Here is a 114,615-nt window from a genome sequence, read left to right on the forward strand (position 1 = left end):
CTGTTTGTGTGGAGAGTGTGTCCCACACTCATTCTGAGCACAGAACTCCAGCTGATTCCTCCCATCCCAGCTGAGCAGAACCTGAGGATTACATCAGCCAGCTTTTAGCTGCCATATCCTGGTATGGAATTTACCTCTTAAAAACAGGATGCCATTTCTGACCCAGGAGAGTTTGAATGTGCTGCAGGAACTAGATGCTTCCAATGGAACTGCCTGATTATTCCCAAGCCTGCACTCGTGCTGTAGTCAACTGCTGCCAAAAGGTAAAATCCTGTATTAGAGCTGCTTCAGTTCAATTTTTTTACCATCTGTTTCTGTGGTTAGTCAAGTTTGTTTTAAACTCCAGTCAGGTAGTGTATCCACAACCTCCACTTCACCTTTCTCTGGCACCTGCCCAATATTACTGATTAAAAACACTGAGTAACAATGGAGCATGAAGAGACCCCTTCAAAATCTTACTGCTGTGTGAGGGTGAAATGGTGATAAATATTCCCCAAGCAGGATTTCCCAAGAAGCTTTATCAACTGCTCCAAGCAATTTTAAACTCCACTATGTTTCCTTAGTTTGGAAATATCACATGAAAGAGTATCAAAAGCCTCATAAAAGTCAACATATGTGATTATCTGCTGCTTCTCACCTTATGGTGTGCTGCGTTGTTGAAGGGAAATGCACTGGTTTGAAATGATCTGACAAATTTATGCTGGCTTTCATTCATCATCACATTACGCTTCAAATGCTGAAAAGAACAAAACCCAAATCTGATTATGTGCCCAGAAAAACTGTGGAAGACTGCAGTTGGTTTGATCTATCATTTCCTTTTTCCCTTTTCCAAAGATTGCTCTTTTAAATCACAAGAAATCTGCTAACAACTTTGTTAGCCACTTTTCAGAGTTTTCTGTTTTGGTGCCAAGGATAAGACCTAAGCTGAGTAAAAAATCTCACATCACTCCATACTGATGTGTCAAGATCCCTGCAAGTTCCCATGAGATAGCTGGTGGTATATTTGGTAGGGAGAATGGTGGATTTGTACAGCTGTGTTTCTACAAAGAAGGGTGATATGAATAAAGTAAGAAGCTCTCATGGTGTGCAAAGCCCTACGAATGTGCCTTTGATTACCTCTAGGGGTAAAAGGAGAAAAGTGCTAAGCTGTCACCAGAACTGATGTTTACCAAAGGCCCTTCAGCAGGAATAGAGAAGGTATGAGATAAATCTGAAAAGCATTTTGTGATGTCCTAAGTGCCCAGTGAGGAGAAACAAGAAAGCAAAGTCAAAGTCAGCTACCACGACCCTCAAACACAGCGTAAGGGCTGTGGCTCCCCCTCTGCCCTGGTGCTTTGCTGTCTCAGGGAGATGGAGTGGTGTGCAGCTCAGGCAGTATCCACAGGCATCTAAAATGTTCAGTGGAGGTATATTCCTACCTGTCCTTCCTTGGATTTACAGTAACTACCTGATTTTTCCTGGTCCTTAGGCTTTAGCTGAGATTGAACAGTTACTGCTTACCAATGGGCTCCTGTTATTCTTTGAGGAAAGCCCATCCAGGAAAGCCCATCCTGGAAAGCTGACAGACAAAGAAGCTTCCCTTGTCAAGAGGGTTCTCATCTCCCTCAACAGCTCATGCAATGCCATCCCATGGCTGAGGGTGACAAAGCCACCTCGGAAACATCACCTGCGTGCTTGCTTCCAGGAAGATTTTGGCTTCACCTGACCCCAGAGCAGAAGGCTTAGGATTCCCAAGGCTAGAGCAGCATCCCTACTGTTTTCTGCCCTGCTCTCTCTGAGTACCTTAGCTGGTTGGCCAGGCTCCCTTCCTGTGTCACTTGGCTATCTTTGTGCTGCTTAGGTGCAGAGAACACATCTCCTGGGCAGGAGCCTTTCCATCACAACCACCTGAAAGTTTCACCAGCCCCTGCTGCTTCTTCATTGCAGGGATGACTGTAATTTGTGGTTTTTTTGGCAACACATTTGTTCTTTTCTACAACAAAGAATGAATCCTTACTTGCTGGCAGGATACTGGAGCAGCATAACAAACCATCTTTATTGTGGTGCTACCTGCTAAGAATGGAAGCAAAGGAAGCCTGTGATACATTAATTTCCTTTCTCCTTACCCTAGCAGGTAGAGTGAGCAACAAATCACTTTCTTCCAAATTATATTTTTAGTGGAGGACTGTTATAATAACTCTTCTTGATCACCTCTTTTCCTAGACTAAAGTAGCTTAAAGTTCTTTCCTCTAGACTCTCCCTGATTTGTCTGCACTGGTCCCAAAACTGGAGGCCATCCTCCTGCCAAGACTTCACAAAAACCTTCTGCTGGAACAAAACCAGCAGTGTGATTCCTCCTTTCCAGGTTATGCTCCTATTGAAGTATCTTATAGTTGATAAAGCAAATCTATCATTAAGTTGTCTCTGTCACAATAAAGTTTGGATGTTTCTCATGTAGCAGCAGCAAATTGCTCCGAGTCTGCGCTGGATTTTAGAAAGATTTAGATGTTAATTAATTTTATTTAAGCACCTATATACTTTTATGAAATGGATCTCTTGCATATTCTGTTGAGATTGGCACTTCTTATTATTGAGGTATAAGATATAATAATAATAAGTATTATAATAATAGCCATAAATATGGATTAATGGTTTGGCTTTGGGGCCCTGACACCTTGATTGCAGATAACCAAACTTCACTTTATTCCAAGACCTGAAGCAGGCAACTGAGATGTAATATCAGCTCCACTTACAATGTCACTGTCTTGACATGAAATCCTCAATATAGTGCTGTGAAGGAGAGATGAAAGCTGCCAGCTTTGCCCAGTTTCCTTTGCACTACAATAATCTTTACATTTACACTTCCAGTGAGGTGTCAAAGATCTGGATGTTATATTTTTGGATGAGAATTGAAATAAAATACTTCAGGCATGAAGTTAAGTCCTTGAGCCTGAATTCTCAGTGAAATACCAGCAGACCACAAAGAATCAGAGACATAGTTTGCCCTGACAGGTTTTCTGTGCAATGAATATATTTTTATACAGTGCTAATTTAGTGTAAAGACCCCAATCTTGTAAATAAAATGAAATGAAAAAAAAAAAAAAGCCTAATGAAAAGACTTAAAGGCAAATACTTGTTAAAAAAAAAAAAAAACAAACAAGAAACAAATTCCAGAAAAACAAACTAAAAAGAAAATTATAACAAAAAAGCAAACAAAAACCCACAAACAGCAAAAGCCAAAACAAACAAAAAAACCCACAAAACCCATCCCACACTATTGCTATCAGGTAAATTGTAGCAATTTTGTAGGGCATTTCAATTTACAAAAATCTTCCAAATTATGTGGGGCAGCTCCTCAATCGTAGCTGATGTTTCATAATTTAAAAAAATTAAATTAGTAATTTCTAGGTTGTAAATTGAAAGCACCACTATAGCTTTCTCTTCAATGCAGTAACATTTGAGTATCCCTTTAATCTGAAGCAATTAGTTAGGAAATACACTATAGACCATCCTGGGACACTCTTCTAGCAAACAACTGTCACTACTTAAAAGTTTGTGTCTGCTTGAAAGTGATACACTTACAAAAACCTGCAGCTCAAATTCTATAATAGCTTTCACCTTAGCCACAGTCCTTTCTGCTTTTTGAAATGTGCAATAAATCCCTGTGCAAATGTAATATCATGCTTTCACATTTCAGTCAATAATCTCAAACCAAACAAATCTCAATTAAGCCTCCCAGCAGCACGTTCTCTCACACTGGGACATGGAACACTATTTCTGCTTAAGAAATCCATGAAATGAAGAACAGGGAATCTAGATCACTGACCCAGAATCTGTCTCAGAGTAAGGAACAAGGCCAGAAGGACTTCTAGTGCCGGTCCATCCTAAAGAACAGCACTTGCCTGAGGCAAAGAAACTCTTTGATTTACTTTAGATTTACTCATTGTGTTAGGCTTCACCAAGGGATGTGCAGGGCAGTTTCAAGACCAGGTTTCAGGATTACCCATTCTCTGGGGATAAAGTTCAGGGCAGGTTCCCCCCTGTCTGAAGCACCATGATTGATGCACACTGTGAGATTTGAAAAACAAAAAGCTTTGAATGCCACTTTGTTTTCCTGGACCTTCAGGACATCTTTTTTATTAGTGGTAATTACTTGGAGGTTTTTGTCTGTAACCCTAAGAAGTGGAAAATTTTTCTTTAAAATAAATACATAAATTGCAGATTGCTGTACAATCAGATGACCCCAGGAGTTCCAGCCTTAGGAAATACAGCAAGACAAGTGTTGTGAGACTGCAGTGCAAAAACTATGCTTGCCACCTTAACTAAACATTTTCTCCCAGGGTGAAATGCCCCTTTAGTGCAGAGAACCCACAGAAGAAATTTTGCATCATATTATCATATAATTATATGGGCTTATTAAGAGCAATCAGGGTAAGAACTGAGTAACTCCTAATTCCCAAGTCTGTAATGAGCAGGTTAGGGAGCTGCCTTGGCTGTGCACAGCTTTCTTTCAAGGCAGCAATTAGAGCAGACCCGACTGTGAGCGGGGTTAGCTGACATGTGGCTTGCAGAACAATTTACTTTGACTGAACTGTTGTCACAAGCTGTTGAGTTTACAGTCACCTGCAATCCTCTAGAGCTAATAATAATCTGATAACACAGAGAATATATTTTCTCTTTCCTTCTTTAATGTGTATCTGAGAATTCAGAAATCTAAAATTAAAGAATAATCTTCCTCTGTCCTGACCTTATGATTTCTCTGTGTCTTTGAATGGTACAATTAGAAGTGAGAAGGCAGGTCTGCTCCAGGTCTGATGCACAATTAGGTGTGTATCTGAGATAAACCTAAATCAGAAATCTAAGATTAATCTTCCTCTGTCCTGACCTTATGATTTCTCTGTGTCTTTGAATGGTACAATTAGAAGTGAGAAGGCAGGTCTGCTCCAGGTCTGATGCACAATTAGACCAAATTTAGTATGGCAATACTAAAATGATTGTGGCACTTTGGTGAGGTAAAGTACACATTATTCATGCCTACCAGTTAAGTTCTGAGTGGCAGCTGTGCTCTACTGCAGCTCCTCTGTTCATCTGGCAGGTGTCATTGGCTGTAGTAGAAAGCAAACAGTAAAATTCAGGTTGGGTAACTGCTGAAAAAGCATCTTTTCCTCTATTTTAATTTCATTTGAGCAACATTCTGCAAAACATATCAGTGTGTATGTCTGTGCCATCCTAGACATGGTTCTTTAACATGAATGAAATTCAGCACTGGTCACATGCTGGGGGATGAGCACTGAAGGCATTTCCCTCTCTAGCAGGAGCATTTCTTATCTGGTGACTACAACTGTTCTGAGGCCAACCACTGTACTGCAGTTTCAGGGAACACTTGAGGACAGTAACTGATGATCTGAAAACTTGGTTTGGGTGAGTACCATTTGCTTCTAACAATATTCACCTGCAGAAGTTGAATGGGAGCATGGAAATATAGCAGCACAGCAATTCTCTTGTGCTAAGGTAGGCAGGTTTTGTCTGTCCAGGTGTTTTAATAGACCAATTCTCTTCCATGAACTCTAAGTAAGTTGTAGTTCAAATTTATTTGTTTTCCAGAAAATCATAAAATGCAAATCAAATGCTTCTGTCTCAAAATCCAAACATAATACATCTCCAGCTTACAGAACTGATCAAAGATGTACTAACACTGTTTGAAAAAATGCTGTTTTTCACATATTCCTCAATACAAACACTAAACATTCCTTTAATTTCAGAGAGCTTTATTAAGAGGTTTTCTTACAAGACTCAGAAAGAAATATAATGCTCATCTTCTTGTTCATGGTAACACACAGACAAGCCCTAAAGCCATGCAGATTGTTGTGCAGATTTAATTTGTAACTCAGGGAATTTCCTAACATCTTCAGGCGTTTCACTCTGGATTGCTGCACTACTGAGCCAAGACAGTGAAAGATCAGAAAGGTGTTTCAGGCTGTTTTAACTGCAGCAGGGAGCTGAACATCTTTAACGGGATGCTGGCAAAGACTGGCATTGTTCAGCAGAGCCTGAAAAAGACCAAGCAGGATGGTGTCCTTTCTAACATCTCATCAGCCTTACAGCCAGTACCCGAGTCCTGTCTTTAAAGTCATTCCTTTAGGGTCCTGCTGTGTGCTTTTGCAGCTGTACCCACGGCAGTCCCCACTGGCCCCCTCTTCTGAGTTCTTCTTTTTTCTCTTGTCTCACACCCGCACCTACTTAAGCAATACCCAAGCGAGCTTTGTGGCTAAGCCTTGCACTTAATAAGATTGAAAGCTTTCCTCCTGAAGTGGGTAGCACTCCTGAGAACACGGTGTCGTGGGTTAGGAAGGCATTCCCTCGGTTAGTGACCTCCCTGAGGCTCTGAAGTCTCCCAGGGCAGATGGTGCTCCCCTTCCCCCCTCATCCTGTGGGAGACTGAAAACAGAGATTACAGGGCGAGATAAGAACAATTTACTGCAAAGGACAATGAGATAAGAAAAACGAAAGTAACAGCGACAATATTAATAATAAAAGGTATAAGACAAAGAGACTATCTGCACAGAAAAAAACCAGGACAAAGTATATCAACCAGCTCTTCCCACCACACCATTTCCCCTCCCCTGAAAGAGTCTAGCACACCAAAGAGCAGCTGCTTTTCCAAAGACCCTTTTTCACTAGCAGCAGTGAAGAGATGGAGATAAATGCAACTGTGAATTAGTGCACAAACTGGGTTGTCAACAACTTCTCATTTCCAGTCAGGACTACTTTTTCCAGAACATCTGGCATTGATACTAATCAGTTCTCCCATCTTTGATTTTCCAATATTTTTTACTGTTTTACGACTATCTCTTGCACAATTAATGCAAGCTGTTTGTCCCCCTTTATGGCCACCACATGTTGGAAAGCTGAGCTCTGAAGGCAGACTCAGTGCTCACAAGCTGCTGCAGAGTTTGAGTGGAGCTGCTGGAGCTCTGCCAGGGGAGGTTCCTCCAGACCCCTCCTGCTGCACTTGCTGCTGGCTGTTTCCCAGATTCAGTAATATTCCTGATAGCTCTAGTGATCAGGGAAAACACTTGCACAAACACAAGCAAGAGCAGTTCCTATAACCCCCACAGATTGTCAACAATTGAGAGACTGAGCCGGAATTTGATATCTGTAAAAGACTCCAGTGAGAAATTTTCCAGGTTTATGTGCTGCTCTGTCCAGTAGTTGTTTGATGTCCAACTCAGAAATAAAAACCACCATTGTCACCAGAAATTCTTTTGATGAATATCTGAAAAATAGTTCTAGCTGGATCACTATGTCCTCTGATGTCTCTATTAAAAAAAAATAAATAAGGCAAGTTACTCAGAAAACAAATTAAACTTCTTGTATATCATTTTGACAAGAAGCCCAGTCAATTCCCAATATAAGTATTCTGTTCTGAAAAAAATAGTCTTTGCATCTGGGATATATAATTTTCTGGCAGGAAACTTGTCTGTTTTCAAGTTACAGTACAGGAGATTTCCTGTACATGTGATTCCAGTGTAACTCTTGGATTCCTGCTGTAACAGGGACTCTAGTCCTGCACAAGTGAAGGCAGCACCAGCTCTGCCTGTCTTAGATGCTTGACAAAGGTACAGGTGGAGCATTTGGCTTGCAGTTTTTGGATATCAGACATCTCTTCTTCATGTGGATCTTTTTTATGATGCATGCTGGCAAATAAAGTGTACAAGTGGAGCATTTGGATTACAATTTTTGGGTATCAGACATCCCTTCTTCCTGTGGATCTTTTTTATGATGCATGCTGGCAAATAAAGGGTAGTCCCTGCTTCACTCTTTTTTAAAGGTGTCCATACTTTTGCTTTGGCTATTAGCATCAGTAGGCTTGGAGTTCTTATCCCATTGTATGAAAAAAATACCATTATGTAGAACATAATTGTGTAAATAGAAATGGTTGGTTTGATTTTGAGAGCGTGGAGGAGATCTCCCTGATCAAGGAATGCCCCAAGGGAGGCAATATTCTCCCAATATTCTCCCAGTAGGGGTAATAGAGGGATGCTGAGTGATGAGGGCACAGTATGCTATGCCCCTGATCAAGGAATGCCCCAAGGGATGCAATATTCTCCCAGTAGGGGTAATAGAGGGATGCTGAGTGATGAGGGCACAGTATGCTATGGACTATGACATTGAGTGGAAACATCACAAGAGTGCAAATAAAACTCAGATTTCTCCAGTCAGCCAAATTGAGGTAGTAAGAAAGTAGTGGCCATAGAAGATGAAAAACCAAATAGCTAATTTTTTAATTTTTTGGTCATGGCATAAGTATAACTGGATGCACCCAGAAAACACTGGGAAAAGGCTCCAGGCTGAACAAAAATATCTCTGTTTCTTTGCAACTGGAAATTGAAATAACTGTTTGGTGGGTTTTTTGGGGGCTTTTTTTTAATGACTTCAGAGTTCCTGTTACTCCAAAACAAAGGAGAGGGGGCGTCATCTTCTGCCTTTAAGCTGACTGCCCTGATGGTGAGCATGATGAGCACTGAAAAACAAGACTATTGCACTGTGAACCAGTTGTCAGCTTGAGGATGGACTTTTCCTTTTTTAATCTTTCTCCAAACAAGTAATGGCAGAGGTTTCAGCATTGTCATTTTCTTGGGGAAGAAGTAGTTCTTCCTGCTCAGGAAGAAATCTAGAAATCTTGAGGAATTGTATGAGTGACATTCTTTCTTTTTTTTTTTTCCCTCTCTTTCAAGCATTGTTATTTCTGTGTCTTTAAGCAGCTTTGCACTGTGGATCACATCTTGAGGAATTGTATGAGTTACACTTATTCTTTCTTTCTTTTTTTTTTCTCTCTTTCCAGCATTGTTATTTCTGTGTCTTTAAGCAGCTTTGCACTGTGGATCACATCTATTTTGAAACCTAGGGACTAAGTTTTGTATGAATACCAGTTAGAGAACCTGAATCCTTATCAGCAAGACTCAAATCCCATTAGTATTACATTTTGCATAAAATATTCAGAATTAATTACATATATTTGTAGGGAAAAGGAGCTGTAAATTAGTAAATAGGGAAAAAAATAATGTAGGAAAGCATGGCCTGAAGTGTGTATCTGAGACTTAGGAAGTTGTGCATAATGAATAGGTAAGCGTGCTGCTGAATTTGAATAGTTTCTGTAGGGGGATGATGGAAATTGCACGGCACTGATGTGTAAATAATGCACAATCACTTAGTAACTCTGACCTGTAACTTATGAAACAGAGGAGAATGTGCCAGGAAGAGCCTGACAATAATGCTCAAAATAAGTCTCTGCACGAACATGCTCAGCTCCCAGCAGCCATTACAAAGGCAGAATGGCAATTTGGGAATGATATCGTAATAATTCCTTCACCCCTCCTGCCCTCAGTCATCACAAGGGGTTTCTTGCAGCTCCATGGATGAGGGCTTCCACTGCAGGATGTTCAAATACTTTTGAACTTTTCAGTTGCTGGAGGGAAAATTCACCTAAAAAGTGTGCCCTCTCTATGTGCAACTGAAAACAAGTACATGCACAGTCTAATTTATTTATAAAATCTCAGAAATGGGCATGTGCTGCTGTAGATGAATTTAAAAGAACAGCTGGCTCAAGCTAGATGCTGTGGATTGAAATACTAATTAATGTTTTTCTAAAGGCTGCATCTCATACTGCAATTCACCCCAGGACTGGGGAAAAAAGATTTCACAGCAAGAGGCTGAGCATTGCCAGTGTTTATATGCTACTGAAACTTCACTCAAAAGCAGCACAAATTTACCCTGAATTTTTCCTCTACTTCCACACCCCTAAGTGGCTCTTTACAATAGACCACAGTGTTCGTATTTGGAGCAAAACAATTGTAAATACAGAAGACAGTAAGAAACTAGTGTTTTCTATATTCTGACATTTTATCTGCTGCCTCTCTGCTCTGGTAATTGCCTTGGTGTTGGCAGTGCAGGGATCTCCAGGTAATTCTGCCTAGCAGGAGCATGAAAAATTGTGTTGTCCCCAAGAGGGGCCACGTGCTGGGGAGTCCTTCTTCAGACCCTCTTGTTTTGGTAAGTAAAGTAAGCAGATCTTTTAAAATCTGGACGAAATAAACCCTCTACATATTTTTCCAATTCCAGAGGACAAGAAAACCCCTTTGCTTTCTCTTTGACTTCCACAGTTTAACTGGAGGGGACTAAGTTGAAGGCCTGGGTCTTTCTCCAGTTGGCAGCAGTGTTTTGGTCTTTATTTCAGCCCCTGGCCTCTGAGGCACCAAGACTCCTGCTGTCCTGGCAAGTCATTCCAAAATAAAATAATGCTGTGGCTTTGGTAGCTTCCCATTGGGCTTTTTATTGCCCCACTGGTGAAGTGTCCCTTCCTTGCTTGGGGAGGGAGCTTCAACAGCCTCAACAGCCTCTCTTACTGTTTGTTAATAAGCTCAAGGGAAGATCTTTCCACAGTACAGAGCCCCTGTCTGACATGCTGTCTAAAAAAATCGATAAAGGAATTAAATCTTTCAGGAAACATCTTAAATATTTGTGATATTTGAAGGTGATGTATGTTTGTCTCTGAATATGGAAAACTAACTCCTGTCCAGTGCATTCAGAATGGATAAACAAGTTGTCATGCATAATTTTAATGGTGAAAATAACTTTCCATGGGTGACAGAATGAGGATAAATGCATTTAATATGAAATTCTTGTTTATATATGGACATATAGGCTATATTTCTCACACATGGTGATGTCTTTTCTAAAGTGTTTTTAAGGATTTTATAGCCCCAGTTCTGCTCATAAGATAACCCACCAGTCCATGTGGAAACTCTCCCCTTCCTTTAAGTAGTTTAATACACTGGCAGAAGAAGCAGCGCTGCAGGCAGAAGCCTGGCAGGGCCAGCAAAAACCCCACATGGGGCAGCCACTGCCTCCTTTGCCTACAAGAAGAGGAATTGCTGCTGGTGGTGAGGGGCTTTGGGGCAGGGCTGCTCTGCCCCATTCTTCACTGGACCTGTGTCAGGAGATGTTCACTGTGAGAAAACAGAAGTTCAGCTCTTGCCGTTCTGACAAGAAAACTTGCTCCCGTCTTGTCCTGTCCTGACCCATGTGACACTGAAGCTCTGTGGAGGATGAGTCTGTGCTCTAACACCATTCTAATCTCAGCTGAGCTTCTCTGGTGCGGTGGGGGAAGCAAATAAAAGCATGGAAAAGGGGCTAAAATATATTTGGAATCTTCTGCCCTGATGTCAGTGGCCATGATAGCTGCACAGTTGCCATGCTGAAGACAGCCTTTTTCTCAATCAAAACACAACAAAAGGGAACAATTCTCAATGTTGGTGCTGTAATTTCATTTCTAATGGCTTTCCTAGTATCTGAAGTGAAAGCCCAGCACTGCCAGAGGGCTCTTGAATGGTTTTGACTAATATAAACAAGTATTCAGATGTGAGTCTTCCTTTGCAAGCTGATCCCATCGTGTATTTACCTAAGCCATTCTCTTCTGGGGGTAGCTTGATGACACACTTCCAGCATAAGAATCACTAAACTAGATTTAGTCATGCATACTTGAGTCACAGTCTTGTGTTACTTAATTTAGTACAGGCCATTAAATATTTTTACCTCTGTATTAGGGTCAGGATAGGAGAACTAATCAAGAGAGATTCACAGAGGCTTTATGTGTCATACAAAGCACTCAAGCTAATCTTCCACACACAAACTTACTCCTCACCACATGTGACTGAGAGAAAAACCCACAGAGGTGACACATTTCATGTATATAAACATGTATTTACATGTGAGTTTGCTGAGACAAGTGTGTGTGTGTGCAAGGGAAATATTAAACATTAAACCATTTTTATTTCAAAGCAAAGCATTTCAAGGTGAGAATAAAGATGTTCAAGGTCAGCCAGAGCAGAGGCACAGAATCCCCAGCCTGGTCTGACCTGAAGAGGTTTTGTTGATACACCATGGAAGTATTGCAGTGGCACAAAATACTGCTTAGTTCAGCATTGCTACCTTGGGGCAGGATATGCTTGTTGGGGTTTCAAAGCACATGCTTTATTAATATACTAAGAGATAGTTACACTGGTGCAAACATCCTTGCTACACAGAGGCCCAAAGTAAAATGACACATTTGGCATAATCATTTTGGAAATCTTAATCTATTTATCCTCTTTAGTATTCATCTTGTTAAACATGTACAGCACTAGATAAAGTGGTGCTACTTAAATATTTATCAAATGTCTCCCTGCATGTTTAAATAGCAAGCAGGCAGCCAGTCATAAACATCAACATTTTTTTTATCATTCCTCCAGGATCATCTGCATTTCTTCTTTGCCCCTCAAAGGCTCAGCATCCCAGTCAGCCCAGTGCCACAGAGCAGGGAGAAGCAGGGCAGGGTCTGACAGGCTGTGCCAGGGTGTGGGAGCAGGGAGCAGAGCCCAGAACCCCTCGGGGCTGAGCCCAGGTCACAGCACTGCAGTGCAATCCCTGCATGGGGCTGCAGGGCTGGAGCTGTGCTCAGCTCCCCACAGTCACCCACTGCTCTGTGGGGTACCACACAAGCATTTCAGCACATTTCTATTCAGAACAAGTTTTGTTTACCATCATGATTCCAAATCTCACTCTGGCTTCAAGCTGTTGTATTATCACAACCTTTTTCTGCAAATAAGCATTAAAACCCTAGTTTGCATCACTATCAGGAAGCTTAAGAGCAGAACGGAAAGAAGAGAACTATTTTAATATGAATTACAAAATCATAGCAACAACCGTGAAGACAATCTCATCCCAGCCCCCTGTTTCACTGGTGACTGGTACATTTCAGCAGTGCTGAAGTTTGTGCCAGGTGCACACAAGGAATTGCAATTAGAATTTGCTTCCAGCCACGTTTCACACAGCACCAGTGCCAGCCAAGCACAATGCATTCCCCTGCTGGGTGCTTGAAGGAGAAATGGAAGCAAAGCGTCCTGGGCAGATGAGGGCATGGTGCAGACCTGGGTGACACCAACACTGGGTGTCCTACGGCTTCCCTGTACTCAGCACGGCTTGTTTCAACTGCGTGAGTGATGCCAGGGCCAGAGCACAGCCAGGACATCCTGTGTTGCAACAGCATCTCCCCCTGAGGAGCCATGCACTTCACAAGCATCTTTGCTTCCCTTTTATAGACAAGGAAACCAGTGACAAAGAGGTTACAATAACTTTCTGCCATAGGTATTAAAAGTTGGGGAACAAACAAAATCAAACCTCTCTGACTCTTAGTTTTGTGCTATTCCCACAAAACCATGTTTAACCCTCCTCCATGTGCAGCCAAGAACACTGATGGTGCATTATTCTTTTCGTTGTACACAACAGGACATTGAGTATCAATGGTTCAGTGACAATATCTGAAGTTGTTCCAAGTACCAATTCTGTGCCTTCCAAAGCTTTCCTTGATGATAAAGGAGTGGAGGGTGTCCTTATAAAATATGCAACTGATGCCAATTTGAGGGACAACAGAAAACATTTTGGAGAGAGAATTATTCAAAATAGTCTTTAGAAACTGGGAAAGTTCTAAATCAAATAAAGAAATGCGAAAAGGAAGTAAAAATCAAACTAAAAAAAAAACAAACCAACTGAAAATACATGCCTTACCAGCAGTATTGCATAAGAGACTCTAGATATTGCAGGAACCAACACACACAGAGTATGTGCCTACCAAGAAGGCAGATTCATCAGTGCACGAAGATGAGGCTCTTTATGATGTGGGATGCTGTTAGGTTGCTTTCCTCAGGAAAGGAGCTCTCAGCTGGAGTAGCATTTTTACACAGGGGAACTATATGTTTTAAAGGACACATGCAAATTGGAGAGAGGTCACAAGACAGAAATGACAACTTGACTCTTAGGATAGCTTTGAAGAAATGGGCTTTGATCCAGAAACCAGAAGACCACAGAAAGGACATGATAATATGTTCCACTGCATGTTTCTATATTCCAAACACTGTTGCAAAAAGGACAATTAATTATTCCCCACGTCCACTGAGGGAAGGATGAACAGAAATTAACCTAATTTTCAGCAAAGACTATTTAGGTTAAATATGAGGAAAATTTTCTTATTATGAGCATAATTAAGTGCTGGACCAGACTGCCTGAGGGACACGGTGTGAGGCTCTGCCTTCAATGGAGGTGCGAGAGTGCAAGTTGGACACGTACCTCAGGATGTTCTGGGAAGAATTTGCAGCTGGGAGGGGGAATTGGGGACCCTTCTCACTCTGTTTCTCTACACATGTGGTATTTCTCCTGTTGTGAGACCCACTGACCCAATGAAATGGAATATTCTTGACACTACTATCTGTCTTAACAGTCATCTGATCTCCACAGCAGCTTCTGGAACAAAAGAGAGAGGCTACAAGTTTGCTCCAACTGATTAAACAACTCAGTTAATAGGACTGAATAAAAGTGGTCCAGATAAATTATTTTGGTCACAAATAAGTTCAAAATGACTTCACACTATGATCAAAGCACTGCTAAATCTGTGCTAAACCTCTTCCTGCCCACCAAAAAGAACTGACATTTTGCAGATTTGAAATACAGCAACTGAGGCAGCCTGGATACAAAGGTTAACCTAGACAGATTAATATGAGCTTGTATAAAGCTCTTAATGCTATTCCAAATGCTAATAGTGACTGACATTATAGGGTTTCCTGGAACTGATTTAGAAAGACAAGAATTGTTTGCAATAAAAGTCTGTTTATCTTACAAGAAGAGCAAGAATTCCTTAACTACCCAGCAATTTAACCAATTATGATCTCATTTAACAGAAAATTCATTTCTAAACATGGCATTTATCTGTCTGATTTCCCAAGACACTGTACTGTACCATACACTGCTCTTCAAACAGGGCTTCAGAAGCACTGCTGAAATATATGTTGGCAAAAAGCTGTGAAAAAAGACAAGTTTTATTTTAGCTATTTTGCCAGTCAGTGAAGTGAATTGTTTCCTCAAGGTGAGAATGAGTGGGACAGACATTCCTAGTGAGGGGCTTTAGGTTCTCACTGTCCATCCCCATGTTTGTTTTTCCATGCCCTGGGATGGACAGCTCCTGGTTAAGCAGTAAATGATCCTCAGAGCTCTTCAGCACACAGGTGCTCCATGGAGTTGCTTTTGAAGCTTTTCAGCCATGCACATTTCTCCTTTTTATTTCAGCCAAACACATAATTTTCCCTTTTCTTTTTTTTTTTCCTTTTTAGTGAAATAACAAATGTGAGACTATTGTGAATCTGGCAAAGGCATAAGAGGAATTTTGAGAACCTCAGGGAGCTGAGCCATTTCTCTGAGAATAATCTTAGCTCACAAATAGAACAGCAGTCCCTGGTAGTATTGCAAATCCTGCTTCAGCAGCAAAAATATCTTAGATTTTTTTCCCCCTCCTAAAGAAAGAGAGAAAGTAATACACTTTAAATCTTTAAGTGTCTCTGCCAAGAACTTTGGACCAGATGATCCTTGAGGTTCCTTCCAATCTGGTATTCTAGGATTCTTTGATTTAGGCTTCCAGTTATGAAATACTATCTCCCCTCCTTCATCACAGAAGAACCTCAATGTTAAACAAGAAATTGAGCTTCTCAGAAAAAAATCAAAATACTAGGTACTTACAGAAAATAAATATCAAAATGGCTATAATATAAACTAACTTAGGCTGGAAATTCAACTGGAAGAATTTTTTTAAGTGTATGTGGTATTCTGTGTCATTAAGTACAAACTAATAACATTTGGTGTATAGCAGAATTCAAATTTGGCCAACAGCTGAACACACATTTATCTCCTCTTGTTGAGTTCACTGTAAACTGTATTCATTCCCATCCAAGGGAATGTTTCCTAGTATTTCTGGGAATTTTCATACATTCACATAGGCAGGAAATATTTTTGATGTGATCTCTCCGCTCTTTCTTTGGCAACTCTTGGGCAGAATTACTATGCATACTTTTTTATAACATTTTGCTGGGTTCTGCTCTGTGTATTGAGATATTCTGCAAACTACTTAAATCCAATTACAAAACCATTGCACTGTGCATGTTTCATAATATGAAACAGCTGTTAAGGAAAGTTCAAAATATATCTCATGTGCACTTTTTAATTACATGCCTTTACTGTACCAACTCTCAGCTTATACAGAATATATAAACTAATACATTTTACTGCAGTGAATTGTGGATTGCTTTTTATAGGATGATTGCTTCTACAACTACAGCACAAATTGGGAATTTATTTATTTCCATACTACAAATTTTGTAGCAGAGGGTAACAGCTACAAATCTGAAAAAGCAAATATTCAAGCCTGTAGAGAGGCAAATGCTAGAATGAGCAAAGTTCAACAGAAACAAAGAAAGCTTAACCAAAATATGGTGAAAATTACTACTATTTGGACTATGCCTCCAATTCCCTTGTAAGGTCTTTCTGTGGGTGCCTCATCAAACGGGGAGAATGAAATGCAGAGGAATTTAATGAAGTGTCCATATAGTGAGAGAAATGGGAACAGGAGTTTGCAATCTAAGCTCTAAGCTATTAGATGCAAATATCTGTAATTCAGTGTACAGGGAATTAAAGAGCAGAAAGGCTGCCCCAATATGAATGAGGCTCAGATTTATAGATAAAGCATTAGAATAATAAATAATGTCTTCCAGATTTGTCAAAAGGTCTTTTCCACCCTAGCAGCTGTGGAGGATTTGCAGGCTTCATATGCTGAAGGGAATACTGCTGCTTTCTAGTTGGAATTGGTAGCAAAATCTAAATATTTTATCTGTCATGTCCACTTTGGACCACTAACTGTTCCAAGAACAGACCCTCTTTTTAAAAACTTGTTTCATTATTTAACATGTTTTTTCCTAATACGTTATTAAGAAAAAAAAAAAAAAAGAAAAAAGCACAGAAGTTCTACCTGGTAAAATTCAATAATGGTGCTACACTATCATAATATCTACAGTTTGTCAAAGGACAAGACTAAAATTCCAAGAACAGACCTTCTTTTTAAGAACTTGTTTCATTATTTAACATGCTTTTTCCTAATATGTTATTAAGAAAAAAGCATAGAAGTTCTACCTGGTAAAATTCAAGAATGGTGCTACACTATCATAATATCTACAGTTTGTCAAAGGACAAGACTGAAATAATCTCATAAAGGTCAAATGGCACCAAACAGTGTTTGACCAAGATGCAGAGGTCAAAGTTGAAGACATGCCATCACCACTGAGTGGTACCACTCCTAATTCTTTGGTATTGCTTGGTACTGTGGACCCACTACACTGGTCATCGCTACTGTGAGGATGTTCAAAACAGTGAAAAAGAAACGGGAAAATTAAACTAGACTACTGAGGTGAAGGCTAAAATTTTAGTCTTTAATGATGAGAGAAGATGTCTGTTCAGACATTTCACAGTACACCAAAGTCCACTCTCATCTGACACCCAGCTACCTCTTCCCAGGAGTCTGCCACACCTGCCAGCTTAATATTGAAACTAGTATAAATCTTCATGGATTTGTGTATGTTGTGCCTATGAATCACATGCAAGGGAATCAGGACAGTCCTCTCTGGCTTAAAGAAAAAGAAAAATATAAATCAAGGAGCTTATGAAACAACACCTGACCATTCCTTTCTTCACAAGATGCAGTACAGACCAAAGAGTGCAGGACTTGCTGCAGTCCCTTTTATGAAAGCAGGTGATGAGCAAACTTGATGAAAGTCAGTCTTGGTTTTGCTCAGATCATGGATTATCTGTGCAATGTCTGTTTTCTGTGTATATGTGGGCCTCTGTTCCCAGGCCACAGGGTGCAGACTGCAGGGTGTGCTCAGGTGAGAGACCTGCACCCCCAGGCTTCACTATTCCTTGAACTGTACCAGTCTGGAGACTCATGTGGACTTCTGGAGGCAGAGGCTGGACACCTGAGCACAGATCAAACAAGATAACAGCAGCCCTGTGGATGCAGCCCTGCTGCTCTCATCAGCCCCACTGTGAACTCAAGCAGGGAGGGAAGCTGCAGCCTGCAGCAGGGCACAACCAGAGGCACTCTGTGGCTCTTGGAGCATGAGGATGATTCTTGCTCTGCTGCCTGCACAAATACAGCTGCGTGCAACCTGAATTCAGGCCACATTCTAAGATTACAGATTAACTTTAAAGCAAAAAACTTCAGGTGTCCTCCGACATACATGTTCTCTGTTCTCAAAGGCTTAATGTTGCCATGAAATACTTACAAAATGAAAATAATTTGATGTTCTGACATGCAAAAAGGTTAAAGGTCAGCTTTTCTTTTACATATCTTACATGGCTCAACAGTAGAAATACTTCACAATGTCTTGGTCTCTTATAGCTTAGCAGCAGGAAGGTAAAATACAGGAAATATTAAATTAATGAGACCATTAGAGAAAGAAAGAGCCTATCTTCACAAAATTCTGAAAATACCTTCCTAGGGGAAAGAAAGCATTAATTTAAAGGAAAAAAAGTCATTTTGCTTGTGTCATGTTATCATCAGGGCTGCAGTCTTTTTCTCAGCCATAATGAATGGTTTTGTATCAAACTTGAGAAGACCAAGGAGAGAGACAGAGCTGTGAGGTGGCAAAGGGGAGAGGTTGCACTCCTGTTTTGTGTGATAACACAGCTTGTGGGTAGAAGGCTGTTATTCCAACTGTTCTGTGGAACCTGGGAGCTTGGGATGGGGACAGAAATTTTGGGAGAATTTTTAAGTATGGAGCTGAACATGAGGAGAGGGAGGGAAAAGCTCATCACCTAGACCATAAAGCCTGGACAATGATAAAAATTGCTCTCTACTCACACTGGAAGAACCTTAGGGATCAGGTGCTCAGCACAACTCTGTGAAGGGCTTATAAAACCCAGATCTTTACAATCCTGGTAATAAATTTACAGCTGAGGTATAGTCTGTATTAGATAAATTGTTATACCTCATATAGTTCATTTGAGGAGACTTGCAGTAGGTGTAAAGTTAATAATAGAAACTGGAGCAAAGGGGCTCTGTTAATCCTACAATGTGTGTTGTTTATGAGCTCCCTACAAGATGTTGTAGGTGGTGGTGTCATTCTCCCTGAAAACAATAAATGGATGCCTTCCTTTCTTGTGTTTTGTTGTGCTACAGATTATTTAATACTGATATTAAAAATAACCTTCTTCCAATCTTCTTACTCACGTCAGACAGCATTTACTACAGAGCAAGCAGACAAAAGAAGGTCACTGCAGCAGCTAAGCTCCTGAGGTAGGATTACATTTTGTGGAAAGCATGGGATAGTCACCCTGAGCTGAAGGGGCTTCTGCTTGTCAGAGAGTCACAAATAGAGATGAAACCCAATCTTCTTTTTCCTGAAAAGTGACTATCCAGATCAATGACTTTGCTTCTGTGATAGCATTCACGTATGTACTCGGTTTAGCTGATTAAATACTTTTGTACTCTTCTGTTCTTACTGATATACAGATACTTTTATTGGATTCACAGTTTGTGTAAACTGTCTATTACAGCCTCTCTGGCCTCTGCCCAGGCTGTCTATCTCAGATCCTGGCTTTCAGAAAAAATTTATAAATGCATTCATTAAAAAAACACAAAATAAGTAATCCACAAGAGAGAAGAATAATCTATCAATTCTAATCTCCAGGTGTCCATGACAGTAGCCTGAGGCAAGGCCACTGTCTAAGCTCGTGCTGTCCCACATACAGCTGCTGGCCACTTGCATCATCTGCACAGATTAATTTGTTAGCCAGGACTGAGCTTTGTGACTGTGCCTTTGGGACCCAGCCCAGCTGAAGCCTGTATTTCCCCCACAAGATATCAGTATATCACAAGAAAGAGCTGTACAGGCAGCAGTGCTTAACTGGCCACAAGCAAGGAAATACCAGTATTGAGAGCAGACAGTCCCATGTCCCATGGCAGTACCCTGATTTCTGAAAGGGAAGGCACCAAACTATGTGTTCAAATTTGGTAAACAGGAGCATCCTTATTTAAAATCTCTGTCAGGTGAAATTACACATGTGCAGGAGATTTCAGGACTTCATCTGAAAGCGTTCATGCAAAGCCATAAGTTGCTTTCTAACAAACTGAAATGCCCTTGCTGATATGGCCATGTCCTCTATCAGACAACTCATTACATCCAGCTCCCACAGAAAGAACCTTGGAGATGCTGACCAGGACCTTTTTGTTACCTGAAAAGTGGAGGGTGCTGGAGCTGGAACCAAAACTTGGAGTGGCAGTTGGCCATTGCACCCCAACCTGTTACCAAACAGCATCAGAACCAAGTCAGGAACTTGAAAAGAATGTGAAAATGCAGAGGAGAAGAGCATGGAATGAAGCTGCAGAAAATCTTGACTTGCTGGAGCCAAAGACATTTAGATATTCTTTTGGGTTACTAATTTTGTTCCAGTGTCAAAAAGACATGTCTTCCCATTTTTGTTTCAAGCATTCCTGACTTTGTAGTTTATCAGGATGCCAAGAGGCAAAGCTTGCAAGCAGAAATAAAACATAGAAATGATGGAAAACCAGAGTGAGTCTGTATAGGGGGGGTGGGGGAGCTCATAAAAGAAGATACAAGCTTCAAGTACATGCATCATGTAATCCCTGTCATTTTGTATCTTTGTTTAGCTGTGAAATCTGTTATAGCAACTACTACTGGTTTGTTTCCTCAGATGAAAAACAACGAATATAATTTTTAAGTTCCCTGACGAGTTGACATGCAGATTTATCACAGTCACAAGAAAGGGGCACAACAGAGCATAATGGCAAGATGTATAGCTGACAAAATATCAACTCTCTGAAGGCATCCTAAAGTGATATAAATCTTCCATTCAAATGAAGGCAATCCTTACTGAAATCATACCCTAAACTGGCATGAATCAAAGGTCTACCATGAAACATCACACTGTTTTCTGAGCTTGAGAATTAATGTAACATTGTCATTTTCATTTTTTTATTTTTCCTTGGGAGTGAGAAATTAAGCAAATACATGGCAGAGTATAGCACATGGTAATTGTAGTGTTTCCCACCATTTTTATGCATTCCAATGATTCTTTCAAATTTTGCATGCTTTGTGTCTAATACAGCAAAATGTTCCTCCTGCTTGCTCTAACTCAATTTCTCTTCTCTCACAAAGCCTGCAGAGCCTGGGTGAGGCTAGCTCCAGCCTCAAAGAGTTCACAGCTTGGAGTTCGGGTTGTGAACTCATACAGCCTGTAATCCTTTAAGCCTTGCATCCCACAGAAGAATTAAGGATGAGGAAGGCTGCAGCTGTGGATGTCAGAGAGGGGAGAAAGGGTGAATGTGAGGAGCTGAGCAGAAGGAGGCCATGGGCCATGCAGGTAGCTGGTGAGTGCTGCTGGGCAGCATTTGCTAACTGGGAGGGCTGGCAGAATCCAAAGGGCTAAGCCAGGCCAGAAGGGAAGCGTGGTATTGAGTGGCAAGAGGAAGGGCAGAGATAAGCAGGGCACACAGGGGCAGAGGACAGGGAAGGACTCAGGGGTTGTAACCCACAGAAAGCAGAGCAAAGTGGGCAGGCATTGGGCTAAAGGCTAGAGCTGACAAGAAGGATAAGCAGACTGGTTCAATTTTGGGACGCTGGCAGAATGCTGGATGCTCTCACTCTGACAAGTTCTTGGCAAAGGGTGTATGTAAATCACTTTTCTCCACAGCCCTGGTGCAGAGAAGGCATGCTGCTCCTCTCCCACACTTCCATGCACCCTTCTCTCTCTAAACAAACATCCACATGAAGATTAAACACAATATAAGAGGTCCTTATACCTTGTATTTTGTCCTTTTTCTTTTTTGGGAGGTGGAAAGTTTGGAGTTATGATTTAAGTCTCTTCAGGGAATACTAGCTGGACTCCAACTAATGAAAAAGGCTATTTATCTAATAGACCTTTAATCACAAGCTCTACTTAAAAATCAATTACATGATACAACCATTATAGTTAAGCTCTAAATCTCATGTATCTTCCTGTTATCTGAGGATTTTCCTCTGAGATAACAGAGATGATTGATATGCAGCCAGATTTTCAAATGCTCACCACAGAGTATGGGTCAGGTTTTTTTCTTCCAGCTGTTACTGTTTTGGATGCTTATACAGCAGGTTTTCAGAAGCTTTATCACCTACTGTGCTGTGGTTTGAAAGACTGCTTCCTCATTTATGTGAGCAATTAGGGTTCAGCTGCCTCAGGAACCTGACCACAGCTCTGAGTGCTGACATAATTTAAAAGTTTTGGCCACAAAGAGCAGAGCTAGAAGGCATCCTGAATAAATTTAGCCAAATCACCCTAAAAAGGTACAAAAGACCACAGATAGACAATGATGCATTCCCTCAAGGACAAGTTTTCTTGATGTCTCTAAGCTTGCTGAGCCTCCATCCTGTCTCTGAGCTTGCTAAAACTCCATCCTGTTGTCACACATTGTGCCTCCTGAATGTGACTGTGTTCCCCATGCAGGCAAAGCACAGACCAGCACATCCCTTGCCACAGGAGCGTGCAGCCCAGGCACAGCTGGGGTTTGGATGGCAGGGACACAAGAGGGAAAGGGCTGCAAACTGGTGCAGTATTTCCCACTTTACAGCTGCCTGCCTCTACCTGATGTGCAGTTAACAGAGAAGAAACATCAAGGAAAGGTCACCAGGTGCTCAGAGCAGTTTCAGGTCAGACACACACTTGGGGTTGCCAGCAATGTAAGGGGAGGCAGCTGGAGAGGTCATGCTTCCATTTACCATCTCACAGTGACAAGCTCTGACATGCTAACTAGGTGCTGCTCAGACAACACATTTCAGTACCCAATACAATATAAATTATCTTAACTCAATCACTTCCAGGCACCTTAGGCAAGTCCTTTATTTCAGGTTAGATCCCAATAGTACAGAGAAACTCAGAAATGACTGGAAAGCTTTCTTATATTGATAGCAACATCCATGAAAATAAACAGATCTGTCATACATGGATAATAATAATAATAATAATAAAATAGGTGTTGACTTAGTCTGCTGAAGAAATGCCTCCATTAGTAGTCTTGGTCCTGATTCAGATTCAATTTTTGTCTGAAAGCTAGTATCTTTTTCCTGTTACTCTACTTTCGTGTCCTTGTTTATGGACACTACAGACATTTCTCATCCTGAAACACTATGGTAGTCTACCATAAATGGTAGAAAACCTATCACATGTATAAATTAGTAACCCAAGAGAAAATCTAAATATCTTTGGGTCCAGCAAGTCAATATTTTCTGCACCTTCATTCCACACTCTTCTCTTCTGCATTCCCACATTCTCTTTGAGTCCCTACAGACTATTCCATCCTTGCAGATATCTATCACTATAGCCATACACCTTCACTCTACATTTTAAAATCAGTCAGTGAGTCACTGAGGTCAGTAGGACTTGGCCTTTCTGGTTTAACTCTGAATGGAAGCAAGGGAATCAAACTCACCATATTGTCTCATTAACAGTGTTGGGCACTCACAGCCCATTTTCTGGAAGGAATATTCTCTTCTATTTAGAACAAGGTTCATGCAAAGCTTAAGACAGGAACTGTAATTCTGTTTGTCAGACTGACTAATTTAACACATTTGTCTGTCGGTCAAGGTGTTCTGTTTTCCCCAAGATACTCTGTTGCTCCTCTTTGACACTGGCTTAGGGTGCCTATGACAACAAGGACTAGGAAAAGAGCCTTTCTCTGAGCTCTGTACCACTCCATTTTGGGTTGTGCCTTTACATATCCTCCTGCTGAACAAGCCAAGATTGGCTCTGGTCAGGATAACTGTTCTGTGTGCAGCCAGTGTAGCAACTTGCTCTTTGATGTGCATTGCTGGCAGATGCCCTGAACTGAAATACAGGTAGATTTCAGCAACACTGAATACTGCCTGTGGGAAAACAGTTCGATGTTTGGCCAAGCTTAAATTAGCAATGCAGAGCGGTGCCATAGCTGTAGCCTTGATATGTTTCTGCCTGCAAAAAGGAGACTAACTGCCTTCTCTCCATCATTTTTTTTTTTACTGATTTCCAAGGAACCAGCATAACCTTGGATGTCCAGCAAAAATTCTTGCTTCATCTTGCAATGCATTTGTGATGCTGAATAACAGAGGGTGTAGCAACAGAGGCAAGAATCATGTTCATATTTTACTGTTGCAATAGAGGAACACATTAATACACCAAAGTTGCAAATAAAAATCAAAAGCACAAACAAATCTGCACAAGGCTTCTGCACAACAGCCTTTGGAAGGGTATGTTACTGTAAGAAAAACACTTCTCCTTTTACCAGTAAATCACTGGCCTTCGGGAACAGAGAACACTTAGGAACATAGATAACAGCCTTGAAGGAAATGCTAAACCCATCAAGAAATAAGGACACCTCTCGAGAGGAGTAAAACAAGATTATTTTTTTTGTTTTTTAAAAGCTAACGGAGTAAGTCATCTTGATGCGAAAATCAAACCCTTCTGACCTCGAACCAACCCCAGAGGCAATGGCCAAGGGGAGATGGCACGGCCATGCCCGGGGCGGCGAGGGGGAAGTGCCTCGGCAGAGCCCGGCCACGGCTCCCGGCGCGGCGGAGCACCTGGCCGGCCGGGAACAGGGCGGGAGCCTGCCCGGGATGCAACAGGTCACCGACCGCTGCGTCCCCGCAGGGCTGCGGGCTCAGCCCGGCCCGCTCGGCTCCGCCGCAGCGGCACGCAGCCTATCCCTATCCACCGAGCCACTCGCCCCGCACATCCCGCCGGGGTTAAACCCCTCACGCTCCTCCTCTTCCTCCCCCCACCATCCCGGCCTGTCGGGGTGGTCCTGCAGCCCCGGCCCGGGGCAGAGCCCGCCCTCCGTAATCCATGCGCGGGCGGCACCGCCACCACGGCAGCCGCGGCGCTCTGAGGCGGAGCGGGCTGTGCTGTGCTGGCTGTGACCCGCCGTCTCCGGCTCGCTGTCCGCTTTCGACCGGTGAGTGCTGCGGGCGGGGACGTACGTGAGGGGGGGTCCCGGGCAGCTCCGGCGGGGCCGTGGGGGGCAGCAGGCGGGGATGAGGCTCTGAGGCTCCTCCGTGATCTCCCGCTGCGGACGGGAGGTCGTGGCCGGCAGAGCGCGGCCCCTTCCCTCGCGGGAGAGCGGCGGCGGGCGGGGGAGCTCCGTGAAGCCGAGTGAGGGGTGGCGGGCGCCCGTCGAGGGAGGAGGGTGCCCGAGGGAAGGGGGCTGCCGGCGGGAAGGGATCCCAGGGGCTCAGCAGAGGCTGGGAAAGCGACCTGTGGGAGCGGCGGGATGGAGGCGCCCTGAGAGCGCGGGGTGAGGCGGGGGCAGAGGAGCGGCCGGCGGGCAGGTCGGTGCTGCGGGGGGCTGGGGAGCGGGATGGCGGGAGAGACGGGTTTGGCCGGGAGGAGGGGGCTGCGGCACGGCGGGGGAATGCGGCCGGTCCGCAGGGAGCCAGGGCGGGTCCGCTCGCCGAGCAGAGCGGGGCGGCGGGCACGGGGTGCGCATTCGCTCCCGTGGGTCGTGTGTGGCGGCGGCGTTTGGGGAGAAGTCGGGGACAGCTGTGAGCCACCGGGAGAGGAGCGGCGGGAGCTGGGCGGGGAGAGCCCCAGACGTCTCCGGGAAGAGGGGAAGCCGCTCCACGGGAAGGAGGAGGAGGAAAAGGGCGGTCGCTGAGGGCACCTGCCCGGGGCTAGAGGGGGGAGGCGGGCGGTGGGGATCGTCTGAGCCGTCTCGGTGAGGCGGACGGGGCTGTGCCGTGCTCGAAATCGGCTCGTCAGGGGCGGGGGGCTTGGGGTGCAGGGAGGCGACCCCCAGCCTGGGCTCTGCGGTGGATGTGAGCGGGGAGAGGGCCCGTGCGCTCCTGCGGGCTCCGCGCTCGGCACGGCGGCGCTGCGGCGGATGCCGCCCGCCTCGGAGGAGCTCCCTGAGGCGGTGCTGCCGCTGCCTGCTCGCTGCGCACCTGGGCAGCTCGCCTGCCCACCCCGGCTGGCCACACGTCTCCTCAGCCGAGGTGAGCGCTGCAGTGAGCCGGGAACCTCATCCCTGAGCGGGGAGAAGGGGCAGTTGTGGTACTAAACATGGGCTGTGTCTTCTGCACGCACAAGATGCAGCGGATCCGGTAAAGAAACTACCCATCGGTCGGTGTTCCAGCAGAGGCAGAGCTGCGGTACCCGCGCTCCTCTGCAGTTTGCGGGTAAGGACGAGGCAGCCTGTTAGAGAAAGAGTTATCTACTGTGTAAGTGATTCGTAAGAAGGTGAAGGAAAGGTTTGGTCTCGGCTGCTCGTGGGAAACATGCGTCGTGTTGCAGTACCTTGTGTTGGGACACGTACACAGCGCTTATCAGTTCACACTTCCCAAAAACTGCCTGTTTATGGGCTGGACTTGCTGTGTTTTACAGTTTTCTATGTGATGCTGGAAAGTAATTTAAGAATGATCACTTAGAATCAAGGTAAATAAATCATTTAGTTAGTGAAAATGTACTTTAAAGATTTAGGCAGTCAGCTGAAAATCAGACCTGCTTACACTTGGGGGAAGGTATCTCACCTGGAATTTTTGCAGATGTGCTTCTGCTTGCAAATGGCTGTGGCTTGTAAAACAGAAGAATTTTTTATGTTGCCTTTTTTAGTTTATTAATTTTGAAATTAGTAAGAAGTTGTTTAAAGCAAACTGGATTTTGAATATTCAATTTTTCCTGACCAAACACAATTTTTCACTTAGTCAATTTGAACGTATAGCAGGCAAGTCAGATGAGTACCAAGGCTGCCTTGTGTGGAAGATGATGTTTGTTTAGTTTGTCTCAGTGCTGCCAAGCTCTGTTCTGCAGTCCCTGGTGTTTATTATGCTTATCTGCTTCTCAATCCTCCTATGGCAACAGGTTGTAATTGTTGGTAGGCCTAAGCAGATTTTGTAACAGAAAACTACACCTTTTTAACCTGCCAGTATCTAACTTGGCTTGCTGTGTTGGGTCTCTTGAATGGAAGGTGGTAGTGTGGGTTTGGTTGTTTTTTTGGGGCTTTTTTCCATACTTAGGAGTTTCAGTCTGCCTGTAACTCTGTTTTTTGGCTGTTTTAATTTTACTTCTGGCATGGTGGACAGGGATTATGGACTTAGATTTTCAAATGTATGATTGAAAAATGTAACAGATGTGCTCAGAACCTTTGTGTGGGCTTCCTATGGACAACTGCATGTGCCACCATCCCGGCCCATCCTGGTTCACTGCCAGCAGGCACCCCCATTGAGCTTCAGCAGTCTGGCCCCTGGCTGATTGAATTTCAGTTCACGGGGGTTAATCGTGGTTGCATCACTGCTCTGCAGTGCTGTGTTTGCAGGGATTGTGGTGTTAAACAGAAGGAGGCCAGTCCCGTTGGAACAAAGAGCTGCACATCCTGCTGCCTCTGAGCTCTGCTGTTCAGAGTTGGTGTATCATGTAGGTTGCTGAACTAAAGCATCCAGCTCTGTCTCCTCTTCCCTTGTTGAACTTAAAGCACAGGCTGGTTTTGGAAAACACTTCTAGTAACAGGATAGGATATACCTGAGATGATAATTCTGCTGCATATTTGAGTGATGATGTTCTCCACAGGTGGTGTTTAAAACCCCAGGAGTTATGCTTAGTGACTTGTACATATAGAATATTAGTGTCAGCCACAGAATAAAATGCAAAGGCTTGTGTCTCTTCCAAATGGACATTTGCAAACCACACATAATCATGAAAAATTTTAATTTATTTTAACTTGTTAAGTACTTTGCAGGGTGTGTAGTAATGAAATTGGTAGCTTATTTGATAATTCCTGTAAGCATTTCAAAGTTTCACACAGCTTCTTTTCATTCACTGTTTACTTGAGCTTGGAGAGAGTTGTACTGGCAGTTCCTGTAACTCATTGACTGCAGTGATGCCACACTGTGTCTGAGGAAATGAGATGCCCACATGCTGCAGTGAAGATTAGCATAAAATGCTATTCACTTCTCTTTATTTGTGTCACTCCTTTGTATGTCACTTTTGAAGTTCTCAGAATTACAGATTTCAGGGATAGATTTTTCCTCTTTAATGCTGTTTATCTTGCGTATTTAACTACTAATAAGCTCCCAGCTAAGTTTCTTTTAGATATCAAGAAAAGGAGAACTGCTGGGAGCTTTTTACATCTGAGTTATTTTTAGGTAGATCGAATGCATGTTAGACGCTCAAAGGTGTCTTAAGTTGTAGGCTTAATAGTGTTTCTGCAAGTTCCTGATTATTATTATTAATGTAACCTTGAAAATAAGAGTGTTTTATAAAACATAACTGTGTTTATTAAACGTAATTGTGTTTTATGTAGTGTAGAGAAGAACTGGTGTCAGTCTGGCAGAATTGCCCCACTATAGATTGTGCGTACCATGTTTGCTGTGATCTATTTGCCAACAAAGGGAGAGAAAGAGAATATGGTCATAAGTCTGCACATTTGTTGATTTGCAGGAAACTCAGTTCAGTTTTATAAGAGCCTGACTGAAAACTGTGTAGAATTGAAAAGTTAGGTTTTTCCACTAAACATTGTCAGTTTCTGCAGTACAGGGAGTGTCCTCGCAATTTCAATAGTGTCCTTGTCTTAAAACTGCCCACTTTATCTTGGTTAATACATGACCACTTACTTCTAGAAGGTGTAGTGATTGTTTTCCTGTATTGGAGAACATTTTAACTGTTTTATTTGCCTGTTTGTGCAATTAGATAGGCTTTAAATTGTCTTTAATCTAAAATCTAACCAAAAAAAGTTGTATGTGTACTTAATCTTCTTCTGCCCTCTCTCTAATATAACAGAGCACTACAGAGAGCTTTGCCTTAAAACACCAGTTAGAGAAGTCATCATCTTCTCGGTTTCATCTTTCTCAACCACACTTAACCTTTCACTGAAATGGATGCTTTTGCACCTGTTTCCTTAACTTTTGGAATCAAGGCTCAGTGACCATGTGTGAGCTTTTTCTCCTGACTCACTGAAGTGTTGCAACTGTACTTCAGAAATCTCCAGAAAACTATACCAGACATGGAAAAATTGTTGAAATCTCTTTTTAAGGAAAAAAATTCAACTGTTGCCTTGAATTGTGCACCTCCAGATGCACAACATGCTGACATGCATGCCGAAGTGGCATTGAAAAGATACATGTAATAGGGCTTTCACACTTCTATAAGTTTAGCAAATTAGCATAATTGACAAGAATCCCCAAATAGAAATACAGTTAATGAAATACAGTTAATGAAGTGATTCCCCTCTGGGTTTGACCCCCTCTGAAGCCCCCTCCCCCCTCTTGTTACTAGCTCTACCCTGTTTATGTCTAAAACATGAGAAATTGTTTTGAGAAGGTGGCTCAGCTTTGATTCCCAGAAGAAGCAAGATTAGAACAGACCTTCAGGAATTTGTCTAATAGGAAAAGTACTGGAGTTAACTAGGAAACTATACAGCTATACAATAATAGTCCACAGAGCTATGAGTATATATGAGGAATATATGTAAAAACAAAGGTAATTTTGGCATCAGAATAGTAGTGTATCAGACTTGCACAATTTTCACTGTTCTGCCATAAAGGCAAAATTATTTTTTTTCATCTAGTTGTGGTCTTGTGATATTCTGTCCTGTAGGTGTCTTGAGATTTGATAATAAACTGCAGCCTAAGCAGTTTTCACTTTTTGACTGTCTCTGTGTTCAGCCTTATAGCAAGATGTGCATATGATAAAACTCCACTAAAAAGTATCTTCTAGGCTCGTGAAAACTAGTCTTAGTAAAAAATTAACGGAGAAACATTAATATTTTGGATTTGAACTTTTTATTTTCTTTCATTAATCTATAACAGAACATTCTTTTCCATGGTATTGTGTATTCTAAATTACTGTGTGCTTGTGTTGAGCATATTTCAGAGGGGTTGCTAACATCACTTTTTTGAATAAGGGTTGGATAATTGTGCTAATTGTAGTGTTATTACTATTCATTCGTCTTGGTTTTCATAAACCACGAGAAAGAAAGACAGGTTTGAGTGTTTCGTCTTAACTCACTTGAGCAGTGTAGAAACAAAACTGTCTCTAGGTCTTTGATCTGATCTTGTATTTCTTTGTTCCATGTTTTTCTTGACCTATCCTTTGAGTGCAGCACAGACTCTAAACAAGCTTGCAACGTGTTTTTGACTTCTTGCAAAGTACTGGGTTCAGAAAGGTAGCTGGTGTTTAACCAGAGACTGTGAAGCATGGGAGAGATTTAAGTCTCACCTTACTGCAGGTTTTAAGTCTCTGTCTTGAGCATCTCTTTGACCTGGAAGTACCTTGGAAGTCAAGGCATTCGTGTAGCCTTGGGCTGACTGAAGCTGTGAGGTGTTTGTGTTATTTTGCTGTCATTCTGCCGGTGAATGGTCTGAATACCAAGGTGGAGATTGAAAGCTTTTCTCTTGGGCAATGCAGAAAAGGGCAGCAGAGACCCAGCTGTGCTTGGGGAAGGCAGTGGGAGCTCTCCAGCTGCAAGTGATGTCTTGTCATGAGCAGTGTGCCTGATTCCCACACAGCCCTGCCAGTGGCACTCTGGGGGATCAGCAAAGGCGACCCCAAGAGAAGCCAGGCTGAGGGGTGGGAAAGTCAACGCGGTGCTCACTGACACACTCATCAGGTATGTGCAGCTTCCAGAGCCAGAGAATGGCAGCAGCTTCTCTGTGGCCTTTTATTTGGCTGGTTTTGCTCTGTTTCCTCAGAGACTGCTTTTGCACGCTGAGGTGAAGGAGTCTTACCTGGCTTCTTAGAGATCAAGACATGGTCACTTAATTTGTTGGAAAGCCAGGGGTGTTTCTGTTTACGTTTCTTAGGTAGTGGTAGATTAAGCTGCTGTGATTCAGAATGTTCTTAAAGATATACAATCATCCAAAGCCATCTTAATGACACTCAGCTTTAGCAAGCTGTAAATAAAAATTGTTCAATAAAAATTTCTCCAGTTCCTAAGGAGAGCTTTGAGATAGCTTGGATTAATAGAGAGTAATTTCTGATACCCATTGTCATCTGTCAAGAGTGTGATGTTTCGTTGGGTTTTTTTTTTGTTTGTGGGTTTTTTTTGTTTGGTTTTTTTTGTTTGTTTTTTGGGGTTTTTCTGTTTTGTTTTTGTAATTTTTCAGTGGTGTATAATTTTAATCTTGGAAGACAGTTAAGAGTATCTAGGATTGTTTGGTTTTTTGTTTGTTTTTCGGGGTTTTTTTGTTTTGTTTTTGTAATTTTTCAGTGATGTATAATTTTAATCTTGGAAGACAGTTAAGAGTATCTAGGATTGAAGGTTTTGCTAAAAGGTGTAAATTAAAGAAATACAGGGTATGACTTGTGACAAGTGTCATCAACTACAGAACCATCAGGTGGTAATTAAATGCATTGTGTAATTGTTGTGACATGACATATTGTACTTAGTCAGAAGCACAATTCATGCAATGCTCCTTTAGTTTTGTTTCCCTTGGAGCTGCATCAACGTTCTCTTTGTTTTTGAAAACTCACTGACCTGGAACTGTGCATAATTCTTTTTCCACCTCTTTCAAGTACAATGTATATAGTATAACATATTATTCACAAGCCCCAAAATGTTTTTCTTCCCTGTCCTGTCAGGCTCACTTTGTCACTGTTGATGTGTTCAATTTCCACAGAAGATTGCAGGTTGTCTTGCACTTTCCTATTTGCTTGCACACGTGTTAATGAGCTGTTTCTTCTTTTTCCCAGAGATGGTGCGCTGAGTCATTTTCACGAGAGGCTGCTGTTCCACTCTGAAGTAAAAATACATTTAAGAATTGGGGGTGTGAGGGTGCACCAGCGTTCTCCTGGCTAGAAAGCCACTCCTCAAGTGAACGTATTGAAGATTTCTAGACTTGGTTGGACAAATACCTCTACCTCCAGTTTTATGAATACTGCTCGCTATGGCTGTGGAACTCTGCTTGCTGCTGCTGCTGTTTTGTGGAGGTACAATTTCAGAGGTACAGCCTATATACAAACCACCTCCTGGAACTTTGGATTTTGGATTTGTACCAGCCAAGACGTATGATACAGGTGCATACCATGAACCTGGGGCAATAGGAATTTTGTTTAAAATAGTACATGCATTCCTGTACTTAGTGCAGCCAAATACTTTTCCTCAAGGTAAGCAAATAAACTATTCTGTTTAAAATAGAGATTTGTTATTGTTGTTGTTATATTGATTTGTTATTTTGATACACCCTATTATAGATACCAAGGCCATAATCAGGAAGTAAAATATATGAAGGGCTTTGTAAGTAGTGTGTGCTATGGCTTAGAAATCTGTACAGCTATGTATTAAAGAATACTTTTCTGCTAAGCATAATGGGGAGGAGGTTGTTAATGAAAATGAAATGTTGGTGACCTTTCACAGAACTTTGCTTACATATCTCAGAGCTGTCACTGATGGATTTGAGGCTTGTTTTCTTAAGTGAAGCAGCATGAGATAGAAGTAGAGGATAAGCTGCTTTGTATTTACCATTAAATCCATGAGAGACAGCTGAGTTTTTCACATTGTCATAAACAGTCAGGTGGTTATAATATTATAAGATTTAGCCCAGGAAGTTGGAATTAAATTTAATTTGTTTCCATATATGTGCATCCATGAACAAGTTTTATGTAAGAGCGTGTCCATTACATAGCCATGTGTAGTTTCTTGTTCCTTTGAAGGCTGCCAGGCTAAAACTTGAAATTGCACTTGTTTTAATGAGACTTTTTTCCCCTTGTTTCTTACTAAGCTGTCCCTTCTAAAGAAAAACTTAAGATGTTGGAGACGTGTGTGCAACCTTATTGAGGTTGCATTGATTAAAAGGTGCTTTTGGAAATTGTGGATTTGGTAGTTTTATCAACTAATTTATCAACATGCTTTTTGTTTCGCTTAGCTCTTAAAGTGCTCATGCTTCTGTACAATTCTGGCATTTAAAATTGTATCAAGGTGAGCCTTTAATTAAATGTAAGAATGGCTTTGGTTTGAAACTAATTCCTTTGGGTGGTTTAGCTGCAACTGTGTATAAAAGGTGTTTATATTATTTTGTAATACAGCTTTCAATTTATAAATTTATACTTTTAGTAATATAAAGTCTTAAATTCATTATTCTAATGGGTCACATATGTGTATGATATCTGTGAACTGCTGTTTGCTTGGACTTTTGACATTTCTTTGTGCATCTCTGACATAACTGTAGAAGAATGAGCTCAGCTGAACTTGAATGAATGAATTCTATTTGGGCAAGTGCTCAGAATCCCAGGGGTTAACCAACAGAATACTTATTCTGTTGTGGGCCAGAAAAAGTGGCCTTTCTGGAAACAGGCCAGAAAAATGGCCTGTTTTCCTGCAGGATGTGTCTTTTGAGCAGATCTTGCACAAGGTGTAATGAGGGCAGTTGCAAGAAGGTGACAGTAATCTCACCTTTGGGAGGCACTGTTTCCAGATACCTCTGCTTCTTCTGCCTCTTTCCTTCTGTTAAATGATCAGGTGAGCTATTTGTGTCTCTGTGGGACCTGATGGTGAGGATTGCCATCTGCATTCAGCTCCTAGAAGCAGGCCTCCACTCTGCCTGAAGCTCTGCTTGAATATTTTGTTCTCTTATACTTGTGGAAACTTGATTTCACTGAGACATTTACTGTGTTTTTATATTACCAAGAATTTGGTCTGTAGTCTTGTATGTCAAAATTAATATCTTATCTCCTAAGCTTGTGAATAATTAGTGAGTATAGACTTTATCAAGGTTATTTTCTGGTGTGACTGCTTGCAATAAGTTCTATATCAAGTTGGTATTGTGAACTCCACCATTAAAGAAGTGGAGAATTTGTTCTTAGCTTGTAAGTTTGAGCATCTCATACTTCTCCCTACTTCCTTAAGGATACTTTTTGCCAAATCACGTATTTTCAGGACTTTGCCTTTGTTATTTGCATTAAGTGAAGTCATGCTCCCATGGCCCCACATACTTCACTGCAAAACACAGATTTGGGGGATCATGTCAGTTTGAGTCATACCATTTAATTGGCTAATCCCCATAATCTCTTTTGCCATATGCTGTTCTATTTTCACATTCAGTGTATTGATGGTACAGTTATATATTTAAAATGGTTGATTTGTTTTGTTTGGGTTTTTAAAATTGAAATAGACTTAATTCTGATTCAGAGATGAAAATAAACATGATGACAAATGAGTACAGAAATCAAGCCTTTTGATTTCTCTTTCAGAATTCATTGTTGTGGTGGGACTGGTGCTTCAGAATAGTTAGCTCCAGGTTGATGCCCCAGTATATTGCATATAACCATAACACAGAGGAGTATCATTTGTGTGTTAGCTTTGGCAGCAGTCACTTAGACCTTTGATCTTAGTAGTCTTATATTTTTTCCTAGTACTTGGAAGTACTTCAATGTTCAGTTTTCCAATGTATTAGTACTCCTGGTTGGAGGAGAAGTGATAGGATTGTCTAATTGCTTGTAGATACTCCTGCCTTTGTAAGTCATCTTCTAATAGTGCTCTGATGGATAACATTCACTGTCCTTCAGTCCAAAGTATGCCTTTATACTTCATACTTTTATGCTTTATACTCTATAAATATATGCTGTATGTTTATACATATACTAGCTGCCTTTATGCTTTATTATTATGTTATGATAAAAAAGATACTAAGTACATGAGAGTCTTTGGGAAGTGTTATTCATAATTGCATGCTGCTAAGACTCAGCAGTTGAAAGGGATCACTTAAAGAAAAAAACCAGTAAAGAAATACTTTGTGAGATGGTTTTCTTCTAGTTACATCTAGATAAGTAATTATTTATTCCCTTCTAAATTTGTTCATGCCGTCAAGTTTGTGGAAATATAACTTTAATCTAGGTTTCAATTTAATAAGTAAGTTATTAATCAGATTAAATATAGTTCTCCTGTAAACTACAGTAACAAAACCAGGGCAAGGAACTGTAATGTCTCTAAGATTTTTTAAATTGCTGACTCTTTAAGACCAGCATTGTGCTCTTTGGATATGGCAAGAAACAAGCTCAGAAGTGAATTAGGATATCTGACTGCAGTGCTTCAGTGAGTCTAAATAGATTCTGCTTTCAGTTCCACCAGTCAAATATTTTTGTACTCATTACCAGATGATGTAGTGCTGTAAATGGGAATGAGTTAGCTTTTACTCAGGGAAGCAGCCTCCACTTTGAGTTAATGATACACTGGAGTGGAAAAGACTGGTCACTGGTTTGCTACCTGAGGCTCAGTCGGTGACTTTAATCTCAGCGTGCCTTTGTTCCTGCATGGTAATGATTGTGCTGCTCCTCCTTTTGTTGAGGACTGTTCAGGATAGAGGCATAATTTTCCTTCTTGTTGATAACACCACTTAAAGAGATGATAATAAAAAAATTACAAGTTCCTTCTATCACTTAGCTAAGAAGGAGGACATCTAACAAAATGAATAATCAGTTTTTCTTACATAAAAATTCTCATAAACTGTAGCATTGATTTATTGATAAAGTTGTCACTTCATGGTTGTGAGATGGTGCGTGTCATCTGTTGTGCTGGAAACCCTCAGATATGAACTTGGTATGGACAGGGCATGGTCAGTATGATGCTGTGGCTGCTGTGAATTATCATAGTTTTGTCCTTGTTCCCATGGAAATATTTGTTAGTTGCAATAAGAGAATGTTAATCTGAGATTCCAGTTGCCAGCAGGCTGTGCCCAACAAATCTTTGGCTTCACAGCTTGTGTCTTGTAATAAAAATATGAAGCTTTCACAAAGGAAAGAAGCTGGGAATAAGGGTCCTGCCCCTATTTTTAGGAGAAATACAACAAAAACTTAAAAGCCTGTTTACCTTACCCTACTGTTGCTGAACATACTGCAGAACAATTTTACCAGTTAAGTTACAACTGCTGTTCTCCAGCTTCTGACTTTTACTCTAGATAAGCATTTCTGCTGAAGCGAGAGTTCAATTTAATGTAAAAGTCAACTGTTGAATGCAGGTACATTCTGGGCAAAGATAGTATGAAGAGTTAAATGTAGTGTTTGCTGTGGGGAGCAAAAACAAGATGATTTTTAGACCTGGACTAAACCTCTCAGTTCTTTCTGCAGAATCTTGCTTGCTGAACAGTTTTATCAGACTGAGGATCAGAACTTGAATATTTTACTGTCAAGTCCTGTGACTGACTCATTTTGGTCTTTTTCTCCTCATCTAGTGAGCCTTTAAAGCAGCTGCAAATTGTGAAGTTCAGCAGATTAGTCTTGTGTTATCTCAGTAATAAATCACATGGGTGTATTCAGCAATTAAATTATTTCCAGATATTTTAAAGAAGAAACCTGTAACTTGATGTGAAAATAAATTGTGTCTGTAGCTAGTGTAGCTGTAATAGAAAATGCATATGCAAAACCCTGTTGGTTTGGGTAGGTTTGATGAGCTCCTGGGATACTGACTTTTTAAATCTATTGGCTGTGTTGAAGCTCTAAAGCAAGTAATCAAAACACTTTATCACCCCCTCACTTAAACTTAGGCAGAATTACTTTGAGTGTGCATGTGTCAAATTAGCTTCTCTGCCTTTTGTAACTAATTCTTCAGTGCTCATTTTTACTTGAAGTTTGCTTCCTGTTAACAATAAGTCTTCCACAGCTCCCCTACAAGAACAAATGCCTATGTCTGGATGTTGGAACTAAGCTCAGTTATTTGTAGTTTGTAGTGCCCTTTTATTTTTAAACTTGAGATTTTCCCAGGAATGTTGAGCATGTCTGCACAAGGTGAAAGGACTGTGCTCTGGCTCTGATTCTGCAGGTGCTACAGTCCAGCACCATAAAATTTTAGACAGGTACTTCCAGCCATTATAACATTTCATAAAAACATAATTTAGGATATCCTTTTTTCCAGTTGTGTGAAGTTTCAGTTTTAGTTTGGATGTGATACACTACTTTTTTTGAGATAATGTTTGATAGCAACCCCCTTGTGCAGGTGGGTTAGTTTTCTCAAAGCTTACATCCTGGAGCTGGGTTGGGAGCAGAGGTGGAACTGGTGCAGGAACTGAGAAGACAGGAAGAGCAGGCGAGGAAGTGAGCTGTTAGATTGGCTCAGTTCTGTTGTCAAGTGACAGTCAGTGCCTTCACTCCATCCCTCTGGTGTTTTTCCACAGCTGTGAGTAGAGCTGTGGTGTGAATTTAGAATAGTGGCTTAAATGTCTGTATCAAAAATGCAGGTGTGACAGGTGCACTGCAAAATGACAGGTTTATATACAGTGGTGGTGGGGATTTGGGGTAACAGTGCTCCTTTAGCTGGAAATACAGTATATACATTGAAAGAAATTTCTTGTACGCAATGTTGGAAATACTGGGGAAGATATGAGATAATTTAGCCTCTTCTTTCCTCTGCCCACTCATATACATCTAAGGAAATAGTGTTAAAAAAATCACTGCTCATTTTTTGTTGGGAAGTTAAGAGCTCCTCTGCTTGGTGACATGCCCATGTAAGCGAGGAGCAGTCTGAGAACATTTCTGAAGCAGATTTAAGGCTGGCTTTTTAGTTTTCTTAGGCATCAGAAGAGTAATTCTTTTTCCCCTGATTTATTCAGAATGGCAGAGTAACAGATTGCTTGTCAAAAGGACTTTCTGTGGTCAGGGAGGAGCCAGGGGTTTTAGGGAGGGGAGGCTTATATAGATGATCTGCTGGAGGTTACCACAGAAAACTACAATTGCAAACGTTAAGGCTTCTCTGATGCCTTCCTGCCTGCTTCTTTTGGATTGTGTAAACAAGGAACCTCTTTTGCACACAGGCATTTTAGAGAAAATATAGAAGTAATTTTTTAGTCAGTGTAGCATAGCTGATAATCTGAAATTCTTGCTCTTTATGCCAGCTGGAATTCTTTCTCTACAGTATCCTCAGTGCATGCCCTGATCTGGTGTAATTCTGCCTGCCAGCTCTGCCTAGGAGAAGAAACATGCTTTGACAGCAATTGGAAAACATCAGTTCAACTTTACAATTTCAACACTTAGGACAGAAGGGAGAAACTAGAAAAAACAAACCTCAGGTAGAGCTTGAGGGCATTGGGTTACTTTCCATGGGAAGGGTACTTGAAAGTGGCATTAGCACAGATGGCTGTGGTTATTCCTGCAGGGTACCTTAAACAGCCATGCCTCTTGGAGTTGAATAATAGTCATAAATTAAAGAGGCTTGTTGTATGGTATTCAGCTCATATTTTGCCAATCTAAACTGCCTTCTCCCCATCCACATGAGACAGCTACACGCTTTCTGTCTGTGGGAACATCTCTGTCCAGTGGGTTGGGCATGTTCTGTGTGGAGTACTGAGGAGCTCAGGAAACCTGCTGATAGTTATAGCATGGACAGTCTTTAAAACTGTCCTGACCCTGTTCTGTTTGTCTGTGCTTGTTAGTGGGAGACACAAGGTATAGCCAGAGGGCTGATCACCAGCATTCCCTGCTTCCAGTGCACAGGGGATAAGTTCTGGATGCAACTAAATCCAGGGGTGCTGACTGAGGAAGGCAAGAGTGTGAGTACAGGATGGTATTGTGAGTGGACATGGCCTTGTTTGTTTGTCATACTAAGCAGAGTCTTCATTCGTGGGGTTTGCATGTTATTTTAAAGAAAAGCAGAGGTACTGTGCTCTAGAAATGCATATATTTAGGTAATTAGCCCTATTGTACTTTTGGTACCACTAAAAGCATGATAGCTTGTTGAGACTTGCAGAGCATACCTGCAGCACCTCCTGTAGTGAGAAGTGGGACAGAACAGGTTTTGAATCAGCCACAGTGTGTGGCGCCATGGATGAACCTCTTGGAAAATTACCAGCAGCTACAGACGTCTTCTGGGCTTTCAGGCAGCTCTGCTGAGGCACCATGGTTTTCCCAGCTTAGCAGTGGCCACTGCTGTGCTGTTCATCCTGCCCCTTCATTTAATTGTTACAGACTTAGCTATCCACATAGTGCTGAACCTCATTCTCATTTCTAACTTACAGCTCTGGAACCAGTGGGGAGGGGGCAGAATATCACTGAATTTATTGGAATTATGTTTGCACAAGCTTCCAAGGGACTTCTCAGTTCTTTCATCATCTTGGCTGCTATGAAGCATTTTCAGTTAATCATATGAAATACTATACAGAGACTGCCTGTTATTGGAAAGGCAGTCATTTGAGCCTCTCTTTTCTTTGTTACAGACCATCATAATACGATAGCACAGCCTAACCCTGTTATATTTGCCTGGTGATTTGCTTAGGTGGTTGTTCATAGGAAAATAAACTCCTAAGTCTTGTTCGGTGATGGCTTTTTCTTGAATGATGTCAGCTGAAGTAAGAACAGCTTGATAGATCTTTGCAACAAATCTTTCCACAGTCCTGCTAGTCAATTTTCATTACATTGAAAATGACAATCAGTATTTTTTCCTCTCCCTTTTTCTCACTAGTGTTTTTGCTTCTCATGATGGTCTGTGTAACTTTCAGATTGTGACCAAAGTGGTGCCTTTTCCAAGTGAATGCACAATATTCAAAAGTTGCTGGAGCAAAATAAATGTGTAAATGTTAATTACACTTTTAACAGTATTAAAATTTTCCATATACGTATGAAAGCTTTTGAGTATACGTCTTCCTTTTTCCAAAAGTGAGTTATCTTCATGTTAGAAAAGAAACCAGGTGGCACAAATGTCAATCAGTGTAGTTTAAGCTGACTAATCTATCAGTGTATACATTTTAGTGTAAGCCTGCCAGTTATAAAAAAGCCCCACAAACCTACTTTGACACCCTTTTCAATAAGCACATAAATGTCTTACCTAAAAACACTTGTGTGATTAAATTACGACTTGTATTGCATCGTAACATAGGATCTTTCTTTTGACAGAAAATATACAAAATTATTTTATTTTGGTGAGCTTTAAAATGTGATTACAGTTGTGAATGTGAATATTGCTACTACTGTTAAGTATTGCTTTGGCTGTTTAACTCAGCTGAAAGATACCTGTACTGAACAAGTCCAAGCATCAGGCCTAATTAGCTCTCTTCAGAGTAGCAATCTTTACTTTTGCTTTGATTTTTGAGTGAAGTAGTGGTCTGTGTAGTACTTTGAACCAATATGTATGCCCCAGTTATTAAACATATGTGGAAAGTTGTGGCTTTTGCCAAAATGGGGAAGCAGAGAACGGGAATTCTGAGGAGTCTCAGGGAAGCTGCCAGAATGCCAGTCACTGAGGTAATCTGGTCAGCAGGTCCCAGCATGTCATTCTCAATTAATTATCTGTGTTCATATTTCAAATAATCCAGTTAAGCAAGAGAGGATTTTCTGGGCTTTCCTCAGTTTTCAGCAACTCCTGAGGAGATGAAGAGAAAAAATGTTGTTCATGCAGTCCAAATATTTACTACTTTGAGCAACGTTACGAGTCCATTATGTCCACACAACCTATCCAGAAGCTGCTGGGCCTGTACAGCGTGCTGAACCAGACAAACGGACAGTGCACCAAGTTAAATCTTTGCCTCTAATCTGTTGTAAATCCTTACCAGATGGTGGCCTAGGGAGGACTCGAGGTAGCTACTGCAAGCAAAGCAAGTGGCAAAAAATAGCTGTCATGGCACAAACAGTGTGCTACGGAAGTTTTGTTGCCTTCAGAAAAAGAGAGAACGTAGTTTCTGTGTGGAATCCTTCTTCAAAGCTTTCAACTTCATTTTGCGTCTGCGTGATGCATGCAAATTCATTGCAGCCTCCTAAGGAAGGATTTTTCTAAAGGCTTCTCTTGCTTTTTTCTTCTTCCAAAACTTCAGCAAGAACAGAACTTTCTTTGTAGCAAGGAACAGCTAGAAAGCCCTGCAAAGGTTATTTTCAAAGGAGAAATCTTTCATTCCGTGCATCCTGTAACGGTCGATATTGTGGCTGTTTCTTTTTTCTTCAAACCTTTCCCTTGGCCAGGCTCTTTCACGTTGTCTGTGCGTGTCAGTGGAAAGGAGAATGTGCCTAAAGAGAAAATGTGACTGTGCTGAAGAGTAACCTCAAGTTTGGGGCAGCTGTGTGGTGTGAGAATTTCCTGTGGAAGACTTAAAGTACCAGTTTGGTCCTCCTAACTACGAACTTCCATTTGTGGGAAATGGGGAATATTTTTCTGTGTGTGAACTAAGTTCATTGACTGTTGCTTTTATCTGATCCTCTGCTGTATAATCTATTTCCTCAGTAGACCAGTGTTGTTTTCTGTTAGGAAGGGTGTAAAGGGAGTCTCCTTAATTTCACATTCCAGTTACTTTGGAAGCTGTTGCTGCCATGTAGTTCCTTGTCTTCAGCAGTTCCACCATACTTAGTCCTATTTGTGCTCTGGCTAAAGCTCTCCCTGTTAGGCCATTTCTAGGGTATCAGCTGATAGCTTTCATCTCCTCATTACCTACTTTATATTGCATCTCTGCTCCCTGCTGTCTCTCATGTTGCCCAGTGCTGCATGCAGTATAATCTAAGGTGCACTTCTAGGTCTGGGAGCTTGTCTTTTCAGTTATGAATAAAGCAGCATATGCTTTACAAATCTGCCGAGACCTTAAAAATATTTATTGTGTTAATAAATACTTAAAAGTATTTGTTGTGTTTTTGCTTGTGTCGTATGGTGTGTTGTTGAATTTTGTGACAGCCAGAGTGCTGTAGGATAACAATATGTAATTAAAGTATGCAGAGTCAGAGAGTGGGAATGGACAGTGATAATGTCCCTGCATGCTGAAGGCATGGAAAGGGTGACAAGGCAGATTGCCATAGCAGATGAGAGGTTAAAATATTTAAGCAATTTAGTATGTACTTGTTGGATTTTGACCTCCCTTCAAGCAAGTTTTTCTGGGCATTGTGTAACAACAGGTTCTAGGGCTTTATTTTGCACATGAGTGATGAAGTACAGCCGTGAAGTTCCTTTCTTAATTGCCTTTTTCTCTTGTCCAAAAGGCATGGTGATTTTTTGCTCATTATTTCTTTAATGCACATGAATAGGTGGTTGAACAGAGAATTTCCTTTCACCACCTCTGTAATGGAAATGGGTGATGTTGTGTGTGGGCTGCTGAAGCAAGGGAAGATCTGTGTGTTGTTCAGCAGTTGTGCTCAAAGGGAAGAGGGTCAGAATTGCCTCTTGAAAGGAACAAGAGGGTGGAAGCTGAATCAATCTGATGTTCCCAGTAACTCAATGGAAAGAAAAAGTGAATTGTATATAGAGAGACTTTGCCTAAAGTGAGGGGGGAGAAATTACCTAAGGAGGCTGGGGCTTTTTTGTTAGTTGTTTTCTAAGGACAAGGATTATGTCCCAGGTCTGTCTAAGGAAAATATTGTGAAGAGGGGAGTAAAGCTTTTCTATCTGAAGTTGGAAAGGAATGTTCTGGACAATATGAGTGAATGCCTGGATTAGATTCCTTATCTGTGCACCACAGTGATCTCTTACTGTGTGGGAATTGGGAAGATCTCCTTGTCTATGAGACTTCCCACTTGTCCTACACAGTGAGTTTTCTTCCTGCTGTGCACAGAGAGGGCAGAGCACATGGGGTGAGCAGAGTGTGCCAGGGCCCTCCCTCTCTGCAGTCACCAGCCATGCATGATGGATTCTTCAGAGCCTCCAGCATTCCTGAGCTCTCACCTTGCTCTGCAGTGGAACCAGAGGGAATTGATGCTGTGGGATCAGGGACAGCAAGAGTGAGCAGAGCCCTCATGGAGGCAGGGACAGTGAAGGGGGTCAAAGGTAACCTTGGGTTACCTTAGAAAGGAGACCTCTTCAGTGGGAGCAGAGTATGACCATGGTAGAGGCTGTGGCTTGAGGCTTTGGGGAAACAACCAAAGCCCCATTCAAGTCAAAGCAAGTATTTTAAAATGTCAGTGAACTGAACTTGCTGTAAAACTTGCTTTAAGATACCTAGAAGGTTTTTGTCTCTAATAAATCTGAAAGGCTTTCCTGGTTTTCTTGGCTTTGCAGGAGATATTAATTAGTGTGACTCATAATTAGGAAAAAAACCCCAAGTTTGAAGTAATTTTAATTCATTAATGTCAGACTAATTTACCTATATTCATAGAGGTTCTGAACTGTTCAATGTATATGTAGTCCATTGACTCTCTCTATTGTAGATGAACAGGAATGGCCTGAAATATTGTCTTGTACATGAGAATGAGATACCAATAAAGTAGTTACTAATTGATCATTTGTATTATCTATGTAATTCTCCCCCGTTGTTTGAAAAAAATCTTCTTTTAGTGCAATATGAATGTTTCAGTCATAGTTCTTATTGGCTTGTTTGATGACCTTTCAGAATAGAAGCCTAATATATTATGTATAATTCCCTAATATATTATATTTATGCATAAAAAGACACTAATTTCTGGCATAATTTGATTAATGCTGGAGTTGCACTACAGCTGAACTGGCTCAGTGGAGTTTTTTGAGTGAAGTGAAAGCACAGCATTCCCAAAGGTTTTACTCCAGCTATTTTCCTGTCACCTAGATTTGAAAAGCTTCTTTCGCAGAAGAATTTGTAATTAATTTATGTTGATACTTAATTGCCAGACAGCTTATTTTAAAATCTCTATTATTTTTGCTATCCTTTTCTGTAGAGCAGTTCTTAGAAGCACACATAGTGATAACCTCATTTTCCTGCCGGAGTAATGAGATGTTGGATCTATATACACAGTAGTCTTGCAATGCAGGAGTTAGTGATTATGTTCTCTTAACTGGAGATCCTCAGAGGTGCTTAATATTTCTTCACAAATTACATTGGTAAATTAAGAGTTTATCTGGCTAGTTAGATTTACTAGGGCAGATGGCATTTTGCATGTGTGATGTGAGCAGGAAGGATTCAGCAAAGCAATCATGTAATTAGCTGTGTAAATGAGCCTCACAAGGTAAATCTCTTTAGCCCCAATGATAAAATGTGTTTTGTGCTAAAGCTGTGGATTACTGGTCCTGTGAAACAATGTGTACAGCTAGTCAAGCCAAGATTTCAGGAGTAATCCAGTTAATTTGGGAATACAGGACACCACTTGCTATCACACCTTCCTAACACTTTTATGTGTGAAACAGAAATAGGCCTCAGGATGGTACTTTGCCATAATGCAAAGGAGAGTTGTGAGGAGTTACCTGAATTCAGTTGTAAATAAAAACTTATTTGAATGCTAGAGGTGAGATGTTCTAGCTAGGGAGGAAAGATGCTTCATAAAAGCAGACCAAAATCCCAGGCTGAATAAAATGTGAGTTGAGCTGTCTTTTCACTGTGCTACAATGAGCAGTGTAGCCTTATGTAGCTCCTGTTTACACAGTACCTGGCACAGGATGTTCCCCCATTTTACCCTTAAGCTCTGCAGTAGTAACTCTGATTGTCATCAGGTAAAACCTGTAGTATCACAATGGCTTGGGTTGCAAGGGACCTTTAAAGATCATCTGAGCAGGGAGGATTTTGGTGCTGTGAGTTCACTGAGGCCTGTTTGTGCCTACAGGTTTGTGAGTAACTGCAGGTAATCTCACATTCAGTTCTGGCCAAAAATTTGATATTAATCAAATGGGGATGTGTCTAACTGTGTTGATATTGAAAGCTCTTGAAATAATAAATTCATGGTAAAGACTGTTCTGTCACTATGTGCTGCCTGGTTAGAAAAACACCCTGGAGCATCATGTTACTTCTGAAAAATCATTGCAAAGTAATCTTAAGTAGTGAATCTTTATTCAGCAGGGCAGTCTCACATTCTGTAAAATTAAGGGGAAAAAATGGGCTATTTAGCAGCCCTTGAGTTGTGCATGAAACCTGTACTGTTCTTACTATTAAATTTATTCAAACCATGTGGGAACCTTTTGTAGCAATTTTCAGGCTTTCTTGCTTATTAAACCTAAAGATGTTTTACTTTCTGATAAATAAGCTTTAGAGTCTCTAAATTTCAAAAAGAGGCATGAAGTGCTACTTCCTGCATAAGTTTGTTATAGTGTATTCAGGTTGACTTCTATCATTTTTTTTACTCACAGGCTATCAAATACAGAAACAGTATAAATAAAACTGCATAAGGAGCACTCTGAGCAATTTAGGCATATCACAAGAAATCAGAGCAAGTTTTGGGTTGTTTTGGTTTGATTTTTTTAAGTATTGTCTCTTCTACTTGGAGATACTGAAAGTGACTGGACATGGCCCTGGGTAACATGGGGGGTCACTCTGCCCTGAGCTGGGAGGTTGGACTGGGTGGTCTTCAGGGGTTCCTTCTGTTCTCAACTATTCTGTTTCTCTTGAGTAGTTACTTTCATATGCATAATATGTACCAGCAAAGGTCCATAGATCTGTGTGGGAGTGTCTGTGGGTGTGTGTTTATACAGGTATGTAAAACTTCATGTAACATGCTTGAAGGTTTGTTTTTTTTAACGTTTAACTTATTATGGGGATAGACACTCAACTAGGAGAATGGGTAAATGCCTTCAATTTTTATTTAACAGGAAAAGTTAACATTTTAAAGATTTTCTTGTACCAGTTCTCAATAGTAGGAAATGTATCAAAGGACATTTTTGTCAATAATAAAATCTTGCTTTCTTTTATGCTTCCTGGCACTGTTTTCACTCCTGCACTAAATAATTTATAATGGAAAGTCATTATGATTGCAGGATAACTTTGGAATAATTGACACTGGAGGGGACCTTCAGACATAATCAAGTTCAGCTGTTTTACAAAGCAAGATGAACCTCAAAGTTAGGAGTAGCCTGGAAATGAGAGCAAGTTGCTGGGGGCTCTTCTGGTTGCCTTCAGAGCAACAAGGAGAGTGATGCCACAGATTCTTGGTCATTTGGCTCCTGCATCTGATCACCTGCACACAGCCTCTGCTGCTTCATGCATGGAGGATCACAAAAGGTTTTCCATTTTATTCCTTCCTATCACATTCTAATTGAAGCTGGTCAGTTTCTCATCAGTGGCTTTCACACAATGCTAAATAGTTGAATCAATATGTTAATAAGGGAGTTGTTTTACCCCTTTTCCTGTATGCTGAAAGCCATCTAGCTGTAAAAAAAGTTATTTCATTTATTATGTCATGCAGCCATATTTCTTAAATTTATTTACATGGCATAGAAATCAGCAGGAAGAAAGAAATACTACCTCTGCTGAATAAGAAAAAATTGTCTAACAACCAGTGTGAATTACATCTTTGGGGTTTATGAAGTTTTGCCTCACATAGATTTGTATCTCGTTGTTACTGAAACTTTGAGAGAAGCATAGATGCTGCCTGGGATGGTCACCATGCAGGAAGGATGCTGGTCCCAGTGTGAGAGGTGTTTCAGAGTTGCAGCAGTGATCATTTGTGTGTTCCCATGCAGTGGTGTGTGCCTTTCAGCAGTCTCATGACTCCCAAGATGCAGAGTGTGAAAGGAATTGCAGGGATCATAACTCTTTTGTGCTTCCCAGGTGCTCATTCTATGTATGTTTTGGTTTAATTTCTCTTACTGTGGGATTCAGCCTTATCTTGTATTTTAAGTGTTGTCTTTCCAAAATGAGGTTGCTTCAGAATAGAGTCCTTCCTTACATACCACCAGCACTCTCTGAGTGTTTTGGAATCTACTCCCTATGCCAGGAATGATTGGTATCTTGGCACTTCAGTGATCCACTAACAGATTTTTATTATTTAGTTGGCAGTCCTGCTGGCTGCAGCTCCCTTGCTGGGACTACCTGCCTTAAACCAGGAGTTGGTGCTTTGCTGTTGTGTGTTTTCTTTCCCTGGATGGTTTTCTGTGAGGAAGTCTTCAGGATTTCTTCAATTAGTCGAGTCCATGTTCTTACTGCAGGGTGTCGAGGAGGGAGAGTTATGGACACTGCTTGCTTAGGAATTTGTTTTCCTGAGCCATGTGTTGGGTGAGAGAGGAGTGAGATCACAACCCTGTGAACTCCCTGAACATACTTTACAAGTGCTACAATAAATTCTGAGAGGCCTTGTATTTTTGTTAGGTGAACAGTCAGTTTTACACCTTCAGGTCCTTTATGGATCCTCAGGTTAGGTAACTTACTGGAGGTTTTTATCTGCTGACTGGAGGTTGTTTATTAACTAAGTTAATTTGCACGTGGGGAGACTGAAAACAGATAATAGTAGGATGAAGTCTAGCTCTGTATGAGCATAGGGTGTAGAGTTCTTCCTTGAGCTGTAGTGTTTGCCTTCCTGACGTGCTTCCTCCTCATCAGAGGCCAGAATTCAGTCAGTTATTTCTCCTGAACATCCAAGCACTGGTGCTTTGGCACTGTGTAGGATGGAGCACGCCCAGGGCCACTGGTGCTTCTCTGAGGCAGAGGGTCTGCAGAGCTGTGGTGCCCCTCTCCTTCGAGTGCAGGGTGTCACAGAAGTAGCTGGGAGCCACAGTTCCCAACTTACTGTCCATAGGGTTGTCCAAACCTTGATAACAGTAGGGTGGTGATGTCCCAAAAAGGGGATCCATTTGTTCCATCTGCCAGGGTTTACTGAAGGTGGCACTGGTTGTGTTAAATTCCTGCCTTTTTTTGTGATTGCTGTAATTTTATATATGGTGAGTAAGTTAGAGTGAGCGTTGGATCGATGCACAGTAAATAGTAACAAGTTAGGCTTTCTGATTTGTTTTGGTGGTGTTACATACGCCCTGTTGATCCAGAGATCAAAAAAGAAAATACAGAAATAAAAAGTGGGAAAAGGATTGGGATAACGTTTGCAAGATAAGGATCTTTGTACCCTTCTGTGAAGAAGTCATGCTTGCTTTACACATTATGTTTCTAATGCTGTGTATATCATATGCTGTATGTATATTTATGCATGTATGTACTTGGCATAAACATGAAGCAAAGGTGATACCCAAAACATTGTCCAAGTAATTGATACATATGTGCTAAACTTTCAATGATTTTATGGTACAGAGGAAGACCTCGGACAAACCTTCACTGTATTTCAGTAGCAACTGATTAATAGATAGACAACCTGGCTATATTCCTGTGAGCTCATAAAACACACGGTTGATTAGAAATGTTGTTACTAGACAGATTTATGGGGACACTTACATGCTTGCCTATGCTGTTGATTGCTGTTCCTAATTTGATCTTGCCAACCTAACAGTAGAATTCATATTATTCTCTTTCCTCTGCTTTTATAAATTATGTTGTTTAAAACTGTGGAATATTCTTGCTTATTTTCAGATCTCATCAGAAAACTAGCACAGCAGCAGTTTGGAAATTCACAGGGCGATTATCAAAAGGTAAATTGTCTATGTGTATCTGCATACAGTAATGAAAATTATGACTTTGAAATTCAGGTTTTTTTTGTAAAACACGATTTAGTATTTTAAAAGTATATGAACAGAATACAAATATGGTTTTTTAACTAATAAGTATGATGTTTTCCTAAAAAATGTGAGACCAATTATAAAGAAAATTGCATAAGCCACTGTAAAGAAATTACTCATAGTTAAAAATGACTTAAAATTCCAGCTGTAATGGGATTGTTGCACAAAGAATGATGGCTGTTTGTATTGAAAAATACAGTTTTTATTTTTAAAAAACCTTAGGGAGAAACATTACTGCTTAGCTCTCATGGAAGCTTTACCTACTGTTTTCAAAAAGCTGAATTTGTATTATAAACATACTATTTATATATTAGCAAGAAGATGGAATGTGCATCTAAGCTTTGGGCTGTTCTGGAGCAGCTTTCCACTTCTGCATCAGGAGTTGAGTTTCTGCAGTAGAACTGAACTGTGCCCAGGCAATGGTGAGGTTACTTCATAGGAGCTGCTGGTGCCCGCAGTGCGGGGTGCCCTCAGGAGGATGGGTGTGCTGCTGGCACACAGACTCTGAGCTATTGCTGCGACCAGGATGGCCTTACAGCTGCTTCTGTGTCCTCCCCTGTTTCTCCTGTAGCTTGATGAGCTCTGCATGGCGTCCTGGCGCGTGGGTTTTGTTGTTTTGCTGCATCAGGTGACTCCTGCCAATCCCACCTGCTTCCTTGGTGTAGAGAGTGGTGCAGCACAGATTGTTCCTGCACACCCAGGGAGGGATATCAGGGTAGGCCTTGGATGGGAGAGTCTCAGGACAAGACTGTTAGACCATAGGTGGTACCCCTGACCATCCCTGAGCATCCCCACTCTCACAAGCAGAGTATTTAGTAACTAGTACGTGAGTCGTGAGGAATCTGAGACTAGTTCTCTGTAGGGGATGTGATTAAAGAGTGACATTTAAAATATTAGGAGTGCTTAAGAAGCAGAACAGATACAGGACATTCATCGGTCCAAATTCTGATCTGAATTGCAAAAACATTGCAAAAAAATTACAGTGCAAAACCTTGAAACAGATTTGGAAAAGGAAAATGTTTTAGGACAAGTAAGAGTGTGCTTCAGAAGACAGAAGCATCAGTGAGAATCAGCAGTGAAGCAGCCAGCATGGCTGTAGATGTGCCCCTGGAAGAATTTCCAATGGATACAGAGAAGTGTGAATGTTGCTGAAGGGTGTGAATAAGTAGTTAGAAATTTTTGCCTGTGGTTCTGATCACTCAAATTTAGGAAGAATGAATTCAGTCTAGGATGAGTTCAGGAAGTGTCCATTAGGGTGGTCTGGGAAACTTGGGGATCTTCAAATGAAACTGGAAGAGTTTGCTTAGCTTAGGAAAATAGCTGATAAGGGATGTGCTTACTCTTTTGAAATATATACGGAGAGGAAGCATGAGGAAGAAGGATCTGCTTCTTGTGCAAAATATAGTGCTAACACTGAAGCATGGGGGCTGAAATGGACATGTGAAAAGAAGACTTGCTCACCAAGAACCCTTCAGCAGCAGGAACAGGAAATGTGCTTCTCCTATTTATCCTGTTAAATTTCTGCTGTCGTTCCTTTGTATCATTTTTTTAACCTATTTATAGAACGTGTTAGTGACCCAGGAGACCTTTCCCACTTCTGTGCTGTGTGTCCTAGAGTTCCCAGCTGGACTCTAACCATGAACATCTCCCCACACTCTGCCAGGGCAGCAGTCTGCCAGGTCAGCCCAGCAGCTGAGCCGTGCCTGCTCAGGGGAGCAGCTCGCTGCTGCTGCCATTGCTTTGCTTCTGCTGGGAGGCTGCATGCTTGACATCTTCAAAATCATACTTGGTACCAGATTAATAAGGCAGGGGAAGCACTACTCGTCCCTCCATTAATACAGGAGAAAATATGTTAATATGTTCAAAATACGATTTTGAATATTTTAAGTAGTATTGTTCAGTAGAGGTTTCAAGAGGATGTGTGTGATGCTCATTAAAAAATCGCTAAAATTTGAACAATTCTGATTCTCGCGCATCAGACTTCAGGCTGAGGGGTCTTGCCAGCTCTAGCTTGTCTGCTTTTCTTCCAGTTAGGAGAAAGGGGAAAGCATTGTCAGCTGGGAATTTGATAGAGATGAAAGGGAAAATAAATTAATTTTCCATTGTGGAAACAAGGGGGAAAATGAGTTTTTCTGAAATTCTGTCATAGAATATTTAGTTTTCAGTGTTTTTCTGGTTCTGCAGATTAGAAAATAGGTAAACACTGTTAAATAAATTTCTTCAGCTATTCTTGAATGCCTTTTCTTTTTTTCTTTTGAATAATTTAAATTGAACTTCTACATGGTTAATTGAAAGTGAGAGTGAATTTTGTGTGTAATGTGTTAAGATCCCAAACTGCTACTGGAGGTACTAAAATAAAATAAGCACCAAGTAGAAAAAATTAGTCAAGACTATCATATCAGTTATGACAGGTGGAATTCATGAAGAAATCACCAAACAACAAAATAATGCAATCTCTGGCCATCTGTGAGATATATTGGGAATTATATGAAATAGATGCTCAATGTGGAAGTAACTGGTCTGTCATTGTTTTAAGATGAAAGTATTTGTTGGAATCCTAGATTCCTTTCATTCATCAAGGAAACTAGAGAATAGCTGCTATGTATTTTATTGTAAATATTTTTCCATAATTATTTAATGGTGCTTCTGTGCATTATTTTACTTTAGTGGCTTGTTATTGTTTCTGTGTTGTTAACTGTTATGATCTAGTCATGGTTATTTATTCATGGGATTTGTTTTTTGTGCATGCTGCCTGTGTATTATACACACTCTCCATTTGTTTTGACTTCCACAGCCAGAAAATGTTGTCCTGACTCTTCAGGTAATGTCTTATGGTAGATGTACAGCTTTGAAAAGAGACTAACCTTGTCTGCACTGCTCCTGTTAAAACATCCATAGCCATTTTAAATGTTACTTTAAATACTGTTTTTCCATCTAATCTATCTTAAAATAACGTGCTGTCATTTAATTTTTGAAGTGTTCAGCTACATAGAAAAGAAAACAGTGATTCTTTTGCAAAATCCAGCCAAATTCTTCTTTCAAGCATGCAGTTCATAGTCTTCAGAAGGAAGCACAGGTTTTAACAAGCAGTTAATAATAATTAAAAGCGTAGTTTTCATCCTAGAATTGGTAATTAGGGCAGAAATTTTCAACTCTGCTGATGGTGGTAAGTTGCTGTATTTGGCTCAGTTGGTAATTAGGGATTGTGAGGAAGGGCATCAGCAAAGCTGGAACTAGAGCATGATTGATATCTTGTGAGAAATTGTAACTTATTTTACAGGACAGTTATGCAGCCTCAGTTTCATCGTTTTGCTGCCAAGTTGCCCTTGTGCTGGTGGATCTGTAAATCAGAAAAGGCTTCAAAGTACTAGTGTGAGAATTAGTTCTTCTATGATTGGGAAAGGAAAGGAGAAGACAGATTTATCAGGGGAGAAGGACTCCTGGGGTGCTCCCACACTGTGCTATCTGTGCACATACACCTCCCTGGCCTGGTTTGGGCTGGGTTGTGTTCTCAGCAGAGGGAAGCAGCATGGGCAGCTCACAGTGTGTCCCCTGGGAGCCACACTGCCTCGTGTAGGGCCCTGCCAGGGCTGCCTGGCCCAGCTTCTTGGTCCCGGGGCTCTTGCAGAGTGAAAGCAAGTCAGGGTATTGCATTGCATCGTTCCCTTTCACTCCTGCCAGCTTTTGAAAGCATCCTTTTAGTTGCTGCTGCCTTGCTGTTTGGCAGCAGAATAAATGTCTTTACCTGAGAGATTTTAAAATCTGTTTGCTTCTTCATGTTTTGCAGTCCCTAAGCAGGTTTAAATTCAGCACTTTGGAGTAACCCCTGCCACTGTAATCGATCATCCAGTGAAATACTTCCCTTTGGGGTTCAGATTAATTTTTCTACTGTTAACTGAATGAAATGGAGAAAAAGTGAAGCCTCTTTTCCCCCTGATGAGGTGTTGCTCTAGTTAGCCTTGCTGACATTTGTGGAGCCTTTTTGGAAACAGATGTGAGAAACAGTAAATTCGTGGTCTGGGAATTCAGATGTGTTCATTTTTAACCTGTTTCCATTGCATTGATTCACATTTATTTTTTGTGAGCCTACTTCTCTCTTAGCACTCACTGTTGTAGTTTGCCTAGCTAATACTCTAGGAAAATAGTTATTAGCTATCAATATCTACAATGTTATATATCTTTTAGTTAGAAAAGTTGTCAATTACTGACAAAATATACCAGTTCCATAACCTCAGTAACTCAGTAGATGGTTTAGTCTGTAGTTTGATTTTTAATTATTTGCTCTATATTGATTGCAGTTACTGTGTGATATCTGCTGTTACCACTATTTTTGTCTGAATTACAGGCCATCTACTATGAAATCGGTTTTATAGTCTCCGCAGCCTTGGGATTGCTATTTATTTTGTTACTGCCTCTTGTGGGACTTTGCTTCTGTATGTGTCGTTGCTGTGACAACTGTGGTGGGGAAATGCATCAAAGACAGAAGAAAAATGCTGACTGTCAGAGGAGCTGTTTTGCAACATTTCTTTTTGTTGCTTCTTTAATAATAAGGCAAGTGTGATAAAGAGAACAATATGAACCTTGATATAGCGCTTATGTTGCAGTGTCATATGACAAATGATATTATTGTACTAGCCTACAGGTGCAGAAATGATTGCTTATTAAAGAAAATATAACTGCATTATAAAAAATCCTGTTGCTATCCACAGGTCATTATGTACTTAATTAAGCAGAATATAGGTGTGAAAAAAACCAAAAAAATTATGTCTGTATTGGGCAAATGACATTTTTGCCAGTCTCAAAACAGCAGTTGCAGAATGTTGCATTACCCTTTTGCACACAAGAGACCCTATCCTGTGTTCAGCCCTCATAGAGAACCTGAGATATCACATACTGCTTTATTCTCGGTAGTGCTGTGGTGGTGAAAAAAGCAAGTGACTTCCTTTAGTATTTGCTGTACTCCAGATATTTATACTAGTTCAAAACAATGGATTTTCTTCTGGGTCCTGTGTTGTTTAACCCAAGCATGCACGCTCTGTGAATCCTTGAGTTTGGAGACATTTTTGCACTGTTGGTGTTAGGACTATACTCCTGTGCTGGGTATGTAATGGGTGATGAGGAACTACAATCAAGATTTCTTCCTACTTTCAAAATACGTTGTTTGCTTTCAGGCTTTCTGTTTTCCTTTAACTTCTTCATGTTTTCAGCTGCCTACTATCCTTATTTTGTGATTATATTAAAGAAGAAAAAAGAATTTTGATCTATAGAGCGTGACTGTTCAGTCATGGGATGTACTTTGTCACTTTGCTGTAGTCTAAATTGTTTTTTTTTTCTATTACTGTGTGTTATGACAAATTATGACCTTGCTTATGCTCAAATAGGGGACAGGCTGGTATCAGATACAGGAACATGCTCTTTTCTCTCAAACATCACTAACAAACATGACCCTCAAGAACCTGAAAATTCAAAAACCAAATGGTGTAGGGTGATAGGTGCATCCCTGCCATGGTAACAGAACAAAAGTCCTTTATGGTTCAAGTGTGCTTTGAAGACAGTAAGTTATTAAATTACCACTCAACATGTCGAAAGTGGAGGTAGGTCACAGAGTTTGCCAGTTGTCTTTCCACCACATTGCAGGGTGATGTGTTGCAGTATGCTGCTTTCTGGTTATAATGAGTGGGGAATATTGCCTATAAATAGAGAAATTAGGATTGTCCCCCTTGATGGTCTCTTTAACCTGGGCATTTGCTGCCAGATATCCTTGTAGGATTAAGCACAGCCAGCACAGGCAAATGATTCTTCCCAGGTCATGACTGGCAGATCAGTGATCCCTGGTAATATGCTTTCCAGAACTAAGGAAATTGCCTCTTTAATGTCTCCTTTTCCCCTACCAGCCCTTTTATGAGACATCATGATGTATTAGATGCTTACCCTAAGTGGGGGTTGAAATGTTGCCTGAAATCAATCTGCAGGTTGAGTGGAGATAATCTCATATGAGGACTCACTCCCTGGTTAAGTCTCTAATGCTGTGAGTGATGTGCAAGGCAGGGTAGAACTTTGTAAGGCTGATATTACTGATCCCAGACTGACTGAGGGCTCGAGTCTCCAGTAAACCTCTGTACAAAGAGAGGTTCTCCTGCCCTTCCTGGATCTTCTTTAACAAGTGACAAGATGCCGTGCCTGGATCTATTTAAGTCCATGTCAGGTTGCTTGCTGCTGTGCTGTAACAAAAAAGGACAGTCTTACTGGTAGCCATTGCCCCAACTAAAAATACTGGAGAAAGCCTGAGGTTTACTTAAAACTGTTTCTGCATGTCTTGTACTGCACTCAGAAAGTATCCTTGTGGTGACTTTATTGTGGACACTTTATTGCCTGCTTTTCTTCAAAGTTCCTATGCAATTTCAGCTTAGGTGGAAGGTTTACCTGTAATCTTCCAAAGTCATGCTTCTCACAGACTGTGCCAGAGCTGAATACGTGAGCATGACAATAACCAGAAGAGTTTAGTCCTGTGTGAGTAAAATGCCTATGGATACTTGCAGGCAGAGGCAAAGGAATGAAAACTTGAATGATCTCTATCAATACAGGATTACATAGAGATGTGCAATGAAATTACTAAGGCAGACCCTGTCCTTGTTTGGGTATAATTTTAAGTTAATGAAGCATGACAGGCCTTCCTTGGGAGTAGGTTTCCCAGCCCCCTGCCAGGAGCCTGGAATGCTACAGACTCCATTACCCTGAGTTGTGCTGCTTCAGAAGATGTATTTGGCAATGCTGGCATCCCACAGAGTACCCTGAACCCACGCCTCTGCCAGTGGACCTTTGCTTTAAAGGCACTCCTGTGGAACATACACATAGACAGCCTCTGGAGGGCCTGGGAAGAATTTCTAGAGTGTGGACTTCTTCAGGATTATCATCTAAGTGTATCTTCTCCCTCTATCTCTCTCCATCTTCTCCCTCTCTCTTGCAGTGCCAGACATTCTGGGATTCTCTCATTGAGCCATTTTTTTTCCTTTTTCTTTTTTTTTTCCAGTCCCTGACGTGGAAAAATGGTTTCAAACTGTCTTTCCTTGGTTGGGGGAGACAGGTTAAATGCACAGTGAAGAGTATTGGTAGGGGAAAGATTCTGATTGTGGAGCTTGCAATGGACTGTGTATCTAGGCAGCAGCTCTAGAAAACTCTAGTAGTGTGGGGATGGGTTTTCTTGTGTGTCAGAATGCAAGTTCACACTGCCGTATAGCTGCTGTTAATGCAGGTTTTAGAATATTTCAGCCACTAGATTTTAATCACGATGAACATTTCTTCTCACTTTTCCACTGATGAAGTGCTCTGGTAATTAGAATGAGACCTTAGACTCAGCTTTCTGCAGTGGTGTGTACAGGAAGTGTCAGTTTGGGGTTTTCTTTCTTTCAGTTTAAAAAAAGGCTTCAACTAGATCTGCTTTCTGCAGGTGAGGCTTAAGTGAGAAGTACACTTTGCTCAAGGAGTGGTATAGGAAAGAAGTCAGAAAGCCTGTGATTATATATGCAGTTGTTTATCTAGGGTGTCATTTTCCAGTACATACACTTTCTGTTTGAAATATTTCTTTATAGATGAGTAAAAAATACATGCAGTGTTTTTGGTAGTTCACAGCTTTTATACATGAGTGTTTCACTACAAAGTATGGTTATATTGCTAAAGAGCAGAGGGTGTAGAAATAATCTATCAAATACATAGCTAAGTCGATTTGATCTTCCAGACTTACGTAAACAGTTACATTATTTTCTTCAAATGTTAACTGAAAGTTTAGGGACATAGACCTAAACTTTAGATCTTACTCACTGGTCATCTGCAAGCTTAGGCAAGCATGTTTTCTCTGGCAAAGAAATGTAATTTCATTAGTTCTTACACATTAGAAAGTCAAGGGAGGAAAGTTTGATTTTTAAGAAAGAATATATTGCAATACTGAATTTGCTGGTGATAGAAGATATCCTGGTTATTGCATGGAAAAGCACATAGTCAGTTTTCTGTGCCTCCAAGAGAATTTGTGTTAAAACCTCTTTTTTTGAAGTAATGGATGTTCGGGAAAGCCAAGTCTGGAGGAAGGAAATCGTGTTTGGTATCTTGGCAGGTACCTCATCAAGCTTCACATTTGTCCTCTTGGCTGTGTGGGATTGGTAATACAGGTTGTTGAGAAACTGGAAATCAATAATATCCGAAAGAATTGGTGGAAAAGTTGATGCAGAAATCTCTCCATTATTTTTAAAAATTCTTTATCTGGTAGCAAGGAAGGGGCTATTCTTCCAATATATAAATGAGCTCAAGGTCTCTATTTTGTGTCTTGAAATTTTTTGCAAGCTCAGCTAAAGGAAAAGCTTGGTTTCCCCCTGCAGCTGGTTTAGTAACATTTATATACATCTGTGAAACCTGGCAAGAAACTTGAGTGTGGAATATTGGACTCCTGAAGAATTGTTAAAACAATTTTCTTAACATGTTACAGAAGTGGCATGTCCTTTTTATTCCTGCTTTATGACTTTCTCCTCATAACAGCTGCTTATTGAATGTTGACTCAAGGCTCAGTTACATAATAAATAGATTTTTCCACTCATGTTGTGTTTGTTTAGTTACATTCAGAATACAGTCACACTTCTTCTGAGTACCTTGGCTGCTTGAAGTATCTCCACTATCTTGTTTCCTCCCACTCTTTCCATATAGGAAGCTGAAGAGAAAGATGTTGTGCTGAGATCTTATAAAGTACTGTTTTGTTTGCTTCCAATTGACTTTTCCGATCTCTGAGCATAGAACCGAAAGGATAAAAATGCTGTCTGTCTAAAGAATGAGAATGTGGTCATAAACTCTGAGCCTCAGAGCAGTATACACGTTTGCTTTTCCTGATAGCTTGAGATAGTTTGTCTTCTGATTACAGAGAAAAGCTAAAAATATTTTGATAGCAATTGCCATCACAGTAGAGTGACAAGAAATAATATGTTGCCTTTATTCAAAATTAAACTGTTTACTATGCTTGTCATAGAATTATAGAATGATTTGAATTGAAAGTTACTCAGTTCCTTGGTATTTAGGCATTTTGAATTCTCATTCCTTGGGTGATAGGTGATAATAGTGTCTGCTTGAGTGTTGGTCATAGTGGCAATGAAACTATGTCGTTTGCTGTAGGTTAAGTAGGAGGATAAATGTGTGTGTCCCTTTGTTCCTTAGTGACTTCTGGGAGGTTAATTAACAGCTAGTTTTGAAGACATAGCTGTGAAATTTTGGGTAGAGAAGCAACCACTTTATGTCGATTCTGTCATCTTCTGCATCTTCTGATGAATATTTTTGGATATTGAGAAAAATGTTACTAAAGGAATCCTAATAGATAGCATATAGTCCTGTAGCATATAGTCCTTCCATTGCTCCCTGTGACCTGCTTTGAAATTAGAATTTTCCTTCAGGAAGTATTTTTCAGAGCAGCAAATTCTTGCACATGTGACCAGTTTTGTGAGGAGAACAAGCCTTTACATTGTTTGGAAATGCTAAAGTAGGAAAAGCAAAATAAAGATGAAGGTTTGGTATTGATTCACTGAAGAAGGAGATGAGCATCATTAATCAGGGTGTTTGCTCCTGTCTTGCCAGGATACAGAGGTTGTGTTATTTTAGGTACCTGTTAGCTCTCCATCATTTCATTTATGTGGCTGTGTTATGGCTTCCTTTGAATGCATATTCTTTGGAGCAAGAGTTACACTTGGCATGTGTCTTTTTCCCCATAGAGAGCCTGGATTAGGTTTTCTGTAAGTCTTATTTTAAAAAATACTAGTGTGTAAGTCTTCTTGACACCCCATCTTAGGATGTTTGACATCAGGCAGGAGTACAGTGTTAGTGATTCCCTTCTGTTTTTGGGTGTCCATAATGGCCTTTCAGGGTACTGCCTCTCTAGTACTGAGCTGTTGAATTGCAATACAAAGTAAGAACTTAACCAGTGTACCAACCAAGAATTGCCTGTAATGCACCTGACTGCATCCTCAAGGCAGTGTCTGTCCTTTGGGAATAAATCCTGCCTGTGGTGAGTGCATCTCAGCTTTCTGCTGGTTAAATCTCAGTTACTACCTAGCCCATCAGATGGGTTTATAGTCAGCCTGGTTTTGAGGCTATTACCAGTCTGGTGGTTAGTCTTGACTTTTCTGGGCTTGTCTGCAAGGTTAGCTGTTGTGAATATGAAATGTCTAAAAGTCATCCTTCTCTTTAAGTCTGTTTTACACCTAAGCTAAACAATGTTCATGTATGATAAGAAATCTTTCAAGTCTCTCATGGGACCTTTTGTTGTGGTGTGTTTTTACCTTTAATTACCTTTTAAATTACTGTTTGTGCAGATCTGCCATGCCATAATGAGAACTTTACAATGAAGAATGATCAAATAGAAAATAATCATCAGCAGTGCTGACAGGATTTGTAGCTCACTTCCACCTTTTTTTTCAGTATCAGGAACTGCATATTATTTTAGCATTAATATAGACTATTTGTGTGCTTTTGAATGATCCATGCAATTATGTAAATAAATTGTGTTATTATGAATAAACCTTGGTGAAGTTATCAAATGAAAAATACTGTTTTTACAGTTAACTGGCAAGCATTTGCTTGTAGCTGTGTCAAGGTTAATGCTACTTGTAAAAGAACCTAATGTTTCTAATTCTCATACATTTTACTTAGGCTGTATACACATTTTCTGACAGTACCCATGCAAATGGATTAGTACTTGTACATTAATAACTTCAGAAGACTTTGGGGTAACTGCTTTTCATTTCTTTTTTTATGAATTAGCAATACAATATTGGCCCTTTAGGCTCAGTCTTACAGTCTGCCTCACGGTGTATGTGAGAACCTGTAGTAATTTATGGAGACCTTTCTTTCTTTTGATAATACTGACTTTTTTTGGCTATAGTTTTTTGATTCTGTTTTATGTTAGAATATGCACTTACACTAACAAATATCTGTTGTCTGTATTTCTTGTAGTGTTGGAGTGCTCTGTGCATATGCTGCCAACCAGCATTTAACTAACCAAGTCCGAGGAGCAAAGAAACTGGTTAACAGTAATTTTAAAGATCTGAAAATTTTCCTTAATGACACTCCAGCGGTAAAGAATTTTTTCTTTACGGGGAATGAGGGTGGGAGGGAAGAGGTATAAATAAGAAATACTGTGGAAAATAATTATTTTTTTCTGTATACCTGCAGTATTTTTTTTATTTTTTGTATGTCAGTCTCACTAAGTAGAATAAACAGTGCAAGATAAGATGTTTTCACACAGTAGTAAGTGCTTAGGAGTTGCACTGATGGATGAGCATACCTTGAAGAACTTCTGAGCTACGCCAACTACTTTGGTCGTTAGCTGCTGTGATGCTTGTAGGCCCTTTTCCTCCTACTGAACTAGGGTAGATCACAAGCAGAAGATAAATAATTTGGGAAAAAAAGGTTCTAAAAGGAACCATTTAACAAAAGTATGACATGAAAACTTGGATTCCTTGTTGCTCTTTATTGTTTCCTTTTTGGAAATACTTCTGGGCATAAATTTTGGGCATACTTCTATGGGCCTTGGACAAAGCCACAATAACTTCTTTTCCAGGAATATTTTGGACTGTTTTCTGTATACCAAAGTCTCATTGTACCATACAATGTGTGTGAACAGGAAAGATTCTTTTCTTTCAGATTTTCCTTAGTGTTCCATAAGTAGTTTTCTGCATATCATGTTTTGTGTTGGGAAAAAAAAAAAACTGGTTAGGAAGATGTGTGGACAACGGGCAATTTCAATTCTTAGTAAATTTATAGGGGGCAAAAAAAGTCTGACATTTCTATTACCTTGGCTTTCATCAGTTTTAATTATTTGAATTCAATTTTATTAATCTGTTTTACTTCCATGTGACTGATAAATTAGAAATGTTGAATCTACAAGTGTGGATTCCCAGTCACAGTAATTCTGGGATGCTTTTCTGCTGACCAGGGCTGTGTGAGAGCAGGAGACATCTTGGAAGATGCCTCAAATGTTTTCCTGTCTGGAGTTGTTCCCCAAACTTTTTTGTGTGTGGTGTTTGTGACAGATGGCTGCTGGAGTTACATGGCAAGAAGTGGTGGTCATGCCAGTAATCTCTCTTGAAACAGAGTGCTCTTGGTCAGTCTGGGGCTGATGCTGGGCACAGAAGGATCAATGCAGTCACATCAGAAACCACCCGAGTCTCCTTGACAGTGTTCTGACAGAGAAGAAGAAGGAAATCTGTTATGTAGAAGTAACTCCTTTAATAGAAGAAAAAAAAAAAAGAAAAAAAAACCAATCAGGAACTTCAGAGGAGAAAATCTGTTATGTAGAAGTAACTACTTTAATAGAAGAAAAAAAAAAACCAAAAAAACAAAAAACCCCACAAAAAACAGACACTAGCTAAAATGTTGACAAAAACACTTTGTAATTAAATTTGAAAGTGTCAGGACTTGAACGCTTCTGCCAGAGCTTAGTCAAAGTCTCACTTAGTAGTTTTTTGGTTTCAGTGTGGGATTATTACCTTTTTCTTTTTAGACTTAGTGTTAATGCAGTCATCGGCTGTATGTCATGAGTCATTTTGTCAGACAAGGTGCATGAGTATCATGTATATACACACATTTGTAAGAACTTCCTGAGGAAAGGAGAAGAGCTACAGTTTTTTGAAAAAAGTTCTAGTATCCAGCTAATTGTCTATAAAGCTCAGAAATTCGAACTGATGTCCTTGACTCATCAGTATGAGGTGTGTGCAGCAGATAAGAGGATTTGAAAGAGAAGTCCTGTGTTAAGAGTTCATGTCACAGGAGATTTGCAGACTGTGAGTATTGAGCAATAACACCGTTAGTCATACAGAATCGCCTTTTGTCTGGGACATTGCTGGAGACAGTGCAAAACCTTTGAGACCTGTAGCCCTTCAAGATTTTAGTCCTTTGGTTAACCTAGGCAGACCAAAATAATAAACAAGCAAAAATATACATACAGCCTTCTAAGTAAGAATCTCTCAATTTTATTTTCTCCTGTGTTAGAAGAAGGAGGTCCACCCTTTACTTTGTCATTTAATTAGATTCACTGATCAATAGGTTGTTTTGAGGGTGGATTTTTTTGTCTTTTTTTATTTCACAGAAAGTTTGAGACTGCAAGCCAGATATACTTTTGTACACATTTGAATCAGGCTTAAAATTGGAAATCCATTTCTCAAGTGTTTTAACCTTCACACACTTCAGCTTGATTGGGATAGAATTCATAGTGCATTATTTTAAGCATGCAGAAACCAATAATGTCTTTTCAAAGTTAGTGTAATTTTTCCACTTGGGATGGTTCTTTACTAGCTTTTTCTCCAAACCCAGGATTTAGTGGTAACTGAGTTGCTGGTCTGCATTGTTATGGTGTTTGGTAGAGCTCAAGTTGAGACTGGGCCAAATCCACCTGGGGGTAAGGAAGACTACTTGTGTAGAGAGCAGACAAGAGAAGCTCTGAGAGGCTGCCCAAATACAAAGCCATTGGCTTTGTGAATTGTTTCAAAGTTGCCACCAAATCACTGCCACACCTTTCCAGGAAGGAGGAACTGGTGCCAGAGAAAATCAAGTAACAGAGTTGAAGACATGGAAAACCTTGTTGGCCTGACTGACTTGAAGCCTCCTTAAGGCTACTGTGCCTGCTAGTTAATATTTTTGAGCTAAATCATTGACCACAGAGCTGTTCCAATTAAGTAGACGTGCCAATCAAACACTTTCTTTATGTGCAGTTCTGTTAAGCAGATAAAATACTTGGTTAGTTGAAAACAGTAGAAGGCCAGTGTTTGGAGGGGTTTGCACACGTATTTCAATTGTTTCAGAGTGACTATTTGACACATTCAAAAGGGTTACCTTTTTTCAGTTCTTTTAATAGTTTTTTAAATAATTTTCTTCTCAGCAAATTGACTACTTGGTGAACCAGTATAACACAACTAAGGATAAAGCACTGTCTGACCTAAATAGTAAGTATTTTTATTTAAAGGGGGTTATCAATGTATATTTAAAAGCTTCAATAAGATAATGTAATTAGTTCATAGTGCAAAGTGAAATTTCATTTATAAGAATATGGTTTTCAAATACAAGTGCTGTTCTCAGTGATAAATGACACTAAAATCCTTTTCACATAAAATGTCTCAGAGCTGGTATAATGCATAGTATTTACTGAAATAAAAATATTTTATTAAATTATCATCCGATAAGTCAGGCTAATATTTTATTTTCCTTTTTAATTTTGGAATACATGTCCCTCAGGTGTTCAAATTGGAGCCAAATATCAAGGAACAGAGCTACTAGCAGTAGTGATAATTCCAATAAGAGAGATCTCTGTTTATTTTTCGTGTTCTACCTTTGTCCTCTCTTCAGCTCGAGTTGAGTTATAAGCTTATCTTCTTTCTAAAGCTGCTTAATGTATTTGCCATTTCAGAACAAGCAGTTGAAGAGCAGGAGATAAAATTTGAATTAGAACTTCTGCATCTTCTCCTTCAGCACAGTTAACAGTGTGAGGCATGCTATTTAAAGCTCTCAGTAAACAAAAACAGACAGAAAACTGCCCTTTTTTTTGTAATTTAGGATTCATTTTCCAAAATTCCCAATAGAAAGGGCTGACCATAATCAGTACACACAATGATTCAAGGTGCACTGTGTGCCAGGTGTTTATACATAATGCATATTATGTATATAATTTATAATGCATACAGGTTTCATTGTTGGATTGAGAGATTGTTGCTGGGATCAAACTGTGCAGTTGTGGCATTGTGCCACTTATAATAAATTGAGTCTCATGTCCAGAATCTCTGCTTCTGTGTAGGTTTAAAATGTATATTAAAAGTAGTTTTCAGTTCAGCCAGCTTTGCATACCCTGAGTTAATGTGTCTTGTCTGTGAGAGGCTTTATTGTACATTGAATATGCCTGTGAAAGTAGTAGTAGCAGTAGTTGAGTAGTCATCCTACTTAATTCTCAGCAGGAACACTCTGGTCTAAAAAAGAGATGTAATTTTTAAGTCTGTGATAATAATAACAGTAATAATAAAAAATTGATGTTTGTACTTCAGGTGTTGCCTTGAAGCTTTCCAGCCACTCCAAACTGAAATTTCAAATCAAATGTTTATTTGTTCTCAAGGCAAATTATAATGTTAGTTAACAGATCCTATGGGGTCTGTGATGAGAGCAATCATCAAATAAAGATAGCTTTTATTTTCTTGAAATATCAGAATTAAGTGTGTGACACCTGGGTACAGAAGGATTTTTTCCTAAGGGAATCAACAGTAGTAGGAATCTCTAGAGAACTGTAGATGAGTTGGGTTTGCCTACCCTAAGGAAATGTGGAATAATGTTTTCTGCTTGGTAGAAGTTCTCATCCCAAGCCAGACATGACAGTGCTGACAGCAAGGGATGCTTCTGTACCAGGCAGTATTCCCAACTCATCAAAAGGAAAACAACTGATAAATCAGTTTACTGTGATCTGAAAATGGAGAGGACCCGGTGATTACCTAAAGGATGTGTCACATCAAGATGTTTCACCAGCTCTGCTCAGCGTTTCTCTGTTGCTTTGCTGAAGCAAGGCTCGTTTGTTTGTGGGCAGGGAGACGGGAGGGTGTGGAGGTGGGGGAGCTGGGGCTGTGGTGTCAGTGCTGGATGTTCTGCAGGAGGGTACAGGGGCTTAATGAGCTTAAGGGATTTCAGCAGGGCTGGCTTATGGGTGACCTTGGTGTTGCTGGATACATGAGGAACAGGAGAAAGGAAAAGAATCCACTTCTTCGTTTCTCCTGCAACATGAAAACGTAGTGTGCAATGAAAGACTATGCCACAAAATTTCTGTCCAGGTGCTGGACCTCTTGAAGAAAAATTGTGGAAAAAATCCTGTTCCCAAAAAAGTAGCAAATGCAGTGAAATATGCATTGTGGAGTTTGTTGAAACTCTTGTGTATTTTTAACCATGTGGTCAAGTTTTAATGAATATTTCCCACCATATTTTGATTTACTTCTTTCATTTATAAACTTATAGCTAGCTAAAGCAGAGCTGTGTCCCTGCATTACCTTCTGTCACTCAAGTTCTCTCAGGCTTTAGAAAAATTTCAATGATATATGTATATTTATTTGTATGTGTATGTATGTATGAATGAAATTATACATATTTTATATATATATAAGCATACATATATGTATATACATAATATATGTATTTGTTAAGTAAAGAGTCAGAGAGCAGGTAGTTTAAGAGACAGTTCAAATTGAGCTAGTGTATGATGTGCTGGTTATTTTTATCTCTCCATACTACAGATGTTGGACCTGTGCTTGGAACTAGAGTTCAGGAACAGCTGGGAAAAGAAGTGCGTCCTGCACTTGATGCAGCTCTGACAATGGCAGGAGGTAAAGATGTACATGTTGTTGTATAATATTCTGTTGCCCTGGTAAAATAGGCACAGCATGGGATAGCTTTGTGCAAAATACCATGAGTCAACAGACTATTTTTCTACATGCCTGGATATTTCTTTTAAAGAGAGGATTTCAGACATCTTAAGATTGACAAATACACTTAAAAGCGAAATAAAAATTTACGTGCTATTGTTGATACTTAGTTTGGCAGTCATTGAATAGGGATGAAATCTGAATTTCCTGCTCCAGGTTGCTATCCCTTTCTGCTGAATATAAGAGAAACTAGGAAAACTGTCCTTTTAGAGTTGCATAATTATTACAGCTCTTTGCAAATTAGTCAGGGATTTTTTCTTGTACACTGCCAAGATTATTATGAGAGTGTTAACCAGCATTTCTTCATTATATCTTTGAGTTTGGCATTGCTCATTCTTAGTTTTCTCTTTCTCTTTAGAGAAAATATTCCTTTGTTATTTATTTTTCCATTTAAGGCTTCTTTTTTCATGAATTAGATACAGTTTACAGAACAAAGCGAAAGCATCCATGAACTTGAGTCACTTTGATTTTTTTTTTTATCCATGAATTCTTTCTCACTCACTTGTCATCATTCTCCTTTTTTTTGCTTTATTTCTCATAATTTTCTTGAAGTCAAAGTGGAAAGGGCTATCAAAGGTAAAAAACACAGTAAAACCTTGTGTGGTGTGAAGTGCACTTTGTTTTTGTAACTTTGTGTATTCTTAGTTGTGTTTGTGTGGTTCTCTGTTTACTAAACACCTGCTCAGTGTTTGGGATTTTAATTTTCTTTCGTTTGGTGTGATTGGGTTGGAATCTAAAGCCTGACAGTATGGAGCACTCACTAATGCTTGGCTGATGCAGCATGATCCCCTTATCTTTCATCTTGCAGCTATATAATTTGTGAGTTGGAGTATAAGGAAAATACTGAGAATACAATTTGATGGATATGGGCTTTTAGTTTCTAATGACCAAGCATTAAAGTTCTTTACTGAAACCACTGAGGAAGGAGAGGTAGGGAAACAGTAGGAAAGCAGGAAGTGGATGAAATACCAATAAAAGTAACCTGAGCACATTACTTTCTCTGTAGAAAAGCACAAGTGGTATATTTTATATGCAAAAAGTACATATTCTGTGCTAGAATTTTCTCTGCTAGGGTTTTTCTGGGAGGGAGGCAGTAATTAAATCAGTATTTTTACGATCATATGATTTATGCATGTACATCTTCTCTTCATATCTGTTCCTGTAGGCTGCATTATAACAAAAGTTTTTTTAAAATTTCCACATCTTTGCAGCCATCAGAGAAACAAAGGAAGCACTGGAAAATGTGAGTGTCTCTGTAGAGGTTTTGCAGGAGGGAACAGAGAGACTTCATGCAAACTTGACAGATGTTAAAATGCACCTGAGCAACACCCTCAATGACTCTGCGTGCAATGCGGCTCAGGCTGCCTCAACTTGCAATATCATCAGGAATTCATTAGCTCAGCTGAACATCAATGCCAATTTTAGTGGGGTAAGAGCTTTTAATAATATTTTTTCACACTCTTAAAGTGTAATTGCCTTGAATAAGCCAAGTAGTATTTCTGCCACAGTGGCTTGGTGTGTGCTGTCACTTGTGAGATAAGTGACCTTCCTTTTTTCTGTGTTTCTGGGTAATTCCAGTCACTCTTTTCATCTTCTGTGTAGAAAAGGATAAAATGTGTGTCAGGCAGCTATGTTAAAGTGCTGCTGTGGGCAGTGAAATCATCTTCCCTCCCAAAAATGCTGAGGGTTAAGCTTCGCTTTTGTACAGCAAAGGTTTCACGAGTGTTAAGGAAGATTCTCCTAAAGATAACTTTAGTTTCTTTACCCTCTCTCCTAACTTTGAAATATTTACTGAATTAGCAAAACTGCTACTTCGATGTGACTCAGGCATGTTTTTTCCTTCCCAGTTGCCAGGTGTGAGCTCGCAGCTTGCAAAGATCAATGATGTCCTTAAAATAGACCTTTCTAGTCTGGTTCAAAAGGTATGTTTCTTGACAGATTTTTAAACTCTTAATGAATAAACTGGGATATGTGTATCACTTGGTTTCTCAAGCAGAATTCTTTTGTTGCCACCTCAACCTGCTTCATAGTTGAATATCTCTCATTGTTTGGCCAGGATTTAACACTTGAAGTATGAATGCCGTGCTTTGTATCTCCAGCATAATACAAATCTAAAATGTTTCACAAGTTTTCTGCTTGAAAGAACAGTCCTTAAAAAATGAAAAGACAGAAATGTGGATCCAGTAACATGCGATTTATTTTTTGTCTCAAACTAAAGAAATAAAAAAAATCCATGGTCTCCTGATTAGTTTTATTGTATTCCAACTATCTTGAAATATTCATTTCAAATTCTTTATGTGCATATTTAGCATTAAATCTGCTGCAATGGACCAAGTGTAATGGCTATTAGTATTTTTTGCAAGACTTTCCACAGAAAAACTATGGTTTTCACCTAGGAAAAGAATGGCTTAGTTTGAGTGGTTGAAAAATCTAGGAATCTGAAAACGTGCTAGGACTAGAAGGCACTTTTTGAAATCAAAGGCTGTGTGTAGGGGTTGAGACCCCTTCTTGCTTCTGCAGTGATCAGGCTTGAAGGCAGGAAGGCTTCAAGTACTCACTGCAATGGTTTCTCTCTTCTGTCCAAATGAGCTACTGAGCTTGGTCCCCATAGTGTGGACCCCTTCTTTCCCCTTCTCACTGAAGAAGGCATTGCAGTGTCTTTAGAGGCAGTTGGATTTCGTTGTTTGCAATATGGATTTCACGTTTGGAAGGCACAGACTTGGAAGCAGGAGGTGTTAGGCTGGCACAGAATAACTCCTGTCATTTAGTGAGTCTTCATATGTGTGTTTCTGGCTTTTAGATGAGTTGTAAGACCTGACAGGCAGCAAAGTTTGAGATATCTGTGACTGATTCATGTGGATTTAAATATAGATTTCCCCCCTGCCAAGGAATATTCTGGCGACCAAAGTATATCTGAAATACTTTGGAGTTCCTATTTTGCTTTCACCTTTTCTAATATGCAGTGATAAAACCATATTTTTCTTAATATTACCATATGCATTTTATTATGTGTGTGTTTTTGATCCTTGAATAAAAGGTAAAAAAACTGCAAACAATTTGACAATGAGAAACATGCCATAATTTTTTCACCTGTTTTTCTTAGGGTTATGCTGCATTTAATGATACTCCAGACTTGGTGGTGAATCAAACCAGGAACATTTTATCAGGTGAGGACAAAATATCTTTTCACTTTGTTTATTGTTTTTGTTTTCTTTTATTGGCAATATATTTTTTTGGCTAAGTATCATTAGAAATGGAAATGTGAAACGTAACTATTTTTTTAAATTTGGTGCCAGATGAAAGAAATGTAGAAAGCAACTGTGTCTTGATGACGACTCTAAATTAAATCTAAAAATAGACCATGTGGTATTTTATAGAGGAGTTTTTTTCTGTTAGGCTTTTTACTGCTCAGGTAATGATCCTCACTTCACACTGACGCTTTATTTGGTTGAAAAACTAATTTTCCTTGACTGATGTGTCTGTATTAAAGAGTGTGATGTTAGAAAAGCTGACCCCCTCCTGCTGCTGTATTAAAAATGTGGTAGATGGCAAAGTGAAAGTCAAAATACACCTTAAGGATGACTGAAATGGTGTCTCAGTTGTTTTGTTACTTAGGCTGTACACTTTTCGCTCTTTGCCTGTACCTGTATGGTATGTATACTAATCTGTTCTAATTTTTGTTCTTGCATTGTGGACCTGTTCTGCATTATATATAAGCAGCTGTTCCTTGTAAGTTTTTCTGGTTTGTTTTTTTTTTTTTCTTCCCCTCCTGGGCAAAATGAAGCACAGTATACATATAAGCATAGTGTACTGTGGGAACTTGCCTGTAATGAGCCAGTGTTCTAAAACTGATACTGTGCTTTTCATTAGGAAATCTAGGGCAGATTTACTCATTTTCCATATCTGAGATTTTCCATGTGTAAACACAGACAAAATATCATAATTTATCTATTTATAAATTGTTGGGGCTTTGTTTGTATAAAAACGGAGTTTGAGCTACAAAAGCAAATAAAATAAACAGGTTTACTAGGAAAAAAATGCATTTATCTGTAAACTTCTAAAAGAACTGTGATTTATTACATGGTTGAGTTTGAGGAGTAATCATCAAAACAGACAAAGGCTTGTCCAGTTGTATTTTGAGAAAGAAGGAAGTGTTGCCTACCACAAAATTACAACCTGTAGTTACACATCCTGCTTTTTCAAGTATATTTCCAGTTTAAGGAAGAGAAGATTATAGAGAAACTGCATTTTACACAGAGACAATATGTATAATAAGTGAATTAATCATGTCTTTGTGTATCTAAATATTGTCTATCTAAACTGTAAGTAGAGGGTAGCATCTTCGGTCATAATCTGAGGGGAAAATTGCTTAATGGATTGTTACCTCAGGAGTGTTGCTAAATAATTGGAATGAGTTGATTAAGTAATCTCTTTTAATAAGATTGAAAACAACTAGTATAGATTCTCAATATAGGCAGTCCCATTTCTGTCACAGTATTGTATTCCAAAGATATGGAGTTTAAATAGATTCTGTTCTTCTCCATTGTAAACTTGGTAGCTAATTGTCTTGCTCAGTGTTGACATTTGCAATATTGCATGAAAAGCAACATTTAGGTTGGCTAGATAAAAAGTGACACATTAATTATAATGAGAGGAAGGAGGAAGATCTCTGGCTCAATGTCTGCATCTTGAATCATTGAACTGAATGCTAAAACAAAGTGTACGTTTTGAAATGCCATTGTGCTACTTCAAAGCTTGATGCTTTTGTTGCCTGCTTGTGTTTTCCTCACACTTGTCTTCATGGCTTGCTTGTTCCATGTTGCAAATGGCTTAATAGCATTTTATAATGCATACATGGAATGTAAATTTCCTCTAAGGATCTGTAACAGTGAAATATGTTTGTTCTTTTAGATATCAAAAGTGTGCTGGAATCCATTGGTTCAAATATTACTACCTTCACAAGAGCGCTCCCTGTTCAGAAGATTTTGGCAGATTTGATGGTGCATCTTACACAGAGTGAGGCATATGTTCAAGACTATTTTCCACTAGTGGAGCAGTATGATTTCTACAGGTATGTACAAGAAGTAAGGCAGGACTGAAGTGCTACTTGTTAATACTTTGTAATATTTTAATGTTCTGTAGAGGCAAATAAACTGTTAATGATGAGCACAGTTAAAGAAAGATGTATAAAGCAGTTGTTTGGTACTGGCATTTTGGTAAAAGGAAAAAACACAGCTAATCAATAACTGGGTGCTGTTTCACCACAGTGCAAAAGGTCATTTCTGCTCTGCAGACCTTCAGGGCTTTTTCAGGAAGGATAGATACAGGTGGATGTCAAAGATGTAACACCCAAAGGAACTGATTATTTCATAATGCCAGGGTGACCTTTTATCTAGGTCTTGTTTCCATTGAGTTGCTGGTGAATTGTGAGGGCAGAGAACCAGAGAGGCTTGAAGGCAATCCATTGTTACTGTGCCTTCTGTACTGCAGAGCAGGAGTAGCAGGGATTCTGCTTCACACTTGTAAATATTCGTGCACCTGTGCTTGCCCCTGCTGGTCTTTGTAGTTGATTGTACCTTGTGAAAAAACATACTTCTTGAGACTTCCATGTTTCTTACAGTTGAGTAACATCATATTTTGACTTGTAAAGCTTTTCATTTTATACCATCTGTCTTTGTTCAGATTTAGTAATTTCTGTCCACAGGCTCTTCAATTTCTCCCTACATTTTGTTTGATACTTTAGTTGACTTTATAATCAATATTTGATTCTGTGTTTGTGCCATAATCAGTTCCACTGCTACAGAATGTGTGTTGTTGGCTTTAATACAGTGATAAATAAAAGTGAACAGAAAACTGAATTTTTAGAACCTTGCTTAGAATCTTACCTTTAGTCCATTTCTTATCTGACAGTTTTTGTGGTGAGCCTAATTTGACAAATTTATTGATATTTTCATTGAAGCTCATATTGCATTTAATCAAATAAACATATCGTTTTATTCTGCTACAAGAGAATATATCTCATCTATATGGCACTTCAATACCTTGATCATCAAACCTAACCTAACAGTACTTCAAGTACAAATGAAACCAATAAGCCTGTAGTTGCCCAAATTACTTTCTATTTATTCCTTTCTTAATTACAGGTACATTATTTGTAGTTCTTAATATGTATCCTTTTATAAATATGCCTGTTAGCATTCTTTTTTTTTTTTTTTATTGGCTGTGCGTGTTCATTGCAATAGTTCTTTTACAGATTTTTCTCTACAAAAGTACAGGGAAGAGAAAAGGAAACTTAAAAAAAAAAAGCTGAAGAAATGACAAAAGAAGGGAAAAGAAGTGGAGAGGGCATCGTGAGAGGATGAAGGGATTGATGTGTAATGTGTGATTAAATGGATATGCTCCAAATACCTGGACACATAGAACTGTTATGTGATGTAATTAATAAAAATGAAAGTTCATTTCCTATCCAAGATTTTTCTCCTGATCAAGTTCCATTAACTGTTCCATACATTGAAAGCAGTCCAGGACAGACACATAAAGCCTAGGTTTTTACAGCCTTAAATATATTTATTTACAATTACAAGCCTAGCACAGTGTGCAGAATTGTTGGTAAGCCTCACAGTAAGAGCAACGATGTACTTCACAACCAATGGCTAGTCCACATTCATAAATTTCTCCATTTATTCATGAATAAATTGCTGTTTGAACATCTGCTTTGAGTAATTGTTTGCTCCACTTGGAGCACTTTTATTCTTCACTACAGTTCACCTGCATTTACTGGGGAACACCTTGCTCCTGTGCTGTGTGTTCCCCAGTCCTTCAGTAGCAGCTGACTGCAATCCAGCAGTGACTGTGTGCTGGCCCAAAATACATGCTAGTGTAGCAAATATGTGTATCTTTGCTGACACTGGTTGGTCAAACAGAGCCATGAGTGGGACATTTGGGAATACAGTATTGCATGATGTCTCCTGAAGGTATCCAGTGTGTTCTTCATGTGAAAATAACCAAGAACTTTATCTTTTCTTCCTTAGGTGGCTGGGTTGTCTCATTCTGTGCTGCATGTTGGTCCTGATTCTGGTCTTTTACTACCTTGGATTGCTATGTGGCACCTGTGGGTATGATAAACATGCTTCTCCCACAACCAGAGGCTGTATCTCCAACACTGGAGGAAACTTTCTTATGGCGTAAGTTTCACTTACCAGGGAAAAATAAAATAAAGGTAGAAAGTTGGTTTGGTTGAGTTTTTGAAGGACCAAATATGAAAAGAATTTGGTTTGTTACCTAGGTTTATCTGCTGAGAATAGAAATAAATACTGATTTCACACACTTATATTGAGGGACTTGGGGATTTAGGATTGTTCTTTCATTGAGGATCACAGCTGAAGGATAAAACCTCTGAATTTACCATTATAAGGCGAGTGCTGTGGCTAGTGAATTTCTGTGCAAGTTCCTTTGGAAAATGCAAAAACTGGGGAAATTCATAACTTTCTAGTAAACTTGGAACATTTTTTCAAAGTTGTAAAAACAGCCACGCAAGGAGACAAGAAACACCTGATCTTCTGAGAGTGTTTCTGGGTGTTTTAGGTTGAAGAGTGCCTGGGAGTGATTTAATGTCATTTCTGCTGGGGGCAGGAGAAGATTGCATCTGAAAGTCTAAAACTTCTTTGAGGGCACAAGAGAGTTGAATTTAAAAAAGGAAATTGTATGGTTTTAAGAATGACAAAAAGATGTCATTCTTAAAACACTTTGCATGCTCAATGCTAATGTGAGGTTTCAAATTTTAGCTGAAGACTTTACAGGGCTGAAACATCTAACATCTTTCAGAGGGCAAGAACATATTTGGAAAACAGAACTATTTCAACCATCAATCAGTTTTCTTTTTGCTGTTATAGCTGTTAAGTGTTAGCTTCACTGTTGCCCCAAGTGTGTATATATATATATATATATACACACATATATATGTGTGTGTGTATACACAATGTGTTCTTATAAAGCAAAAACATACTCAATTTCTTTTTCAGTGGTGTTGGATTCAGTTTTCTTTTCTCCTGGGTGCTGATGATTGTAGTGGTGCTCACTTTTGTCACAGGTGGAAATGTAGAAAAATTGGTCTGTGAGCCCTTTGAAGATAAAAATTTATTCAAGGTGAGGTTATTTGTGTTATTAAACAATTAATAGAATCCCCATGAGTCCCAATGGTCTTGTCCATTCTGTATGGCGTATCATTAATTTTAAGTGAATTTGGATCTGGTTTTACTTCCTCCTTACAAACCAAATAGAGACATTCATCCTTTCTTGGTTTAATTTGCTTTCCAGTGTTAATACTGCATGCTTGTCTCCTGTTGGAGACAGATTTTTCTGATTCAGTTGTTCCTTGGTGATGGGGAGTTTTAATACTTACTTTATGCACCAGAGAGTTTGAATTTGCTGGTTTTGCTTGTATTTTCCTTAGTGGGTGATAAGCTTAGATGTGGTTGTGTGTCAAAAGACCACATATGAATAAATACATAAAGAAACTTGGAATTATATTAACATAACTGAATTTTGTCTTCTAGGTTTTGGATACACCTTACTTACTAAATAAGCATTGGAAAAACTATCTTGCTGGCGTCATCTTTAAAAATCCAAATGTTAACTTGACTTTTGAAAAAGTGTACAGGTATTAGAGTTGTGATTATGATTTAATTCAGTTAATATTTAATTATTTTCTTTCATTCAGTTTATACATACTGGTTTTGTGGTAATGTTCTGTGCTTCATATTTTGAGCTCATCAAAACATTGCACATGTGCCAGAAGACATTCTGATTCTAGTGATTCTCAAGCAAAACCTATTTATTCCTATGTATGAGTTATTAGAGATAGTCACCATACTACTGTATAACAATACTAGTCAAGCTAATTGATAAAATACTTTGCATCTTTCAGAAATTGTGAATCACTTCTCTTATTGACTGAGCTTCAGAAATATAATCAGTATTCTGTTTTCTAAAGGACTGATTTTCTTAGAATAAGAAAACATTGTTAATAATTCTGTTAATACTTGGTCCTCAAGGTGGTTTTTAGGCTGATCTGTGTATTTGTATTTTTCCAGTGATTGCAAGGAAAACAAAGGAATTTATACTTCCCTTCACTTAGAATATCTGTTTAATATCAATGAGCTTTTAAATATTAGTATGGTAAGTAAAGAACCTATGAATGAGTGCATGATTCTGAAGGATGTTGGCTCATTAAACACCATCTAGCATGTCTGGGTTTTTTATGGGATTTTGGTTTTTACACACAAAACATCCTACAGGGAGGCAAGGGCTGGCCAAGCTAATCTGAAGGAAAGAAGTTGATTTACAAATAAGATATTTTTTACCAGTCTCAGTGGGCCAGGGATGATTTTCTGATGTGCTTTTTTAATGTGGTGATAATAATCTTTGTTTCAACTTTGAAACTTGTGTGGAGGGTTGAAGTCTATCTTCCAAAGACTGTTTATGGTGTTCAGTGGCAGTTTTCTTTTTATATAAACATCTGTTTGGGTGTGTTCTCCTCTGAGTCCAGTCAGATTTATGTTGATGTTGATCCAGATTTATGTTATCTTGGTTCTAAGAATTATTCTGGTTTGGTTGGAAGTAGTTGGGGTAAAAGAGTCCTTTCAGTTAAGCTGTAATGATATATGACTGCACTGTCATTACAGGACTGTACTAATTATGGGGTTGCCTTTAATACCTGTCTTCATTACAGCAACCCCTTAGGGTTACATGTTCCATTCTGCAAGGTACTGTACCCACCTAACAGATACAGTCCCTGCCCCAGATGATAGACAATGAAAATGAACAAGGCAGATCCACTAAGAGGGAAAGTTATTTTGAGTTTCCACAGTTGGCTACTGGAGGAGGCTGCAAAGGAAGTCAGATTTTCAGATTCTTCAACTATAGCTCTGCAGCCACTGCAGGTAACATGGTTTGGGTGCAGTGCAGAAAGGTTCAGGTAACAATAACCAATCACCTTTAGCCACCACTAAAGGTATTTAGAGGAGTCTCATCCAGTCCTGTGGCAAAGAGTGTCTGTCCTGGCCACAGCTGAGATACTGACTTCTCTAGGTTTCCTTCCTTAGGGCCAGGGGTAGAACTTAACATTCTAAAAGGATAAATTTCCTGGAGGGATGTTAGTTAAAACAGAATGGAAGGCAAGTAATCCATTGGTATGAAAGAGACAAAGGCAGGTTAGAACATGGCCTGGTGGATTCTGTTCAGTTTAATTGAATTAAACTGATGTGAGCAAAAAATCAATATGTGCTTCTTCATGGAAATGAGGACTCAGCAAAAGCAGGATGCTTTGGGCAGGGGCTATAGCTGAATATGTGCTAGTTGCAAACTACTTTTGTAATTTCTTTGTTTCTCTCTCAGTATACAGAAGATGTAGCACTTAAAATTGAACACATTCAGATAAACCTCAGCAAAATCATTCTGCTGGATGAAATTGGGAAGGAAAATCTTCTGAATTTCAGCTCTTCAGGAATAGATGGGATAGACTTTTCAGCATATTTGACAGAGGTGAGACGATACTCAACTACAGACGTGACTGGGACAAAACATAAAATAAAATGTTTGTTTACCAACCTGTAAAACAGCAAAATCTGCTTATGTGTGAAACACCATGTTTTGGAGGTTCATACAAGTTGGGGAAAAAAACACTTAAGAAGTTTAAGTTAATAAATAAAAAAATAAGAGTAGACAGATAGTATAGTTAAGTGCAAACTGTCTGTAAATAAAATAACAACATACTCCTTTTCTTACTGCTTACATCTTGTTTCAGATCAATAAAAGTGTTACCAAGGTTGATCTTCTCTCATTTGCTAATGATTTAGAAGCAAGAGCAGACCAGCTGGTAAGTCCAATTCAATAGTATAATAATATATAAAATATATCATTTATGAACACTTCACAGGAAGCAAAGGCATCTCTGAGCACTGAGGTCTGCCATTGTTACACATCCAAAATGGAGTTAGAGTGTGCATTCAGTGTGTATGCAGGTTTTGCCACCAAAAGGAAATGGAAAATAAATTTATATCTGAGAGTGAAACCAAATTTTACAGTATTTGGCAAGAGCTCCAGACAAGCATTTGGACATCAAAATCAGAGCAGAAACTTCTGTCTTCTGTCTGCAAGGTGGAAGCCACAAACATAGGAAATACCCTTCACAGGTGCCTTTCCAAGTGACTGGCTAAAAATACTTAAAATTCTGTGCCACTCACAAAGAAGAGGGTGCCTCAGGGTGATGCCCACATTTCCAAAACAAAAGCAAGTACCCATGACTGGGAGATGCTTGTCCCAGCTGGGGTGCAGTGCTGCAGGGTTCGTGCAGTCAAGTTTGTGGCCTGTGCAAGGGAGATGTGCTCACTCTTCTGTATTTAAAATGACTTAGTGCATCCTGTGAAAATTCTCTTCAGTTAAATCTGTCCTGATAATGTTAAAGCCAGATAAGCCAGGTAGTATATCTGGTTTGGTTGCTGAGGTTTGAGTTATTAATACAGTGATTTCCCCCCACCTTGTGTTGAGGAATTCAGTTTGTCATGCCCCATTTTTAGCATGAGCTGCTCTGGAGTGGATGTGTAACTTTCATTGTTTTTTGCTTTGTTGGAAAGCTTTGAGGTTATTGAACAATACTGCATAATTGCATTTTTTGCAGCCAAAAGGAGCCCTGGAAAACGCCTTAAAAGGACATGCAAACAACATTCGAATGATTCATAACCAGCAAGTTGTTCCACTGGAGCAAGCTATGGTAAAACATTAAAGCAATACTGAAAAGTACTTGTAGAAAATGCAAATTTCTAAATATCTTGAAGAGCTTAGAAAGCTGGACTTCTATAAGCACAGGTTGTGTCAATAAAGAGTAATCTGTCTAAAGTATGTTTTTAATAACTTAATAAATTTTCGTACTTAAAATGCTGCTCTTTTATAATGCTGTCTAAAATAATGGCCTTTTCCCCATGTTTTTCTATAGCTGTTTGTGATTATATATGGATAGAAGAAGAAGCGGGGGAGAACCTTAAAAACTCTTAACCCTAAAACCCCCATAATCACTCATTTTCTTTTTTTGCTGGTCAGTGGTCTTCAGTAATAAAAGCCATTATCACTTCAACACTTTATTTCTTGGAGTTAGCAATCACCTAACAGTATTGGAATTGGAAACTCCCTGGAGTAGTATGTAGAGCCAATGTCTTTTTTATTGATGCTGTGAAAAATGCAGCAGAGCTGCTTCTGCCTGATTTCAGCACAGTCTTGTTTAGTATCATACTGTGACTCTCCTGCATGTTAGGTGTTGTTTTTTCCTCCACATATCATGAAGACTTTTAGTTTATCCTAGCATCTGATATTGTGTGTCTGTACCACTTAGAGAAAAATACTAGGTCTTCTGGTCCACTCTGATTCTATGCTGTTCTTTCCTAATTAACTCCTAATTATTCTCATCTCTTTTTTCTTTTACAAAACTGACTGTCAAGAAATATGTTAAAGCTAGGGTAAGTGCTTTTTCCCTTCAGAAATTGCACAGAGAATTCTCTGAACATTTGGGTCTGAGTTTAACTGTTCCATCTTCCCTCCAATCTTACTTAGTTTATTGCATCTAACTTTAGTTAAATCAGTGCTGTTAGTGAAGTACTGATTCAATGATTAAACCCACAATGTATTAATTTTCATGCAGCTGTTACTGTTGTAAACACTGTGATATGCAATACTAATAACAAAATAATCTGTAGAAGATCAAAGCATGAATACAAGCTTAAAACAGGTGGGCTCTTACCTGTAGTAAGTACTTGAAGCTTTTTTTTTCTCCCCTCCTTTCCAATAGAGCACTTTAAATCAGAGCATTCGGTTACTGAAGAGGACATCATCTGAACTTATGGTAAGCTTTATCTTTCTGGCAACAGGAACATTTCTGTGTTTTAAATCCTTCTGCTACATATGCAGGACATATATTTTCAGTACCGTTTTCTTCTATTTCTAGCTGTTCCATTATTGCAAGAGATTGTAATGCATTGAGGAAGTAATAAGGATTTAGATATCTCTTCTGTGTAAAGGAAAATAGGAAAAGAAAATCTGGGATGGTTTGGGGAATATGAGTAGTAAACTGAACCTGTATCTGTCAGGTGATAAAATAGGCTTCAGTACCAGTCTGTATAATGTGTTACTAATTTTTCTCAGAATATAGGGATTTCTTTTCTAGAATATTTGAAAGCAAAACCTGGGGGGGAACAACCACAAAACACAATGCAAAAGAACAACTGACATAAGAGAGCTATGTGATTCACATCTTTAGCCAGCTTTTGTTCCACACCCAGTTCCTACTGGGGTCTGTTTCTTTAGGTTTTACTCATTATGTTCCTGCTTCTGCACCATCAGCCTTATTCTGGGATCCTGGATCTGCAGAGAGGCTTTTCCAGGGCAGCCCACATTTCCCCTCCAAGTAGTGTCTGCACCACAGTGAGACCAGCTGGCTTCACTCTGCCAGAGAGTGAGCAGCAGGATGATTGCTTTCCTGGAAGTAAAGCTTTCAGCCACCAGCCTGCCTTGGCTCTGCTAGCAAGAATACAGCCACGCTAGTAGCACAGTCATAGTCTCAACAATTTGATGGGCCATACCTACTTTAATGCTTCTCATTACAGTTTTCACCATCCACAGCAGCAGAGCAGCTAAGTATCTGTTAGAATCTGTGATTTGAAACTGGGTGAGGAGGGAAGAAGCCATGATGTAAGGTGTTGATAAGAAAGGGATGATGTTTGACTCTAAAGTATATTTAAGAAACATCTCTACATTTTGAGGCTCTGTGTACACTGTCCTTTGTGTGTGTTGTGTGAGAGAATTTATGGGGGTGTGAAAAAATAGTCCTTCAGGTAGTTGATTAGAGGCATATTCTGGCTGTACAGAATCCTACTTCAGTCCTCAAGAGTTGTTGTGATGGTATATGGCCCACTGTTTTCTTCCTGTGCATTTTGTGTGTCTGTAGTGTGTATACAGGCATTGATGTAAGGAAAGAGAGTAGAAGATAAAAGCTATCCTAGTATATAAATTAGTTATGTAGGTTCCAGGAAAAGATACCACATCATCACCACTGACTCATCCTTTTTCAGAATGAGACAATATTGAGATGATCATGAATCCTTAGGCAGGCTCATGTTCTGTCTGTAAATACATTTTTTGTCAGGTTTTGACAAGACAGTGACACTGATTTATCAGGAGAGTAGGGTCCTGGCAGTGGCCGTAGAGCCATTACAACAGCCTGAAGGGGATTTGTTTATATTAAACACCATCTCTTCCTGTCCAGGTTAAGGTGAAAAATGTCATTAGTGCTGTTAATGCTGCCCAGGATCTCATAAATAACAATGCTTCTCAAGTAATTGTCCAGGTAAGCTCTATTTGATCAAAGTACATTCATTTATGATGTCACAGAGATAAAGGTTAATTTGCTTTTGTTCTCTTTGATCTGGTCCCAGGAGACAAAAAAGTACATGGATACCATAATTGGCTACTTTGAGCAGTACACTGAGTGGGTCAAGGAGTCGGTAAGGTGCATTTACTTTATTGAGAGAAGCTGTGCTTAAAAATAAGAAAGCTAAACAGTGTTAGTAATAAAATCAATAATAATAGTAATGTTACTTTGATAGTGTGTTTTATTGTTTCAGGTTTTAATACATTTGCACTTAATGTGAGTGGGAAAATCAGTCTCCTATAGTTTTGTTGCATTTACAGAATGGATATGATGAGTTGTGTTGCTTGGAATGCAGTGCACATTTAGCAGTATCATTTTCAGGGCTAGCCTAAAATCTACTATTTGTGCCAGTACTTTACTGAACCCGTCCCTGCATAGTTGAAATTGATGTCGTTAGCCTCTTGTTTTATTTTCCTCTCTTCAGCTGCAGCCTTTGAGAAAGTAAGCTGATGTTTAAAAGACTTTCAGTTGATATCATATCCTACTGTTATTTATTTTGAATTTGGAAATATTTTTTTAAATAACAATTTAGTAAACTATAACTTCGGAACGTTTACAGGTTTTTATTTTAATCTATTAGATACTTTAAACTGTAATTTAATTTCTTTTCAGATTTCAATGGAAGTAGCAGCATGCAAGCCTATTGCCAATGTGATAGATACCGCAGTAGATATTTTTTTATGCAGCTATATAGCTGATTCTGTGGTAAGAAACATTTTTTTACTCAGAATTGGGCATCAAGGGGAAAGTTCTTTCAGCATACATCTGCATTTAATTATTCTGGCTCAACTATTCTGAAGTAAGATAATAAAGGATCACATACAAAGTTATGCAAGGAGAATGTTCTGATCTGGATCAAGTCAAAGACAAAGCAGTGCTGGACTTTCTGGATTTTCAGTAAACTTAAACTTCTATTAGCAAGAATTCTGTAAAGTTAACTGATTCTGAAACACCTTGAAATGGAAAATGGAAAAACATAAAGATCTGAAGCTTCATTTGTTACTATTGCTAACTTACAAGGGTGAGGTGTGGGCAGGAAGCAAGTAGAAAATACCAAGGAAAAAAATTTTCAGGTATCTTACCTGAATTCTAGAAAACCTGAATAAGTTTTTATCACTAGAGTTGTAGCAGACAGATCTTGATTAATTTCTGCATGTTGGAGACATTGAACATGACTTGTAGCAGAATAGAAGGGCAGTATTGGCTTTTTCATCTTGCCAAAAGGACTTGGAAAGAGGACAGCATGTATTAAAAGTAAAGTAAGGCACCATGTGCCTGGAAGGTACCTAAAATGCCTCCTAAACTATTATTTAGCTTTATGGCACTTTAATCAGATCCTACTCACACTACCAGTAATAAATGTAATCAGTCAAAGCCAAAACACTCCGGCCTTGATAATGCTTAACTGTGAAATGTTTAGTTTTGGTAATGCTTAACCATGAAAACCTCCTAATCTATGTTGTACTCATTGATTAGCTCATACATTGCAGCTTCTGTTCTCCTTTGTGGAGCCATTACCCCTCTGGTGAGAGATGGGCCATGATTTCCCTGATGACAGAACTTAGCTGAGTCACTTGGAAGTTAAAGTGCCTCCAGCCAATACAAATCAAATTTGAAAATATCATCATTTTAACACCAGGTGATAACTCAGTTCAACTGTATAATAATGAAATTAGTTACACAAACAGGGCTGCAGTTTGCAAGTTATAAAGTGCCTTAAGAAAGTGCTGGAAACTCATATTTTGACAAGAACTGCAAGAACTAATTTCTACTATATTCTTTTGGTAACAATGGTTAGAATATCAAGCAGGGGTTCAGTACTTTACTGATTAGTTTTCTCCATGACCTTTTCCCCTGATTTTTCTATTACTTTTATTTCAGAATACCTTCTGGTTTGGGTTGGGAGGCTCTTCAATGTTTCTAATTCCTGCCATAATTTTTGCTGTAAAACTCTCTAAATACTATCGTAGGATGGATACAGAGGATGTTTATGATGAGTAAGTATATATTCCAAAATAAATTAAATGGCACATGGATTAAAATGTTTTTTCTAGTGTTTCACGTGAAGGTTCTATAATTCTTAAACCTGTGTTGCCAGATTAGAACTGCATGCTCATGTGTAATGCTGCAGGTTTGGGTCAGTGCCTGCAAAGTGCTTCATGCAGGTGGCCTTTGGTAGCCTTGACTTGCCATGAATGCAGATAATGCTGGCTCTGACTTTGGGAATCTTGCTCCAGAATGAGGTCTTCAGAGCTTTGTGAGCAGCATTTATAGAAATAAGTTCCAAATGTGCAAGTTATTAGCTTTGCTAAGTAACCTGTTAATGTGAATTGTGCCTGATTTATAGTCTCCTTGAATTAATTATTTGCTTTCTTGCTGTCTTAGTTATTCCTAACCAGTCTTTCCTTTTTCAATTGCAGTTCCTCTGTCTCAGGGACTTGGCATTTTACTTTATGATAACTATTCTTACGTATTTTCCTGTCAGTTTTTTTACTGTTTTCTTTTCTGCTCCTTGTTTTGCTCATTGTCCAGTTAGCCTGTGCACTGCATTTCTCCCATTTCACAGTGGTTGTTTTTCATTACACATTCATAAGTCAGTAGAGCAGAAACAGGCATGTACAGCTGAAATTACTCACTTATTAGAGTCTAGTTAATTGCTCCTCCTTTTCTGTGTTTTTAGTTTCGAAAATATACCCATGAAAATGTAAGACTTTTGCTGATATTTATTAAAATTATTTTATTAATATGGGAGGGTTTATATTTTTAATGTAACCTGTTACTTCAAAAGAGGTAACATGTTCTGTTTCTCCAGACTTGATAGATTATATTAGAGTCTCCAATTAAACAAGAATAGAAAAATAATTTATTGATTTTTTGGCAAATATAAAAATACTATAAAATGTAAAATTATAATTATGCCATAAATCTTGAATATTACCAAAAAAAAGTTATATTCTATTGTACAGACACAGTTTATCTTTGCATGTAATACCATCAACCATGTACATGTCTTAGAAGCCATATTGTACATAGTGCATCTTGTAGTTAACATGGTCTTTTTTGGTGTATTTATTTTATTGCAGTACGGAAAATGGTAATAATGGTTATCATAAAGAGCATTTATATGGTATACACAATCCTGTTTTTACAAGGTAAACCAAGTCTCAAACTGCATGCCTTCATGTGTCCTTATTTCAGCTTCTCTTTTAATCACATTTCCAATTTTCTCCATGCTTTAAAGTGAATCTCATAATTCTCTGGGGGTTTTTTGCATGGTTATTCACTATAGCAAAAGCTGTCTAATGTATATTTCTCAAATATTCTTTACATAACATCAGGTAGAGAAGTACTTTCCTGCAATTTAACAAAGTAATTGGTAAATTTGATCTTAAAATCCACGTAATCAGGTATTTAGTCAGCACAGTGGTTGGTCCTAAATTGACAAACCTATTAAAATGCTCTGATAGCAGATGAAAGTGATAGGATGGAAATGCATCCTGAGTAGTTGTATTTTTTAAATGGTGAGAAGAGATCTCCTGTGTAAAAGGCAAGTGTTGCAGGTATGCAGGAAGCATGAGCATAGAAAATGGGTGGTTTTGCATGGGTAGGACTAGAATGTAGCATCACAAAGCAAGAAGCTCTAATTATGTTTAAAAAAAGGAGGATGTTGGGGTTATTTTCTGCCTCTGCAGCTTCTGTACTGTACATTAGCTATTTGTAAGACTCAGTTTCCAGGGGGATAATACTCTGTATCCCACAACTTCATTATTTGGTTTTGCAAAATTTGCAAGTTGCTTCAGAAGGGTTTAAATGTATGATTAAGTCTGTAGCTCACTGTGCCTTACTTTGCAACTTCATGACTGACTGTAAATGAGTATTTATAGAGAAGATACTACTATGCTTTAAATAGCAGGTGAATAGAGGGAGATCAAAGTTTGGGTCTTGACAGAGTTCATGGCTGCATCTGATGAAGATGAGGATGGCTATTATTATTATTAGTAGTAGTAGTACTAGTATTAGTATTATTTGTATTATTTAGCACTGTATTTTACAATAATTATTTACTGACCAAATCTTCATTCCATATCTCCTTCTGAAGGAAGTCTTTCTATAACAATATTTTTGGTGGTATTTATGATCACAGTTGTTGTGGTCTGTTCTGCAACTCAAGGGTGCTTGGTCCCCAGGTTAACTGACAAGGAGTTTAAGTCCAAAGATCTCTCCACTGGCATATCTAAGGACTCTCAGTTTTAAGGACTTTCAATATTTTACATAAGAGAAAATTATTAATTTTCCAGGCCTTAGAATACCTTTTCTGATCTTTGAATCTTTAATGTGACTTTTAATATTCTTGAGGTTCATAGCATGTTTTCTTATGATATTTCAGTCATTGATAAATAGTTTAATTCAGCATTGCTGAACAACCTAAAAATTAGTAGCATAAAATAATCTTTTACACAAAGATCCACTAGTTCAGTCCTGACTTATTTTGATAAAATGCTAAAATTTAAAGATTCATTTTGATGCAGTGCTGTCTTCTGATGTGCTAATTTGAGGTAATTTGAAAAACTGCTAATTATGGCATACATGCTTTGAATTTCTCAGTATGGCATTCCCATATGAATAAAATTAAGTTTCAGCATACTCTTTGCTTTTATGCTATCCTTGATTTTTCTCATTTCCTACAAATTATTTTTGGATATACTTTGAGGGACGTTACTTTGATTAGATCTCTGTACACCTATACTTTTGCAGGTTTAAAAAATGCCATAGGAGTTTTTTTATCCTTTAAAATCAGCTGGATAATTTTGCTGAAAAGAGATGCAATTATTTTTATAACATTAGGATATGTAAGTACAAGTAAGAACTACATGAGGTGTATGTGTCTCACACAGGTATTTTTATATACATGGCAAGGACACAAATAGCCTCAAATGCAGCAAAACGTGAGGCTGGATTAAATGCACAAAAGAGAGGTGTTGAATAGGCAATCCAAGTATTTATTTCTTTAATGAAGCAAAAATAACCTGAAAGATTGGTGGAGAAAACCATGAATCTGTTTCCTCTTGTTTGAAAAATACTTGATTAAATGAGTAAAGCATTGAGGCTGTCTTAGGCCTGAGCTTGTCTCACCTTAGACACAGTATTCTGTTCCATTTATAGACAAAAGAAAATTATGGGTTTATTTTATGGTTTTTTTTCTTGTTTTTCTCACGTAGCTCTGTGGAACAGTGGTAACACATACTGGAAATGTTGAGGGGTAAGTAATAAACTTAAATCAATTCTAGACCACTTTACTATTTTAGGAAGGCTGCTCTGATTGCTGCAACGGGAGTATGCTGTGAGGTCTGTGACCAAAAAAAGTTCTCCAGTCATATTGATGTTTGTATAAAAATCTGTCCCTTCACTCCATTTAAATTATATGAAAATTCAGTCTGTATAAATTTTTTCCTGAATTATTTTTTGTTCTTATTTCCAGGCTATATAAATGAGGCTCAAGACTCTTCTATGGGAGTACATCATTGTTCTTCCAAGCATGTTGGCATTTCCATTCATCTGACAGATCCTGAGCCACTTGTTTCATGTCAGCTGTACTGTAAATTCCAAATGAACTATTGAATGTTATGCCATAAACTACTGTACAGAATATTTTGTGATCAGGGCACTGCCTCTCAAATACCACTGTTCAAGGCTTGGATTAAAATGTTTTTTTGGTTTTTTACTTTTTTACACTGGGCTTTCTACCTTACATCACAGTATATAAATTAATTAGATTAACAGCCTTTGCCTAGCAATTCTCTTAAAATTGTTCAAGTTCTTATCTTAAATTGTTGATTTGTGTTAAATACAGTACATACACGTTTACATAAAAATACATTTTGTATACCAGAGACTTTTGTATATACATTTTTCTTAAAACTTCTAAGTGTTTAGTTAAGATTTTAAGATTGTATAATACTCTTCACAAATGAATTTACCAGCATGATCAGTGTTGCTATTTGGTGCTCTTGAATGACTACATTGGGCTAAATTTGGATTGTAATGGGGTCCACAGTGTCTCTTTGTGTGTCTGAGAAGCTCAGTTGCAGTTTTGTTTTCTCCCTTTTTTTTTTCCCTTAATTATTTAATATTTAGTGGTTTTTGCTGTATAAACCTGAAAGGGACTTTTTGGAGAAGTTTGTTTTTAAACTTTGGGTGGGAGGGTTGGGGGTGTGCAGGATGCATAATATAGTGAAAAGGCTAAGCTTTCTAGGGTTCAGTAGTACTCAAAAAGAGCATGAGGGATGTCCTATGTTGGCGATTTTTGGAATGCTTTATATTCTTTATCTTCCTTTTCTTCTTTCACACCCACTTCTGTAATGTCCTTAATAGTATCACTGTGGCTCTTCTGGAGGCAGTGGTAGTATTTTTGCTAAATAATACTGTACTGTGATTTACAATATTGAAATTCAAATCTGTTTAGCAATTGGAGTTAACATTTGCACTGTTAGAGTTACTTTACCAAATTTAGGCATATGGTTGAATTGCTGAATTAGTTAGCAATAGACTTTGTCAACAAGGCCAAAACTCTGTTACCAGTGTAAAACCTTCTGGCAGGTGAAGTAGTCAATATATTGATCTAAAATAGTATCTCCTCATCTATCAGTATTGTTAACTTTGTTTCAAACAGGGTTCATTGTCTTGAAGTAGAGATAATCCTGTACATCATTATTATAATTTTTAAAAAATGCTGAAAAATGATACCAGACTTTAATCCAGAATAACCTTAAATTTTTCATTTTTATGTCATAGATGGAAACATTTCTAATTGACAGTATGTAGCATATGTGTATATGTAATGTTCAGAATTGCAGATTTTTAAAAGTTTCTATTTTTAATTTGAGAAAATATTCCCAGTTCATTTAAATAAAAAAGATCTTGCTTAACTACCTTATGTTTGGTTCTCCCTTGTTTTGTTGTGGAGACATCTCTCAGAAGAGTTGCACAGAGTTAAAATCTTATGGGAGTGAATTTCTTTACCCTGATTAAAAATCTTTGCTACATTTGACTTTTGCAGCAGGAAGGACTGAAATAACTTTGACTCTGGGTGAGGGAGCTTCCAGCTTCCACCAAGAATGTGAATTTTGCAAAGATGGTAGGATTCAAGCTATGAGCTGTGCAGGATACCTGTTTCTGTATAGCACTGGCAGCAGAATTAAACATTTGCTAGTTCTTCAGCTCCTGCAGTTCACTGGTGGCATCCTAGCTTACCTTGTAAAAGAACAATTGTTTTCTACTCATATGGGAGACCACAAACTGTTTAATCTGAAGCACAGGCAGACAGGACTGAAATGTCAGATTAGAATGAGCCAAACACTTGGTGGGAACATAGTAGCTGTAACACAAATATATTTGAGTCCAAGCTTTGATATTTCTCCTTATCCTTGTGGTTTGTTTGTTCTCATAATTCGCCTTGAAAAACTTTGAGAACAAGATATCTGAAACTGGTATAAATTAACTTTTGAATTGTTTTGGACTCTTCAGCAAATCTAAAAATTCTCGGTGCTGTTGTGCATAACAAAGTGTAAACAATACATTTTTTTGCTAAATATTAGGAGGTACTCAAGTCCTTGCAGTAGGTAGGGTAACAAAATTCTTCTGGCTGGCTGTAGGGTGAGAAGACTCCCCAGAAAACAAGAGTGAATGGTATGTCTTAAAACATACCTACCTTAAGCCTGCTTAAGTAGGCTTATGCCATTGTTGTCCTGAGACTTGGCTGGAGCCACACCACTGTGCCTGGAGAGAAGGAACTAATGACAAGTAGCTGGAGATGAGGTTTCTGCGAAAAATGTTATTAAAATAGCCATGGAGAGGGAATGAAAAGAAAACAAGATTGTTCACTCTGTCAAATGGTATTTAGTCATGGGAACCTGATGTCACACTGGCTGAAAGAACAAGGTTAGGATACCCAGAATGGCTGTTCAGGTGGCTGCTTATTCAAGCAGGCAGCTTTCAGGTTATCTGGGCTGCCACACAGCGAGGAACTCCTGGCCCTCTTCTATTAATGAAGCTTTTGTTGTTGTTGATGATGTTCTGCTTTGCCATCTGTGTTAAAAGGAATGGTTTTGCCTTGGTGTTTGTTTAGCACTGCGTAGAGAGTGACTAAATACACAAAATGCTGTTCTGTTCCAGCACCCCACAGTTACTGAAGCATTCCTAAACAATCCAGTAGCCCTTTCCAGGAGCTGGTCAGGTCAGGCTGGCTGCAGTGTATATGTCTTTGGAAAAAGTGCCTAGTGGGGGTCTTACTAGCCAGAAGAGAACTGTGGATTGCCACAGCAGGGGAAGGATTTTTCCTCATGACCTTCCAAATGCTAGGGGAGTTAGAATGAATCTTCCTTAGCTCCGTTTTTAGTTAGTGCGGCAGAAACTGCTAGGACAGGATTCTGCACCACAGTATTTCTGTTCTGCCTTTGTTTTACAGCATTTTTACAGCTCACTTGTTACAAACAGGAAAATATCTAGTTAAAAAAAGAAAGTGATGAAGTGCAAATACCTGACATGCTCTGTTGTCTGTTCCCTGCTGCTGTGGACTGTGATAAGTTGCTGTCTTGCTCTGTTGGCTGAAAGGGACTGGTGATGTGCAAATGGTGATAAAACTTCCAGATGTTTGGTATGTTTTTAGACCTGCAATACCTTATTTTGCTTAAGCTTTATTTCTTTTCTTGTGTACATACATGGCTCAAAGAATGTGCAGTTGATTCTTCCTTGCATCCCCACTGCATATATGTGTAGACAAAAGGAAGAGCTGAAGTTGCATCCTTACTGTGAAAATCCACAGAAAGCCCATTCCACAAATCAGCTTTTTACCAGGACACTTACACTACCAGGACATCTATAATCATCCAGATGCAGAGACTGCTTTGGTACTTCTATCCTTTTTACTTTGATATCATCTTACAAGCTCTAGAATGAAGATAGCTGTAAAGCAGCTGGAGAATGGAAAATATCTGTTAAAAATCCAATGTGACATGTTCATCCTGGATAGGAATGTGCTTCTCAGTTATACAACTATCATTCTGTATTTTAACTGCATTTACAAGACTTGTCTTGTTACCTTCCTGGGAGTTCACACTCGTAAGGTTATTTGACAGTCCCTCAGGCTATAAATTATGGGCATTTGCCTACTGAAGTGTGATTTATTGTTTTTATAAAAATGCCCAACCCTTACATCCCATGTTTAGCTGGAAAGAGGCTTCTTTGTGCACCAGACTTTAAATTGTGAGCAGCCATTTACTTACTGCTTTTGCTTCTTTGGATCGTGTTGTTCAGGGATCTCGATTCACTCCTCTCACCATGAAGAGTTTTGCTCTCCTTTTCCTAGTTGTGATCTGTGGCATGGGAGGACTGGGGCAGAAGCTGAAGCCAAAGAAAAGAAGCAATGGTGAAGAAATCAGATTTCGGACTAAAACCAAAGATGTTTGCACAATAACCATGAGTGGCGATGACGAGGAGATGAAACTTAGAATTGAATGCAAAAGCCAAGGCTTGTCCTACTGGTGTGAATTCACTGGCAAGCCATCAGTCTGTCGTGCTTTCAGAAATAATCCAAAGATTTACTGGAATCAGATTGCCGCAGAGCTCAGAAAGGCCCCGCACGCTTGCGAATCCATGGAAGTGTTGAAGACCACCATGTGCCAAAAGGCTCCCCCAGAGGCTCTCATGAGGCAGATAGCTGCTGGTGTGGAGCCAGAAGATCTAGCAGACCAGGAAAAATCAGTCCGGAAAGCTTCCATTCCTATGGGAGAAGCAGGGCAAAACTCTGACCTGACCCAACATGGTCAAGGGTCTGAAAATGAAACAGAAGCAATGAAACTGGCACGGGAACACTGCTGGGAATCTCTGCATGGTGTCTGCTCCTACATCATTGGCATCCTTAGGGGTTAAGGATTTGCTTCAGGTAAAACTGATCTGGAAGCACAGTAGACTATACCTAAGAATGATTCTGTTCATTTTTTTTTTTTGTTTGGGGGTCTCCAGGATGTGGACAGCGAGGTGCTAAGCTCACTTGCTAAAATCTAACTTTACAAGGCTTTTGAGGGGCTGGGCAGCTTAAATTTCCAGTGATCCATATTGGTTCAGGACTCCCATCCAGCCTCCTGTGAGGTCTTTGGTATGTACTGGGATGTTTGCCCTATCTGTTGTTAGTCCTGTGGTATTTCAGTTCTAACTGGTTGAATTGGGCTATTTTTTGCCTTCTGTCACTCCTTTCCTCTTGTGCTGCCTTCTGGATTTATGCCAGGGAAGTAAGATAAATAACAAATGCATCAGATCCAGCCAAATGCATCAGTTAGAACAAACTACATTGAGACTGAGGGAATAAAGCTTATTCGTTAAAACTGCTGGTTAATAATGAAATATTTTAATCTAAAAAATTAGTTCATAAATCCCTTGCAGAAAACCCAAGTGGACTGTTTTGGTTTGTGAGTCTGTTACTGTAGAGGCAATAGGGGATCCCATGCAGGCACTTGTGTTGTAAGTCTCAGGTTTTCAGCCAGCATTTAAAAAGGCAAAGCCCTTTATTGCAGAAGTGATTTGTTTTGTATCCACTTCTGTTCCAGCTCAGACAGAAAGCCAGGAGCTGATAAGTGGAGCTGGCAAACTTGAAAGAAATGGGAATATCTGCAGTGTGAGCTGGCTAGCATTTAGGCTGCTAATAATTTATGCCTAAAACAGCAAAGTGACTAATTTTCTCTCTCTTTTTTTTTGTTTTTTTTTTTTTGTTGTTTTTTGTTTTGTTTTGCAGAACAATGGTATTACAGCTGAAGAATGGTCCTTGCTGCATTGTAATAATTTAGTCATGAGAATTTTGGTTAAAAATCAGTAATGTCTATAAATATTTTAGCTGTTTCCTTTTTAAAGAAAAAATGAAACTTTTTAACAGCTCTGAAAAATTCACAAGACTGGAATGGCTGTGCTTAAAGTGTTAGGATGAACTAACTGCCCTTGGGCTTGCTAGACACCAAGGTGTACTGCATTTATGTAACCTAGGATCTGCTTGACCTTGCATAGGTTTTTGTGTGTACTGGCTTGCTTCAGTTTGTTAGAGATAAAAGCTGTAAATGATGATACAGTTAGTGCAAACAATAAAAATAAGATTTTTTTGAAAAGGTATTTGGTGTGCTTTCTTGAAATTTTAACTGGTGCTGTTTGTATAAAGTCACAGTATTTGACACTTGTTTCTTAAGAGATTGTTGGTAGGATGTGTAAGAGAAATTACAGGTCTGAGTCATTGCTTTCCCACTGTGAACAAGTTTGCATGAATATTAATACTTTCAGTGTTATGAGGTTTATATTACAATAATGAGTTTCAGTCAGTAGGAAAAAACTAGAAATAAGAGAGTAATGTAATAATATATTGCTGAACATAGCAGATGAAAAGTGTCCACTAGTGATGCATCTAACCATTGTTAGTGGTACTATTAATGTTTGGTTTCAGTAGATATTCTGAAAAGTAACTTACTTGGCAATTTGGGCACTTGCCTAAATCTCTTCAAAACTCAAAACAAGATCTAATGGCCTGTTGTCATATTACAACACACTCATGTTCAGATTATTATTTAACAATGATCCCTTTTGTTCCCAAGTGAGTTTCACAGCAGGGATGTAACTGGAAATTCTTCATACTGTAGAATTTATTAGTGCTCTGTGTTTGCCTTGCAACCTTTCTGCAAGGTATTGTTGACTGAAGTACTTCTCCAGCTTTACTCACAGATTTGTAATTTTCACTACACAATTCCAGATCATGATTGCCCAATCATTAAACTTTGTCTTGTACCAAAAACTTGAAATCTATTTCATTCATCTAACCTCTTGCTATAAAAGATAAAAAAGCTTGTCTGGATTCCTGCAGGTGGTGAGACCATTGATACCCAGGCCTGTACTTCTGCTGATGACTCAGTGCAGTGTGAGGTATCCACCTGCCTCAGAATCCTCATGTTTAGGTTTCTGGGGAAGCATCCCAAGTGCTTGCTACTTTGATAATGAAAAAAAAAAGCAAAATCAAGCATTTGGAGAACCTGTGTATGCAAAGATGTGTATTTGACACGCTTATTTAAGATCCAAAAAAGCCTGGAGCGAGTCTAATGGAGAGCTATCAAGATGGTCAGGACTGGAACACCCTCCTGTGAGAAATGGCCATGGAATGGGTTTTGTTCAGCCTGAAGACTTGGGGAGAGAATTAATAGCCAATCCTCAATCCATATGAGAAAGGAGATGGTCAGGACTGGAGCACCCTCCTGTGAGAAAAGGCCAAGGAATGGGTTTTGTTCAGCCTGAAGACCTGGGGAGAGAACTTAATAGCCAATCCTCAATCCATATGAGAAAGCTACAGAGGTTACACATCCAGACTCTTCACTGATGTGTGTGATAGAAGATGAGTTCCTGGTCAAAAATTGATTAAGTGATTAAACAGTTGATTAATTGATTAAGGTTCTGATTTAGTGAAAAGGAGGATTAAGGAGGGTAAACACAGGAATGGATTCCTCAGACCTGCTCTGGAATCTCCATCTGTGGAGCTTTTCAAGACCAACTGGACAAAGTTTAGAGCAACATACTCTGAGTTGATGACAGTTACGCAGTAGTGCACTCTGGTGTTTTCTGAGAGAATTGTTTAAGTGTGTTCTCTGGTCGTTCTTGCTTTGTATGCAGCATTACATTTTGCATTCTTGATTTTTCAGTAGATGTCATAGTTAATAGGGGATGGATTTAAGGGAGAGATACCTCTCACAAAAGGACAAAGGAAAAACTAAAATTTCCCCAATGTTTCCCTCTGCTGTTCCTACTTCTGTAGAAGATTTATGGTTGTCTCTTTTTTCTGTTTTTCTTGCTGTTGCCTTTCCCAGTCTCTGTTTTCTTCTTGGAAGAGGAGTCAGTCACACCTGCTTTTCCTCTTACAAAATGAGAATTGTTCTAATCAGACTTCACAGATAATTTTACAGTGACAAAAAGTATGTGGTACATACAACAGGAGATTTTTTTGGAGTTCCCTGCTTTTCCTCTTACAAAATAAGAGTTCTTCCAATCAGACTTCACAGATAATTTTACAGTGACAAAAAGTATGTGGTACATACATAGAAGTGGTATATACAAGAACAGGAGTAAGAACTCAAAGCAGAGGTGCAGTCAGTAGATGACAGGACATTGGTGTTATCTCACAGACATGTTGTTTACCTTCCCATCTTGAATACAAATTAAAGTGCTTGAATGACAGGCAGGAGGCCAGGTCTGGATTTCCAGAGCAGCTGCGCTGCTGTATGTACAGAGCAAGGATAAAATTAGGCAGATGTGTGATGTGGAGCAGAAGTTGGTGTTCCCCTCCCCACTGCCCTCCTCAGCAGGTTATAGAACTGTTTGTGTAACCCATGCTCACCACAGGCCTCCCTCCCCTGATGGCTTCTGCTGCCTCAGGGCTCACAATGGTTCTAGTCAGGAAGGGAAACAGAGGTGTCCTTTTAGATTCTGCTGGCTGCAGATGTAAAAAACCCTGCATTGCTCTGCCACTACTGCTGTGGCCCATAAAAATTAATGTGCTGGTGGTGACACTGGTTGCCCCTTTATTTGTCTTACTGGTGTAACATGAGGGTACTCCAACAAATGCAGCTGTAATGAAGTGCCTAGGGACTAGGCTAGAAGCTTCACAATGGAGGAAGTGGTGAGCAAAATTCAGGCTCTGACCTCTCAATTTCCTCTGCCAAACAGCCCAGCAGGAGGGCAGGAGTGCTGCCCCATCCTCTCCTCTCACCCCACTCCAAGGCATGTGCAGACAACATAGATGCTCTCAGAGAGGTGCTGAGGTGACTTCCTGTTTCTTATACTCCAGAAATTTACCATGGGTTTAATATAAATCTCCCCTCTGAATGCAGCAGTGTTTCTCTGGTTTAGTTAAGTTTATACTTAATTAAAACCATTACTCTTCACTTCTTTCTGTTCAGAGCCTTAAATATGATGATTTGGAGAAGGGACAAAACGCTGATAAGGAGAGGAACAAAAATAATATTTAAAACCTAGTGGTTTTACGTTTTAAGAAAAGCTTTGTACAAATACTAAACAGCTAGTCTGGAGTGGCTGGCTCAACAGAGAACACATTCGTGGGTTAACAGGAAAGGGCCTTTGATGAAGCCAAGGTTTCACTGATTATTCCAAAACTAAAATTTACAAGTGTCTATATGGCAAGAAGACAGCCATAAAAATAAAAAAAGTGGATTTTGCCCTTTATGTAATGCTTAAATAAATTAGGGTTTAAATTATTTTGTGAGATAATTTCATGAGTTTTGTTGACCTTCAAAAATCTCTTTTTGTCTTTTCAGAAGCTGTCCAAATGGCCAGGTTGACATTGGCCTTCTTGGCCACCTGGGCACAGCTGGCTCATGTTCAGTCACTGTCACCAGCACCCCCAGGTCCTTTTCCATCTGGCAGTTTTCCAGCCACTCTGCCCCCAGCCTGTAGCACTGCCTGGGATTGTTGTGACCCAAATACAGGACCTGGCACTTGGCCTTGTTGAACCTCATAAAATTGGGCTCAGCCCCCTGATCCAGCCTGTCCAGATCCCTCTGCAGAACCTGAAGTCATTTGGACTGTGTCATCGATAATACACATATAACATTCATTATATAGTCATTAAAGATTGTTTTAAATAGTCTAGACTCAGATTCTGAAGGCTGTGGATGGGCAAAGTGGGAAGTGGTTATGGGAAGGCTGTTCTTTATCAGATACAGCTTTCAGCCCTGTTCCCAATCAGCAGGTTTGTTAACAAGGACTTCTTAGGTCCTCTTAACTCACATAGTGGAGAAAAGTCCCTGAATTCCCTGATGGCATGAAGTAGGACACAGATGTGAGATTCCTCTACAGGCACAGAAGAACAAACAGAATTAAAAATTAATAAAAGGTTACTTGGTGTATCCATGCTATATCAGAGAGGAAAGTGATAATTTAAACTGGAATTGGAATTGAAATGCTGCACCTTCAGCAGTGATATTCTGGTGCACTGCTTTTCACCCATTTTCAAAAAGGTTCTGGCTGAAAAGGACTTAATTATTCTAAAAAATGTCCTAAATATTTAGAATATTGCTAGTTCTCTGCAAAAACATTAAAAATATATTAATAGCTAATGTTTAGGATTATTAATTTCTTGTTTGTTGATGGTCTCCACATGGAGGAGCTGTAGAGTTAGAAATGATCCAAGAAAAAAACACTTCAGAGACATGTCTTCTCTAAGTTAACTGAGCAACCCCCAAATCTATCATAAATGTTGAGGTATGTGCATCCTTTCAGCTTTTGCTGATCATAACAAGTTGCACTAGAACTTGGAAAGATGGATCAGGAAACTTTTTTACTTTGGCTTCTATTCACTACACACCTGAACCTGCTGAGATCACTGAAATGAAAATGGCAAATAAGATTTGTCCATTTCCTTTGTGCTTTCTCTGTGCCTTCAGAGAGTTGTGTCAGAGGTGGAAATGCTGAAATCTGCCAGCCCATACAGCAGCTGTGGTCGTTATTCTGCCTTGCTGAGCTTTCTGCAGGAGTTTGCAGAGCCCCTTCCAGATGTGAGCTCTGGAGCCTTACATCTTGTACTGTATTTCAAGGATAACCTGAGGATTGTGGAGGATAAACCTTATGGCTAATCCTGCCAGTGGACAGATCACATTTTCAGGCTGACAGGTCTTGTAGGCCAAGGCCACTTTTTCTATGTAGCTGAAATAGGTTTTTCAAAAGAAGGAGGAATAATCTAACTCAGTCAAATAGTTGTCCCAGCTGTGACTGCACCTTCCTGTCTTTGCTGGGATGACTGCTGTGGCTTAGGAGCCAAGGCACTGTCAATGCAGCTTGGACATCAGTTTTTTAGTGCCTGAAAAGTTCCAGGAGTGAACACTGCATTGGTAGCTTTTCACCTGGAATCCACTGAAATAAAAATTCCTGTTCATTATTTGCAGGATTTAGGTCTCTGTGATGGGTGACCCCAGGCACCAGTGAAGCCTTCCATAGCCACTCACTCACTCTCTCTCCAGTGGGATGGAGGAGAGAATTGGGAGGGAAATAAAGAGGAAGGAATGGGTTGACCCCAGGCACCAGTGAAGCCTCCCACAGCCACTCACTCACTCTCTCCAGTGGGATGGAGGAGAGAATTGGGAGGGAAATAAAGAGGAAGGAATGGGGGCAGAGATAAATACATTGTAATAAGTGAAGGGAAGAGGGGATAAACAACAGCAAGTGAGGCAAAGAAATTTACTTTACACCTCCCCCGAGCAGGCTGGTGCCCACTAGGTCTCCAAGCTGGGTTACTCTAGGACAGCCCCCAGTTTCACTGCTGTGGGCAGTGTCACACAGCATGGGATGTCCCTGGGGTCAGCTGTGCTGCCGTGTCCTTTCCCTGTCTCTGGCACACCCCCAGCCTCCTTGCTGGAGTGGGACACAGTGAGAAACAGAGAAGGCCTTTGTGCTGTTCAGTGACAGCTAAAACTTGGGTGCATTGTTAGCTTTGCTCTAGTCACAAATTCAAACACAGCACCATATGGGCTGCTATAAACAGCTACATCCATCCCAGCCAGACCCAGCACAGTCTCCTACACCATAAAGTCCCTGGTTTCCCTTTCCTCTTTCCTGGTTTCCTTTTCCTGGAACAATTTCTTGGTTCCTGTTTCCATTTTCCCACTGTACTTAAAAAGTGTGTATGAAATAAATGTTTATTCCATAGCAACTGCTAGAAACATCTTGCTGTGCTTGGAACCAGTGCTAAAATTTTAAGGCAGTGATAAACGCAAGAGAGTTTATGCAGTATAGTTTCTTAGTGAAGGTGGAACCATCCATTCTTCTCTCTCCACACAGAATATGCACCAGTCTTTTCAACAAATATACAAATAAAAACACTAATATTAATGACCATAACAGAAAGAAACTATTCAATGCATGTTATATTATGTTATGCTATGTTATATGCTGTATATATATGCACATATGTATTTATTGGTACAGCTTAATTTAGTTACAGACTTAAGCTTCATAGAAAGGGTCATGAGAGTAGATAAAGACCAGAGTTATCACTGGTATAATTACCAGACTTTTGAAAGTTCAGGTATTCTGACCAGGACTGCATCAGAGAAAAACTAGAAAGGAAATCCAAGTGTCTTTGATTTCTGAAAGTGAAAGGTTCAGATCACATGTGGTTTACAGAAGCCCAGACACAACCTCAGAAGAAGTTGACAGCAGCTAGGGAAGAATGTCTCTCTGTTATACCACATCTTGGTCTGTACATACTCTGTCTTCAACTCCATTTATGTTCATCCTTATGTCACTTTGCAACAACTTCACAGTGTGGAAGAATTTCACCACTGATCTAGTCAGTATTTGAAATGTTCCATGCTTCCTTTGCTGATCTTGGTTCCCTTCACCTAGGCAGGATCAATTAGTATTTCTGCTGTGTCTACACAAAGTAATTCAGTACTGACCAGTGCATACATCAGAAAAAATCCTAAAATAAATACCTAAGTAATTTAAAATTCCCACTAAGAAAAATAAATCTTACCTTTATGAGAAACTGGATTATAACTAGAAGAGGGCTGAATCTCATTTCTTACCTTCATCCTCCCGAAGTAACTCTACAAGTATTGCCTTAATGCAAAAATGTTTTTCTGCTTTTCAGCTGGAAGCATATGGGTACCTTTGTGCTGCAGTGCTTTAGAGAGCTCAGGCACTCATGACAGCTGAAAGAGGTTGCAGCATCAGGCTCAGGGCTTTTGGCAAGCAGGACAATCCCTTGTGTTCTGGTGATACTGTCTGATGATTCCATGCAATGTGTCCATTTCTGCCTTCTCATGGTTACACATGACTTGCAATTACCCTGAGCAGACTAAAGGCAGTCAGTAATTTACAATGGCATCTTTTTGTCATTTTACTCACTTTATCTCTCTATAAGAGATACTTCCTTTTTCTGATTGTATTTCTGAAGCTTTTCTGGTCAGACAGAGAGGCTCTTGCATTGCTCTAAGCTGTAGAAGTCTTAGCAGAGTAAGACAACAATCAGTCAGTAGCTTTTTCCCCTGGCTGCCAAACAACTTGAGCATGTCCTGAATATCATGAATCTGTGCTAGTATATCTAGCAGCTAGCCTGCTCAAATAAAACCACAGGACTTTGAAATGATTGTTCTTGGAGAATCTTTAGCTGTGCTTAAAGTAGAGAAGTGATTAAACTGTATTAGTGCCAAAAGGAAATGAAAATATACAAATTCAGGTTTTGAGGATGAGTTCTTCCAGATATTGGAAAGATCACTATGAAACACATTTCAGTCTAGTAGCCCTTTATTTTATGTTATATTTATTCTGAGATTTTTTTCTTTCTATATAAAATGTATCCCCTGTATTCTGTGAAAGATAAATCCTGCAGAAGAGGAAAAAACAGATGTGGGTTTTTTATGTATCAAATACCATTTCTTATTTGGTGATCCTGCAGCATTATCAGAAACAATCAAAATCTTAGGGTCTGCTTAGATTTGGATATATTTACCACCAACTCTTGAGTCTTGTATACTAATAATCATTCTTATCATGGTATCAGCATTTAGCATCCTGTATAGAAGAGGATAATCATGTTTATTTAGTGGCAAATATTTATACCTCTTTGAATTGTTTCAACGTCAAGGCAAACTTTCCTTAAGGTCAGTCTGACATACTTCCACAATAAAATTAAGGGAGAGGAGACATCTCAAATTTCCCTTGTTTGAATTCAGAAGGCCTCCTCCTGCCAAGGCAAAACCCTTTGTAAACTCCATTTAGCATCAAAATTTTGGGTCTTCTGTTTAATATGTGAGGTTTTTTCTCTGTATTGTCTCATTAAACAAGAGGAATTTCCTCGCTATTTCAGAAACATTCCTAATGACCATGCTCCATCCCGGGCTTGGATCTGCTTGAACTAGTCAAAACCACTTGTGTTTTTGTGAAAACACTGCTGTCCTTGCCTACAGAGGCAGACCAATGCTCTGCAGGTCTGGAAGCAAGCTCTGCCTGTTGGGCTGCCCTGAGAGCGTTCAGTGAGCAGGTCAGGAACAGAGTCACAGCTTCTCACTGCCACAGGGGGCTGCCCCTCTGCTGGGCAGAACCTTGCTGGTAAGGAATGTCGGGAGATTCACAGCTTCTCACTGCCACAGGGGAGCTGGCAGCTAAGGGGGCTGCACCTCTGCTGGGCAGAACCTTGCTGGTAAGGAATGTCGGGAGATTTTAATCAGAATGTTGCCTACACAATGAATCTCGTAAATAAAGAAACACTGCAAGTAAAAGCTACTGACTTCATAGATGAAGAAGGTAAACAGTAATACTAGAGTTAAAAATGATGGATAAAATTATTAAGCTGTTAGTTTCCCTTACAGATAACCACTGTATGAAGCGACAGTTTTCACTCAATTTACTAATGTTTGAGGAATTTAGTTCTTCAATGCAAATGTGAACCTCTGCATGAACTGGAGTCTGCTATAAAATAACGTTACTATTTAATCTTGTAAATGGCTCTTTTTAAAATTAGCTTAAAATATAAAGCAGTCATTTGATTTCTGTTGTTCTGTGATTAATTTACAGTTAACGCCTGTTTGAATTAATTAGTGTTTTTTTCTTTTTATTTGGGTTTCATGATATTAGTTTTCATTTGGATGCTGTTATGCCAAATTCAGTTGTCTGTTTTGTCCAGCTTGTGAAATAACTAGACAGTGTCAAAGTCTCAATGAAGAAAGGCATCTCAATGATGCCTTTTAAAAATATTTATTTAACTAATATGAATTTAATCCCAGGTCAGAAGTAACTGAAAATTGTTAACTGATGAGTTTGCTTCCACTTCTTTCAAATAATTGTGCTTCAATATAGTATAATTAATTAGCAGAGCTCGGTGCACTGAAACCATCACTAAATTTTAAATTAAACAGCCACTTCCAGAGAAAGGCCAGTAGGCTATGGAATATTTTTCTGAAGCGTGGGGCACAGGCAATGACATCCAGAAGAGCTGGTGAAGGTGTCACTGCCTGTGTGACAAATATTTCATTGCTGTGTAAAAGGGCTGCAGCACTTAGGGCTGTTAGCTTACTGCCTTTTGGTAATCCTCAACTCACACCACCAGGCAGGAAATCAAGCTGGGAGTTCCTTGCCTGAAGCTTGTTTACCCAGGGATGGGAATGCTGTGCCAGAGCCCAGGGTCACTGTACACTGTGCCTGCCTGGCAGGAGAGGTGTGCCTGCCACATCTGTTCATGAACCCTCAGTCTTTCAGCAGCCATTCCTAGAGGAATGATTGCACCCACAGCCTGAGCCTCATTGTATTTTGGTACTGAACAGCACAAGAACAGGCTGCTTTGTTTTAATTGCAGTAAGAATTCTATATTGATGACATTTGTGTCTATACACCACAAATTGTTTGAATGCTGCAGGACAGTACTGATGGACCTTAATTTGAAATGTAAGTAGCTCTTCACATCACTGATACTGGGTCTGTTTTAATTCACTCTGCCTGAGCATTTGCACAGAGAAAAACATCTTGTTGCCACACTTATGACTGACAAATAGCTGATATTCTATGGAACCTTATTTTTAGGTGGTCAAAGGAGTTCAATCAACCATTAACTATTCATAAATTAAATTGAAGTTTTACTGTTTGTATATAAAATTTCGTTTTTATTTTGTGAGGAAAAAGCTGTGAATGAACAGGAGCTTCTTGATGTTGTCACAGAGATTACACCATAAGAAACTGAAGTTTGCAAATAATGCACCACTGCAACTAATAGTATAAATGATAATAATTTCCTACATAAAAAATACATATATGTGGATAATATTTAAGCAGCAATAAGAACTAACTGAGAAAATACTATGCTTCTTCCACACCAATGACTCATAACTAGGAATAAGGATAAAACCTCTTATTCTCTTTGCTTAAACAGCAGAATTTAATTATTGATTTAATTATCACATATATTGATTTAATTATAAATTATTTATTTAATTTTCTGATGAAAAACTAAAGATGCTAATTTCCTGTCTGAAGTTTCAGTCAAGAGGCACAGGAGTGTCTCTGGACTGAGATTTTTCATACAGAATTTACACTGGGATTTGGGTATCCATGTTTGTAATTTTTAGTGACTACCTTTATTTGCTAGTGTTGCCAATTCTTTTCCTATGCCTTTTATTTTAATAACTAAACAGCTCTCCATAAGTTTTACCTTGCCAAATTAGCTCTTCAGGTTTGCCATTTGTTGCATAGATCAAATTTCCTTTTGATGAATTGTCTGCACTGTTTGTTCTGTGGCAAAACTGTGCATGCAATTTACAAGCAAACAGCATTTCAGCTCAGCAAAGGGCACAACCAAGGTGTATTTCAAAATGTGCATGACAGAAAGGAAAAAATGGTTTTTTGGAAATCATATCATAAACAGGTTTTTACATCAATTTTTTTTTTGTTGGCATTTAGGTGCTAATTAAGCATCTAAGAAATTGAGCTCATACTTAAATTTTGTGTACTTGCTTTTAAAGATGAAAATTGAAGGAAGTGTCTGTTCTGATCACCTGAGAGCACAGCTCCCAGAAGGATTTCTGAGGTACAGGATGAATATGTACTACATGCCCAGGTAGGTAGAAGACATCCACAAAACATCAGATCATATCTAACAATAACCAAACGAACCAAAAAGATATTCTGAGGGCATAGCAATAAAACTGCCTGACGTCCAGACCAACCTCCATAGGCTGAGGCTGGTTTTTATGCACCTAAATATGTAAATCTTGGTTTACTGAGATTTTGAAATCATCTAAGCAGGTCAGGCAAGAGCTCCAGCTGGCTCAAGGCAGATGATCTCAAAGATGATAGCGCCCATGGTAACAAGCACTTGACTGCAGAACTTTCTACAGAAGCTTCTGGATGCTGAAGACAGGAAGAGCTGACACGTCCAGCCTGCCACCACCTCGGGGAGGGAGTACCAAAGCAGCAGAAGGCAGATTTCACTTCTGCAGTCTTTTCTCTGCCTGTCCTCCCCCATTTTTGTGAAGTAGTAGGACTAGGCTGTTATGTCCTATCGACAGCAGAGCAGCTGAACTGACATTGACATTGAAACTTATTTTGCTTGTCAAAGATGTCAAACCAGGGAATTTTGGAAGTGATGAACAGTGGAGTGCTTAAATATTTTCAATACCTTGTTATACTAGTTTATACTAGTATTATACTCAATTACTAGTTTCACCAGTAAATGGCATTTTGTAAATGCAGGCAAAAAAATAGTTGCAACATCATCTACAAGAAATTTCCCTTTCCAGGTGAAGAACATTTGGCATCTCCTAGTGAATATCTCTGAGAAAATCTGTGACAGAGATGGAACAGGAACACATAGCTCCTTCCTGGAAATCATGTGCTTGGTCACATTTCCCTTGGTTCTTTGCATACTTGTAACCTTCCCCTCTTACCTGTCTGGAGATATAGTTCAGCTGCAGTAGGAAGGTGGTTTGATGAGGTTTTTGGCTTGATGAGGTTTTTGGCTTTGGCAGTTCCTTGCCAAAAGAGCAGCTTGCTCAAATCTCTAAGAGCTGAACCTATACCCTCATCTGTCAAAATATTTCAATTTATAGTATGTTTAACCAAGCAACTGGGCATGTTAAAACTGTACCTAAATTAGTACCAGAACATGAGGTTAGCATGGCCCTTTGGCTTTATGCTGTCCCCAGAGTAATTAGCCCTGGTGAGAGGCTCATTAGCTACAGCACACAGCCACACTAAGGCAGCTGCACAGTTTTGAGGATCCTAGCTAAATACTAAACACTTCAGACAGTACTGTGCCTGCTATGTGGTACAGTTTAGGATTCCTGAGCATGGCAGTGTCTCCCTTACTTTCCTCATACAGTGTTCTACTCTGATTCCATTCCACGACACATTATTATATATTTTCTGATCCCTGGGTCGTCCCTGCCCCTAATTCATCATCCCTTGCCAGTGTTAACTACAAACCTTTCACATTTAGTGGACTCTTGTAAATAGTTTCATACATACTCATGCCAATCAAAAGTGCACAGGGCACATCTGATGGCTGAACTCAATCAAAAAGCAGATATATCTTGGGAGATAATTCTGATATACAGATCAAACCCTTTGGATTTCAAGTAAATTCATCCCATTCTCTGCATTTCTGTCCTGCACTTGTTGCAGAATTGCACTTTCTCTCCCTAATTTTTGGTTGTGATTTTTTAAAAGTAAGTTAACAGTCTCCTCATTGCCAAACCAGTCTAGACAATGCCTTGCCTATACTTTTGTCCCTTCATATAATTCCATTTACATTGGATGGGAAAGAACCAAAGAGGAATACCTGTCTATATCTTACACCAGTTTCTGCTTTTCTCTCTTCTTGCATCCATCTTTTATTCTGATATTCCCCAAGCATGAACGCCTCACAAACAAACGCCTCACATTCCTTCAGTAAAACCACCTGAAGCATCCAAGCTACAAAGAGGGACTCCTCTCCCCAGCTCTGAATGTGTTTTTAGATTTATCTAATGCTTTTTCTTTCAGTCTGGTGCCATAATGAGCACTCATGATGTAACCCACATCTTTACAACACAAAAATTGACAGAGAGGGGGGAACATAGATCATTGCTGTGCAGCTGAACCTTAGACCTCTTTGTCACTAATTCTGCAGGAGCTTGAATTTGTTTCTGAGTTTCATGCTTATGAACACTGTCCTAAATGCAGTCATATAATCAGAGAATCCTAGAATGGTTTGGATTGGAAGGAACCTTTAAAGGGAACCTTCCACTAAACCATTTTGCTCAGAGCTCCATCCAGCCTGACCTTGAACATTTCCAGGAATGGGAAGTCCACAACCTCTCAGGGTATCCTATCCAGTGTCTCACCACCCTCGTCATAAAAAAATTCCTTCCTCATATTTTATCTAAATGTAATCTCTTTCAATTTAAAGCTATCACCCCCTTACTACATGCTTTGTACAAAGTCCCTCTCTGGCTCTCTTGTAGACCCCCTCTAGGTACTGAAAGGCTGCTGGAAATTCTCACTGGAGCCTTCTCTTCTCCAGGCTGACTCACCTGCCTCAGCCTGTATTCACAGGAGAGGTGCCCTCTGATAAACCTAGTGGCCCTCCTCAGGACTGGTATTCCTTTCTACTCAAATAGTTACTTATTTTGGATGTTTGAAAGTTCTTCAATATAGTTTTTTGTGACACAGGGTAACAAAAAGTTCAAAGGGTAACTTTGAAATGCTTTGTGGAATTATTTTCATTATCATTACCAAATTCTGCTAAGAACAATGGTAGTGCAACACGCTGAGGGCATTGCAGGACGCATTCCTCAATAGCTGGTAAAAGACATTTTAGAGAAGCTCATGATCTGATAAAGTCCTTATCATTGTTCCAGAGGAGGGAAGGACTGGCTACAGGAACACCTAAATTACGCAAGCTCACCTTGCCACCCCCTTAGCCAGGAGCCTTTTTTTGTACTAGGAATGAGCACTGGCACTTTTCCAAGGAGGTGTGTCAGAGGTGAGTGAACCTGGCCCTGAAGTATCCCATTGTGTTGTAACAGTCTTTGTGGAGAGCCGAAGGCGTGTCCCAGCCTTTATAAACGCGGTGCTGCTCTCCCAAGGAGCTCCGGCTCTTCTGAGAGAGGGGAATTGCATCAGGAGCTGTGTTTGGGTGTCTCCGAGCCCTCTGCAAGGTATGCATTTGTTATCTTCCTTTTGTGCTGTCCCACCTGCAGCAGGAGGCTCCTGAGAAATCGCTATTTTAATGTTATTGTTTGCTGTGTGTGCAGCAGAGCTGTGAACGCCATGTGAGGTTCCCTAAAGAGGGGTTCATGGAATGAAAATTTGTGTATAGTACAAGGCATGAAGCAAGCTGAGTAAGAACTAAGTAGAGCCTGCTTGTATAAGCTGCTACCTGTGTATTCTACTTTCAAAATTCATGTAACTAAAGATATTTGCAGAATGTTGAAATAGAATCTTTATTAGCCTGGCTGCACATTGATTTCTGCTTTCTAACACAAAAACTTGGCTACAGAGGAAACATGATGGTAACATCCAAAAAATGATGGAAAGATCTATGATGGAAATATCTAAAAAATACATTTAGGGTTTTAATCATCAAAATTCCAGGTTTAAACCCCTCTTCGACCCTGAAAGCTGCTTTATAAAGGCAAGCACCTGCAGAAACAAGCATGCTCTGTGCAGATGCAGGGATCGCCTTGGTAATAATTTGCTAACTAGCTACATTTCTAAACTGAAGTTGCACATTTATCCCTGGAATTTGGTGGCTTTAAGCAGAGCCCAGTACACTGCAGGCTATCTTCAACAGCAAAAAGATAGCTCTGTTTGTTTAGCAGTCAAGGTGCAAAATAATGCACCAATAGTACTTTTTGCTGTCTGGAAAGACAACCAAAACCAACAAAGACAACCATTTTTTTCAGAGCAAATTTGAACTACTGGCATGACCAGTGAATTACAAGGATTTTCAGGATGCCTACAAAATAGTTTTTCTCAACTTGAACCAAACAGTTTCCTTTCTGTCTGGCATATTCTTGAAGAATAGCCAGAGACTGGAGTTAAAAATGCTTATGAGTCATTTTACAAAATGGGAGATTGTGGGAACAACTGCTTTATTGTTATAATTTAAGATATCCATCTGAGATTGACAAATCTAAGGTCCAAATTTCTTCTCTGACTGCAGAAAAGATTTTAATTAAGTTACCTCAGTCACTGGGCAGTAGCATGTCCTGGCAGTGATTCTTCTGCTCCCCATTGCATAGATAACAAAGCAACTGAAAGTTACTCCACAACCTCTTACAAGGATAATTCATAATGGTATTTAAACCAGGTATTATTTACACAAAGATAATTTTGCTGATAACATCACTTTAATAGGTACCAAAGTGCAGCAAGATGCCATGTCTGAAAAACTTCAACTGTCAAATGTAATACAGCATTAAGTGAAAAGGTTTTTTATCGTTTTGTTTGTTTGTTTGCTTTGAATGCAGATAACAAGCAGGACAGAGACCATGAGGATCAAAAGCTTTGGACTCCTTTGTGTGTTGATGCTGGTCTCCCAGATGCTACTGGCCAACTGTGAAAGACAGAAGGAAAGGAAAAAGGGAAGACAAGGCATAGAACATGGTGGGAAAAAACCAAAGGAATCTAACCAAGGAAATGAAAAGGAGCAGAAGTCAAAAGGAAGAAAATCTCCTAAAGGCAAGTTTGAAACCAAAGAAAATGCTGAGTGCACCTGGTCAGTGATGGACACGAGTGCTGTCACTGTGCACGTGCAGTGCAAGCACGGCGACAGGGAGTTCTGGTGTGAATTCTCTGGAGACCCTTCTAGCTGTGCACAGTATGCAGCAAACCAGAAATCCTACTGGAAACAAGTCTCCCGATCTCTAAAGAAGCAGAAGCAGATTTGTCAAGACCCCAAAAGTGTACTAAAATCTAAATTGTGTAGGAAAGGTCCACAAAGTGCTCACCTCAGGTTGACTCACTCAAGCCTACTAACAGCAGTGGGTCTTGCCAAAGAGAACACAGTGCATCACACACAAGAAGTTGTTCAGACTCCAGCAGATGCCTCTGTGACTGAAAAAAGGCCAGAACACAGTCCTCAAGACTGTGTTGAAGATGTAGATTACATTGACCAGAAAAAGGTGGCTGAGGAATACTGTCCAGAAAGCTTGCTTTCCTTCTGCAACTTTTTTATCACAATGGTCCAAGACAAACGGTGCTGAGGAGGTGTTTCTAAAGCTCTGAATCATGAAAGTCTGGTCTTTTTTAAGTTACTGCACACCATTCCAGATTTTATTCTCATGTTTTATAGTGTATATAAGCAAGAAGGAATATATTTTTCTGATTTTGTATAGACACAACAGACGAACACATTTGAAGATGTTAGAGATGCTATGTGCCTACAGATTGCTACCAATGGATGTGTTACCAGTGGATGTTACATACTCTGTGCAGAAGTGTATCAGTAATCTCCTTGGCCCTCTTTCAGCTGTGCTAGCCAGTGATTAATTCGGTGCCATGCACTTCTTGGTTATGTACAATGCTTTTGATCTAAAAGTTATTAAGAAAAATAAACTTCCAAATACATTAAAAGTATTTTCTCTCTGTGTTTTGCTAGATTTGTCAATAAGTGCTAAATCTTAGTCAAAGAATGATCTTCCACAATATCTAGGTGAAGTGTTGTTTATAAAGTAGTTTTAAAAATACTTCTGCAGCTTTTTCAGACTTCAGCTTTTGAAAGTGAGCTACATTATTGTTAGGTTTTCATCATTGTAGTAATGAAGGGCAACAAGATTTTCTGATTTGTCAATAAGCGTGCAAATCTTCAGTTTTTAATCTCACCAAAGGATGTCAAAACACTTTGAAAACACCAATTCCCTCTTTTCTTCTACAGTCTGAAGAACATTGTACAAACTTTCTGGTAGGTAAACAGAGACACGGGGATAGAATGAGTTATACAAGCTGTACATAGGCCCAGGACTGGATTGCTTACTCAACAAATAAAGAGCTCATATTCAACACTGCCTGCAGGGTTTTTTGAAATTCCATACTCTTTTATTTTTCTGTATGGAGGACACTAATATTTTTCTGTTCATGAAACTAATCTGTGCTAAAAAACCCAAACAAACAAACAAAAACCCACAACATAAAAACACTACACAAAATTCCAAGAATAAAGATTTTAGAAAATGTAAAGCTAAAGATGTAAAATGTAACGCTAAATAAAGACAACTGATCTTTGCTAATTTTTGAAAATTCAGTTGGAAGAACTGAAAAATACAACTTACACTTTTCTTGTGGATCTGAATACAGAAGCATGGTCTTCTGCTAGTGATCCACTTGAGGAAACTTGAAATTTCATGAAAAACAATTTCCCTGATAATTTCTAGCAAATTAAACTAGCATTTCTGTCTCTTGAGAAAATATAGCCTGCTTCCTTCTGTTAATATGTCATTGCTAGAATATTTTTAAGATGGGTAGTTATGAGTTGAATGTGGGATGCTGCTATTAGTCAGACAAACTGTGTTTGACAAGGATTCAGATGTATTCCACCAAGTAAAAATGGCAAAAAAGAGAGAGAGAGAGAGACTACAACTACTGCAGTTGTAGTCTCTACCCTGTGGAAACACTGGCTGTTACCAGGCCATGCAGGATAAATTTGGTTGGACTGGTTCCCACAGCAAAGCAAAATTCCAGCAAAAAGGGGCATCAACACCAACACCTGTGAGGCTGGCAGACACAGCCATTTCAGTGCCAAGTAGGGTGGGAAAACAGCTACCTGCTCTTTATTATTAAGGGAGATACATAAGTGCTGAAAGGGCAGGCAAATTGCAGCTGCTAGACACTTTGTGTGCTGGCCTACACCCCTTCACATTAGGAAATGATTGAGATAAGAAAGTCAAAAATGCAGAGGAAATAGGAGCTTTATTTGGCCCAAGCAATCGTACACTACAGTAATTAATTATTAAAGTCTACTCTGGTGTACAGACGCCTTTCTATTAGTTCCAGATTATAACCAGAGCACTGGGCAGGCCTGACTTAAGAGGCTTACTTGCTCCAGATATTTTGGAAAACATCCAGTCCTACCTCCCCTTAGCTGCTGGTACTCTCGGGAGCACTAAGGTGAGGACTTTGCTGCCTGAAGCACCATCACTCTGCTCTGAGTTGCCAGAAGGCACTGCTCTCCCTGTGGCTGCCAGCCAGCCAGGCACATGCGGCCAGTGACATATCCCAGAGCAAATTCCAGCCAGGGATTCCAGAGCTGTGAGTTACATCTCCATGTGCAGGATTGTCAGCACCTGGACCCACGTGCTGGAGTTGCACGTTCCTCTCCAGGGATGCACTGCATTTCTTCTGCCTCATCTTCTTGTTTCCATTCAGGGCTGACTTTTATCTTCACGTGTGGCTCTTTGCAGGAGGAAAACATGCTCATTCTCAGCAGTTCATGTGTGTATTTCACCTTCAGTGCAAGCAGTTGTGCAAGAACAGCGTGGAGCACCAGCAGGAAAAGGAGATCTCTGTGCAGCCTTTTTCCCCAGAAGGTGGGCTGTTGTGAAATTGAAGATCTCAGAACGGTCTCACCCAAAGTATGGAATTTTTTACCTCCATGAGAGTGTAGTATTGAATGTTTTTCAGAAGGGTGCATTTCAGAATAGCAGGGTCTGAGGCAAATTTTTCTGGAGTTTAACTTCATTACAGCCTGTTCTATAATTGTACTGACCACAACTCTGTGGCTAAGAGGGTCTAAGGCCTCATTGCAGTTACCAAGCCTTGTTTTTTTCAGCCAACATCCACAAAGCAATCACTTGAGAGCAATCACATGTCTTTCTTTGGGGCATTTACAATCACTGAAGTCAGTATAACTTTGGTGATTGTGGAGTCAAGCTACTTAACATCAATAAAACGTTTCCTGGTATTCTTGATCTTGGGACCTCTGCTCCTTACAAAAAGTTCACAGCTGAGCTCAGTTCTCTGACTCTTTGTCCCAGGTGCACCAGCTGTCCTTGTGTCAGAACTTCATCTTTGAAAAACTTGATGTTAGTGACTTTTCTAACACCCTTTCTAGCAGGGCAGGCAGGACTGCAGTGAAGGAAAACAGTGAATGGGTTTGAATTCTGTGTGTGTGGTCCAAGTCCTCAGTCTGATCATATTGAAAACCTACAGTCTTAGCCTTCTTGGTGTTAATGTGAGTTATGGAAAAATCTGCCCTATTTTACAGCTGGGGAAACAAAGTACAGGAAGGCTGGATGACCTTGACAGTCATGGGAAGAATATCAGAGGCTGGATCAGCTACCAGGCAGAGGTAGAGTTCCAGTTCCCTTCTCCCATGCTTTATAATTAGACCATTCTGCACAAAAACTGCATGGATATGTTCTTGAAGATATCCAGCTAATTTCGAGATATTTTAAAATTATTAGAAGTATCTTGGTGAAAAATTAGATTACTTTCTCTGCAATATAGTTTGTTTTCCAGACAACCTTCGGTATTATAATTTGAATATTTACTTGGGAAGAAAGATAGAACTTTTGAAGAGAGGAAACTCATTTTGGCTTCAGAGATGAAGCCTCAGGGAGTTTCTCTTCTAGAAACTCTTTTTAGATAGACCCAACCCCCACATACTCCTGCAGATTCTTAAACTCTCCTCAAACTTAGGAGAGTCAAAAAGTCAATTTTATTTTAAAAAGAGAAGAGGCAAATTTGGAATTTTTCCAATACTTATCTCCTAATATATGATGGTTGTGTCTAGAAAAAGTTGCATATTTCTTTGTATTCACTAGGGAAAGGGAAGACATTGTTAATGCCAAACAAATAGCTCTGGCAGTGCAGCACTACTTAAGAATCTGTAAAATTGCAGCTTCTTCAAAGTTTTTTTCATCACTATTTACTGCAGTGTATTTTATGCCCACTTTCATACGCAATTTCATTTGAATGAGCTTCCGTTCCTTTTGCAACCTCCTTTATTCATTTACCACTTTGGCAACAGGACAGATTGCGTATCTAATCTCAAATGTTGCTTGACTACTTGAAGGAGGAGAGAACTGAGTGACTCAGCCTTCCTGCCTCCAGGAGTTCCCCACCCTGCTCTTCCCCCAGGGGGCCAATGGGTATTAACACCTGACATCACCTCACCTGGAACTGGCCAACCCTAGTGGAGACTGTGTTCAGACAAGACACATTTCACACTGCCATGCTCCCTGTGTAGACAGAACTGAGCCTAGATAATAAATTCCCCTCCCTTTTCCACTTTTGTCTTGTTTTTTTTCGGATGCTGCCTTGAGCAAGGCAGCTCAACACTTGTTGGTTGCTGCTGCTCCTCACTCGTGCCTTTGCTGGGTTTGCATTCCAATTCAATATATTATATAGCTTGTTCCTCCAGGCTATTCCAACAGTGCTACCCTAACAGGAATTGATCAAAAGGAAAAATCTGGCTTCAAGGATGGGAAATTCAGCAAGTTCCAGCCTTCAGGGGCTCCTGACGAGAGCATGCATGTTCTCTGCCTGTTATCACCATAAATGCTGCAAGTCCTGGGGCATTTCTGTCTTCTAACATCCTGGAACTTCTTTCTGCTCCCTCCTTGACAGAGCAGGGGCACTCTGAACCCTGGCTGCAGTCATCAGCCTCTCTTCAAAGAGCCAGAGAGGAGAAGGCAGAATGCCAGACTCCCAGGAAGGTTAGGGTTATCAGACACTGGACACCTCCAGGGCTCAGAGTGTGTCTGTGTATCTCTCCGGCCCCTTCCATTGCTATTACTACAGAGAGACAATGTATGGTACAGATAAAGAGAGGGGACTGGCCATGCCATAAAGCTTTTTACCTGTTTGCAGAGCTTTGTAGAAGTAAAGGATGCATTAGGGCCCAGCTTATCTCTCAAACGAGGATTCATACATAAGGGATTTCTTTGGAAACATACTGTTATGTAAAGTGTGTGTTTTATTTAGCCACCAAAGTTTCTTCCAAATTTGCTCATCAACCCTACTGGAAATACCTGGTATTTAAAGAAGTGATAGTGAGTAAATGGAAGAACAGTGAAATGTTCCCATCAAGCCAATGTTACCTGCCTGCCTTGGCCACAGATCATACCAGGCCCCACGTGGAAATGATAAATTTAATTAACCCAAAGCTCCCAGTGGAATGTGTAAGTCTCACACTGATTTCCAGGCAACAAACAGACACATCAAAGGGGCTTTGTTATATAATGAGAGCCTGTGACATGTTCAAAACTGTCCACCAGTGTGCACATATAGGTACTCTGTGGTGTTTTGTGTATGCCAAGGAAGAGAGTTGTTCCAGCCAGCCAGAGCCTTTGATGTTAAAATTAGTCTTAAAATGAAGGAATTACAATATTATCTGTAACAGGAATGTATTCTGTACATCCATAATATGTGCACTAATTATATGTAATAGGTGTGCTTAGATAATAGAATATTATTTAAATAAGTTGCCTTTACATCTTTTGCCTGAAGGTGCTGTGGTCTCTAGAGTCACTCTAGAGGTGGTGTAGTTCCCTGAAAAACCTTGCACTGCTTTTGGGCTGTTCCACAGCAGCTGAATTCCTACAGTTGTACGTGCCATGGCAGCTCTGTTCCCACTGCTTCTGGCAGGGAGGCCTCCAGGCAAGTGTTAAACTCAGAAATGCTCTATTCCTCACTTACATGTGCCAATGACACAGAAGAGAGCTAAAGACTAAGCTCAGAGACAGAGAGCAGTTGGAACACCAGGGATGCTGGATGTTGTGCAGTTCCAGAGGAAATATTGTCTCCAAAGGAACAGTGACACATGGGCTGCCCGTGCTGGTGCAGATGGGGTGCTGGGGTGCACAGCCCCCATCTGATCAGGTTGCTGCTTGTACAGGGTCTCTAGAGCTCCCAGGCCACTCTCACTGCAAGTGAGGACTGGCTGATGATGTCCTGGCCAATGTCCAGAGAGGTAATTACACTGTGCTGCCCAAGCTCTTCTGGGAATTTCAGTCAGATGCAGCTTTCTTCACTGTCTTGAACTGCTTTGTGCTCTGACTCTTAATGCTCTGCTGTGGCTGATCTCACGTAGGCAGGGGACTTGAAGAATATTTAGAAGCCCCCCAGGTCTGAAGGAGGATCAGTAATTAAGGCAATTTTCAACAGTTATTTAGAGAGAAGATATTTTTTAAAAAATTAAAAATGATGGTTTAAAAACAAAAGCAGAAAAATCATTGTTTTCAGAGGCAGATTTAACATTAACAATTAGAAACATAGTTTTCTTATCCAGTGGTTTTATCTTGAATGTTCCTGTGCTTGATGTTTGATTTATACTACCATCCACAGAATCCTATGAAAATGTGAATATCTTTACCCTCACAGTGTGAGTAAGGCTTAAAAACATAAATTAAGTCTGCACCAGCAGTTCAAAAGCTGAATTCCAAATACAAACAGCCTCCTATTTATTATTACCTTAAAATTTTCTTTCTAACCTAATCTCATAAGCGTGACCCACAACTTCTGAGGGCTTTACACTGAGACGAGAGAGATACCAGGCAATCAAATGTGAGCAGTATTACTAGAAATTAAAGAATTAGTAGACATTTGTAAAGCTGACCTTTTCAAAATAAAGGAGAAAAAATGTACCTGAAAAAGAAATGTTCAGAAGTGATCACATGAGATTCTGTGGGAGTGATGCTTAGTGGTGAATAAAAGTGTAAGTCACAGAAAGCAGAGATTGCTAATGCAGGAGCTTGTGATCCCACCTGTGTGGCTCATCTGAATTTGCCCCATACTTGCTCTTGTAGACAGGTCTGGCAAGAGTACAGCTGACATTTCCATGGTGTGTTGGCTTCACCAAGCATAGAAAGGTATTTGGAGATTAAAGCTCTATTACTTTCCTTATAGCACCAGTCTACATGTCATCCTTCCTATCTTTTGAATGCTGAGTTTGACTTTTCTTTGCATTTGTGTTCCTTGAGTGGCCTTGTGTTTTCCTGCTGAGCTTCACCCATTTACAAGAGCACTGTCTTCAAGGACATGTGTCTATTCAGTGCTGATGAAGCTCCTCTGGACTTGCATAAGCACAGCTCAGAAGTAACTTTTGGTATCATTAGGATTAATTTTATCTTTTGAAATAGCTACTGTAATTTACTATTGATGAGTAAGTCAGAAGAAGCCAAATAATTAGGTGCTTGCAAATAGAATTAAGTGAAAAATTGAAAACAGGATCAAAGGAGAAAGTAGCAGAGGCACAATCAGTCTATTTCTCAATAGCCCTCTTTTCACGCTCCCATATGTCATGCATTTTAGGCCATGTCTTTTAGGCTTCTTCATGAATACAAGACACAGCTGCTGCAGGAGTTCAGCACACACTCCTTGTCCACAGGACCCCACTGGTACCTAGAGGAAATGTGCCTGACCTGATGGACAGGGAACCATTGTCTGCCTAAAAGGATCCAGATGTGTTCATTCTGGCTGGTTTTGTGACAGGGACACCCAGTTGTCATGGAGTGTTATTCCCACTCTTAGCCTGGGGACTCATGATTTTTCCTGATGATGGGATGTTATTGATGCAGGGTGAACCCCAGCCAAGGAGTAAAGGGCTTTGACTCTGTGATTTCAGAAGGCTGAACAAAAGTTTTATTAAGCTATACTATATTATACTACATACTACACTATACTATACTAATATAGTATAAATAATATAATAACATACTAAAGAAAAACCTGTGACCTTTTCAGACAGTCATGACACAGTTTTGACTTAATTGGTCAATCAATCTAAAATACTTATCACCAGTGTCTAATTAAGAAACTACCTTTTGGTAAACAATTTTCATAACACAGTCTACATGTGCCAAACAACAGATGCAGTAAGTGAAGATAAGAATTGTTTTGTTTTTTTTTCTTCTCTGAGCTTTCTCACTGCTTTCCCCAGGAAAAATCCTGGGGAAGTTGTGCCTGCTGCCTTCTGTGAAGAGAACTGTGACCACAGACAATTCTTAAGGGTGTTAGTCTCCTGCAGCCCAAAGTTCAGCTGATCATTGGTAGTGAGCAGTAGTTTAATCCAGTGGCTGCTGTCACAGCATTCCTCCTAATTTAAATACAGGAGGAAACAAACTTCATTGTTTGCAGCAATACTTGAAATCTTTGCTTTTTTTAGGCATGTTCTCACTAGTTTAAATGTTCTTGTTACTGCAACCAACTATGACAAGTTACTGCTCATCATAGTCACCTCAGATTCCATCCACCAATCGCAGGTATGCAAGAGACCACAACATATCTGATGTTTGTAAGAAACACCTTTGAGACTAGGCAATTTCATGGTCCTATTTCTCTCCTTTATTTGGAGTGGTGGTGTTTCCAAATGTCTCTGGTTCTCAGAAGTCCATCAACATGCCCTAAAACTGGACCTCTGAACCCTTAATTCCATAAGAAAAGATATTTTCATGGAATCTGGGAGACTCTGGGTTTGATCCATCAGATGATGAGCTGGAGGAAGCTCCATTATGCTTCAGAGCTCTGATGGAGGCTGTTTAGCTGTCTTTCCATTTAGTCATATGGTACTAAATCACCAGACAGACATACTGCTGGTGCACAGAAAACAGCAAATAACAGGCACAGTCTGGGCAGTGCATTGCAGAGCAGACAACTCAGGAGCTCCAGAGGCTCCAGACTGGAGTTATAAAAGAAATCTCTTTTGAAAATCATTGTGGAAAAACAATTAGCAATGCTCCTTTTGTACCCAGCTGATTTATTGCACATTGGATATGCATCTGTCTGGCAACAAGTAGGGCATAGGAGCAATGCTTGCTTTGCTCTTTCCAGCATCCAGTTTGCTTTTCTGAGCTTTAAGGAGATGTCTCACTGTGAGGCTAATAGGAAGTGAAGTCTGTCTGATGAAGATACCATTACTGGTAGGTAAAGTTCAGTTTGGAAATAGAGTTTGAAAATACCCTTTTTCACCCACTGGGAAATTCATGTGCCTCTTTTGTGGTCAGCATCTCAAAATCCATGACCAATGGATGCAACAA

The 114,615-nt window shown here is 39.7% G+C and overlaps 3 protein-coding genes across 15 annotated transcripts; all 3 read left to right on the top strand.

The window, feature by feature from the left end:
• The first annotated feature begins 24,711 nt into the window (after nucleotides 1-24,711).
• PROM1 (prominin 1) lies at nucleotides 24,712-86,012 on the top strand. 13 transcript variants are annotated; one of them, XR_005626516.1, is made up of 29 exons: nucleotides 24,712-24,874; nucleotides 31,600-32,013; nucleotides 47,985-48,043; nucleotides 50,925-50,951; nucleotides 52,476-52,681; nucleotides 59,111-59,231; nucleotides 62,034-62,097; nucleotides 64,414-64,503; nucleotides 65,814-66,031; nucleotides 66,450-66,524; nucleotides 67,706-67,769; nucleotides 68,323-68,331; nucleotides 69,514-69,673; nucleotides 71,634-71,786; nucleotides 72,624-72,747; nucleotides 73,158-73,261; nucleotides 73,695-73,779; nucleotides 74,998-75,144; nucleotides 75,407-75,478; nucleotides 76,280-76,372; nucleotides 77,094-77,111; nucleotides 77,441-77,494; nucleotides 78,914-78,994; nucleotides 79,083-79,151; nucleotides 79,691-79,783; nucleotides 80,960-81,075; nucleotides 81,499-82,230; nucleotides 84,298-84,338; nucleotides 84,558-84,567. XR_005626516.1 is itself a non-coding variant. In XM_039699043.1 (29 exons), the coding sequence occupies exons 2-28, from the start codon at nucleotides 31,794-31,796 to the stop codon at nucleotides 84,314-84,316; spliced, it is 2,610 nt and encodes an 869-aa protein (XP_039554977.1). In that variant the 5' UTR covers nucleotides 24,712-24,874; nucleotides 31,600-31,793; the 3' UTR covers nucleotides 84,317-84,338; nucleotides 84,558-86,012. The 13 variants fall into 13 exon arrangements, 12 of the variants coding, with proteins under 12 accessions (XP_039554977.1, XP_039554986.1, XP_039554981.1 ...); XM_039699043.1 differs by having other exon boundaries at nucleotides 82,162-82,230; nucleotides 84,558-86,012; XM_039699045.1 differs by lacking the exon at nucleotides 24,712-24,874 and adding an exon at nucleotides 25,157-25,213 and having other exon boundaries at nucleotides 82,162-82,230; nucleotides 84,558-86,012.
• Nucleotides 86,013-86,294: 282 nt separating this feature from the next.
• Nucleotides 86,295-89,770, top strand: FGFBP2 (fibroblast growth factor binding protein 2). The gene has a single exon (XM_039698958.1). The coding sequence runs from the start codon at nucleotides 88,415-88,417 to the stop codon at nucleotides 89,003-89,005; it is 591 nt and encodes a 196-aa protein (XP_039554892.1). The 5' UTR covers nucleotides 86,295-88,414; the 3' UTR covers nucleotides 89,006-89,770.
• A 13,907-nt stretch (nucleotides 89,771-103,677) lies between these two features.
• On the top strand, nucleotides 103,678-106,189 carry FGFBP1 (fibroblast growth factor binding protein 1). Its single transcript, XM_039698970.1, has 2 exons — nucleotides 103,678-103,797; nucleotides 105,112-106,189. Exon 2 carries the CDS (start codon nucleotides 105,133-105,135, stop codon nucleotides 105,844-105,846), a length of 714 nt encoding a protein of 237 aa, XP_039554904.1. The 5' UTR covers nucleotides 103,678-103,797; nucleotides 105,112-105,132; the 3' UTR covers nucleotides 105,847-106,189.
• Nucleotides 106,190-114,615: the final 8,426 nt, after the last annotated feature.

The sequence above is a fragment of the Passer montanus genome, unplaced genomic scaffold (assembly GCF_014805655.1).
Source record: "Passer montanus isolate IOZ18808 unplaced genomic scaffold, ASM1480565v1 scaffold13, whole genome shotgun sequence".
Taxonomy (NCBI): domain Eukaryota; kingdom Metazoa; phylum Chordata; class Aves; order Passeriformes; family Passeridae; genus Passer; species Passer montanus.

What these genes read in the sequence shown, in the direction of transcription:
- PROM1 (XM_039699043.1), top strand. Translation starts at nt 31,794, where the DNA reads ATGGCTGTGGAACTCTGCTTGCTGCTGCTGCTGTTTTGTGGAGGTACA. An exon ending in GGACATCATCTGAACTTATG is followed by an intron (nt 77,495 to 78,913) that starts GTAAGCTTTATC and finishes CTTCCTGTCCAG; the next exon opens with GTTAAGGTGAAAAATGTCAT. An exon ending in CTGAGTGGGTCAAGGAGTCG is followed by an intron (nt 79,152 to 79,690) that starts GTAAGGTGCATT and finishes ATTTCTTTTCAG; the next exon opens with ATTTCAATGGAAGTAGCAGC.
- FGFBP2 (XM_039698958.1), top strand. Translation starts at nt 88,415, where the DNA reads ATGAAGAGTTTTGCTCTCCTTTTCCTAGTTGTGATCTGTGGCATGGGA.
- FGFBP1 (XM_039698970.1), top strand. Translation starts at nt 105,133, where the DNA reads ATGAGGATCAAAAGCTTTGGACTCCTTTGTGTGTTGATGCTGGTCTCC.